A 144179-nucleotide genomic window follows, 5' to 3' on the forward strand; every position below is an offset into this window, starting at 1 on the left:
CAAACAGCATAACTTGTGTATTCATCCATATTTCATTTTTTCACTCTATATTTTATTGTACTAATGGTGCAATATTTATGCTCCTCCATAATTCGCCCATTAACTTATTTAAAGTGTATTTGGTGTTTATTTTCACCTTTAAAAACACTCACACATCTATATTGTGCAATATTACCTCATTACAGACTCAGTCAGCTATATCCTGAAATAAATGTGCTCACTCTGTTATGCATAGTGCAACTTATGTGCTCTTATCTAACATGCATATTCTGTGTTTCTTTTAATTAACTCTAAAAATTATTGCATAAACATGGGATGCCCTAATACTTGTATCCCTTCTGTTGCCACCCTCTTAGTACTTAGTTTACTCAGACAATCTATGAACTTGTTTCTGACAATAGCCATATCATACTCAACACAAATACTTCTGTTTACAAGAGTTAAAAATGCTAACTGACCTGGAAGCTTCCCACTCAGAAAAATGCATGGCCTGTGAGTATCACTCACATTTATCACAACCTAATCAAACTCACATTTAAATGCCTCATGCTGCAGCTGTAAAAAAAATCTCTGGCAGAAAATCCTCCAAGGACTAGAAAGACTGGTCAAAACAGGAAATCTGACACCGTATCTCTTTCATGCACATCTATAGCATTGACTCACCAATAGTCAAATCACCTCAGAGATGTCAATCCTAAATATTGTAAATAAAAAAAGTCTTAGTGACAGATTATTCTATAGTCAGGCACATAGAGTCTCTACTCACAAGTCTGCACAAAAAAGAGGTTACTGTAAGCTGTCCTTTAGATGGCATGACAAAAGATGTCACAAAGCCTGTGTACAACCATTCACCAAACAAATAGGATTATGACATTGTGGAGACAAATGTGGGAGTGAATAATACGAGACAAAAAATTGATTGGGGCAGAATGTTACACATGACAGCGCACTTCATGCATGTGAAATGAAGACAATGCACTGATCTTGACCAGATCTTTTCATCTCTAAAAATAATGTCCTCATACAAAGAAAAGATAATTAGCTTTAACAATGGGATGAATAGTTGATGTCATTCTCGGGAGTTGCAGTTTTTGTAAACATGAGATGACAGTACAGCTTGCTTCACCAAAAATGGCCTATATCTCTCACTTCAAAATTTACAAATATTAGCAAAGCTGTTGCTTCCACTAGAGTGCCTTCTTAGGTAAAATTCAGCTAATGGTTATTCCAGTGTAACAAACATATCCATAGCAAAACTCACTCATGTTAAGATGTCTCTTCTTAATACAAGAAGATTGAACAAGAAATTGCCTGATCCTGAGGCACTCCTGGATTTGGAACACATCTGTGTTTGTGCAATTACTGATACTTGGTTTAAATATAAAAAATGCATTCCCATATCTTGATTTTATGCCTCCTATGCCTTCAGGCCCGAAGGTTACTGTGGTGATGTCTCCATATTTGTTATGGACTTTATTACATTAAGACAGATTCCCAGTGACCCAAAACCGAACACATAGAACTCCACCTCACTTTAAACAGTTTAAACTAGAATCCTATAATCTGCTACAAGTCACTGGTTTCCCAATGATCACAAAAGAGTTCTAAAGGTACTTTATGAAGTCCCTGTTAACAAAAGTTCCATTAGAGACTTTCACTGTTCTTCAGTAAACTGGAGCACCTATGCCTCCACCATAGAGTATACACAGAAGTTATTAGACTTAATAAACAAAAACTCAAGTGAACAAATAGTTACCACACCCATTGCACAATGCAATATCCTAGATGTAGTCCTTATAAACATAGTTTATTCATTATGCCCTTACAAACGTGTGATTATAACTTTCAAAGTTATCTAAAGCTTATATAGCAAATATATCTGAATTCAAGGATTTCAAACCTATTCCAATTTTATGAAAATTCTAAAACAAATCACCTAGTGATCTACCAACATAAATACACTTAAAAATTCCTCATATTATAATGCTGATCTAAACTTCTCATATTAAGGACAGTATAAAAATGCTATTAAAAACTTGAAATCTTGAAAAATACTGTTAGGTCTGTTAATGCAGCCTATGAACGTATGTTAGCATCTATAGTTACGAACAATCTTCAGCTCTATCAGCAATATAATGAATAACAGCAAACACGGTTCTGAACTTATTCAAAATGGCAACTCCCATTTGGATCCAATTAACATTGCCAGGATACTAGCAAACAAACTTTCCTACTGAGGCATCTGTTAACATTCCATATATTTTTTAGTCTCTTGCACTACCTCTTATCAAAAAGGAACATGTAATGAGTTACCTGAGACCAAAATATTTCTTCCAATAGGCTTTATCCCTAAAGTTTTGTGTACTACAGTGGTGATGTCATGCTTTTCCACAAGAAATCATATTACCAGGAAATTATAGATCAATAAACCTGAAAACCATCATACAGCCAAGGAACATATTATAACTGACCTCATTAAGTATGGCATCTAAAATCTTATTAGACTTGATCTTCACCAGTTTGTTTGTTAAGGAAAGCTCCTGCCTAATGAAATGAAACTGGTAAAGTTCTTCAAGAAGTAATGATGTTCACACTGTGTAGCTTGACCTGGCTGAGGCATTTGACACTGTACTCCATGTGTGCATCATAAGTAAGCTAAATGCTTTAAAAATAAAACTCTGTGTGGTTAGATGGATAATAAATTGACTAAAAGAGAGAACCTACATTAAACAATATTAAAAATTGGGTAGGACTGTATTGGCTTCACTCTGGGAAAACAGAGAACAACATTAGCAGTAGATGGGAAGTATTTAATTTCAGACTTACATAGATATTAAATCAGTCAGGCAAATGATGGGTGATAGAGAAGCAGAAAGAGAAGGTCATACATTAGGACCATTTAAAATAAATAACTCAGAAATATGTTAAAGGGGGATGGAAAGATAAGGTGTTATGTATTAAGATGTTTAGTATCAAGAGGGGAGCTAAAGAGAAAACAGTACATGATTCAACATTACAAAAGAGACAGGAATAAGCTGTTCTAATGGGCTTGTGACTGTAACATATGCCAGCATAGCTAGCTGGTGTTTTGTAAAGAATTTTGTGTCATTTGGCTATCACACTAATTTATACAGATGCTTTTGTCAGTAATGTATCGGCAGTGTTATTATAACTGATTTCATGTATATATTTAAACAGAGAAGAGTAGAAATTTTTGAAATTGTTCTATAGCTTTCAAATACTGCAACATATCTTACCAAAGCTCTGATTGTTTATTGTACCAGAGTCAGGTGATCAAATGTGATGTCATTCCATTACCAGAACTGAGAGGATGGAACTCTCACAGCAGTTTGTTTTGTTTTGTTTGGAACCTGTTATAAAAGTTATGTCAGTTATCACAGTCAGTTGAGTTAGTTCAGTTCAGTTTAATTTGAAGCTAATCACCTTGCCTTGTAGAAGTAAGCATCTCAGCATCCTATCTTGTCTTGCTGTATTAATTAAGTTAGATATGGAACAGTTATTCTTTAGACAGTCAGGAAATACAGTGAGATTAGTTAAGTAATGCTTTTCTACATCTGTGTGAATCTGTCCAACTGTGTCATTTTTTTTATTTTTCCTGTGATTGAAACTCTGGTGTTTATTGTACTTAGATATTTAGCATTCTCATGTGTTTTCTATTTTATTATTTATTATTAAATATTTTATACCTTTCATTGTGGATGGTCTTTTAAAGAATATTTTTAACATCTTGAGAGTACTTGTGCTTATTTTATTGACACCTTGGCCACTCTGAAAAGCCTTGCTGCTTTGGTTACATTCTACCATTTATATTAGTATTGATTTTACTCAGTATAATTGGATACCCTTGTAAGAGCCTTAGAGTGGCTGACTGGTGATAGAGTGGTGACCTTATAGTCTGGACAGAAGGAATACAGCTAACAGATCTGTACCAGCCTTTCCCAGAAGTATGTATGCGAAAATCAAATACCCAGGTGCGGGTGTGTCAGCTACTTAGAACTGTGACACAGTGCTCCAAAGTGAGTCTTATCTGGGAATCTGGAGAGACAGAGAGGCCAGTCCCAGGCCTGGAGTGTGTTCCCTGTATGCTCTTGGGGAAAAGTGTGTTTGATGCAGAAATCTGCATCTGAAAAAGACTGTGTAAATCCATTCCTGTTTTTAGTGGGTGTCTCTCACTGGTGTCAATGTTGATGATTGAGGCTCCTTGGTTACTGGCCCTGAGGAGAGACAACATCACAGAGCAAGCCAAATTTAAACAATTAAATTGCTAGTATACAGACTTAGTGTGAGAAAGAAAGCTCAGGCGATAATGGGGTAAAGGATACATTGGGTGATAGAGTCCTAAGCATGGCATCATGATGAGATATTTTCAAAATCTATATAAGAAACCTCAGCAGAATATTAAAATTGCTTGAGAGGTATTGAAGCCAAACACTGATGTACCATCACTCAACAAAGCTGAGATGATAGGTTGGATTAGAGATCTTTGGAAACTAAAAATAAATAAATGATTCAGTTCATGCATTCTCTGAAACCAGGAAAAACAGTTTGACCAAATGATCTATCAGTAGAAATATATAAGATAATACAGGAGGAATTAGACCTAGTATTACTAGCTTTAGATAATGATCCACAGTGATCTTCCCTATTTTTTTAGATTGGCGAGCATTATATTTTTTCTTAAGGAAGATAAAACCCTATCTCTACAAGAGGATTATCATCCAGTCTCATTGAACCCATGAGAAACTAACATCCTGTCTAAGTTATTGGCAAACAGATTTCAGGTTTGTGCCCCCATCTTAATAGGTCAATATCAATAGGCTTTGAAAAAATGTTGCCAAGGTATTCCAGATATTTTTATAATGTTTTGTAATCTACTCCAAGGAAATTCATTGGTAAACCTAGAGATTTGCTGTTTGTGGACATTCATAAAGACTTTGAGTCCCTTAATTTGGTACTTATGTTAAAAGTTTTACTTTGCTATGGAATAAAGAATTAGCTAAATTCAATAAAGCCTACACAGTCCATTTACACTGTGTGCTTGTGAGGCAGTAGCATGTCATTTTGGATTCAGTAAGCGGTACACACCACCGCAGAAACAAGATAAACACCATGGCATGCTAATTACAGCATAAGCAGCTGAACTGTATGATAATCAACCAATCCAACACAGAGGAGCCATTCAACAAGCTATAAAGAAACAGTTTAGATTCAGTGCTGGTTTTCCCTGTGAATTCCAAAACCTATTAGAATGCAGCCAAGGAAAGGAGCTTACGCAGAAACAATGTTAGGAGCTGCTGTTGTTTTAATTTATTTGTATGTACAACAGGCTGAAGTCTATGCTGCTGCTGCTGCTAATTGACCTTGATCAAGAAGAAGAAGAGTTTTCAGACCCCATTTAACTTATCATAACCTACATGACATGGAAACTGTAGAGCACTACAGGATGGACAGAGACACACTACAGGAACTCTTCAACCTCCTCCGTCCTCAGCTCAGAAGCAAGGCAATCCAAGGGTAAATCATCCCAGTGGAGACAAGGTGTGTGTAGCACTTAGAATTTTAGCTACAGGTGCCTTTTAGACATCAACAGGGGGCATACTGGGGGTATTACAGTCATCAGAATTCCGGATCTTCCCTCAGTTCCTGCATGCAATGCTCCAACATGCCAGTGACCATGTATATTTTCCCCATACTCCTGAGGATAGGTGCAGAAATATGCAGGAGTTGTACACTGACGTATTACAATAGTTTTCACATATATAGAAATTAAGGCACCACCCAGGGAAGAGGGTAGGCTCTACGTAAACAGAAAGGGTTACTACTCTATTAACTGCCAAGTTGTGTGTAATGCCAAGGGAATCATCTTGAACATGTGTGCTGGCAACGCTGGCAGTTACCATGACTCACGTATCTGGCAAACCTCCCAACTGTACCTGATGTTCAGCGGGGGGAATATCCCACAGGATCATTTACTGGGGGATGTAGGTTATGCAATGGAAGTCTGGCTGATGACACCCATGAGAAATGCACACACACCCACTGAAGAATGCAATAATCATGGACACACTCAGACCAGAAAAATCATATAGCACGTGTTTGGGCCACTAAAGTCATCATTCCTGCCCCTAGATACATCTGGGGGAGCCCTGCAGTACAATACACAGACATGTACTGAAATATTCATAGTATGTGTCATGCTACACATCATCCTCAAAAAACAGCTTCAGCAGGATCAACAAGGGGAAGGAGCACACATTCCACCACCAATACCAAGGTCACCACACCCAGAAGCATATGAGGAGTCAGAGGTGGAACCACCAGCTGCTGTAGGTATAATGTAGGCATGTTCAGTTTGCCTTTGCACTGGCAAAGAAACAATGCATAGCACGCTCATTCACCACCTAAGGACATAAAACCTTCATCCTACCCACATTCATATATTAATATTGATACAAGGCAACTCTCATAATCTTTACCTCTCCATGTACTGGCTGTGTATTGCTTGCATCAGACAGAGTTAGCCCTGAGCAAAAACTGTGGTAACTGCTGCATTTATAAAGTAAGTACTAAACCTGGAGTGTGTTGTGTAATAACATGAATGAGTGGCATATCATTGTATTTCTTTACTTGGTACTGTTAGCAAACAAAAGGTTGGAGATTTGTACAGAAATGACCTTAAAATGTGACAGCAGAGACATATCTGAGTTATATATGTCCATTATTAAGTAGTAGGCCTCAGGCATCAAAGCTTCACACAGTCATACCTCTGAACAGTACTGATGATCACTGCATGCCCTCAGTTTAGCACCATACATTTGTACTGGAAATTCATTAAAGTGAGAAGTTAGAAAGTAATGATACATACTGGAGTGGCAGACTTTACAACCCTCACAAGATCATTCACAATTGTTTGTTTGTGTCTTTCGGCTTTTCCCGGTTAGGGGTCACCACAGTGGAACTCCGGTCCACTAATGATTGGCAGTTGATTTTTACATACCGGCTTGCCAGGCCTGACGCACAACCTTCAACGAAGGTACGCCCATTCACGCATGACTGCATGTACAAGATGCTCTAGCTGAGAATCAAACTGGACAGCGTCTTACTGTGAGGCAACAATGTTACCGCAGCACCACCACCGCGGGTTAAGATCATTCACAATAAAGTTGGAAAATTTTGATGCTATCAACTGTCTAACTTTCTAAGGCCAATATTAGTCAAAGGTACAATTACCAGTTCAATATTACAAATGCAGATATACTAAGCACTGAGTCAGGTATGGACCCTGAGCATCGGAGACAAAGCTTAAAAATCCCCGTGTCCAAAAGATAGAAAACATGAATATGGTACAGTTATCATCACTTGCACAAGGGTGTTGTGAGGGGTGGGGGCCAGGAAGTCTAGGCTGACACAAAAGATCAGTGAGTGTGTGAGTAAGAAAGTGAAGCAGGCAGACATTTAGATAAACCAACAAATGGGCAGTAAGACAAATGAGTTAGAAGTTGCACGGCTGAACCATGTAGCTGTTGTGTGTGTATCTGTAAGGGTCCTTCAGGTGAAATTGATGTGTGAGTGTCTGCATGAACACAGCCAAGCTCTGCATTAGCTCTACATCTTGATATGTTGGACAGATGTGACCCATGCATGGTAAAAGTGGCAGTTCATCTTTGACATCTCTGATCAAAAGAACTGGCTGTGCCTGGAGTTGCACTGACACATCAACACCCACCTTCAGATGCACTGCTGCTACCTGACCGCATGGCCTGCCATGTCTGAATGTGGACAGTTCATCCACTGATGGAGCAGTAGAAGTACTGCCACTATGAGAGCATGTTTGTACATGGCCATGTTGGTTAACAGCAGATAATGTGGCTGATCTATGCCCATGAGGATACCATTCCCTCTAGCAGATGTTCCCTCACAGACACTGTTCATTCCATTACAGACACCTCTTGTTCCAAAGCGTCATTCATCTGATCCTTTGAACTGGTAACACAGTGGAAGTACCAACACATGTCAGCCTGTGCTACATCTACAACTCTGAGCACTTGTCTTGAGTACCTATGGGAACATGCCTGTGCCTCCATGAAGGACTTAAACATACATTGACTGGCTTAGGAAGAGACACCTAGATAAGGTGGAGGAGGGACAAAAGGCCTCCTTTGAGCACCCATAACCACCCTCCTGCATGGCACCTCGCCCACACTTTGGCTATGACCAGAGTAAACAGACACTGAAGCTACAGTAGCCACACTTCCCTGATCAGTTGGGTTGCTCTACATCTGTCCAGTATCTTATGACTCACTGGAATGGATAAGCATAGGTCTACTGGCTGTGTCTGAAGGAATTGCAGGGGGTGGCTGTATGTCAGCCTCAGTGTCAGATTCAACCTCTGTACCTCCCAACTGCACCTCTGTTTGGTCACCATCGTCGAGTCTGCTGATATACTGACATCAGAAGGTAGAGGTCCCACACTTCAACTGTCAGTTTCAACTGTGATAAAAAGTAACAAACACAGGAAAAAAATAATACTCACACTACTATAGTCCAGTATATGCTAACAAAGTAACAGTAGTGCCACTATTACAGACAGTACAGCAATACACACAACAGTCCTGACATCAACATTGTACACTAAAATATTTCTTTAAATTGCTCAGCAGTACTAACATAAAATGTTTTGCTTACAATATGCAGATGAGGTTCTCATCTACAAGTTGGATGGTCCTTGAAGAAGTTAAGCAAACAGTAATGGCAATATCATCACAAAAACATTAGCACAGGTGGTAATACTTTTTCCTCTTTATATGTCCATTAACTATACTTTCAACAGTAACTTGGCTGACAACTCCTACCTAAGCTAATCAATCACAATGTGTTGTTAACTGTTTCAATCTTAAATCTACCCCCCAAAAAAAATCTTGTGTCACAGAAGTTTGTGTCTTTTGGCTTTTCCCGGTTAGGGGTTGCCACAGCGGAACTCTGGTCTGCTAATGATTGGTAGTTGATTTTTACGTGCAGAGTTACCAGCCCTGACGCATAACCTTCAACGAAGGTATGCCCATTCACGCATGTCTCCACGCAGAAGACGCTCTAGCTGAGAATCGAACCAGACTGCGTCTTACTGTGATGAGATAATGCTACTGCAGCACCACCACTGCGGGTCTCTTGTGTCACATAAGTAATGTATTGATTTCAGGTGTTTTACTATACAACAATATTTAGCAATTGAGATACCAGTGCCTACCTGAAAGTTCCTCCTGGGACATGTTTGCTGTCCCTGAAACAGTTACACTGATGTCAAGTACATGCTGTTCTGCACTTTCCTGGGAGCTGTCTGGATACCTGACAGTGAACAGGAACTCTTCATTTGGTGTTCAGTGGTGGCTCCATAGCAGGTCCTCCTCTGGTACCATCTGTTCACATCTCATTGAAGAATTTCTCCTCCATGCAGATGTCACCATATTTGTGGCCATAAGGTGCAACTACTCATATGTTCTGCCATGACCATCCATGGCATTAACATCACAATCTCATGCCAAATTTGCATTCTCTATGCTATATCTCCCCATCTCCACTCAAGCAGGAAGGCACTGTGTTGCCTAAAAGCATCCACTATCACTTGAGCATCAACTAAGGGTGGCCCTTGAGGATTGTAATGGCTGGGTGGCATACTCCTACGTGTCCTAAAAGACAACAGAAGAATAAAACACATAAGTATGACATAACTAGAAAATAACTCCAAATAAAACAAAAAAGGTAGCATCACAGTATTACCCAATGGAAAAACATAAAACAGTCTAGAGATGTGATATACAAGCAACAGGCTGGATGCAAAAAATGGAGAGTAACAATAGCAGCATACCCTTGTCTGTACCATAACAGAAATGCAGCTTTGCACCCAACTCACCGCCCAAAAAAAAACAAAACAAAAAAAAATAGGCAAATGAAACATTTTGCTAACAAACCATCTTTGAAATGACAAAAGTGCTATAAAATGAACTGTCCCTGAAATATTTGTTCATATTAATCGCAGAACATTCCATTTTAAGGTACTGGCAATCATGTATACCTGTGAAATGCCTTGACAAACATGCCCATGGCATCACTTCTAACTAATGCATAGAGATAAAAAAGTAAAAGCCTTTGTTTCAGATTTTTCTTAATTACCTTCTAGCATATGTAGTATGTAGCTGACAAAATGCAAGCATACCTTCTGAAGTTCAATAATCCTCTGTCCAAATATATCCCAAAGTAATAGTGTATGATCAGTCTTCTTCACATAAAGTCTCCTCACCTTCAGTTTGCCTAGCTACACAGTTGCCTTTTTAGATGACATAGATTCAGGGCTGTTAGCATGGCAAAGACACAAATGAGGTGTGAACTGATTAAAATTGCTGAATCCCAAATATTTAGTCCCATGTAGGAGATGTAAAAAAAGTGCAGGAACTGCTTCAGTGTTTGTTTTTAAGAGATTGCATTTGTAAATGATTACTGGTTGGGAGGAGGAAAACACAACAACACTGTTGCAGACTGCCTTACATCCAATGGGTGTGTCAGGTTAGACCTACAATTTGTTAGGTGTAAGGTTGGAAATGTAGGTAAGCAGCACACAATTCACAGATTGTGCTCATTAACATCCAACCTAGTGTCCATTTGTTGGCAATTGCATATGATATTATTTCCATTTAATATCCTCACACATTTTAAGGCCAATGATATAGAATGGCTTACAAACTGCATATCTCAGACTACTGGGCAGATAACTAAAGAATGACCAACAAACAGCGAGAGATAAGACAGAGCTATATATTTGCACGCAATAATCATAACAGGTTGTTTGATCACTAAGTGCACAACATCCAAATATAATAAATGTACAAATAACAATTGTATAGTTTCATATTACTGTAAATGATGTTGCAGTTGATTGTTTACAGAGTAATTTCATTTCCCTGCTGCAAAGTTGGATTGGAGGCAAAGAGGGATAAGGCCACCATCCTGCATTCTGAAGCTTCATTGGAATGAGAGTTCAAATCCAGATCAATGTAGACATATCTCATGTGAACCATAATTTTCTAGTTTATATGTCATAGAATGATTGTCCTCATTTTAACTACTTGTCCCTTTTTGTCTTTTTCCCTTTTCTGTCTTGTTTCATTTCATTTTTTTGGGGCCAATGTTTGCTCAATGTGGTGCTTAGCACAGTCATGGGAACTAAGGAAATTAATGTCAGGTTTGGCAGTGCTTATCTCATTTGTGCAAAGCATGGCAGTGTGCTTACTGGTCAATTGAACCACCCAAAAATCAGACGGAACACCTGCAGACAGGAACCAGATAGCCAAAAACAGAAACCAGATGCATTCAATTAATTCTAATGGGCACCATACAAACCTGCTAAGCAGGGTTGTAAGGCAGTTAGCAGAGAGAGAGAGACATTACGAATGATTAGTAAATTAGAGAATGTGATGTAACTAGTCCTGTGACAGCAGGTGCACATGCAGGGTTGGAGTACAGATGGCCCTGGGTTCTAATACATGGTGTGCAACCTTTTTTTTTTTACTGTTGCGACATTGCAGTTTATAGCAATGAACTGCAACATAGACAACTGTTATTTCATTTTTCTTGTGGAAACAAGTGTAAGTGTAGGACTGCCATACACATGGTCCTGGATTGTAATACAGGATATTCCATACACTTTGGCTGTTGTTACACTTCTCATTATATTCACTTTTAGTTATAACATTATAGATAGTGGAGATGATATTAATTATATGTATGCGGGATGAGACACCATTATTGTGTTATCAGATGTATGACTGAGGTTATACTGTGTACTATATTTCTGTAAGTATAATTCTGCTATCTGGACTTGCATAGGCTTCACATTTGACTAGAACACATACACAACTGTCTCTATATCCAACAACATTGTCAGGTCTCACACACACACACACACACACACACACACACACACACACACACACACACACACACACACACACACACACACACACGCACACACACACATGTGTAGCAGCTCATACTGTTACCTGTATTTATGTATGACTCCTGACTATATCTGAACAGCAGTTTTTCTGTGGTAAAGATGGAGAAATCAATGCTGTTGAAGAAAATGTTTTGTCTTTTATGCCTGGGTTTGAATACCACAATGGAAAAATCAATTTTGTCAGTGTATAAAGGTAAAAACAAATGTATCAAGTCATTACAGTACGTCTGCAAAACCAACTCACCTAACAGTTACCTTCCAATTTCCAATCTATATTTGCAGGCTACATCAGTAGACACCCCTGAAACTAAGGCCACTTACAATTATTTCATTCCTCACTGCTTGATACTGCTGATCTCCACTTAAAATCGCATACATGCATTGCTAGTAAACACGATAATTGGAACTGGCGAGAAAGCATCAGTTTCCATTGCTCTCTGCTGGTAGACATTGCTGACATTATTGGAGAAGGTGCCAGGTTTAGGGCACAGAGGATGTGTCTTCAGGAGTCCAGGATATTATTGGACTCCTGATAAACCACCACAGCAAAAGGCTTCTGCAGGGGGACTATTCTGGCTCCCAGTACAAGTCTGAGACATGAAGCGGTTTAACCCAGGCTGTATCCAATGTCACTGGTATCCTGCACACTGGAGAGCTATGTAGGCATCATTTTAATGACCTACAGAGGAGAAAGAGGGATACTGTAAACCTTTGGTTGGAGGAATGTAGGACAGCAAACATACCACAGCTGTGTAAGTATTAACTAAAGAGACTAATTGTATGTCTCAGAAAGCTTAATATAGGCATGACTGGTATGCATAATAGTCTCCTGTTCTTTTTTGTTCTTTCCCCAGCTGCTGGGATCAGGAGTTCAATGCCCGGCTAGACTTGAGAGACTGAGGGAAGCAAGTAGTATATATGCAGCAGAAAAGCAGTGTTATTGTAGCATTAAATGTTAAAGACAGCATTTTTGGTATTTTAGAGAGTTGTATCAAACTGAGCATGCATATCCCAACTGTAAAAATAGGTATGCATGTATTAGTCTATAGCACAAACCAATTGTAAGAGGCCAATATTAGATTTTAGTCAGAGTTTGTGGGTTCAAATCACAATTCACAAGAATACACTATTGTTATTGAAAGATAGTCCCTGGGATTCATAAAGCTTGCGCCAGGCGCATGCATAGCGTAGGCGTTATAATGCCAAATATGGCTGCCGAACGATTCAGGTACGATCCAGTTCCACGTGCACTACCGGCGTACACCAGATCTGAGCAGCCCCCGGCGTAGGTATGCAAATCACCCCATGTGCAGTGTTGCACCATGCAAATGAAGGCATATAGCGATTCATGAAGTGGTGCAGGCGTAGCGTAAGGCCACGGAAATGTAAACCAAAAAACACGGTTTACATTTTCCCAAACATAACATCGGAGCTCTGGAAGAGGGCCAGACCCAGGTATCACAACGTGAACCTATGCCAATGGTGAAATACACAGCCAATGGCATAAGAAAAAATGCGCAACACATAAATAACAACATTTAATGTCATGTCCACAGTAACGCACAGCAGAACCGCAGGGCATGTGTGCGGAAGCTGTAACATAAAGAAATAATATAAAAATGTAATAAAATCGCAACGTAATAGAAATCAGGTTTACAGCATAACACACAATGGTAGGCATGGAACACCACAACCAAGGTGCAAGGGTTGCTAAGGGCTTGCGATAGTGTTCGGCGTGGTAACTATGAATTAGTAGTCAATGCCATGCAAATGAGGCAGATAATACTGAATCGCAAATTTCCCACCGGAGGAAGGTTGTACCATACGGCGCAGCGGTATAACACTGAGGAGTGGCTCAGAGGAGATACTTGACATCAGCAGAGGGGTGTGCCACTGTAGCACTAAGCACATTGGAGCATTGCAAATCTGGCCTGTCCATTGCTAAGCAAAGCTGCAGGATAGGGGTGGGGAGGAATCGTTTAGCTGAGAGCACACATGGTGGCCAAAAGCACATGTGTACGAGGATGAAAACATGCCTGAAACCCAGTAATTGGATGCACGCGCCACAAACAATAGCAGAAACAGGAAGGTCAGGGGAAGGAAAGGAAATGCAGAAGTAAGATAATTGGAGTACTAATGAGCAATCAACACTAATCAACCCACAAAGGCCAATCGACAGCAGCTGACAAGTCCGCTTGCAGAAACCTGCAAAACAGGATAGGGGAGGCATGTGAATGCAAAGAAAGGAGGGGAGGTATTGGATTGCAAAGATAGGAGACCTGACACAGTAGAGCAAAGCAAACCGACAGCAGACCGGCAGTAGCACACATAATGCAAGATACGCCAGGTCCAGGAAAGCACAAATGAAAGTAGGCTGCAGGATGCACACCAGAAAATGGTAGGTGCAACACGCAGAAATGTAAAGGGAAGGTCAAGAGGTAATCCATGGCAGGCAAATGTAATTCAACACCAAAGGCACCACAATAGTAGTTCTGGCAGTAAAACACATAACATAATCTATAGCTACGAACGTACATACACACCCCATGACATCATCGGTGTTCACAGCACAATAGTATAAAGTGTGTAAGCACTCAACACACACCTGCGTATTCCCAAACACCGCACCATAGGTGTAAACACATGGGGAACTTTTAAAATGTACATGTTGGGAGCTGCCATAGCTGTGATTCATCAGCATGTGTTAGAGACTGATGGTGTTCTGCAGGATGATGCCGACAACCACCGCAGGCCTCGGAGGAGAAGGAGAGTGTTCAGACCAAGGGTAACCTACCAGGGGCTACATGACCTGGAGATAGTAGAGCGTTACAGGGTGGACAGGGACATCTTACAGCAAATAGTGGAGCTGTGCCGGCCACGCCTGAGAACCAGAAACAACAGAGGGGAACCCATACCAGTGGACACGAAGGTATGTGTAAGCCTGTGAATACTGGCCACAGGTACCTTTCAAAGGCCAACTGGATATATAATGGGCATTTCACAGGCATCAGCATCCAGGGTACTACACCAGTTCCTGGATGCCATGTTACCACATGCCAATGAACAGATATACTTCCCCAGAACTCAGGAGGAGTTGGCCAGCAATATGCATCACTTCCACCGTGTGGCACAATACCCAGAGGTACTGGGTGCGATAGACTGCACGCACATACAAATCAAGTCACCACCCAGTGAGCAGGGTATGCGCTACATAAACTGCAAGGGATTCTACTCCATCAACTGCCAAGTCGTGTGCAATGCCCAGGGCATTATCATGGATGTGTGTGCTGGCAGCCCTGGAAGCTACCATGACTCCCAGTTCTGGCATGCCTCACAGCTGTACCAGGTATTTGTCAGGGGGGACATCCCACATGGCCATCTCGTGGGGGATGCTGGCTATGCACTAGAGCCGTGGATGATGACTCCCATCAGAAATGCACACACACCCATGCAAGAACGCCATAATGAGGCACACGCACAGACCAGAATCATCATAGAGCATGTGTTCGGGATGCTGAAATCACAGTTCCAGTGCTTGAATACATCTGGTGGAGCCTTGCAGTACTCTCCAGGCACGTGTACCCACATCGTCATAGTATGTGCCATGCTACATAATATGATCCTGCGGAAGCAGCTGCAGCAGGGACAAAATGTTGAAGGCCCTCATAGCCCACCGCAATTGCCAAGGCCAGTACAGGCACAGAGAGATTCAGACCATGAACACACTGTGCCAGCCCCAGTAAGCAGATGGAGGTGTGCCCAATAAGCCTATGCCTTGGCAAAGAGGGAACGTATAGCACATACACTGACCGTGTAGGCCCCTACAGACTGACACCTCTCCACCTGCACACACAGTAAAATGGATGGCACACAAACATGACCACCTGTAAATTGTAATGTATAGGTGGCCCAATGTGTGACTCCGACATAGGCAGCCCTCAAACATTGTAAACACAACAGCCAGTGCAACACGGAATGCCAACACCTGAACAGTACAAGAGTCTTACAGCATCTGGTAGTGCTGTGTGCCTGTCACGTTCCCTGCCAGATATATATATATATATCTAGATATATATATATATATATATATATATATATATATATATATATATATATATGTACATAGATATATATATATATGTACACATATGCATATATATGACAGATAGAAAGGGCGATAGAGGGATATATGGTGATATAGATGGATTCAGCGATATCTGCAAATATGATAGATAGTTCAACAACATTCATAGCATCTTGGAGGTACAAATAAATAGGATACCGCCAACCATGGAATGCGTAACATACCGACATGCGTAACCACAAGGCTGAAAGACCGATAGAACACAGTACTGGAACAGTACATCCGCGAGTAATAGTATGATGATATGAAGGGACGGTTAGTCACCGCTGACGGTGTCGCGGTCCACGTAGGTACAGTGTTCAACTGTGTCTGTGAGTGCCGTAGTCTGTGTAAGTGTGCATTGAGGGTGTTGTGTGCATTTCTGTGTAACTAATGTGTGTGTGTCCGTAACATGTGTATGTTGGTGGCACGTCAGAGGCAGACCAGTATGGTAGGTGTGGGTATAGCTAGCAGTAGGCATACGGTTACTACCTGTACCACAGTAGGAGGGACATCCCCACCCTGGGCAGGTGTGTCCTGACATAAAACAGTACAAAGGGCAAATGTCCGAGATGGTAGGACATAAATATGTCCCATATATAATGTAACAGTCGTATTTAATAGTTATGCCTGTATGTAAGAAACTTAAATGCTACATGCAATATGATAAGTATCCAAAGTCACAACAATAGGTATGTAGTGAGGATAAAAGTATGTGCTACCTGTGTACTGACCATGGCTACGTGTTGGCCTGTAAACACTGCTTTGTGTCCCGCAAGTGTCCAACAATGACCATATGATAAGGTGGCAACCCATGGCAAACAGGCTCTTCTAACAACACAACCACAATGACTGCAAATATCTGGGACAGAAATACAAGAGATAGCTGTCACCTACACATATCCCCTGATATATCTCTGCAATTATGGAGGTATACAGGTAGCAAGCTCACCTGCAGATGATATAGAAACCAATTAACAACGGCCCAATGTACAATCTTGTAACATATGTCTACTAACTGTTAGCTCTCTAATCAGGGACGGAGCCCACACACATATATATGGATTATGTAGAAATGCAAGGCCCACAAACCGTATATGTTACGTACAACCACCGACATCCCCCACACTAGAAACTGAAGCAATACAAACTGTAATAGCAGCACAAACATCCAGTCAGTCAATTACATCTGCATAACCCTCAACATACCGTGTGAGAGACACAATTAAAGGCGACATGCAAAATTGCAGGTGTTGTATAATGGAACAAACAGCCATGTTACAGGTATTGATTGCAATACTCCGTTAACAGACGTCGGGATGACAGGTACACCCACATGTTGAACCAAATACTCTACCTGTCACACACAATCCACGGGGGACATGAATCCAAACTATACTTGTCTCCATGCATAGCAGTTGCAGTTACTCATAACAAAACACAATACAGACCGTCTCCCCGAAGGTAGGGCAAATAGGCAACACCCAAGTGGAGAATCCAATTATACACCACTGTCGCCGAGTAATTGGCGAATGGAGTAGCTGCACAGCTGATATGCAAGTAATTAGTCACTCAGGAACACCAATTGGCGGGAAGAATCCACATGTCTCAGGTATCGACGTATATAAGGATGACTTGCCAGACATTCAAACCGTATGCTCATACCGAAAAACAGTTGAAACACTGTGAGAGAGATAGAAATGAAACGCCGTAAGGACAACAAGGTATGTAGAACGCCCGATATGTAAGGTTATGTATAGCATGATCTGTTTTAATTAGTTTTACTGTATGTATAGCCTGGTTTGCATTAATTAAACGTGTACGCAATGCATAAAGTGGGGAAAGGTATTGATGTAGTGATGTCTTGCTGAGCATACTAACGCTTGTAGAATCTGTGCGTCCAGCAGTGGGACACAAGGTACACAGCACAGACACCAGAAGGGATGCTACATGAGGCCATTAAACAGAACAATGCCATACAACCTGCCGTCAGTGGTAGGGTATGTCCACCAAGGATGTGCCATAGCAGGGGATAGTATATGTTGATATACTGTCACAGCACGCATGTGTATGGGTAAATAACGTTAATGACATATGTAAGGTGGTCCCGCTGAGCAAGTATGCTTTGCATTATGGGATACTATGTGAAATATGTGTAATGTATAGTATTATAGGTAGATATGACAGATATTCTACACAGCATAACAGGCATATCATGCATACCACAGGTATCATCTATTGGTATGTACAATAACAGGATACATATGGCCTGTAGGTATGGGACATAGTAATAGCATGATAACTAATCTAAATGGAAGGGCTACCAAGTAACCATGCACAAAGGACATGTAATAGCTGCACAGGTGCATAGTGGGGTACTATGCAGTCTGTCAAGTCCGTGTGTAAGCACAACTACAGTGTTCACACTAGTGGCACCTCTCCAGGGTAGTGTCCTGTGAAGAGCAGAGCCAGGTGTCACCTGCACCACTGCACAGTACAGCCACTGCAGTGATCCCAGGCCTATATGTGTCTCCCAACCACCAAGGGAGGTATCACATGAACAGCGCTACTGAGTGTCCCTGCATGATGTACAGAGGACGTATGTTCCACAGCATGGTGAGTGTCCTGTTTGGGAATGTAACCCAGAAGCACATCCCACTCATTGTGGTGTGTGTGCACATATCCATGAGCATGATGCTCATAGTGGCTTCTGCTTATCTTGCGTATGAGGAGTATATCCATCAATAATGTTGTGAAAATGGGCCCTGTCTGATCAGCAGAGGTCACCCCTGAGTATGTAGTATGCAAATGTTTACAGATGTGGTGTCCATAGTGCAGCCGCATATTTAAACTGTCGGAGCTCAGTAAACGTCATGGCGTGTTAATGTTGTGGCATGTAAAGCTGTAGCTGCTGTGTAAGGTACACCCTAAATGGGGTGGTGTACCCTTGAATGTGTGTAGATGTCTTGAGTTCAGAGGTACAATGGGTGCCTATGTACCAGTTACACACCCAGTACAGATAGGTGTGGCCATGTAGGAGGATATCCACTCGACAGTGGCAATACGGTAACCACAGGAGTGGGTGCGACATATGTGTGTACTGCAAACATGTACAATGTGATATGTATGTAGGGGACTACCATCCATGTGATAGTCAGTGGGTGAATGGTGTAATGCAAAGGTGATGTGCATGCACCTTGTGTCATGCAGCTTGATGCCATGATAGTCATATTATGTATCTGTCACAGCGACACCCGTATGGTTGGAATCAGTATCAGCTGGTGGCGCAGTCATGGTGCTTGGTATGTAGGGGTTCTAAAGCTAGGCAGGGAAAGTCCCCTGTGCCAGCCTGTTCCGCGGGGAAGCATATACTTAACATGAGGGGCCCTATGACTGAGGACTGTGGTATGCCAAAGTACCTGACATGTAGTAGGTACTATGGTATGCTGGCCTCACTGTGTGTCCTGTCCATGAGCCACATAGCATAACATCCTGAGACACAGGGTACGATGTGCAGGTGGATTTGTATGTTGTCAATACCAGAATGGGGAATGGTGCTGAAAGGCAATGAGAGGACAATGTAGGATGTGTGGACTCCCGTACCATCAGCAACTTTCCTGGTAACTGTATGAAAGGAGTCCACCATGTGTAGGGGCCATGCTCTGGCCTTAACAAGCCCAACCTGGGTGGCAGCAGAGGACGGGAGACCAACAATGTCTCTGAGAATGACATCCTTGACGATGTGCCCCATAGCCACGCAGAACAGTCCAGTCAGGTGTGTAGGACTATAGTCCCACTCGTGCAATGCGGTGCCACCTGTGTGTAGTGTGATAAATGTTGATGTGTGCCATTTAGGGTCTACAATGTCTGAAACAAGGCTATTACTGAATATGGTTGCCTAGTGGGGAGACAAGTAATTCAGAGGTTGGTGGACATCACAGCCTGGGATGTTGGAAGGTGACATGGGGCCAGTGTCCCAGGACACATAGAGTGTAGGTCAGTACTGTGTAGGTGGGACCACAGGGACACCACAATGTTCATGTATGGATTGCAGCCCTGTAGTGAGTGAGAGGGTGTACTTTCAGCATTGAATCCATCCTCCGGCATGTTGCCAACAATACCTGGGTCTGCAATGTTCCTGAGTGACTGTTGTATGTGACAGCAGATGTGGGTGTTGCCATCGAATACTGACATACCACCATAATGCCTGGTGGTACACCCCGGAATGTATGGCAGTCATGTTTACATAGCTAGTCTTGGAGTATGTGATGAGGGACCCTGTGGCCCCACCATGGCTGACCAGTGAGCCACCCCACACATGGGAATGTACACCACTGTGCAACAGCCTACACCTATTTTTGTACATCATATGTCCATGGAACATGACCACCAGAGTAGTGTCTGTTATCTGGTGTGTACCATCATGGCTCTGTGTGGAATAGCATGATCCATGCAGTTGTGTACATGCTAATTAAGTGCACTGGGGTATGTGTCAGCATTTGTATGTGCATTGTCCATCTGCACGGGTGTCATGATGTTAACAACCGCTGTCAGCAGATGTCTGTAGTAGGTGTAGTAGTACACATGTACTGTGTATGCTGTGATGGGTGTGTTTCCGGGATGTGGCTAACAAGGTAGATTAGCATATGTTTGGAATCCACCAATGAGGGGATAACCCCAGGTGTGTAACACCAGTCACATGGTGGCAGTGTTCATGCCAAGGGTAATGTAGGTCTTGGAGGTGGTGTGTATGTGTTGATCCAGCAGAGTGGAGGGTATGACTCATGGATGTGTTGGTACATGAGTGGCTATCCCAGTGAAGTGTGGGGTAGTGTCAGTCACACATCAGTAGTAGCTGAGGCCCACTGTCCACTATACCACCATAGAAGGTATGTTACCCGTGGGGTATGATGTTGACTCTGTCGCTTGTTACAATGTGTATAGCAGTCCCGGACACAGTTATTTGCACATGGAGCACCTCTGATGTATTGTGCTAAGCAACTTTCCAGGATGTGTGAAAAACATAGTGGGATATGGGAACCTTTCAGCTGTGGGTGTGCCGGTCCAGGTATGTGCCTGGAAGGTATGGTCCGTCTATAACCTGTCATTGTAGGTGTGCTCTGCAGAGCCTACAGGCAGGTCACAGTCACTGCAGAGATGTTGGAGTGGTGCATTATAAGGTGTGCCTTGCCTGCGTGCATCACAGTGGAAGATGCAAGCAATGTGTCACATGACCCCATGTAGCGCATGCCAGTTACCGCCCTGCCGGTGACAGTTATTGGAAACTGTGCAGGACAGGCAGTATAGCAGCAGCAAGAGCCTAGCATGTCAGCTGTACTCCCAGGGCTGACATGTGCAAGTCATCTGTGCCACAGCATTGTGTTTGACCAGGACAGTCATAGCGGACAGATACCACATGCCTGTGGAATGACAATAGGAGCATAGGCAACTGTTGAAGTGACACAATCGGTCATTGTACAGTGGTATCATGTCTGGACGAATGCAAAATGCTCCCCAGGGCTAGGTCCACACCCTCAGGGCTATAAGACTGGTGAGCTATTACATGTCCCTGCACATGTAGTCTGTGAAGTGGCATCACTGGGCAGTCACACTAACATGGCGAATGACAGACATATCGTACCTGGTGAGGTGTGGCATGGGTGCATAGGTTATGTTGCAGAAGCAGTTACCCAACAGCAAGATGTAAGCGACTAATGCCCTGTGTAGCCTGCTGTGTGGAACTGCAGTGTGACACCCTGCAGAGTCAGCTATGACTGGTGTGTTGTGAATGTTATAACACACTATTGGCTGTATATGGTGGGCACACATGAGTCTGTGGGCTATAAGCTGGTGATGTTGTCTCCCATGATGGGGCTACCTCTGGTGCCTACAGTGAGTATGGAGACATACTGCACAGGTTGTCCTTGTAGGTGTGGCCAGTGGTGTAGATTATGTGAGACTATGTGATGGGTGGGGTGTGTTGCAAATGTTACACATCCCCAAATGACTGTCAGGTGCAGTCAGGGTTGGCGACAGCATTACCCCCAGCCATAGCTGTCAGCCTCCTGTCCCCAAAATGAGGAACATTAGCCCTCATACAGTGTGACAAATGGGCGAAACGTGGAACACTTACAACTGGCTTACTAACAGCGTCAACTAGGAAGGGCATATGATGGCTAAAATAGGCTGGTCTTACATATAAAACAGATATTCCAATGAATTACTATGATTCTCATCTATCTAGCCATGGCTAGCAGGTAAACCATGTACAACAATGAATGTGTGACAGACCCTTCCAATGTGGAACCTTGAGGAACATGCACCTTTTAGAACCCCAAATGAGGTACGTTCCCTGTAATGAGGTACACCTGAGATATGGGCCCAGCACGGCTGCAGACATGCATCGCCCACAGGCTGTAGTGCCGTATGTTGGGAAGTGAGCATTGAATGTGTACATGAGACAATTGCTCTATTGCCACATGTATGACATATCCCTCATATAGACAGGCAGTAGCACTGGTACGTGACAGTTGGACATGCCTGCATATACAACCATGTCCCACAGGATATGTGCATTATGTGTGTACAATAGCTGTCGTACCTTAAGCAAGCTGGGAAGTGTAGGATAGCCAGTGTACCTGTGGGAAATGGTGTGGAATGGGCTCTATAGTAATCATTAGCTCATGACATGCTCACATGTTCTGAACAAGTGCCTAGCATGACCATACAATACAGATAGGGTGTTGGATAATATCAACCCACAAGTGGTGATGACAGTCATTTAGGGTGGCATCGCACTATATCCCTGCTGAGTATGGTGTGCATGTCCATGAACCATTAGCACTGTAGATGTTAGCAGTACAGATGTACAAGATAGCATGGATATTTGATTACAAATACCTTTGTATGTCACAGGTGTGTTCCACCAGTGGCCTGTTGACAGACCAACAGCAAAAGGTGCAAGAGTGACATGTGCACAGCACATCTGTGCCAGATACAGTAGAACAGGGTTAATGTGTTGTACCCCACCCTCATTGTAGCCCATACCACACACACAAATGTTAGGCATCTGTGTATGTAAGGTTGTGAGTAGCCATGACCTATCAGTTTAGCTGTGTCAGTGTTGTGAACAACATACAGAATGGGCTGTGTGTGTGTGAGGTGTGTGACATATGTGCACAGTCTGATGGATGATACCAGCAGTGTCACCGCTAGGTAAACATCCCTGTACCCATAAACTCCTACCTAGGCTGTGGTCAACATTATGGACACTGTGTAAGGGATGGTGCTGTGCAGTGCACCCCCGACATGGTGACGTCTCCAGGCCCCTTAGGTAGTCATCTGAGGTACCCATGTTATGTCAGGGTGCCATCCATGAGCACAGAGAGCAGTGGCCAGGCATATACATCACTCTGGTGACCAATATTGGATCACATACCACCTGTAAGTGGTAATGGCTATGCATGGATGTGCGATAACAGCCTTCACAATCCACACCTCCACTATGCAGCATGCCATCTACATTGCAGATGGACATTTGCTACACCATGATGATGGACATGCTACATGTCCATATCCTGATCTATATGACATATGTCATGGACAGCCACCATCCTAATACTAGGATCGCCACAGGCTGGACAGATCCTTGTGCCATATATGTGACATACTCCCACCATACCATGCAACCCTGTCCATCAAAGCTGCAGATGTCATCTCAGTCATACATGGTGTGATGGCCGCATGGTAGATGTACTATCAACTGACTGGATCAGTAATGTGGCACTGATGCAGCTTGCGGTGGCATAATGGCCGTCTGTAACAGCGTGGAAACCGTGCCCGCACATGCTATGGTTGATGACCATCCCTGCGAATATCGTCTGACTATCCATTGTCCCATGTCTATCACATGTGTAATACAGGCGATCTGTGTCAGGATGTTGAACAGTTGTACAGTGCTGTGTAGATGTATATGGCAAAACACATGCATGTACAGGTGTCCATGCATATGTGTGCATTGTCACTGCTCAAGTCCATTCCGGCTGTGTCTGTGTTGATATGTGACATATACACAGCATCCAGGTCAACAGTAGTACCGTGGACACATTGAGGCATGTGCAGATAGGTAAGAACACAAGTGCAGGCAAATAGACATGCCCACAGCAAGACAGCATTTACATGGAGTATGAACACTGTAATGAGGTGACACACATATATGGTGATGATATCCAATGCATAATGGGTGTGACATGTGTGACACAAACACGTCAGTCATGTCAGTGTCATGGTGCCTTGCAAAGATAACTGTGCAGATGCAGTAGATGTCATAGAAATGTATGTGCAGCAGTATCTCTGTACATCTCTGAAACTGTGACCTGTCACCATCATTATGTTTTACAGATAATGCCCCGTACATGCCTCCCAGCATACACCCGCCAGGAGGATGATGTCCTAATCTCACAGCTCCATGACAACTATGACTTGTTGCTCAGCCATGTGCCACAGCATGCCCAGCAGCGGGATGACCTGTGGCAGGATCTATGCAGGAGGGTGAATGATGTGGGTGGCCATAACCGCACCTACCAGCAGGTGCACAGACACTGCACAGGCCTGATACGACATGCAAAACAGCATGCCACTGCAATCACCAGGGAACAAGGTGGAACAGGTGGTGGGCCACCAACCCAGCCCCCACTCACACACACCGAGGAGCTACTGGCCAGTCTGGGGACACCCAGGGAACAGCATCCAGAAACACTAGCTGCCATCGTGGAGGTGGGTGACTCCCAACCAATGAGCCTGGAGTTGCCTAGTAAGTCAGTAATGCACATATGGCTATTATATCCCATGTAGTTGCATGTGTCACTGTACATAATGTAAAGTAACAACATATGCCAGGTATGTGGACACACATGCTGTATACTACAGTATGCTACGTTGTGTATACACACATGTGCATACTATATGCTATTACACAGGTGAATGTGTGCACATGCACAGTGCAACCTGTGGCTGTCATACAGTCGTGGATAATGTTCTTACTGGTGTGTCACCCCTATACAGGTACCTCTGGTGTGCCGCACAGACATGGGTCCATTGCAGGTGAGACTGTCATCGGTATCAGGCATGTTACAGTGTAGATCTATTTGCCATGTGGCCAGTTAACACTTGCACACCTGAAGTTTGTTCCAGTCACAATATGCAGGTCGCACCACCATGCATTCACACACTCCACCCATGTGCAATATATTCACATGTAATGATACACAGACTTGAAACCACAGTACTTGTCATTGCGACATGTGTGGTCAGCTGTGCATACAACGGTGGAGGTGTTCTACAATGGAGGCATATGTAGTATGCATTGGAGCAACTTGTGTAGTACGCACACAGTACCACACAGTGAGCTGTGATATGGGCAGCCCACAAGTGTCACCATTGGGTCATATGCCCCTGCATCGGGTGCACACATTATGATGTGTCACCTGACATGTCCCAGACATGTAGTGTTCTGTCTGCAATATTGTCACACTATCACATGACCTATACCCCACATACCAAACATACAACCCATTGTCTGCATAGACGTGTGGAATGTGACATATCTGACATGTATGGGTGTATGTCATATGGGACCATACAGGCATGTGGAGAAGATGCCCATCACACACAACTGGCCACCACATGTGCACACATGGCCATGGGTGATGGCCAGAGACATGTAGCCACACAGTACATGGGATGTGTATACACCCTGTTGCACATTGTCCACACATGGTCCAATTATAGCCTTAGTTGACCGATTATACAGTTGATGTGGTACAGTGGACAACCTAAAAGCCTGTGCACAGCTACTGGAGGAGTCACTGAAGTCTACCATATATGATCTGTCGAACATCACAACTGCGTTGCAGTTATGGCTATGCAATGTGTACATATTATGCATTCTACAGCAACATACATGCCTCATGTTGCCATGCAATGGCACAGTGTCTGTACTTCACACTGTATAGCAATGCAGATGGCTCAGACTACCCTCTCGTGCTCATGCACATTTGCTAAACATCTGTAGGGCATACACACAACACTGCAATGTGAAGCCCATTATGATGCTGTACATGTGTCAGGACACCATTGTGTCAAACATGTATGCATGTTAATGCACATGTCAGCAAATTACATGTCAAGGTCACGTCATCCATGTTTACTGTTATCCTGTTCTGGGCCACATGGTGTATCACAGTGATGCATGCATACTACCATGATTGTGTGAACTGCATGCCTACTGATATGACACCTGCTTGCTGTAGTGTGCACCCCAGGGAGGTATGCTTACTAACACTATTAATGTCTGAGCTGCATGCCCTCTGCTCTATCGCAGGCATGCTGCATGCCATCTGACAAATCACATTCATGGTATGTCTGTGTGTCTGTGTTTGTCTGTGTGTGTGCCTGTGTGTGTGTCTGTGTGTGTGTGTCTGTGTGTGTGTGTGACTGTGTCTATTGTACATTACAGTATTTCTTTGCATTCACAGGTGATGTAGGTGCGTTACCCTCCTGCGGTCCATCTGATGTTAGTGTCCCCACAGATACTAGCGGTGATGAACATATGCATGAGGTACAGGCAGGGTTGTCAGGGGCTGAATCTGTGCCAATGGTTACCATCTCAGCTATGTCCCCCTCTTCCCCGCACACAGTTCTGCTGCCAACACATACCGCATCACCGGTGGCCATAGTGGAAGGACAGTCAGCGTCTGTTGGCGTGGAACAGGAATGTGTGGTGGCTACAGAAGGTGTGTCTACACACCATAGTGTCAGTGTAATGACTGCAGATGTGCCACACAGTCATGTGGCCGGTGCTGCTCGTAGGAGGACCTCTGGCAGACATGCACCTGCAGGACAGAGCGCAGCAGCTGGTATCACCAGATGCATGTTCCAGACTGTAATGGCAGCACAGGCATATGCTGAATGGCAGAACAGAGAAGGGCAGAGGCTGCAGAGGGCTGCTATCCATACCCTAAATGACAACATCCAGGCATTGGCAAATGCTCAACAGCAGATTGCTTATGTTCTGGATAGGCGACTAGGTGAAATGGCCGGAATCCTTGACCGAGGCATTTCAATCCACAAGCGGAAGCTGCCTGTGCTGGAACACCTGGTAGGAGTGAGGCATAGGCCACGTGGACGTAGGCCAGCAACACCACCTAGTGTAGGTCGACGTGAGCGTGCCACCTCACATGCCCGCTCCCATAGTGCCGGTAGCAGTAGCAGTGCAGATGCTGCTGTGCTGTCAACACCAGGACACAGCAGGCCACGTGGACGTGGCCCTGGATGGTCTCAGCGGGGACACGTTTCCAGCGAACATGTGTCGTCGGACAGTAGCCACTCTGTACCTCCACCTGGTAGTGCCAGTGCAACCCCAGGCAGGCACAGGTCACATGGCCGTGGACAGACACAGTGAGTTGTACAACATGCACTGTACAATATGGGGCTGTCAATTATATCCCGTGTAGGCATCACAAATGGCAGAACTGTGTACACACATACACGCACACAGCAAACACAACTGTAGGGCTCCACAATATCCACATGCATTCGGCACAGACATGTCCAGTCAACTCACTGGCCCTTACACACACACACATGATGTCATCCATTGGTGCAGCCTATGCCCCTGTCAAACATATCACCCTGTGCATATGATGAAGCCTGTGCCGCATCCCTGTCATCCACACCATCGGTGCAGGGCTATGCACAAATATTCTGATGCACAGGGTGAACAGCATAGTGAGAGGTGTATGTAATACCTGTGTATGCATAGTGAGGGATGTGTATGTTGCAGTGGTTGTGTGTGAATACTGAGTTGTGTATGTGGCATAGGTTGTGTACTGTCGACATGCACCGGTCACACCATGTAGTGCAGGTGCAGCATGCATTGTGATGTGTTCACGGTATGTGTCTCGGTTACATCTGTAGCACCATGTTGGGTGTGATACCCTGGTTCCCTCCTATGGTGTACTTGCATGTGCCTACAGGTAGCAGTGTTTGCAGTCCCCCATGTGTAAATGTGGAGTACACACAGGCACGTCTGGCAATATCAGCATGCTACATGTACCTTCATCCTGACTGTTGGACACACAAACATGACACAGATGTCCGCACATATACTGCACCTGACGCATGTGGTCAGTGCCACAGGCTACACTGGACAGAGACGTGACATACATAGCAGGACACATTACAGGTATGGTGACATGGTGCAGGGGTTGTACACAGCGGCCTGGCCAATGATGATGTGAGGTGTCACTTCGTAGCTGGAGGCCACATTGTGCAGCAGTAGGACCCTGTAACAGTACGTGAACATGGCCACAGTCACGGGGTGTACACCACTATAATGCACACCCCATAGTGTGCAGCTGGGGACCCTTGCCTGTGTAGTCATCACCCGCATAGTACTATGCACCCACATGACGTGTCACAGAGAAGGGACATGCACAGGTAGCCAGTATGGCTGGGACCTATGGCATCAACAGGGTTGTGCAATGCATCACCATTACGGGTTAGTCAACATGTGGGGCCAGTGAGAATTTCCCACCGTATATTAGCATACACACTCGCACCAAGCACCAGACATACATACAGACACACACACACTGTGGTGACCACACATGTGTATACGGACAGCTGATGTGTGTGATTCACCTCACCGGCGAACGTCATGCTTCCCACACTGACGTATGTACACTTCTCTACAATGGTGTACAGGGATGTGTAGCAACTGGGACATATTCCCCATGATATGTGGCATCCCTGGTCACACATTCGGACACACATGGCAGTGCTGGGAATGATACACCAGCCATATGATGACACGTTTGATGGACATGCAGCAGTATTGATTGCATTATGTGTACCAACAATATATCTGGCAAATGTGCCGCTATATACACACGAGAGGTTGTAGGTGTTACAGGTGCTATATGACATATAGTTGTTAACACCTGACCGCTGTGTATGCATTATGTCAGCAGCGTCACGTAACAGCGACATAGCATACAGTTAGCACATGGCATGATAGGATGGTGTGTGACACAACTGTGAGCCACACCCTGCACACATCTAGACAGGTGGTAAACCACGTTATGTACACACATCCCTCCATACATGCTGTTTGTATGTCACCGTATACAGATGTCAGTGATGGGTCTGCATTGCGTCTGCATGTTGTAGGTAGGTGCAACTATGTTACGGACATCGGCCACTGCACTTGCATGTTTGCTGCAGGCACAGTACAGATGTCACATGTGTCTCCTGTTGCCATGTTTGTATGCATTGCTATTGTTGGACATGTGTGTTGACATGCATAACACATGGACTGCGGTATGATATCACAGGTGTCACAGGCAACCAGTACAAGGGTATGTGTCCCGGTCAACACTGCTACCCCCTGTAGTGTGAGCATTCAACAGACATGGGCCCACATTCAATTCCCGTGTGTAGCATTGATTAGGCAGTGTTATGCACAAGGTACATCAAAGGCCATGTATGTATGTGTTGTGTGTGCAGTCCATGCACACATCCACACAATCACATGTGTGACATACCCAGACATGTGTTCATTGGTGTACAGCAACAGTTAGGTGTCACAGCTGTGTAAGGGTCATGGTATGTCTTGAGCCGACCTGTTCATGTATACTGGTATCATTGCAATGCATAACACCTGTTGGATCCCTGTTGGCACGTATGTACTCTGCACAGCTGGTGTACACCGCTGTACAGCCCAGTGGTCATGTGTCACATGGTGTTGTTGGACCGTATGGCTGTGTAGTGCTGCACCAATGCCATGGTGCTGACGACAGCTACAGCGTACACTGCAGTGTGTACATGTGTGACCTGCACCTGTGACAGCTGTGATAGCAGCTGTGTGTGTACAGGTCACTGCATGTGTGACCGCCCTGTGCGTGAGGGCAGTTATACCTTACTGTGCCCTTCTGTGTGTACACTCCATCTGCATGCAAGATTGCCCTTTGCAACAGCTAAGTGTGTGAGCATGCCCAGTATGCCGTTGTGTAGATGGACACACAGTACATTCCACACTGCACCCTTCCGTGATTAGACTCCGTGTGCATGCAAGATGGCCCTTTGCAACTGCTAAGTGTGTGAGCATGGGATTCCAAGATGGCTGCCGACTAGATTAGTCCCTACTCTTTGAGCTCCTCACAGCTATTTAACTTTTGTTTTTTTTTTTTACAACTTTGTACCAATCTTTTTCCTCAGTTTTTTTTTTACAAAAAGATTTATAAATCTTTTTCTACGCATTTGGATTATTTTTTTCTCTGGACTTCTTATCCTGGGATTTATTTTACCTCAGAACAATTTTGTTCTCTCAGCTGCTTGGGCACCTGCTGCTTCAGTTTATTCCTGGATCCTGATATCCTGTCAGTTGCACTTCATCTCTGGGAACGGCTACAAAATCCGACTCCATGGAGACTCAGCCTACAAAGGACAAATTTTCTTCAATGCTCTCTCCTGAAAAAGATTCCAGTTCAAAAAGATTAAGGACATCTAAACAATCTACTGAAACTTCCAAAGTAAGTAATAAAGACTTAACTGATTCAAATTTTCATTTAGACGAACTAAAAGTAGCATTAAAGCCTTTCCAAAGTGCTATCCAAAATTTCTCAGAACAATTTGCTGACTTTAGTAAAACATTAAAGCAAATAAATGATAGAATGGATATGATTGAAAATAGAAATTCAGCTTTAGAGATAAAAACTGATTCATTGGAAAGTGACCTTAAGTCTAAAGATAAGATTATTTATGATATACAAGCTAAACTGGTGGATTTGGAAGCCAGGAGTCGAAGAAATAACATCATTATTCGTGGTTTGCCAGAATCTTGTGACAATAAAAACTTGTTATCTGTGACTAAGAACATCTTTGAAACATTGTTAAACTGTGAAACATCCTCAAAATCTATAATTGTAGAGAGAGCACATAGAGCATTACATGCAAGACAAGATTCTCCCTCACCAAGGATTATTTATACTAAGTTATTAAACTTTCAAGATACTTTCCAGATCCTGGAAGCAGCTAAAAGTAAAAAACAGTTTATATGGAAGTCTCATAAACTGTCATTTTCTCAAGATCTCCCTTCTCAAATAAAACTAAATAGACAAAAACTTGCTCCCTATTGTGCTGACTTGATAAAAAATGGGATAAGAGTTTGTATGTCGTATCCAAATACCTTGTCTTTTACAGTCAATGACAAAAGGTCTGTGTGCTCTGATCCCAAGGATGCAAAAGATATATTTTTTAAAACTTTTAAAAAGCTTCCTGACTCTGTATCATAATATGTTACTTTTTAATGGATTTCAAATGTGATATTTTTCTGTCAATATTTATACTTTAGGATGTACATGTCTGTTATTGCCTAATCTTATTTTATTCTAATAGTTGTGATGAATATATTCTTCATTAGTTCTGGCAAAATTTAAATTTTATTGTGATATCATATGCTTTCGAGATTTCTAGTATTACTCTCTGATTTTTAACAGTCATGTAGTTATCTTTTTCGCATTTTGCGAATGTAGTGTGTTAGTATTTTCTAGTTTTTAGATTACAGTCCCCTGCACCAGTTGTATGGTCTATGGAGGGAGAATTTTCATTTCTCGAGACTATTCAAGGAGAAAATCTTCTGCTTGTAGCACCAGCCGCATCTTTACCTAGTCACGCACCTCTTACGGACTCTCGGAGACTGATGGTGACGTCATCACTCGCTGAGGAGGTCCGCTGGCTTCGCATTCACAGTGGCGCTTCTCTTCAGCACTTATTAGACTTCAGGAGTGATTTTATAGTTTTTCTTCATTTATAGTGTGTCTGAGACTAAGCGATGGTCATTTTCAGTATTAAATAAGTTATTTTTCCACAGTGGCACCAGCGATTCTTCACATGACTTTCTCACTTTAATGCGAGTATTTGCCTTTGACTACTAAGGCGGAATTTGCTCTTATTCCAACAGAATAGGTTAGTCTCATTCATTTTAAATAACAAGAATGGGCAAATAAGAAATTACATTTTTCTTATGGTATGCTTTCCACCGTATTTTGATCTATAACATAAATGTCAAAATATTTATTTACTTACACTGTTTTCTTGTTTTTTTTTAAGAACTTCACGCAATTTACCACAAGCAGTATGAGGGGATTATAATGTATGTTACTTTTGGCAGGATAACACACAGATAAACTGTTGTAAAGTTTATATAGGGTTATTTCTTAATCTTATTAGGTATAGTATACATGTTTATGTTTAAGCTGCTTGACTTTTTCAGAATTTAACTTACTTGTTTTGTTCTATTTGGATATTCTAAAGAGTGAGTGTATGAGATCTGTGTGTTTTACATACTGTTGCTATACTGCTTCTTTATACTCTAAAAGTGCATTATAACCTTACAACTAACAGTGCTATTGTTACAAACATTTTAAAAAATATTTTCTCAAATCATAAAATCTGCATTAGTATCCTTTTAATCTTTATCTTTGAATTTGTGAATATACTGTAGGTTAAGGTATTGTCCAGTAGTTTTTTCTTTGTATTCATCTTTTAACACTAGATGGCGCCAAAGTCTATTCAATATACAGTAAACTACTGAGAGCTGCTGCTATATAACAGCTATTTTGACAGTTAACATTCATTTATATGGGGCTGATTATAGAGTTTAAGTCTCTTGAGGGATAGACTTTGCTGTATTTGGACCATGTTTAAATGCTTATACTATAATTTTAGATATTTTTTGTCATAGTTATTCTCTATTTGATTATTGAGAAGTTTTGCTGTGTTTTACTGTGCGATTACTTGATAATGCATAGTTTTATCTTGTTTTGCAATATTTATAGCTATTTTCTTTATATATAATTAAAACATCATTTTATATAGGATACAATTATTACTATTTTCTCATAGGATTATTTATATATATAGTAATGTTATTATATTTGTCTCTTAATATTTATATACGTTATTTTACATATGTTTGTTTTCATCATAATATTTATTATGCTATGTTGTTTTTGTTAATCATAAATCGTTTTTCTTTTTTTGAAATATTTGAGGAAATTCATTTTATTCTTATATATTTTGACTTAATAGTAAGAGCTTGTAGTTTAATATATTAAGTAGGGATTGAGTATGTTGGACATCTTGAAATTAGTTAGTCTTGTATATAGGTTTAGTAGTATAATACTGGTTTTAATTTTTTTTGTTAGGCTTTCATTGAGTATTTTTTATGTTAATCTGATGCTATTAATATCTAAATTTACAACTTCTACTTTATTCGCATCTGATCTTCCTTTATCAATAGGTGATTGGTGGGTAGGCACTAGGGTTAGGATGAAGGATATAGATAAATTTTATATTATTTTTGATATTATTTTTCTTCTACAAGGGATATTTTTTTATTTGATTGTATATTCAAATACTGTTCAGATTAAGTCTGTTTTTTTTACCTCTCGGATGTACTGGTTTGAGTGTTGTGGGGATTTTACTCTGTGTTTTTTTTACAGCATCAATACTGGTTGTCTGATTTGAATATGCCAGTTGATATAATATTGAATTCTTGGAATGTTAGAGGTATTCAAAGCAAAGCAAAAAAGTCATTATTGTTTCATTTGATTTTTAAGTCACAGGCCAATATTTGTTTTATTCAAGAGTCCCACATTCCTCGACTTGATTGGAATAAAGAGATGAATAAAAAATGGATCAAGAGGATTGTAGCTGCAGGGGACTCATCTAATTCCAGAGGAGTAGCCATAATTATTAAACAAAAATTCATGGGGAACATAATTGATGAGAAATTTGACATTGAGGGTAGATGGTGTTTGTTTACTGCTTCTATTCATGGTCTTGACAAACCGTTTTTAGTTTTAAACATATATGGCCCATGTAATCTACAGCATTTGTTCATTCTAAAAATCTATAATATTCTCACATCATATAAAGACCATTATATTATAGTAGGTGGTGATTGGAACGCAGTAATAAATCCAGAAATTGATCGTTCTCGTTCCACTGCTTCTTATAACTATCAATCTACTATGGCTCTTAATGATTTGATGATGGAGTATAGTTTAATTGATCCATTACATACTGTTAAAATCTCAAATAGGAATGATATTTATACCTATTACTCTAAGTGTTATCGTTCTTGGTCCAGATTGGATTTTTTTCTAATCTCTGATTCTATCTCAAAATATATTTTAGATTTTAATATTGAACCTAGATTTTTTTCGGACCATTCAAGAAACTTATTAAAATTAAATATAAATATTAATATTAAAAATAAAATCAATTTAAATAAATGGTCTTTAAACAATAATTTACTACTAAATGAAGAAATTTGTAAACAATGTTCTGAAATCTTACAGGAAATGGAAGGTAACCTAGGGTCATCAGATATCCCTTATGACATACAATGGGCTGCATGTAAAGCGAGATTAAGAGGATTGTTTATCAGTAAAGCGGCCTATCTCAAAAAACATTACTTTAAGAAAGAGGAGCTCTTAAAATCTAGAATTCTATCTCTGGAAAATCAACTTAGACTAAACCATGACTCTAATATAGAAAAGCAAATTCTTGAATGCCAGAAAGATTTAATTTTGCTTCATCAAAATAATCTTTCTTTAGCTGAACAAAAGTTACTTGCTTCATATTCAGAATGGGCCCAGGTTCCTTCTAAACTACTAGCTAGAATTATTAAAATTAATTTTGACAGACCAAAAATCTCATATTTGTCTTATAAGAATAAATTGTATAACACGGATGAAGAGATTATTCAGCTCTTTACTTCACTTTATACTGATTTATATTCAAATTCTTCTAATTTTGTTAATGATAATTACATAAAAACCTTTTTAAATTCTCTACATTTCCCTACATTAAATGATAACCAACAAAGATTGCTTTCTGCTCCTATATCTTTACAAGAAATTTCGGATTCAATTGATAATCTTAAATCTGGTAAATCTCCTGGTCCAGATGGTTTCACTCCAGAATTTTTCAAATCTTTTAAATTGGTAATTCTTCCCTTTCTTTTTAAAGTATATAATCATATAAGAGTTAATGATATCTCAGATATTCATTGGAATACATCTAAAACTATCTTAATTCTGAAAAATAATAAAGAAAAATCAGACCCTGCTAATTATAGACCCATTTCTTTAATAAATGTAGATATTAAGATTTTATCATCTATTTTGGCTAATAGATTGAAACAGATTTTACCCTCAATTATTTCTCAAGATCAATCTGGTTTTATGTCCTGCAGACATGCTTGGGATAATACACTGTCCTTAGAGTCTATCATTCATCTTATTAAAAAAGATACAAACCCAATTTATGCTCTGATTATTGATGCATCAAATGCTTTTGACAGAGTCTGTTGCAACTTTCTCTTTCAAACTATGTTTTTTTCAATATTCCTTTATTCTTTATAAACTTTTTAAAAGTATTGTACAAAGATATGTTTACTAGACTGTACATTAATGGTCACTTTTCTTCTCCTATAAAGATTACCAGAGGAACAAGGCAAGGTTGTCCACTGTCTCCCTTTCTTTTTAACATTTATTTAGAACCTTTGTTGCTATATATTATTCAGAATACTTCCCATAATGTCCCTAGAATTCTTAACACGAAAATTTATTTCTCAGCCTTTGCTGATGACCTAGTAATTTACTTTCAAACTCCACTATCTGACTATAGAAAAATAACAAATTCTATTGATTACTTCTCTTCTGTTTCGAACTATCTTTTAAATTCCTCTAAAACTTATATATTTCCTCTAAATCATTTAGTACATAAACCATTTCTATTTTCAGATCATCAATTTCAGTTTACTTTTAGTATAAAATATTTAGGTATCAATTTAGAACACAATAATAAATCTTCTTTTTAAAATAACATAAATAAAGTTTGGAACTCAATATTATCTGATATAAACAGATGGGAACATCTAAATCTTTCACTTTTATCAAAGGCTGCCATAATTAAAATGAACATTTTGCCTAAATTCCTTTACCATTTCTCTTCGACTGACCAGATAATTCCAAAATCTTTCTTTGAGTCTGTAAATAAAGTTTTGGCTAAATTTTTATGGTTCCCCAAATCGGTTAGAATTTCCTATTCCAGATTATCAATTTCTAAGGATAAAGGTGGTTTGTGTCTTCCTAACCAATATCTCTATTATTTGATTGTTTCATCTAATAAACTTTTCACCATATCTAATTTCAAGAATATTTCTCATATAAATCATTCATTATGGATAAAAATGTGGTATAATTACATCATATCAAAAAATATAAACCCAGAAGCTATTCCTTTTATCTCTTTGGACATCTTATCTACTAAAAATCTTTCTGTCTTCATTAAACAAAAGATTAAAGCTTTTCAAACTTTACTTAAACTATGCAATCAAGATAAGATTTCTCATTTTATTCAACCAATTAATCTAAACCCAAATATAATGATAGACAACAAAACTTTTAACTTAACAAAATATCCTCTAATAAAAAATTTAAAAGTTGGAGATATTTTGAAACATCTTGACTTATCTTTACCTGATTGGCGTAAGATTTTGAAAGTTAATTGGAATTATTCGCCAATTCTTCGTCAATTAAGAGTAATAATTAAAAATAAGTTTTTATGTATAGATCCTATAGAACACCAAATGAATAATCTCAGCACGATTATCAGAATATTATCTTCATCAGATAAAATGCTGTCAAATTCCTATAAGTTGATAAAGAGCTTAATGATGGATCACAATTGTCTTTTGTCTAATGTCTAGTTAAATTATAATTCCCGATTGTCTGAGTATCAGAAACTCTTGGCCATCAGATATACAAAGGAATTTATCCCTTTTAAAAAATTATTATACACACAATTAATGATTAACAATGATGCCTATTATACCCCGTATAAATTAAATAAATTTAACCCAAACAAATCCTCATCATGCTCATGTTGTTATCACCCCCAAGCAGATCTCCTCCACATTTTGTGGTATTGTCATTTTTCTCATAGATTGTGGACCTCTTTGAAAGTCAGACTACAGAGAATGGGGTACCATAAGTCTACATTGTCCTGGGAATTTGCTATTCTTCATATTCCATTAATTCATCTTTCAAAATTAGATACTCATGTTATCATCTTTATTTGCTCCTTATTAAAACTTTACATTACCCAAAATTGGCTTGATCGTACCAAACTAAATTGGGTTACTTTTCAGAAAATGGCTTATTCATATATTGATGCTCAAAAGAACATAGCTAAAAGTCCTAAAAAAAGGCATTAAAAAAGTTAGTGTTAGAAAAAGTTTTAAATATTATCAATAGTTAATGCCTTTAATTCTTCTATTGTTTTATGCTGGTATTTTTTTCTTCCCTCCTTCTCTTCTTTTAACTTCTGTTTTCATTTTCTCATATTATTCCCTTTATTGTATTTATAAATGTGCAATACTCTTTCTTTTCACTTCAGGTTTTTTTCCCTTTTCTCTTTTCAGGATGCCTAACTTGTATATAATGTATATATTTTGTAATGTTTTTGTTATCATTATTATATGTGAATTTTCCTGAAAGATTGTTTTTTTTTTTTAGAGTTGCAATATGTTTATTCAGACTTATTTTTCATGTACAAAACTCCTAATGTCTTGTTTTATATACCTAATAAAAAATTTTTTGAGAAAAAAAAAAGTGTGTGAGCATGCCCAGTATGCCTTTGTGTAGATGGACACACAGTACATTCCACACTGCGCCCTTCCGTGATTAGACTCCGTGTGCATGCAAGATGGCCCTTTGCAACTGCTAAGTGTGTGAGCATGGCCAGTACGCCATTGTGTAGATGGACACAGAGTACATTCCACACTGCGCCCTTCCATGATTACACTCCGTGTGCATGCAAGTTGGCCCTTTGCAACAGCTAAGTGCATGAGCATGCCCAGTACACCATTGTGTAGATGGACACACAGTACATTCCAAACAGACGTGTGATACTAAGCATGTGGGCATGGCCATTGACATCCTGTATAGCCATGGTGGTCATCCAGGCACCAGATGTCCAATCTCAATGTCACGATGGATGCCTACATTGAACACACTTGTTGCTTTCTTGAAGGGTGTACTGTCTGTGGTGCATCCCGTATCTATTCAGTGTTGTTGTGCTCCATAGATATTTAGTTGGCCCGTTGACAGCATTGGGGTGTTTGTGTACGTCTACCTTGGGACGGTAATATGCTTTCAGACAGCTCACTCTCTAAACATTCCCTATCGGCATCTTTGCCTTTGCGGATGATGTCACCCACCTAGAAGTATGCCTCTTGGAGTGCTGTGTTCAGTAATCTCGGTAGCGCATTCTGTAAATGCGTAATGCTGTAGTTTGTTAGAGTAGGTAGATGTGTGTTCAACTCCCGGCCCTTCCAAGTGTGTGTGTGTGTGTGTGTGTGTGTGTGTGTGTGTGTGTGTTTCCAGCTGCCTGGGGACGCAGTAATGCTTTTAGATGCCTCACAACACATACATTCCCTATCGGCGTGTTTGCCTTTGCGGATGATGTCACCCACATAGAAGTATGCCACTGGGAGTGCTGTGTTCAGTAATCTCGGTAGCATGTTCTGTAAATGCGTAATGCTGTAGTGTGTTAGAGTAGGTAGGTGTGTGTTCAACTCCCGGCCCTTCCAAGTGTGTGTGTGTTTCCAACTGCCTGGGGACACAGTAATGCTTTTAGATGCCTCACAACACATACATTCCCTATCGGCATCTTTGCCTTTGCGGATGATGTCACCCACCTAGAAGTATGCCTCTGGGAGTGCTGTGTTCAGTAATCTCAGTAGCGCGTTCTGTAAATGCGTAATGCTGTAGTGTGTTAGAGTAGGTAGGCGTGTGTTCAACTCCCGGCCCTTCCAAGTGCGTGTGTGTGTTTTGTTTCCAGCTGCCTGGGGACACAGTAATGCTTTTAGATGCCTCACAACACATACATTCCCTATCGGCGTCTTTGCCTTTGCGGATGATGTCACCCACCTAGAAGTATGCCTCTGGGAGTGCTGTGTTCAGTAATCTCGGTAGCGTGTTCTGTAAATGCGTAATGCTGTAGTGTGTTAGAGTAGGTAGGTGTGTGTTCAACTCCCGGCCCTTCTAAGTGTGTGTTTCCAGCTGCCTGGGGACACAGTAAAGCTTTTAGATGCCTCATAACACATACATTCTCTTTCGGCGTCTTTGCCTTTGCGGATGATGTCACCCACCTAGAAGTATGCCTCTGGGAGTGCTGTGCTCAGTAATCTCAGTAGCATGTTCTGTAAATGCGTAATGCTGTAGTGTGTTAGAGTAGGTAGGTGTGTGTTCAACTCCCGGCCCTTCCAAGTGTGTGTGTGTGCGTTTCCAACTGCCTGGGGACACAGTAAAGCTTTTAGATGCCTCACACACATACATTCCCTATCGGCGTCTTTGCCTTTGTGGATGATGTCACCCACCTAGAAGTATGCCTCTGGGAGTGCTGTGTTCAGTAGTCTTGGTAGCGCATTCTGTAAATGCGTCATGCTATAGTGTGATAGGGTAGTTAGGTGTAAGCTCGATTCCCAGGCCTGCCAGATGTGTGTGTGCATGCTCCTGTCCACCTGGGGACTCAGGTTATGCTTTTAGATGCTTCGCAACACAGATGTACCCTGCTGACGTCTTTGTCTTTGCGGATGTTGACACGCACCTAGTAGAATGCCTGTATGTCTACTGTGTTTAGTAATCTCGGTAGTGTGTTCTGTAAATGCTTCATGCTGTTGTGTGATAGGGTAGTCATGTGTAGGTTCGATTACCAGCCCTGCCACATGTGTGTGTGTATGTCTGTATCTCTCTCTCTCTCTATATATATATATATATATATATATATATGTAATCTATTTTCTGCCCATACCTCTGCTCTTGTATGGACAGCTGACTGTTTCATGTATCGCATATTTGCATAGCTTTCACATACCAATGAGGTATGTTGCAACTCCCAACATTGTCCATGCAACGTCCGTATTACGGGTGGTGTTACACGCCCTTACAGGCGTTTGCTGTGTATCTTGGCAGACATCTATCCTTGCGGTACTCTCACTGTACTCGTACACGCCGGAGGCTTCATGTATCATGGCCTAGTTTTGATGTGTGTATGTCTATTTGTGCTGTGTGCATGGCTCTAGGTATGTCCCACTATCATCATTTGTAAAGGTGACAGCCCTATAGGTTCTTCATATAGACTGCTGTGTCATTTGACATGTCAGCACATACCTGCAGACAGTACTGCATGTCCTACTGCAGCGCATGTCATACCTTCTGCATTATCTTGCAGTCGATATTGCTGTTTCCTCACACATGGATCTGTTTCTGTTCATACCACTCCACCTCCTAGAGCAAGTTGCTGGACAAGGCCTTATCTGATAGTGGGACCCATAAGGGCAGTATTGACATGTTGCTCTTACAAACGTAGATAGTTGACACAATAATAGGTTTTGCATTAGTATGGCTTTTCTATCGGATTTGGTGTCTTATTCACATGTTTGTCATTATTTCATGTCTTCAGTTATCATAAAAGTGCCAGAATGTTACTGTTGTTACGTGGAACACACCAAACATATGAGGCAGAACTCTGCACATTCTGCGTAAATCTGTACAGTTGCGGAGTATGTGTCTGTAACAAAATATCAACTTTCTGACACCAATACACACACTGTATGGCGGCATCACAGGCCACATGCCATTACATTCATATTGCAGGACACACCCACCCAGACAGTTGTATTCCTCACACAGGCCAACAGCTGCTTATCCACACTAATTGATCTATCATGTACCATATGTGTGCGCCGGTATTTGCGCTTTCCGTCTGTGGCAGAGTTCACGTACGTGTCTGGGGGACTAGACATTGTTACGGTGACACTGCATGACACCCTGAGGGACACATTACTTTTGTGTCTATTAACCTTCCACATTGACATTCACAGGGCATACGTTGTCATTCACATTTGTCGGAGTACATGCGTGTGTCTTATACATGTTTTCTCATTTGTCCTGATGTCTTTCTTCACACCTATCCACCTAGTATCACTAGTTCTGTACATGTATTTTGGACAGGTTACCTTCATACTCCTAACCTGTACACATTATGGGTAAACGCCCTGACGTTTGACCTTGTTACATTTGTCATAGTGATGTGCCTTTCTGGTAAATTGCTGGCAAGGCATTACGGACTGTGCGGTAGATAATAGTGACTGACATTTCCATTACATGATTAGTAACACTCATAACATCCATATTCATGGGTACACCAGTATTCTCACGACGTTCTGACTTTGTCTGGGGTATATCTAATATAGTCCCTATGTATATTTCATGTACTATGCCTTAGTGCAGCTGTGTTATTCTGACAGTTTGCCAGTTATGGGGACCATCTTGGTCGTACGCATGTCCATCCATGATAATCACCTACATGACACTGATATAGGGCCCTACATATTGCCAAAATAGTTTCCGCAATATCCAGTGGATGGTTTGCCCCATTATTGAGAATATAGGTGTGTGCTATACCCACATCACTCCCACGGGGCGGGCCTATGAAATCCCTGCCAAACAACACCTAGGTCCATTTCTGCATACCCATGATTCCCATACCTGACAACCCTCTACAGTACTCATTACACATGTTTAATGTGTGCGGTACTGAAGTGTGGAGACACTTATATGCACTCCCCACTCTCCGGATATCAGTTCGTACGTCATACATTCTATCGACACATGTGTCGTCACCCTTGCACCTGATACTGTTGCATGTACAGCTATTTCGTATTTGCTGCGGTCACTTCTTTTGCGCCAATGTCGGTTGACACTACGTAAGATTCAATTTTTGGAGTCCTGCAATGGACACCTATCTGCATGTTTAAAGTGTAGAACTTGCTGGACTGTCACTTTCTGGCCATTGGTTTGGAATGCTGTTGTTTATTCACCTTTCCTGCATGTCTGTTTGTCTACCCATATTAGATATAACGTCACCTATTTATGTACATATGTCATATCTACGGGACATAAGTCTGTTGTGTATACATATATACATGTACAATCCTCATTTCATAACTTGCTTTGGTTTACGTCTGTGGATTATGTGTATACACATATATCTATATCCATACCATACCATTCCACTATACAGATATTCGCAGAGTGTACAGCTGCTTGCCCCTTTATCTTCGCTGTGTTTTAAATAAACATGTGTCTATCTGGCAATGTCGTGGCATTTCATTTGAGACTTACAGTGGGGATTTCTGGCAAGCAGTTCAGGTTACGACTGCATACCCTTCAGAGAATCCATGCTACTGACACACCCGTTATTCTATCCACTTTCTATGTTTGTTCTGGCACATATCTGGTGTTTGTCCCTATGTGTACCGGTAGTTTGCTTGGCTTTGTCCGGTTTCATACTTTACGAGGTTAACAGGTTTGAGCCATGTATAACTAACATGGGGGAAACAGCATTCATTTACTATGCTGTGAGCGGATCACACACACACAAGCGCACTTGCATTTCCTTATTGTGGGTTACGTGCAGGCGCGCATGCATATCCTTATTGTGGGTTACATATGTTTAGTAAGTCTTTGTGCTTACATGGGCTTTATTACTTGTGACAGTACCAGTAATTATCTGTAATATGGTTAATGGATGTTTGCAAAACACACGTTCCCCTTTACATATTTAACTGTCTGTACATCACAGACGCATTCATTACACTTTCACATTATATGTGCTGTAGTCGTTGTTCAACCGGGACTGCATTCATGTTGGCCGGATGCTGTAACCACTATACGTTTGGTGTCCTGACTCATTTATATGCATACCCATAGTACATAGCTACATTAACATATGCCTCACTGCTTCACTTACGTCACAGGCATCCATTCTCCTGCTGGGAAAAATGGGGTACTACATGTTACACATTCCCTATTCCCTACTGCTCTGGACCCACGCTGCATATTTCATCACTGTAGGGATATTCAGAACCCAAAGGCTTATAGTCCTGACACATACAGGTCTTTAACTGTCAGGGTGTTCATGTGGTGATCTGGGTTTAGGCTTGTCCGCCTGGTGAACGGAACTGCCCTGACCATGTTCAAATGTCAGACAAAGGACATGGACAGGGTTTGTCCATTTTAAACATTTAATCTGTGTTTACAGACACAGGTGTTTGGGCACCTGTCAGCAGCTTATGATGTTGGCAATACATAATATGGGTGGGGGCGGTTACAATACATAATCCACGGTGAGTGGTGTTCCCATTCACATTTGACTATTTCCTGTATTCATTCTTATGAGGGTTATTATTTTGCACATGACTTAACTATGAATTAACTACGGGTATGCAGTAGTACAGTCAACATATGTGACGGCTTGTTACAGTATATATGTACGGACCTCTGTAATACTGGGGACTACCCCACATCCTTCACAGCATTTCCTGCTTATGTACATGCTATTATTCCTTGAACTTTTGAAGCTTGTGAGAGCAGTAATTACATCTGTCCCTATTTGTCCACCCATCCTTTTAGGCTTTGTCCAGGTTTTGTTGCTGTAATAGGTTGAGAGGTGGTGTCGGTATGTGATTGAGTTGAATATATACTGTCGATAATTCAGTGGGGAGTAGGGTTACCACTTGTTCCTCTTTGCGAGGGGAGGTCCCACTTTGGACAGTTGTGTCCTGCGATGACACCTAAGACATGGCAAATGTCCTGTGATTTTAAGACAATAATATATTTCTTCATTTCTGTACTACTTGCATGATACAGGTATTTTGTATCTGGTACACATAACTATTATTTGGGATAGCTAAGCTATTCAAATGCTATGGCATTAGCTTTTATCTTGGCATACACATGTAATTCTGTACTTTGCACAGGCCGGGGGTATGTTTTATCCTGCAAATTCTCACATTTCTACAAGGGATGTCCCACCTTGGCCATCTGAATGGGTGGCAACCCTAGTGGGGTGACCTGCATGGTGGACAGCTGTTCCATCCTGCGTAGTATGAATTGCATGTCTGTGTAGATACTGACCAGTACCGTGACTTCACATACATGTTTTGTCCAGATGTGTACAGTAATGGACACCGTGGCGTGTAAACAACTCTGAGGTTTCAACAGGTTACTTATCCCACGCGGGATGTACACACATTTTGCCGTAACATTAACACGCGGGCATTTGGATTTACATACCTGTGATGGGATGCTTACAAATGTGGGATACATATTTGCAATCCGGACACTGCCTAGGATGATACTTCCTACTACATATGGGGAATACCCGCTATGTGTAGGTGTACGGATGCGCAGTGCTGGTAGATGGATTTGGTGGACATTCGGACATGGGTGCAGGTTATGTGCTATACAGGGGTTGTTGCGTATTGCATTTGCATGCATGGGTTCTACTTTAGGATATCCCGGTTCTGCATATTGCATCCTATGTGTATGTGACGGTTACGTTCATGTGTATAGCACATTTTAATATACATATGTTTGTGTGTGTTTGGTATACAATGTGGACTGTCAGGTTTCTTTACGGTTGTTATATAGCCACAACTGCCCAGCTGTGTACTATCACTACCACTGTGGGACTGCTGGTGACCATACCCATGGGGCTAGATGTGTGTATTGGTGGCGCGCTGACATGATGCGCTTCACTTCCACTGGGAATAACGTCTGACAGTGCAGTACATTACGGACACATGATTTTAAATATCATTTGTTCCATGGACGGTAACTCATATTATGTTGCGTGCATTACTGTTTGGTTCTCCATTTTGTGTGGCCGGGAACTGTCTTGCATGCTTTGCATACGTTTCATTATCCACGGACACTGATAGGTGTGATTACTATTGCAGGCAGGCTATAATATTCAGCAGTTTAGGTTACTCATCGCCAGCCGACATTGACACGCCTCCGGCCGCAGCTTAGTAACATCCCATGCACTCGCGCACGTGTCCTATGCACGTGGATGTGGTAGCGGCGCACCTTCATTAATATGCATATGGTGCTACTACACCATTTATACGCCGCACGGCCGGTGCAGGCCTTACACCGGCCTTGCGCCGAGCTTCATGAATCCGGGGGAATATGTACATTAAATTAAATACTACACCAATGACACAAATTCCATGTAATCTGTATAATTGGAACACACATATATATGCACATTTCAAGGATTAGTTTCAGCAATCTGTAGTATAGTGTATATCTGTTAGGATGTATAATTACATGTAAAACTTAAGATAATAGAGTTGTATAATTGTATTAATGTTGCATTGTATGTCACATATGATGGTACTAATTTTATCTCTTTTTCTCTCACCCTAAACCTTCTCTCTCTTTTTCATTTTCTTTATTTTGTTTTACTGTATGTTTATTTTATTTTATTTGTAGAAATATTTTTTAATTAAATTTAATTGATTTTTTTTAAATTTTATTTTATTTTGTATGTGTCATCAAAATGTATCCATGTCATTCATGTGTACCACATCACTAAATGCTCCACAGCACATCAAGGTAGACCAGTCCCAGTGAATCAGCCTACAACCACTACACAGGCTCCAGCACCTATGCCCAGCACATCTGGGAGCCAACCTGGCAGCACTGCCTCTGTTGCCCCTGCACTACTTGTGCCCTCAGGTAGTCCTGCCCCAGAGCCTGGTCCAGTGGTACCATCCAGGAGCAGTGGTAGAAGTTATGATTTCATCACCCACAACAAGTTGGCAGGGAGGTGCATTCGGTCGTGTACTGCATCATTGGTTCATGCCTATCCTGTATGAAGAGGCTGCTCTCCCTTATGTTCCATAAGAGGAGGAGACATCAAGCACTCCAGCCACCAGCAGTGGAAGGTGACAGTGACGAAAGTCCAGTGGTAAAGACTTGATTCTCACTGTATCCAAGTTTGAAGGCCATGGGCCTGGTCTGTCCTCACTCTCACCCCAATCATGGTGTCTCCCAAACGTTTGTGTCCATCACCTTCCCTGACTCTTGTCTTGTTTGTCTTATTTGTCTAAAATTGCTTCCTCACCTACCCACCATACATGTCCCAGACATACCTACATCCCTTCCCCAACATTTGTGCCTCTCTCTCTCAAATAAAAAATAAATTAGCACCTGTCCCACAGAAAAAAAAAATGTCCCATATATAACACTCCATTTTGCACATGTGTCTTCTTGACACACTTGATTCGGTCCAACTGGCTATACAACATGATTGTGTTGTGGTCACCCCTCTTTGTGAAAGTGACAGTTCAAATTCAGTTAATATTCTGCACATTTTCAGTTTACACTGTTAAAGAAATGGATAGCAATGATTCTTTCTTACTTCCCTCCTGCACACTTGTGTATTGCTTTCCCTTGTTCTTCCCCTACTTGTTCCCCATTTCACCACCTTCTTATCTACTCCATTTTCACCACTTTAATTTGGTTAAAAATAGAATCACTTACAACACACAAGTAGCAGAAGAACCAGTGGATCTCTTCATGTTTCGGGATCCTTGTTTGCGCAGAGGTGCGTATCATGCTCCAATGAGCAGCAATGGTGAGCAATGGCAAAATGCTGCAGTTACCTCCATGCAAAGCCACTTCCACCTGCTGCAATATGCCAACACTCAGCAGCACATGTACTATAAATAATTAATGCCATTGCATTATCAATGTTTATTTAAAAGTATTTAAAAGCATTAGATACACCTGGATTCAAAGCCAGTATCATCATGGCTCAAAAAAGAAATGTGCCAATGCATTTACACTTGCTGCCACAAAATCAGTTAACAGCAGATGTACTTTATAAATGCAATGCTAACTCTCAGACTTTAGCAATACAGCTCACATTTTTGCACTGCTTAGCTATGCGCAAACATGAATACCATTGGAAACACTTTGCCAACCGTGGCACAAATCTGCTTCTCACTGCACTATGGAAAAGTATTACTGCTGTTTACTGTCCATTTCCTGTCTATGACATGAAATTGCATGTGAAAATATAAACTGAGTGCCCTATCTAACAATATGTTACATGGTTGCAATGCATCCGTGTGTTGGCTCCCCCCAAGTACTGCAGCCCTCGTGTCTCAGTACATTTTTCCACACATATTTCATATACACTACAGAAATTAATATCCAGTGTTGTGTGATATGCAATGGACATCAATGTGGTGACATGTAGAGCTAGCACCATTAGCCCATAAGCCTAAAAAGCTATCTTATTAGTTATCTACATGACAAGGGAAGGACTCAGCATGGTCCTTATTCACAGGGACATAGGTGACCGTCAGCACACTAGACTTGACCCATGTTGGATCTATCAAGGGTAGGTCTTGCATATTAAACCTAGTTGGCTTTTTTATACTGGCCCCAAAGAACTGGATGAGGGATATAACAAGACATACTGCCTTTGATGAGTTATCCAAGGCCGTTGACACAATCCTCATTTGTGTATCACAGACAAAATCTTCCATCTGGGAATTAGTCCTTCATTACTAGATGGTTAGTCAACTGTTTCACTGACAGAACACACATTGTCAAAGCTGAGGACTGCACTTCCATCACTAGACCAGTTACCAGTGGACTATCACAAGGATCTATGCTGAGTCCTCAGCTGTTTTGAAACTATTTCTTTGAGGCCCAGGCAAAGGTAGATGGTCTATGGTTTACCATGTTTGCAGATGACTGTTAACTGGACATAGTCATATAGAGTCTCTTAGTGATGGTAATATATTACAGAAGGGGCTGACACAGACAAATGATTTGTGCCAAACTCACTGACTGAACCTGAAAGCAAACAATGCCTCATTGTCCACTTTGGCAATGAAGTATCCCTGCTTATTATGATATACATAGCACCCCTGTAAGATCAAACACAGTGCTGTGAGACTTGGGAACACATGTTGATAGCAATCAACACTTCAAACACTATGTGTCCTTAGTGGTGGGGTGCACATTCTACATTGTGCACCTCATGAATAAGGCCATGACATCCAAGACCAGGAAGGTCATAGTTCTGTTATAGTCTACCCTTATCACACCACTAATTGAGTGCAATGCTGCCTTCTAGCTGTACCTCACCAGACACTTGTAGCACCTGGAGAAAACACAGACGTTTGTGACTTGGAGAATCTAAGGCCTGCAAAACATGACATACATGGAAAGACTGAAAGACCTGTCATTGTACTCAGTATCATGCAAGCTGCTGAGAGTTGAACTATGCCAACAGATCAGTCTCAGACCCTGCCCTTCTGGAAATGCTATACATTTGCATATCAAACGGGACAAGAATAACTTGCTTCAGGGAACTCAAACTAGCCTTTGACATAAACAGAACATGTGGGGAGACATATATATCTCCCAGCAATCAACACTCTTCTGTAATAGGCTCCCACTGCATGTGAAACAGTACTCCTCAATGTACCTATTCAAGCGCATCCTTGACAACTGGATGGGCGATTGTAAATTCATCCCTCAAGTGGCACCTATGTCCCTCAAGGACAGTGCCAGTCAGTGCTGCTGACAACATCGCTCTGCTAACAATGACCATCTAACTATGCTCAGTAAGGGTACTTGTGGTTTTAGACAGCTAGGCTTGTAAACACCCCAGGGCCATTAGGCTAGTAACTTCCTATAAACCTTTGAAGCTATGAACCTATTCAGGCCTGCCAACAACTTCTCTCTGACATGGCTTGCTGATGTCATCCACTATAAGTTGACTTGCAGTCTTTTAAAAGTCAGACTTGTGCCATGGCACTTGAATAAAATACTGCCTTCTGTACTCTGTGTACTTAGACAGGTAGGGGTTCTGTTCTCACTGCATTCAGTGTGTGTATGCATGTGTGTGTGTGTGTGTGTGTGTGTGTGTGTGTGTGTGTGTGTGTGTGTGTGTGTGTGTGTATGTGTGTGTTGTGTGTGTGTGTTTCTAGACAGAAGAGCAGAATTACATATCCTACAGTTACTACTACTATGCCATGGATTGCAAGTATTTTGATGCTTGCACATGCCTATGCATCCATTTCATGGAGGCCTTTCCAACATCTTCTCTCCAACATGACCTGCTGATGATGTTCACTATAAGTTGACCTACAGTTGTGTAAATGTCAGACTTGTGCCATGGCACTTGCATAAAGTACTGAGTTCTGTAGTCTGTGTACTTAGAGAGGAGTTCTGTTCTCACTGCAGTCATCTGTGTGTGTGTGTGTGTGTGTGTGTGTGTGTGTGTGTGTGTGTATGTGTATCTAGAAAGAAGACCAGAATTGTGTATCATATAGTTACTGTTCCAATGCCATGGACTGACAGTATTTTGATACTTGCACATGCCTACACATCCATTGATTGTAGGCCTCCCGACATCTTCTCTCCAACATAGCCTGCTGATATTATCCACTATAAGTTGACCTGCAGTCTTGTAAAAGTCAGACTTGTGCCATGTTGCTTACATAAATTACTGAATTCTGTAGTCTGTGTAACTAGATAGGTAGGTGTTCTGTTCTCACTGCTGTGTGTGTGTGTGTGTGTGTGTGTGTGTGTGTGTGTGTGTGTGTGTGTGTGTGTGTGTGTGTGTGTGTGTGTGTGTGTGTGTGTGTGTGTGTGTGTGTGTGTGTCTAGACAGAAGCGCAGAATTGTGTATCTTGCTCTTACTGCTCCAATGTCATGGATTAACAGTATTTTGATACTTGCACATACCTAAACATCCATTTCAATCAGACCTCCCAACATTTTCTGTCTAACATGGTCTGCTGATGTGATCCACTATAGGTTGACTTGCAGTCTTACATAAGTCCAACTTGTGCTGTGGGACTTGAGAAAAGTACTGAGTTCTGTAGTCTGTGTACTTAAGAAGGTAGGGGTTCAGTTCTCCCTGCAGTCTAGTGCGTGTGTATGTGTGTGTGTGTGTGTGTGTGCGTGTGTGTGTGTGTGTGTGTGTGTGTGTGTGTGTGTGTGTGTGTGTGTGTGTGTGTGTGTGTGTGTGTGTGTGTGTGTGTGTAATTGTACCCTTTCTTGACATTGCAGAGAACCCTTTACATCATCATGTGGGACACTGTTATTGTCATATTATCCTCAACAGACACTGTTGTTGTCATCAGTTATAAAGTGTTGTCTGAGACACTGCACGTCAGACTTGAGATGTGGATTTTGCCTTAAATACAGACGCCTGTACTCTGTGCACCTTACATAGATAGGAGTTCTATTCTCACTGCAGTGAACTGTGTGTGTGTGTGTGTGTGTGTGTGTGTGTGTGTGTGTGTGTGTGTGTGTGTGTGTGTGTGTGTGTGTGTGTGTGTGTGTGTGTGTGCGTGTGTGTGCGTGTGTTTGTGCTCTTTCTTGGCATTGCAGTGAGCCTTCTACACCAGCATGTGGGCTATTATTATTACCCTATTCTCTTCAACAGATACTGCTGATGTCATCAGGTATATCTGATTTTTGGGTATGCACTATTTCCACCATAGCAGGGTCAGAAACTGGCCTGGGGACCAGGCTGAAATCACTTCATCCTATACAATGCAGATTACAATGATATGGCTTTCAGTCTGTCCATGTACATCATGGCATGGTTTGTAGGCCCTGTGTTTTTTTGATGAGAAAAGCCTGTGGTCTCTCCAGCTGCTGCATGTCTGGTGAGGTACACGCAAAACAGGGCATTATACTATGTTAGTGTTCTGATGAAGTTTGAGTACAGTGCTGTCACACAATCCTATAATTTGAATACAATGGGATGACTTAGGATGTGTACAATGTAGGGTTTCAATACCAGTATGGGCACTTGATGGTCAAAGTTCAGATTGATATCTACATGTATTCCCACTGCTTGCATCATTGGGTTTCAGCATAACAGAACTGTTGTCAGAGCTGCAATTAGCATGTAATTCCATTTTTAAGAAGGCAACATAATGTCACATTTCTGCATTTATTTGTAGATAGCATGGCTTTGTCACCAATCATTTGTCTGTGTTAGCTCCTCCTCTAGTATATTATCATTATTGGTGGGACTCGATTGCACCCATTATGCAAGTATCAGCAAACTTTATAATCTAAAGGCCATATACTTTAGCCTGAACTGTTGAGATATAGAATCTATACAGTAAAGGGCCAATCACAGATCCATGGGATAATGGTGACAACTCTACTGGTACAGGTTGATTCACCAACTTTCACAATATGTGTTCTGCAAGTGAGTAAATTGGCTACCCGTCTAGTGAGGTAAGGGTTAATCCCCAATTGGAATAGTTTCACAATGATACTTGCATTGGGGTTTGTGTCAAAACACTAGGTCAGATCACGATAGGTAGTATGCACTGTCTTACCTTAATCCTGGCCAATCACACAGAATCAATGGGCTGTCACAACATCACAGATCACCTAAGGCATGACTGAGCACATACATCTTCCTGATAAGGTTGAATACACACTTCAATACACTCACCACATACGCTATGTTCCTGTAGAAGGGTGTACATAAACATGCATCCATCTAAGTTGGGGGACAGCACCTGATGCATGCACGTTTAGACACATTCTGACTCTCCTTAGCTGTCAGGTAGACCAACATGTTATCATGGACCTTTTCTACATGGATATTAGTAATATCTTGGCTGGCTGTGTGCAACAGATCTGTGTGAGTTGTCAATGCTACATCACATCTGTTACATCTGATAGTTGTTCACAAAGAGGTTATTGAGGGTATGCATGTTGACAACACTATCATCCTTTTGAACTTGACAAGCCCAAGGCATTTCATAGGTTCATAGATTCATAGGTTGGTACTAGGCTATCAGCCCTAGAGCTTATACAAGGCTAGCCATAACAATTCCCTGGCTATTTTTTCCCACACTATTTTCTTCCCTGGACCCCTGTCTAGCAGGGTGACTGACATGATCTCCTGGGTGAATTTCCTTTCTCCCATCTAATCGTCAAGGTTCCTTTTGAAGAGTGTCAAAGAGGCACTCTACTTGACATGTATGGGCAGTCTATTCCAGAGTCTGTGGAGCCTCTGGGTCAGGAACCTATCCCTCCAGCATGTTTTGTTTATTGTGTAGACAAGGTTTAGATCCCTGGAGCATGTGGCTCTGAGGGATTGGGATTTCTTTAAGTGTAGCATGTCCAACAGCTCTGGTTTGACATGGCCTTGTATGTTAAGCAGATATCACCTCTGAGTAGATGCTATGCAACAGAGTATAGCTGGATTTTTTTAAGGTGGTCAGTGTAGGGCATCTGCTTTAGGCCTGTGATTCTTTTAGTGAGGTATTTCTGCAGCCTTTCCAGTTGTTGCAGATGTCTTGAGAGGTACATACCAAATGGGGAATTGTATTCTATAATGGGTCTAATGAGGGATGAGTACAGTGGGACAATGACCTCCTTTTTTCTGGATGAAAAGCCCTTAGTGATGAGGTGTGCCACATAGAAGGATTTCCTGACTGTTCTGGTGATGTGGTTATCAAAGGTGAGACCACTGTCCACCTGACTCCCTAAGTCTCTTATCACACTTTCAGTGTTTAGTGTACTGCCACCTATGTGGTAATTCACAGGTACATGTTTTTTGGCAAAGGGGATAACTATACATTTCGTGGCATTGAGCTTGAGCCCATGGCTCTGATACCAAGCATCTGTTTCTGTAAGGCCCTTTTATAGAGTATTCACATCATTTGGGGATTCAATAATGGCTCCCAGTTTGCAGTCATCTGCGAACTTTGTTAGCCAGATTCCCTTAGTGTTTGCCTGTACTTCAGAGACGTAGATGCCAAACAAGAGCAGTCCCAGGACTGAACCCTGAGGTACTCCACTTGTCACTTGTATGGAGCTGGATTTGGAGTTGGCTACTTTTACAGTGTGGGTTCTGTCAGTAAGTCAGTTAGCAACCCATTGGGTGATGTAGGGATTAATGCTCAGCTTAGTAAGTTTATATATGATTCCAGAGTGAGGGATGGTGCCAAAGGCCTTGGCAAGGTCTAGATAGGCAGTGTGGACCACCTTACCCTTGTCCATGGCTCTGGAGACTGATTTGAAGAAGCCAGTCAGGTTCAGGAGACAAGATCGGCCCTTCACGAACCCAAACTGGGTAGGGTCCAGTGTTTGAAGGTTGCCAATGTCTTTGTTTGGTTCTACCTCACTTCAACGACACGCCGGAACATCGACAGGGAAATCGCGAGCCCCAGAAGATCGACAGCGCAGAAGACCGACGCGACGGGACCTAGAAGATCGACAAGCAGAAGACCGACCTGACGGATGAAAGCACCGACGCCGAGGATGCCGAAATGGGAAAAGGCTGTGTAAGTATGCGGTAGTGACGGACGTTAGGGTGCGAGTAAGGTAAGTGGGGATAGGGGTGGGTTAAGTGAGTTAGGGTTAGGAGCGGGTCAGGTAAGTGTGCGGTAGTGATTGTGTTTGGGTTAGGGGATAAGTGAGTTAGGGTTAGGAGCGGTCAGGTAAGTGTGCGGTAGTGACGGACCTTAGGGTTAGGGTTTGGGTCAGGGTTGTAGGTAGTTGTGTATGTGTGGTTTAGTGTGAGTTTGTAGGGATTTTGGTGTGCTTGTGTTGTGTATGTGGTTTTTGGACGGGGAATGTGTTTTGGTTGTTGATTGTGGTGTGTGAAGTGTATGAGGTTTCGTGTTTGTGTACCGTCGGTTATTTCGTTGTCGGGCATGTGGGATTTCGTGTTTTTGTACTGTCGGTTATGTGGTGTCGGTGATTGCGTTGTCGGTGTTGTGGTGTTTCGTTTATGTGAGGTAGAACCCTTTGTTTATAAGTTCCATGATAATACGCTCCATGGCCTTGCAGATAAGGCTCGTCAGACTGATTGGACGGTAGTTTCCGGGATCCAAGGTGGTTCCCCCCTTGTGGAGTGGGATAACTGTAGCTCTGCACCACTCATTGGGCATGAAACCTGAGGTGAGGCTATGATTAAACATGACACTTAGGTGAGGTGCCAGTTCATATTGTAGTTCATGTAGTACACAGACCGGGATGTCATCTGGTCCCATGGATGCTGTATTCTTAGCATTGGAGAGTGTGTTTTTACCTGTGTGGCCGTTATTACCAAAATTTGGCAATCTTCCAGTATTGAGATGGGCCGTTTAGGGGGCAAGATGGGGGGTGAAGTTAGCACTGAATCGATCTGCCAGAATACTGGCAATATCCTTGGGATCAGTATATTTAATGTCATTCTGTTTTAGCTCAGAGCAGATCTGAGCATTGCCATTTAGATTCTTGATATAGTTATAGAATGCCTTGTGGCTGTCTTTGGAATCTTTGGCAATTTTATTTTCATAACTAGCTTTGGAGGTTTTTATAAGGGATCTCAGTTTCTTACTGAGGCTGGTAAGGGAGTTATTTGCATCCTGGGATTTTCCCCTTTTCTGCAACAGTTTCTTCCTTTTGTTGTAAAGTTTGTTTATGGCAGGAGACCACCAGATTGGCTTCCTTTTTTTGGAGGAGAGCATCTTGTTTCTATTTGGGATGGCACAATTCATGCATGAGTGGATGTGCTCATACACTGCCTTAGCGCAGAATTCAACAGTCGAACTTTCAGTTCCCGTATGCATGGGTGTCATGAAGTTTGTGACTTCTAACTTGAGTAGCATGAAGTTGGCTTTGGAGAAGTTTTTTTATGGAGGTTTCCTTACTGGGTGGGGGTGGGATTTGGATGTTAAGGGTGATTAGCATAAGGTCATACCTGACTAACGAGGGGGTAACCATAGGTGCTGAGCATCGATTTCCCATGTTGGTAATGATCAGATGTAGGATATGACACAAATTCACACTTAGGTATTCACTCAACACTGTCAGATGTAGCAAAAAACAGTTATATCACCAAGTGGGTAGACAAGTGTGCCACACATGTGACATCTCACTATGTTGAAATTTGTGAAGTGACCTATAGCTCAAGTCCAGTGATCAGATCCATACACAGAGCTGTCTACTAGGCCCCTTCCTGTCCATTAGTTAAATGATGAACATCACAGATGACATCTTGTGTCCAAACAGTTGCCTGAAGGATTACAGATTGTGGGCAATCATTGACTCCAACTGTGATATTAGTATAATACAGACAGTATCAATACATAGCAAACATTACTTCCACAGCCATAACAACATCTGCAATGACAAGAAGATATGGGGGGATTTGTTACATCAGGAAAACAAACACACAACCCAAGTATAATGTGGACATCACACCCTATAACCAGACCACTAGATATGTAAGCTGTGCCCTGTGGTATATGTTAAGTGAAACACAATTACTAAGTATGTGAAGGACACCCACATCAGACACCATAATACCTCCATAGTCCCCAGCCTTCATTACACCAATAACTGAGTATAATGCACCCTTCTTCATGTACCTCCCTACACATCTTCCACTGATGTGTAACTGAAGTGTGCCATCTTTGTCATACTGACTTGTCACACATCTTATTGGCCATACCTAGGTATTCTTTTTGTGCATAAACATGACTGTCTAATGGTGTAGAACAACAGTCAAGTTGTTACACCAGATGAATGTCTGCTACCTGTTCTGGTGATGCACACATTACATACATAGGTGTTTGACAACATTAATGACATGGATATCATATGGACTGTGCCATATATATATATATATATATATATATATATATATATATATACATATATATATATATATATATATATATATATATATATATATATATATATATATATATATATATATATATATATATATATATATATATATATATATATATATATATATATATATATATATATATATATATATATGGTTCCCTCTCAAAAGCCTGAAACACTATAAGCCTGAAAATCAAAATCCTGAAAACTATAGACTGAAAGTTCAAAATCCTGAAAGCCCAAAATCCTGAAACTCAAAATCCCGAAAACACAAATAATGCTAATATGTCACTATAAAGACACTAATATCTACCAACTGACCCTGACCCTAACCCTAACCCTAAGGTCCGTCACTATCGCACACTCACCTGACCCGCGCCCTAACCCTAACTCAGTTAAACCGCCCCTAACCCCAATATTTGTCACTATTGCATACATGCCTAACCTGCGCCCTAACCCTAACTCACTTAAACCTCCCCTAACCCTAACATAAAACCAACTGCACTCACCTGAACCCAACGCATGACCCAACACCACAGGGCTAACAATAGCAAAGCCACAATGACGTCAGTATGTCCATTTTGTGTTTTCAGGATTTTGAGTTTCAGGATTTTGGGCTTTCAGGATTTTGAACTTTCAGTCTATAGTTTTCAGGATTTTGATTTTCAGGCTTATAGTGTTTCAGGCTTCTGATAGGGAACCATATATATATATATATATATATATATATATATGTAGAGAGAGAGAGAGAGAGAGAGAGAGACATATTTATATATGTATATTTATATATATATAAAGATAGATATGCCGTGCACACCAGTCAACTAGCCTGTATCGCTCATAATGCTGCATACAGATATAGCAGTGTCACTTCTAACACTGCTAGCAGATGTTACAGTGCCAGGGCAGTGTGTTTGGTCACCCTCATGGAGTGTGGATGCCTCATAATGGTTGTAAAAGTGTGTTTGTGCAGAATCATTTCTTATCACTCTATATCACACATGTTATATCAGAGGTATGGGATTAATGGTGGTATTATTCTGATATTATCCATGATTGTGATCGCTTCTTTTAATGTAATCCATGAGCCTTTATCTGTGCCCACTTACTGGAGACCTCTGCTGAGATTACACTCATATTCAGGCAAACCAGTTTGCACACCTTCACAATATGTACCCTACCCCAGCTGACTGGCAGGTCCCTGATAGATGTCCTCTGCATTATTCATGTAAGTATGCTTATCTCACACAGACATCCTATCTATTCTAATGTCACCTTGTTTGATAGTCATGCAATATACATTTTCACTGTGCATTCCCTACTGTACCATGTAGATACATAATTGTTGCTGGAACTACTACCATGTTCTATTGACATACACTCTTCTGCTGTACATTAGGCTGGTTCTTCTATCCTCTTTCCCTGTGTGCATTACAATTCATCTGCATGTCCCTGTTCAATGCACACTCTTCCACTAGTGTTTATTTTACATAGCAGTCCATGCACTGTTACAGATCATTTATACAACTTCAGTACAGAATGTCAGGAATGGGATATCACAATAAGCACTGTTGACACACTGTCCTGTACTGTGTTTGGACCATATACTTTGCATTCATACCTCTCAATTGTCCAGATATTCAGATTATATCCAGATGTGATTCTTATCAAATTTGTGGCTTTCTGCTCTATCACTAGGATGATCTCAGGTCTTATGTGACTCACTAATACATATATTCAGTTCATACTTTTCAACTGTCCAGATTTTGCAAAGTGTCCACATTCTTGTCTCACATTTTTGATATTTTCCTCATAAAATTGAGTTTTTTTGGCAAATCACTGGCATGTCATTGTGGATTGAAGTCAGAAAATTATTCACTGGCATGTCATTGCGGCTTGAAGTCAGAAAATTATGACAGACATTTGAGTTTCAAACATCATGCTCTTCAGAAAATTCATGCTAATGTAAAACCTATTATTCTATCAACTTTCTAACATTATAAGAGCAATATTTCTAAAATGTCCCTATTGTTGGGCCTTTGTCCCCTGATTATGTATGGCTTTATCCAGCTTTCTTGCTCTGAGAGGTTGAGAGATATGTTTGATTTTCGTAGGATCATAGGACCATAGCAGGTTACTAAGCAAATGGTTCTGGGGTCGTTCCCAGCCTAGCCAAGAGTTTATCCCCAAAAAGAAACCTCATTCAGCACCTGTTGCCCCTGTCATTGAGGGACACAGGTGGAATTCCTGGGACAAATATGTGGTTACCCATCCACTCATCATGGTTGCATTTGAATTTCAGCGACGTGCTCTGTTTGACATGTATGGGAAGTCTATTCCAGAGATGGGGCAGCCTGTAGGAGACAAACATCTCTCTGAAGCAGGTTTTGTTGATGTTGCATATTAGATTCAGTCCTTTTAAGTGGGTAGTGTGTGAGGAGTTAGACTTATGGATAGGGAGCATCTCTAGTAGAGCAGGGTCCGAGATTGCCTTGTAGGTGAGACACAGATCACCCCTGACCAATCTGTACGATACCGAGCAGAGTGATAGTGATTCAAGCTTGTTTGCATAGGACAGGTGTTGGAGGCCATGGATTCTCTTTGTGAGGTATTTCAGTGGCCTTTCCAGTTGGTACAGATGTTTGGAGAGGTACTTCCCAAACAAGGCGTTATACTCAATTATTGATCTAATGATGGAGGAGTATAGAGAGGTAATAACCTCCTTTTTTCCTGGATGCAATCCCTTTACTTATGCAATGAACCAAGTAAAAGGCTTTTCTGACCACTGCCGCTATGTGATGTTCGGATGTGAGGTTGTTAGCAACCTGAGTGTCCAGGTGTCTCACCACTGGTTGTGTGCTTAGGGGGTTGCTACTGATGTGGTAATCAACAGGGGTTATGTTTTTGCTGAATGGTATGACGATACATTTTTTTTGCATTTAGTTGTTGGCTTTGAATTTGGCACCAGTCATTAGTTGCTGCAAGACCCTCTTGCAGTATGTTAACATCATTTGGGAAGTCAATGACAGAACCCAACTTACAGTCATCCACAAATTTCGTCAGCTACAACACTTTTGTCTTTGCCTGGACCTCTGAGAAATAGATGCCAAACAGTAGGAGTCACAGGACAGATTCCTAAGGAACTCCACTAGTGACAGGTCTGCTATCGGAGGTGGAGGTGTCTATTTTGACTTTGAGGGTCCTGTCAGTGAGCCAGTTGGCCACCCACCTGATAAGATAGGGATTTACACCAAGTTGTGTTAGCTTTTCAATGATGCCCAAGTGTGGGATTGTGTCAAAGGCCTTGGCCAAGTCAAGGTAAGCTGTATGTACTGACTTTACCTCATCCAAGGCCTTGGTGATAGTCTCAAAGAAATCAACCAGGTTCAACAGGTAAGATCTGCCCTTGACAAATCCAAACTGGGTGGGGTCAAGTGTTTAGTGATTGCCTAGGTCCTTGTTTATGAGATCCATAATAATACACTCCATGGCTTTACAGATCAGTCTTGTCAAACTAATGGGGCAATAGTTTCCAGGGTCAGGAGTGTCACCACCTTTGTGCAAGGGGATGACAATGGCGGTTCTCCACTCTGCTAGAATGAAGCCACTACTTAGGCTGTGGTTGAATATGTACTCAATGGAGAAGCCAGTTTTTGCTGGAGATGGTGCAGAATATATGCTGGGATACTATCAGGTCCCATTGAAGCTGTGTTCTTTGGCTTGGATAGGGCCTGTAGCACGTGATCTATGGAGATGTGAAGTGCAAGACAAGTATCGGTGATGTCAAAAGGACTTTTTGGGGGGATAGAGAGTGAAGTTTGCACTGACCCTATCAGCTAGCAGGTTGGCTAAGTCAACAGGATCAGTGTAAGTGATACTGTTAAGTACTAATTCAGAACAAACCTGGGCTTTGCAATGGAGGTTCCTGATGTAAATGAAGAAGACTTTATGGTTTCCCTTTGTTATGGAGGCTAGTTTAAATTCATAATTGGCCTTGGAGGTTTTCACTAGTGAGTTAATTTGCTTGTTGAGTCTAAGGAGGGAGTTCTTCCAATTTGGAATGTGTTCTCTTTTACCTTTGGACAATAATTTCTTCCTTTTGTTGTAAAGTCTGTTGATAGAGGATGCCCAACAAACAGGTTTGTGTTTCCTTGAGAAGCAGGTTTTAGTTCTATTGGGTATGGCTGAGTCCATGCAGTTAAACAGATGCTTGTATACTGCATTGGAGTACTGTTCAGCATAGTTGTCTGCATCTTCTGAGGGGGATGGTGGTGTGAAGCCACAGATACCCTCCCCAGGAGGTTGTAGTCAGCTTTTGAGAATTTTTTTAGCTTGATTATGGCTGTGGGGGGGGGGGGGGTTGGGTGGGAGAGAAACTTCGAATGAGATAGTCCAATGATCTGATCTTGGAAGGGAAGAACATACGATGGGAGTAGTGCATCAGTCATCCATGTTGGTAAGAACCAAATCCAGAGTGTCATCTGCCCTTGTGGGGGATGAGACAAGTTGGTCTAGTGCATTAGAATTGCTAAAGTCGAGGAATTGTTAAGAGAGTGCATTAGTGCAAGAATAGTTCACCTAGTCTATGGTGGGGTAGTTGAAGTAATCAAGGATCAGGATGTTGGGGGTACCTTGACGGAGTCACGTTGATCCGGGTAGGAGGAGTGGGTGTCCTGAGTCATGGATAGGGGTCTATAGCTAGCCATAACTTGAATGTGTGTCTTGCCATCTGTCAGTTGTACCTGGAGTAGTTCCAGTACGTCATACTGGCAAACCAGTCTGGAGGTGCGCCTGTCCTTGATGAAGATAGAAACACCACCACCCTTAGTCTTCCCGATCTCATTTTGGGGTCAGAATAAGTGAATGAGGTATAGCCTGACAAGGCAGGGATGCTCTCCACAGCTCTGAACCAAGTTTTTGTGACCACACAGACATCCGCATCTTCCAGTGCAAGTAAGGCCTCCAGTGAGTCCATTTTCAGGTCGCCTAGCATTAAGCAGCATGACCTTCAATTTACATTTTGAAAGATCTTTTAAGTTGGAAGGTTTCTCTCTGGGACATTGTCTAAAAATGGACAATCAGGGAGGCGAGAGCCTTGGCCAGGATTCAGAAATCCAGTGGTGACATGTGAACACCATCTCTGGCAAAGCATTGAGGGCTGTCGACCATGTAATCCCAGTCAGACAGACACTGGATCCTCTTGGAATCATACCAGAAACTAAGCCAATTGTTGAAGTAAATCATTTTTTGTTGGTATTGTGGTATCATTCTTGGTGAAGGTAGGATGCTGCTTATGGCTAGAGTCATACCTACCAGGAACACAATCTTTTTGAGATACTGCTGTGTTGTCTGCTGGGGTCTATATTAGAACATCAAAGTTTCAGAACTTTGAATGTTCTAATATCGACCCCTAATAAGCAAAAGCTGAAAATAGCGAAGTTTCAGAAAACCAAATTCTTTCCTAGGGAAAGAATTTGGTTGTTGTTCATGTTGCTTTGCTATTTTCAGCACTATGGTGGAAAGTTGCGGGTCGGGTTCAGGTAAGTGTACGATTGTGTGGACGGGAGGGTTAGGGCGGGTTAGGTGAGCTAGGGTTAGGGCGTGGGTCAGGTAAGTGTGCGATTGTGTGGACGTGAGGGTTAGGGCAGGGTAGGTGAGTTAGGGTTAGGGTGTGGGTGAGGTGTGTGTGCGATAGTGACGGACCTTAGGGTTAGGGTTTGGGTTAAGGTAAGTGGGTAGATAGTGGTGTATGTACAGTTTAGTGTAGGGTTAGATGTAAGATTTTAGGTGTATGTGTGTGAATTGCTGTTTGTTTGGTGTGTTTGTGTTGTGTGTATGTGTTTTGGAACAGCAAATGTTTTCCCTAGGAAAAAATTTGCTGTTCTGAATTTTCGATGTTAACAGTTTTCAGTTACTAGGGGTCGATATTAGAACATTCAAAGCTCTGAAACTTTGATGTTCTAATATAGACTCGTCTGCTGTGTATGATGTGTTTGGTGTTGTGTGTGGAATTTTTATGAGTGTGTTTTGGAGGCCTCTGCTGTTTAAGTAAGTTTTTTATTGAGGATCTTTGCATAGATGTGTTTGTGTGTGTGTGTGTGTGTGTGTGTGTGTGTGTGTGTGTGTGTGTGTGTGTGTGTGTGTGTGTGTGTGTGTGTGTGTGTATGTTGTGCTTGGCTGTGTGATGTGAGTGGTGTGATGTTTGCGCTGGCAATCTCCACTTTGTCAGAATTACTGACTGTGGCATGAGAGAGCATGGAATCCAGGTTACTGATGTACATGCATTTCTTGCAGGTGAAAGAATTATGTGCTAGGAGAAGAGGGTTGTCAGTAAACATGTGGAAGTTGCTACACTGTCTCAGTATGCCCATGTCAACCAGGTTGCCAGGAGAAAGTGATTGGAATAGCCCTGACATAGTGTTCCGAATGCTTGGGCGGACTTATGAAGAGATGGCTTTGATAAAGGCTTGTCCACAATAATGTAGACCACAAGAACCTTCTTAAATGAAAAGTAACTGGCCTGAAGCACAAATGCTAAGACCAACACTAAAAATGCTTAGGAATAACAGATAAATTTAATTAGGCTAATAACAAGCAGTAATAAAAACTTTAATTATTTTAATTACTTACTTATTTTAATTATTTCAGGGCACAAAAATAAGGTTGCCCATTAATCTCATTGCTATTCATTCTGTTACAAGGTTTAGTCTTTATATTAATAATGTCAATAACATTTGTGCTATATTTACTTGTGTGAGAGAATATATACTAAACTATCAGTTCACTGATGATTGTTCCCTATGGTTAGCTGAAACTCAAACCCACAAAGGGGAAATTCTAAAAAAATTCAAAACTTTGGAAAGCTTTCTGGCTTATTTGTCAACTGGAGTAAGATAGTTATTTTTTGTGTACAAAACATAAATTAGCTATTGCAAAGTATGAGCTAACTTAGAAGACTTCACATACACTACTAGGAACTGAAATTATTCTACAATGTAGTCCTATTTTAGAGAGCAAATGAATGTTAGCACCCTAATCAAACTCATGTTTTAGAAAAAAAATGTATGCAATAAGATTATGGCTGCACTCAAAAAACATATTCTTGACCAGATGTATTCCCACACTAGCAACTCATCTTTTAACTCATAAACCACAAAATATGCTAAATGAGCTTTGTTATGAGTAAGAATGCATATGCGTGAAAAGGAAGTAACTGATGGCTGATAAGTGATTGGGAGGACTTGGCCTACCTGAATTAACAAGGTATGACAATGCAGCTCACTGTATATTAGCTAGAATATTCCCTGCCCAATATGAGTCCAACCAGAATTATATTTTGCTTTTCTGAAGTAAGATTTTGAAAGCACCAAAGACTGGACAGAAGGTATGGGATCCTGGTGGCCAACATTCTTAGTCTTATCAGTGTGATCTAAGCAAGGAGAGAATAACAGGCTGGGATAGCATCTGAGAAACCATCAGGCCATGGTTGGTAGTAAGTCAATATGATGGGGAAAACTGTATACCAGAGAAGATAATCAACTGGTTATATTTTATCCCTCAGATATAATCTTAGCAAGGGGAGAATAATAGGCTGGGATAGGATTTGAGAAAGCCATCAGACTATAGTTGTTAATAAGTCGATATGATGGGAAAATTGGATAATAGCGGAAGGTAATCCAATGGTTATAGTTTATTCCTCAGAGTGACAGGGTTCCTTTCTTATTAGGTGAATGTAAAAATAAAGTAGGGAATCAAAAGCCACCATAGTAAAAATATTTTATCTACAATTTTTTTCAAATACTTCAAAAAGATCCAGTGCTGGCAGTATACCCCAATTCAAGCTAAAAGACAGTGTAGGAGGAATGGGGCTTTTCAGCAATGTGGACAACTCAGTTCTGAATATCACCATTTGTTATGGCAGTGCCATTGAAGTTACAAACTCTAGAATAATAAAGCTACTCATGCTATGACATATTTTGGGAAAAAATCTACCTGAATTAGCAAACAGACAGTCCTATATTCTGGGCCTCAGTATTCATCAAAGTCTGAATTTACTTTGATGGAAGAGACTTGTATGCTACAAGTACAAAATGTAATTTCACTAATAATATTTATCCACTGAAACCTTCTAAAGGAAGACATTACCAAAGAATTTTACTGCTAAAGCAATAAACTTTTTCTGCTGCATAAAACAGAGACACTGGCTATGGGAAATTAAACAGAGATGATGTTTCTCTTTCTTATCTGACGAGATCATTTGTTGAGAAATGTTAAGTGAATTCTATAATGTTAGAATATTGTGAGTGTTTATAACTTTTTTAATGTAAGGGTGCAAATGTAATGACAATAAATACATATTGGCAATACATACATACATAAAAAACTAAATTAATTAATTAATTAATTAATTAATTAATTAAAAGGCAAAATCTACACAGTGCAAGTGGCAGACATCTCTTTAAATAATATGGACGTTTGCAGTTGATGCTCTCAGGACTCATTGTTAACACCCCCTTTCTATTTAGAATTTGCTTTTCTGATATCTAGTGCAGCAACCAAAACCTTTGGCTGACAACATTTGCAAAAGTCTGTAAACTGGAATTTATTATCATTTCTCCCTCTGATATCCATACCATTCTACAAGAGATCTCACCTATAATTACTTAGTGTAATGAAAATGAGTACAAACTTAATAGAGAAAAGTGCAGTATCGTTACATTTGGTAATGGTAAACAAGCAATACCTCACTACAAAACAGAGATGTGCTTATGGACCTTGGAACTTGGGTTAATAGTTCCCTCTCTTTTGATCATCTTAGCATACCAGTAGTTAGAAAGTCCTTCTACTTAGTGCAGTTAATTCCCAAGGTGACACTATCTGGACTTACAATGTCATCCTCCCCTTATATTCATCATTGACAAGATTAATTATTTTATTTATGTATTTATTTATTTATTTTGGTTTCTTTTTTTTTCTCCCCTTCTATCACTCTGACAGCCATTCTAATACCCTACATATTTTGCTTCTTCTGCCAGCACTCCAGTCACCTCTCATCCAATGCTCAAATTTGTAGCCAGGGCAGTGAGGAGCCTATGAGTTTCCTGGGAGGTCATGCTGTCCATATTCAAGCCAGGGAATTTTCTTGTATAACCTAACCTTTTACTCACTTTCTTTTTTTAATTTCTCCAAATCTTTTGGGTTTCTAATACCATGATGGAAATGGACTCCCATTCCTAAGTCAAAGTACGATTAAAGTTCATGAAATTAGTATTGTTTCAATCTTTGATGTCAACCAGAAGTGCTCTTTGCAGCACCTGCAATGTGCTCAGTAATGACTCCTTCTATAATTCATACTGGGTTGCATGTATTGGTAACATATCTAAATATGATTGTAGATTTGTTTTTATAAGACCCGTTGCTCCTACTATAATTGAAACTGTCTGGGTACCTTTCTTCCACATTGCTCTTGTTTCTGCTTGCAAATCCTGATATTTTATGTTGTTGTGCCGCTCTGTACACAAGACACTGTAGTCACTGGGTGTGCTGATTTAAAGGATCAATGCTACTTTTGTCTACTTTTCATGGACCACTACATCTGGTTTTCTAGCATCTATCTTTTGAGCTGTTTAAAATGGATAATGGGTGATCCCATGTGAAGTAGACCATCATTTTTTATGATGCTTTGTGGCTCATGTTTCCATTGTTTTTCAGAAACTACAATACCATAATGTTTGCACAATACCCAGTGCAACAATCTTGCCATATTATTATGCCTTTCAGTATACAGTCCTTCTGCCATTAGTGTGTCACAGCCAGCAACAAGGAGTGCAACTGTTTCCAATTCTGTTTTAGAAAATCTACATTTGTCTGTCTCTCCTACATACATGTTCAATGGATTTTGTAAGCCAAAGTGTACATAGCCCAGTATCTTGGGCTGCCAATATTAACCTTTCATCTCTTGGTTTAAATTCTCCTCTCCTCAACCATTCCTGCACTTGATCCTGATCAACATGAGGTTCTTCCAGAAGTTTTTTTCTTGCCTTCTCATTTGGTCCTTCACCTTATATTCTTTCCTTTGTTTTGTTTTTTTTTGGCACACTCAGTTACTGCCTGATTTTTATCTAGTTGTGGTTTGATTTCCATTCTGCTTGATACCGATATACTTATGCTAGACTAAGCAGAGAAGTCATCTTAGAGTTATTCTCCTAATGTTTTAAAACTTTCACTACATTTGGGTCTTGTGAGGTCATCAGATATGTGTGCAGTCCCACAATTGCAGATCTATACATGTAATCAATTTCAAGGAGGGCCATCCCTCCTTCAGAATGTGGATTATACAATCTTGGTATGCACTGATTTTTATAAATAATTTGGTGAGCATGAAGCATCCTTCTTGCTGTTCTATTTAATCTATCCAACCCATTTAGGGGCCAATCAATCACTCCAAAACTGTAAGTGAGGACAGGAAGGGCAAATTGGTTTATAGCTTGAATTTTGTTCCCAGATGTCAACACTTTTTTCAGGATTAATTTAATTCTTTTAAAGTATTCTTTACTAAGTTTTCTTCACATTTGTTCATGCTTTATTGTTGATCATTCATCATTTCCCAAATATTTATACACTCCCTCTTGGTCAAGTCCTTTTATATCACATTCTTGTTCCAAACTGATGTTTTCCTGGTGCTGCAGTTTTCCTGCTTTAAAGGTTGCTTTTGCACATTTATCAAGACTAAATGACATTCTTAAATTATCTGGAAAACTTCTGAAAACTTGCAGTTGTGCTTTCAGTTCCTCATCTGATGAGCTATACAATTTAAATCATCGACAAAGGGAAGATGAGAAGTCTTTACACTTTGTTGTTTTCTAGGAGCCAAATTATAGCTATGACCTAAGTTATTAATTAGACAGCTTAATGGGTTAAGTGCAAGACAGAATACCAGCAGTGACAAAGAGTCACCCAGGAATACCCCCCTTTGAATTTTTAGCCCTGGGATAATAATTTGTCCTTTATCATGGCTGAAGTGCAAAGTGGTCTGCCACTGTTTCATGGTCACTGTAATGTAGTTGATCAGTGTAGGTGGCATCTTATACATTTTAAGCACTCTTTTATCCATGAATGTGGGATTCTATCAAATGCTCTTTTGTAGTCAATCTATGTCATACATAGAGTATTCTCTTGTTTAGAGTTCTCCACTGTGACTATATTTAATAATAAATTATCCTTTGTTCCGTATGACTTTTGTTTAGTGCCCTTTGTTCTATTGCCATAATTGAGTTTTCTTCTAAATGACTATAAACTCTATCAGCATTAACTCCAGTGTATAGTTTATATGTCATGCGAAGGCAAATTACTAGTGTATAATTTTTAGGGTAGCTTGCAGGTTCACTCTTTAGCAGGAGCATTGTTTATACTGTTAGCCAGGTTAGTTGCTGTTCAAGGTGAGCATATAAATATTTTTTACTCATAGGTGGCTAAATCTTCATGCAAAGATGTTAATACCTTTAGCCAGAAGTTAGATACTGCATCTGGGCCTGTGGTTTTCCAATTACAGGCTTTTCTTAACTGTTTTTCAAGCTCTCTGGCTGTTACTTCATCCCATTTCATTTCCTGTACCTTTAAACTTCTTATTTTTTCTTTTACTTCTTCTGTCCATTTAGCATCCTTGTTATGTTCCACAGGATCTTCATAGATACCACTCCAAAATGTATCTACTTCCTCTTTATTTGGCGGTCTTTCAATTCCTTTTACTTTATTTCCCAATTCTCTGGTAAAACATTTTGGGTCATCAGTAAATTGCTTATTTTGTACTTTTCCCTTATATTTAACTGTGTATGCTCTCAGTTTTTCTGCCTGTGCTGAAATTTGTAGTTTGTTATTTGCGATAGTGCATGATAGATCCTGGTCTGTTCTAATACTGTGGATTGCTTTACTCACATCTATTTTTCTTAGAATTTTTGTTGATCTATTCCCTCTTCTATAATCTTCTAACAATGACAGTTCTTGTCTTAACTGCTTTATAGTTTTCTCTATTCAGTACTTCCATGAATGTATCCAATTTCTCCCCTTCCTTTCCCTCACTACCCTGTGTTCTTGTGATATAACTTTATCAGTTATTAATTTAGCAGCACAGTAGTATATCCTGTTTATGGACAGTCCTAATTACTGCGTTCATTTGTTTTATCAAACTTCTTACTTTTTGGGTTTTATTGACCTTCTGCAGTCTATTTCTCTCATCGATCTTAATATATCTATCCATGTCCATTAAATCAACCAATTCTTCTCTTAGCTCATGTTCGTCCAAACTGAGGGCACATCCCTTGTTTTCCGTTTCCTGCGGGCATTCTGTAGAAAGTTCTATAGCATCTTCCTGTGGCACATTCTCTTTAATTTCATCCTGTGTCATCTGTTGCTCTGTCATATGGGAACTCACTGGCCTATTACTCCTCAACATTGACTGCATCAGAGTTTCCACAGTTTCCTGTTCCTTTCCTTGCTATGTAGCTTCAAGTGAACGTTTATACTGGTTTCCTGTCGAGGGCTCCAAAATATCTTGATATGGCACCTGACCAATTGCTTCCTATTCCACTGGTTTCCCCTTAATTTGGATATCCATTGATCTATGCTGTTGCGGTGCTTTCTGCATTCAATTTTCTACACTGAATCCTTCTCTTTGCAGCTGTTCCATAACCTCAGTTTCTATTTCTTTGACTTTCCCATTACTAATCTCTTTTTCTACATTTCCTCTTAGTCTTATTATTTTTTGTATTGTAAAGTTTTCCATAGCTGGATTCCTTTGCCTGTATTTCTCTTCAAATATCGTTGCTGCTGCTCTTTTTATATTGGTTAGTTTAGATTTCTCCTTTGCATAAATATTACACCATATTAAATCTCTTTTCCTTTCCCCTGTCCATATTTCTTCTTTGCATGTCTCCTGATCGTCTTACTTTTCCTTATTCTGGGGACTCACTCCATCATGCTGTGATGTAGTCTGCTTTAGACCTTCTACATAAATCCTTCACTTCACAGGCACTACATAACTTCACATTTTATTTCTTTAACTTCTGCTTTACTAATCTTTTTTTTCACATTACATCTTTGTGATATTAGTTTTTTATTGAGAAATTTGCCATATCTGGATGCGTATGTCTGTATTTCTCTTCGAATATCTTTGAGACTTCCTTCTCTATATTAGTTAACTTGGCTTTCTCCTTTGCATAAATATTGCACCATATCAACCTTCTCTTTCTTTCCCTTGTCCATATTTCTTTTTTATATTTTTTACATATCACTAGGTTTTGTTTGTTTATATTTTCACATTTCCTCAGATGCTTCTTTTTCCAAACAGATCAAAGTTTCTTGATCTATATAATGTTTTTCAAAAATCTGTTGTATTAATGAATGCAAATTTTTATTTGAAGCTTCTGACAGTTTTTCCTGCAGAAGTATTTTTCTTTCCTCTAATTTCTCTCTTAATCATTTTGTATAACTTGTATCTGGAAATTCTCGGCTTTTTACATAATAGTAACAATACATAATTTCTTTCTTATCCTCAATAGTCCACTCTATCATTTTTATGGCTGTTCTTTGGCCAATCAATTTTTGTGATCTGCTAATTTCTTCTACAACAGGTGGCCATCCTCCCCCTGGGCCTGGCCTGCCCCCATTGTAGGAATGTTTCCGTATTTTGAGGATTTTACACTGTCATTTTTTTCAGTCCTGACACCAGTACACCTATCAGAATTGGGCACTGTTTTACCTTGGGTCTTGTAAACCCAGCTATTTTTTTTTTCTTTTGACTTACTTCTGTCCATGATATATGCTATATAAATACGGTCTATATTATATACTCGAAGATACATAATGTCGACAACCTTTTTCCTTGGAAAGAAATTGATGGTGCCGCCATTCGCTGTAGTGGACATTCAACACATATGTGTTGATGAAAAGGCTGTCAACATTCTGTGCCTTTGAGTTTATAATATAGACCCTCTAAATACAGTGTATATATATCAGTGTTGCCTTGGTGAGATTTTGTGAAAAACAGGGTCCACCTCATGAAGGCACTCACCAAGACTTGAGGATGAATTCAATTTCAGCGCTACTACTCTCCTTTGCTTCCTGACTTTTCATCTCTCCATTAGTCCCCCTCATGGTTCCTGTGATGATAGCTAAGAGGTAGCATGCAATGGGTATGTGCATTGTTTTCCCCCACCTCCACAGCAACACAGTCACCTGGTCACCTGAATGCCCCTTTTAGATCACACCTCCACTAGTGATGTCACCGGCCTCTGGTAGGAATCACTGCAGGAGACACCCCTAGGAACAATGACCCTCCAATGGAATGAAGCACCCTTCATGTCTTGCTGTTCTATCACCCAAGCTGCTAAACACACCCAGGTTGATGAGTCGTAGTTAGGGTTGTATCCCTCTACTCCAGTGAAGTGGCTAATAAGGCAAATTATTCAGTATAATTATCCTTTTACTATGCACCTCAGTAGACATATAAAACATCTAGAATGATTTTGATGAGGAAGATCCCTGGCTTGTAGACCCTGAACTACTAAGAGAGGCTGGAAGCACTGTCATTGCAGTTAGTGTCTTACAGACTCTTGAGAGATAATCTTTGTCTCACTTATTGTGCCATTGAAAACCTAGTTGACCTGGAACTCCTGTATCTCTGTATGCCAAATAATTTCTCTAGAAAAACAGAACCAGGGACTTAAATGCTTATCAAGAGATACATAAAATGCTCTTCCCTACCTCTGGAATAGTCTTCCCCTCCAAGTCAAACAGCGATATACACTATCATTTTTCAAATTGAACCTAAAATGACTGGATGGATACTCATAAATGTTTCCCAGGTTTGGTTGGCATAGTCCACCTGAAAAAATGGATGGACACTGCTGAGGTGTATATGGTCATGAGACTGAATTGCCTTGAAACTTCTATGATCCTATGTTCTAATTGCAAGATATTGGCAGTTGGAAGTTGGATGGGCAATCTTTGAAGGTACTGCATTATGCAAATCTTTTTTATTTTCTGTTTCTGATATTTACTTTTATAGGTTTATAGGTGTTTACTAGGTTAATGACCACAAGGGCCTTTTAAAGCTTAGCAATGCATTCCAAATCTCTTACAAGTTCTACTACCCTTGATAAGTATAAGCAGGGGCTTGGGAAATGAAACATTTACAAGCAGGGGTCTGGAAGATAAACCATTTACAGTTCGCCTGTGTCCATTAGAGACATAGTTGCCAATCCAGGGATTAATTTCCTGTGCCCCATCCAATTGTCCAAGTTATACTTGAATTGGATTAGGGAGGATTTCTGCATTAAACATGGATGGGGACCCTGTTCCAGAAATGGGGTAGTCTCTGGGATACATACCTGGTGTCTATATCAGAAACCCGAAAGCTGAATTAAGCAAATCTGCGTACATCAACACATAAAGGTCATTGTATGAAATGACCGAACTCCATAAATGCAGAAAGGAAGAACACCAATTTGCTCAGCCAGCAGGGTGATCATGGGGATGAGGAAGTAAATCCTTTTCCCCACAGTAGTGTGGTCTCGGAGTTAGTATATTTAAGTAAGGAGGTGTGGGGGGTGCAGGAGGGCCTGACCCCCTGCAAAAACATTTTAAAAGTGTTTTACTTTAGGTATTTTGGGTTGGGTTTATCTTACCTGTATGGCGCTGTTGCTTCCAGTATCATGTTCGGCTTTCTCTCTTTCGGCGTTTACGGTGTTCGCTCATTACAGTCATCGACCTTTATGTGTCAATGAACTTAGATTCGCTGAATTCGGCTTTCGGGTTTATAATATATACCCCATATCTATCTCTCCAGAAGGTCTTATTTATATCCCAGGCAAAGATCATATGTTCATAGTTTCATAGGTGAGTACTAGGCTAACAGCACTGGAGCCAACACAAGCCTAGCCCAAGAATATACTCAGTTGTCCTGTTGCTGTACGTTAGTTCCTTGTACCCCTATTGAGCAAGGCTGTTGAGATGATCCACGGGGTGAATTTCCTGTTGCCCATCCACTCATCAAGACTTTTCTTGAAGAGGGCCAGTCAGGTGCTCTGCTTGACATGAATGGGGAGTTTATTCCAGAGTATGGGTAGTCTCTAGGTTAGGAACCTTTCCCTCCAGCAGGTAATGTTTATTGTGGTGATGAGGTTGAGGTCCTTGGACCATGTGGTGCGGAGGGATTGAGTCTCTTTAAGATGAAGCATGTCTAGTAACACTGGGTTCAACATGGCTTTATATGCCAAGCAGAGAGCGCCTCTAAGTAGGCGATATGAGATGGAGTACAGCTGTAGTTTTTTGAGACTGTCTGTGTAGGGCATGTGATTGTGTCCTAGAATCCTCTTTGTGAGGAATTTCTGTGGCTTCTCCAGTTATTGCTGGTGTCTAGTGAGGTACATGCCAAATGAGGCATTGTACTCTATAATGGGTCTAATGAGGGATGAGTACAGAGGGATTATGACCTCTTTTTTCCTGGACGAGAAACCCTTTGTAATGAGGTGTGCCACATAGAAACACTTTCTAACTACAGCAGCTACATACTTGTCAAAGGAGAGGTTACTATCCACTTGTGTCCCTAGATCTCTTATCACACCTTGAGAGTCGAGAGGGCTACTGTCGATGTGGTAGTTTGTGGGCACCAAGTTTTTTCCCAAAGGGGATGATGATGCACTTTTTGGCATTGAGCTTAAGACCATGGTTCTGGAACCAGTCGTTGGTGTCAGTGAGGCCTTTTTGTAGGATGTCGACGTCAGCTTGAGAGTCAATAAAGGCTCCCAGTTTGCAGTCATCTGTGAAATTGGTCAACCAGAGTCCTTCGGTGTTGGCCTGAAATTCTTATAAGTATATGCCAAACAGGAGAGGACTCAGGACCAAACCCTGTATGACACTACTTGTGACTGCCCAGTAATCGGATTTGGAGTCCGCTAAATTCACCATGTGGCTTCTGTCCGTGAGCCAGTTGGCAACCCATCTTATGATGTAAGGGTCGATGCCTAGGTTGGTGAGTCTGTCAATGATCCCTGAGTGGGGGATAGTGTCGAAGGCCTCGGCCAGATCGAGGTAGGCTGTATGGACTGCCTTGCCTTCATTGACCGTTCTGGTGACAGAGTCAAAGGAGTCTATCAGTATGAGCAGACATGATCTGTCCTTCACAAACCAAAACTGTGAAGGATCCAGGGTTTGAAGGTGGTCCATAATGATGCACTCCATGGCCTTATAGATCAGGCTCATCAGGCTGATGGGCCATAGTTACCTGGGTCAGTAGTCGCTCGACCTTTATGGATAGGAATGACTGTAGTGGTGCGCCATTCAGTTGGGAAAAAGCCTGAAGTGAGGTTGTGGTTGAACAGGGCACTCAGGTGAGGTGCCAGTTCCCTTTGTAGTTCATGTAACATGCAGCCAGGTATGTTATCAGGTCCCATGGAAGCTGTATGTTTGACTTTGGATGGTGTGATTTCTACCTGAGCAGCCATGACATTAGGGATTTGGCATTTCTTGGGTATTGGGATGGGGCCTTTTGGGGGTGAGGGGGGTAAAGTTAGCACTAAACCTGGCTGCCAAGATGTTGGCAATATCAGTGCTAGAATTTATTAAATTATCTTGTGAACACAGAACTGTTGCATTCATTTTTTGCAGTACTTGGATCGTGGCGTTGATATTGGCAAAATCTGTTGGTTCAGTATAAGGGGTGCCATTGTGCAGCAGCTCAGAGCACCCTTGTGTATAGTTATGCAGGTTCTTGACATAACTGAAGAATGCCTTGTGGTTATCTTTAGCATCTGCTGCAATTTTGTTTTCATAACTAGCTTTGGAGGCTTTGATGAGGGATCTCAGTTTTTTGCTGAGACTTACAAGGGAATTTTTCCAATCTTTGGATTTTGCCCTTTTCTCCAACAGTTTTTGTCTTCTGTTGTACAGTTTGTTAATGGCAGGGGACCACTAGATTGGCTTCCTTTTTCGGAGGACATGACCTTGGTTCTGTTAAGTATGGCCTGATCCATGCACTTGTGTAAATGGTCATACAGCGCCTTTGTGCATGATTCTGCAGCCATACATCCTTCTTTTGTTTGCATAGGTGACATGAAGTTTGCCACTTTTGTCTTCAAAAGCACAAAATTGGTTTTAGAAAAGTTTTTCACTGTGGTTTCCTTCATGGTGGGGTGCAGGTGGGATTTGGATATTGACTGTGATTAACTTATGGTCAGATCTGACCAGGGAGGAGTTGATCATTGGTGTAGAGCAGCGTCTTCCATGTTTGTGATGACCAGATCAAGAATTTTTCTGCCTCTGGTGGGGGTGAGAATGAGTTGGTCCAGGGCATTGGAGTTAAGGAATTCCAGAAAACAGGGAGTGTTTTTTTGCCTAAGCGGAAAGTGTAAATAAAGAGCGGCGAGTGTTTTTTTGCCTAAGCAGAACAGTTTTGTTATATTTCATCGGTTTGGAGATTTTTGTTTTTGTTGAATTCCAGAAAACGTTGGCCAAATGAGTTGAAGCAGGAATAATTTTCCCAGCTAATGGAGGGGTAGTTAAAGTCTCCCAGTATAATGGTATTGGGTTGAGCCTTAATGCTTTCCAGAGTGTTTAGGAATGTGGAATGGGAGTCTTGGGACATTCTGGGGGCTACAACCCGGATTGCCATTTTATCCAGTGTTAATTGTACCTGTAGTATCTATGTTGCATTATGTTGGGCCATCAGTCTGAAGGTGTATGTGTCCTTTATGAAGATGGATATGCCACCTCCTTTGGGGCTTCGGTCCAGGTTTGGGGGTTGGAAGGTGTGATATGCTCTGTAACCTGGTAGTGCTGAAGTGTTCTCTGATTCCTTGAACCAGGTCTCTGTTACTGCACAGAGGTCGATGTCCTCCAGTTTTAGGGGAGACTCAAGCAAGTGCATTTTGAAATGTAGGCTTCTAGTGCTGAGTAGCATTACCTTCAGGTTGCATTTGTTTGCAGTTGTTATGGTGGTAATTTTGTCTTCAGGGCATTGCCTAAAACAGGCACTATAGGGGTGGCATGAGCTTTAGCCAGTATCCGGAATCCCAGGGGTGACCGATGCAGGCCATCTCTGGCAAACCATCGAGGTCTGTTGATCATGTCATCCCAGGCAGACAGACACTGGATCCGCTTTGAATGACACCAGAAACTTAGTCAATTGTTGAAGTCAATCATTTTCTGCTTGTATTGTGGTATCATTTTAGGTGATGGTAGAATGCTACTTAGGGCTAGGGTCATAAGTGCCTGGACAACAAGATCAATGAGCTCCTCCTTGTCTCTTTTAATGTAGTCCAGGCAAGTACATCTTAGGTCATTCACACCAACATGGACAATGACCGAGTCATACTTGTACTTGTTGTGGAGAGAACCAAGTGCATGCTTTATGTGGCGGATCCTGGCACCTGACAGGCAGCTGACACTAACTATCTCCTTATTTAATATAGTGAGTAGGACATCAGTGTGCCTTACTATAGAGTCACCAGTGATTAGACTATTGTGTAGAATGTTTTAACATAGGGGCTTAGCTTGAGTGACGCACTGTTTATGTGGGCTATGTGTCATGGGGGTTGTATTTTGGTGAGATGGTTGCTTGCATTTTTGCCTCGGATGTCTTTGCTGTTTGGGCAGATTTTTATTGAGAACCTCTGCGAAAGTGTGTGTGTGTTTTGTGTTACTATGTGAGAGTTGAGGTGGTGTGTGATCCAGTGAGCTATGTGTTCCATGAGGTGTGGAATGTGTATTTACCTTCTCCTCTTGACTGGCAAGCCCAGTTTTGGTTTGAGAGAGTGTGCCTTCCAGTTTGGTTATGTACGTGCATCTCTTACAAGTGGATGTGTCAGTAGGTAGGAGGAGAGGGTTGTCTGTGTACATGAGGCAGTTGCTACATTGCCTCAGGATGCCCAGGTTCACCAGATTAATAGGAGAAAGTGTAGGGAACTGACCTTTGGACATGCTGGATAGGTGCTTAGTATTTAAGTGCTGTAGCTGTTATGCAAGTACTGTAGCTATTATGCTTCTTTATAAGTACTAAAGCTGTTTCTGTTAGTGCTACTAACAGTCTGTGCTACTACAATGATAGCTGCAAGAGGTTTTGAGCAAGTGCTGGGTTTAGAGGTCTGATTTGAGTGCTCAGAGATGAAAGCTATCAAGATCTAAGGGAAAATTTGGAAAGCAGACTTTAAGGCACCGGTAATATTTTACCCTAGCTTAGCGGTGCTGCACAGCTCGCAAACTCACACAAACATGTTTTTTTTTAAGTCAGAAAGTTGCCAAGTCTTTAGAACAGGTAATTCTGGTACTGTTTGTTTTGTTGATATATAGGAGGTCCATCAGAGTGGGTTCTGGCAATGCCCTGTATGGCAGACATAGGTCTCCACTCAACAGTCTTTAGTAGAAAGAATACAGAGATAGGGCCTTGAGGTGGTCTGCATAGGACATTTACTTATGCCCTGTATTCTTTTAGTGAGGAATTTCTGTGGCTGTTCCAACTGTTGGATATGCTTAGTTAGGTACATACCAACGGGTGGCATTTTGCTCAGTGATAGGTCTAATGAATTCCAAATACAGTGGAACAATGACTTATTTGGACCTAGATCCCATGCCTTTGTTTATAAGTTGTGCAACATAGAATTATTTCCTTACTGCTGTAGACGTGTGATGGTCAAATGCCAGATTATTGTCTATGGGTTTCTCTAAGTCCCTGACTATTGGATCAACTCTAAGGGGTTTGTTGTCAATATGATAGTTACCAAGGGCAGATGACTTCCTGATGGATACTATTATACATTTCTTAGCATTTAATTTTAGTCCGTGGCTCTGACACCATTTGTTTGTCTGTGTAAGCCCTTCATGGAAAATATTTGTGTTGGTGTGGGACTCAATGACAACTCCCAATTTGCAGTCATCTGAAAATTTAGTCAGCCAAAGACCAATAATATGGGCCTTGATTGCAAAGAAGTAAATGCCAAAAAGGAGCAGCCCAAGGACCGATCCCTGAGGGACTCCACTTGTGACTGGCCTCTTTGTAGAATTGGACTCGTCAGTTCTAACATCCTGGGTGCTGCCTACGAGCTCATTGGTTATCCACCAGGTGACATATGGGTTTGTACCTAACATAATGTGTTTTCCAACAATGCCTGGGTGGTGTATTGTGTCAAATGCCTTGGCCAGGTGAAGGTAGGCAGTGTGAAGCACTTTGTCCTCATCCATTGCTTTGTTGGCCTTCTCAAAGAAATCCACCAGATTGAGTAGGCCCTTAGTGAAACTAAACTTGGTTGTGTCCAGTGTCTGGAGGTTTGCTATATCATTATTCATCATTTCCATGATAACGCTTTCCATGGCTTTGCATATAAGACTAGTGAGACTTATGAGTCTGTATTTTCCAGAGTTTGGAGATGACCCACCTTTTACAGAGGGACAACTGTTGCTATTCTCCATTCATGAGGCATGGAACCCATTTGGAGGCTAAAGTTAAATAACAATTTCAGAGGGGCTGAAAGATTATTTTTCATGCTATTTAGATGGCATCCTTGGATATTCTCTTGGTGCATTGATGCAGTGATCTTGGCCTTAGAAAGAGCATTAAGGACCTGCTCCCTTGTGATAGCAGATAGTTAAATTTGATGGTATTTCCTGAATGAAGGTTGATGGGGATAGAGAAGTAAAGGTGGAGCTGAATTTGTTGTCCATTAAGTTTGTTATATCTTCTGGCTCAGTATAGATGACTCCATTTACAATACGCCCTGCTCATAATTGTGTATTTCCTTTGAGACTGCGGACATAACTAAAAATGCCTTATGGTTGTCCTTGGTGGAAGGCAACATTTACCTCAAATTTGGCTTCTCTCACCAGAAGCAAAACATTACCATCAATCCCAAGATGAGAAGCAGCAATCAGCCTGTTTGGTGATCCTCAGTCTTGTCCCAGATGATGTAAGGGTCTGTAGGCTTGTTGTAGCCTTTTCTTGGTAGATGTCTTGAATTGCAACCAGCCCAATCAGGAACGTCAAGCATAGACACCTACTGCCCAGTTTAGAAACAGTCAGGAGTCAATATACTCTGATCCTTCTCTCCCCAGGAGGAGAATATAAGCACAAATTCCAATCTGTCACCTATGAAGCAATTTTTAGGCTTACCGGTGATCATCTGTCTATAGGAAATAATGCCCCTGTGCTTCTTCTCTCACCAGGAGACAACAGAAGCACCGATCCCAAGATGACAACTGAAAGGCAGAATGTGGGCTGTCCAATAATTAGTGGCCTTGCAAAAGATGTAGCAGATTTTTAAGATAAGATGGAAAAAATGGGTTAAATCCTAAGCATTGCAGTGTGCACTAAGCAGTTCGATATGAAAGAGGGGGTAACTTAAGCTTTAGATGTTTAAGTGGAGAACCAGTAATTTTGAAAGAGCATGATAAACTGAAGGAGGTAAGCACTTTGTATTCTGGTTCTATGGAATAGAATGGAATGGCCAATTAATTTAAATAGTTGAAGGGGAGTGATTTCATAAAATGATAATTTTGTGCTTACTCACAACAGCCAATAAAAGAGGAGAGGGAATGAGATATGTGGTCAAATTTACATAAGAGACAGGCAATTAGAAAGACAGTTGAGTTTAAAAACACCACAGTGCCAGGGTGGAAAAATAGGAAAATATTTCTTTGTGACTTAGAAGAGACACAGTTGTGGTCTCTTTCCTAGTTTTAATATGCAATTAAAAGCAGAATACAAGTAAAACACAGTGTAATGGAAACAAATCACAATAAACAATACATAAGAAGGCAATTAAGTAATACAATATACAAGAAAGCAAAAGCAAACTAACCTTTCCTTCAAAGCAAGTTGTGGCACATTCTAGATGAGCTATTCCAGTAAAGCCCTGGTTAAATAGACACACAACACACCCCAGTTGACTGCAGTGAGTACAGAGCCCCTATATATCTAAACACACAGACTACAGAGCTCAGAACTTTATGCAAGCACCATGGCACACATCTTAACAATTGCTTCCCTGCATTGTTTTTTTATAATCCACTAGCATATACTAGATATTGAAATAGACCAGACAGGTCAGTTTTAACAATTTTATAAAAAAATATATATAAAAACAGTTCTTGAAAACCTTTCTGAGCAGTTCTAAATTTTTGATCCCAATGTTTTTTTTTTTCTTGGAAAAAACATTTTGCATTTTCCAAGTGATTTGTGTAGCTTGTTTGACATTAAATGCCATGTATTACCACAGGGGATAATGCCTATATTCTCAGACAGGTGTCATTATGACTTCAGATAACAAGCAATATACCATGGAAGTTGTTTTATAAGAAGTCCATAGTTTCAGAGATGGTAGCACATTACAAAATAGCCATGCAGATATTTAAATTTTTAAGTAGAGGTATGAAGGCATTAAAAGAAGAATGTGTGCTGATTTGTTAGTAGGAGAGTATCATGAAATAAAATGTAGAAGGTGTCATTCGACAAAAAACAAGCCATTTTTTTTCTTGCAGACACCATGTCGATAAAAAACGATATTTTGGTCACATGATATAAAGTGCTGGATTAAGACTCCAGTCTCTTTGTTGGAGTAAGTTGGAATCCCAGCATTGCTATCTATAGCCAGGGTGTGAGTACAAATGGTTTGCTGTAATCAGTGTAATATCTCTGTAAAGAAACTGAATAAAAAATAAACAAAGAAAATTGATAAAATGGTTAGCTGTTGTCCTTTGAGTTTCCTTCTAGTTCTTACCATATTAATAGAGTTCTAAATTTGTTGTTGTAAACAGAAAATGACTTACTAGGAAACATGTTTATCTACTACGAGTAATAATAATAATAATAGTAATGATAATAACAATAATAAAGTTGTTAGAGCCTCTAAGGAAAGATCGCTGTGGACCATGTCACCATCAGTTTTTGTAGTACCTCCCTTCATCAAAACAACAAACTGTCCATTTGTGTTCTTCAGACACTGAATGAGGAAATGTTCCATGCTTTAAAGAACAATGACCCTCATTTCAAGGTAGTAATTTTTTCAACAGCAGATAATGCATGAAATGACAAATCACAGTTCCCACTAAGTCTATCAGGATTTTCACAAGACACTGGGCACAATGATTCAATCAGGCAACATATCTACAGTGTTATCAAACAGTGTGATAAAATGCCCTGACTAACGTGCCATGAGGTATTGACAGTCAGCAAGTCATTGGTCACAGATGACTTAATTTCACAGCAGTTCATCTGCTAGTGTAAGAGAGAGCAAAGCGGGAAGTTTAGCTGTGCAGGAAGCTTTATGCCTGCCATGAATGGAAAAGAAAATCCTAGGTAGTATAGCTCCTGCTTATCTAATGACATACACTTACCAAAACTGCTTTGTTTTCTTACAGCATGTTCAGTTGCTGAGATATTGTCTTCTGTTTCTAAATCCAGAGGAAATAAGAACAAATGAACAAATAAAGTCCTCTTGAAAACAACTATTTCAACCTTTTCATATTTTTAAGCCCAGTGACAAACCAAGGACCATATTACTACCTCTAGTTTGGCCTAAACAAGTGTGGCTTATTCATTTCTAACTTGTTTTTGAGCAGGTTGTACAAACATGCTTGTCCTCATGAAATTATAATACTGAAGGCATGACTGATTCTGCATGGCACCCTTAGACATGTACACATTCATGTAAGGTTTTTTTCAGCTTACTATAATGTCAGATATAATATATCAACTTGAAACAAGAAATGCATATAGCGAAACAAAATAGATTATTTTTTGAAATTATCAGAAAACTGTACTTTCTCAGCAAACCAATTATTCTGTCTGATAGGTAATAGCATACTTGGATTTGCTTTTCCAAGAAAGGCTTTCATAGTATTACATAAGGTCCATATTTCAGCAAACTCTTGCTGTGAAGAACTGACATAATGTATTTTCATTGATTTAGCATTGCCTGGTCTTCTCACACTTGAAAGGGGTCTTGCACAGTATGACCATCACTTAAGCTATCTATTCTAGGTTAGGACATCAATTTCATGCTGCAAAAACTCTATTTCTTCATTCTTTCAAGTTAGCAGCCTCCCCTGGTATAAGGTTGTTTTTCACCGAATTCTTTCTTTTCGATTTCTGTCATATTGGATAGAGATATTTCTGAACTACAAGCCCTAATGATATAATCGGCATAGACTAATTGGTGTATTGACATAGCTTTTCAGAAACAAACCTGAGATTAATGCCCCAGGTACCGGAGGCTTTCTTACAGTATCCAGCTATTCTGATCCCCTATAATCTTGTTTGTTGCCTATGAAACGTAACTAGTATCAGTATCTGCAGTGGCCAGCTGCTAGATCCCAACTTGAAATGAATAAAATTAATGGTAGTTATTAATTTTCTTATTCGTTAACTATATAAATGCATACATTTAAATATCTTATCTAGCAATGACCTGGGTCAGAAGCATCTTTCCTTTTTTATTTATTTACTCTTTGTTGACTGAGTTAGTTCCACTAGGGTAGTGGCTTCATTTCAGAGGAGACACAAGGAGGCATTTATAGCTTCCTCCTTTACATATGCTCTTCTGTGGTGTCAGAATTAGAAAACACAATCCAGCTACCTATTGTGGGAACAGCACCAACAATCTTCAGATCTTCCAGCACCAAACATGAGTGTGCTGCTGGTGAAGCAACTGAGGCATCAAACAGCAGCTATGAAATTCAAAATTCAGTATAATAAGAGCATTTGTGATAACGCATACCACTATGCAAGATGTGCAAATAAGTTATTTTCATATTGCAAGTTATGGAGAGCTATTTCTATCTTGGTGAATATACAAAAGAAAACAAGTTCTGTTATGCCCTACAAAGCAGGCGAGCACATGTGAAGACAGACAATGAGCTGCGTAACCTGCTCAGTATACACATTATAATGTTCTTGTCTAGTTTCACTTTTAGTAGAAATTTGCATTTTATAGATATGAGGTATAAAGTAAACAAATGTTTATTTGTTTTTTTTATATTTTAATGGGGGTAGAAATCAACCTACACTATTGATGTCTATAGCCATTAAAATAAAAAAGCTAACAGTACGAACCAAATGGTCTGTCCGTTGATCAGAGAAAACTTTCCCATGCTATCAGTAGAGTTTGCAGAGGAATGCAGCTTTATATTTTCAAAAAATATTAAGTCATGTACTTCATGGAGAAAATGAAGTTGCTAAAAGACCTTGATATGGCTTTCTTTTTTGGTAATCTGTGCATTTTCTGGAAGCTGTTATTTCTCAAAAGTGTAAGATAATTGAACAATTCTTTGCATGTGGTACTATTCTAAGACTGTCCTAGTTCACTTTGCTCATCAATGACTGTGAAGTTGAATGAAGTTGACTTTTTTAATTCATGAATCAAGAAATTAGTTATTTTACACAGACCTGCTCATACATTTTTCTTTCACTATCTCTGTGATAAATGTCACATTGAGTTATGCTGTATGTTGTGTTGTTATTGGTTATTTTTCTATTAGAAGATATACTGAACGGATGGAGCTAGTGTGGTGATACATGCATCCGTTTGGTATATCTTCTAATAGAAAAAAGATAAATAATGATAGTAGATTAACAGTAATATGTTGCATTTGTACCTTAAGCAGCTAAAACACTGCATGATGTTCTGGAGGACGTTTTTCAAAATATGTTGCTATGCCTTAAAAAAGTCAGATTTGAACATGTGAACAGGACTGCCTTTTCATTCGGTGTTCATAGACAAAAATAATGGAGAGGTTAACTGAAACAGAGGAAACGATTTCTGAAAAGTCTTTCTACATGTATCGCAGTCCATGCCACCATAGCAAGTAGCAAACAAGAACGCATTCCTCTGTTTAGGCTATCCTTCAACACTTCATTAAGGTTTTCAAATTTGGTCAGCTGGAAGGCTTCGATCTGAAGCATGCATATTTTTGTCAAAAGAGTAACTGAAGAGTCGAATATGGCTGATCGAAACGCAGGACCTTTACATTTTGTTGCAAAAAGGCAGTTACATAAAACTACTACCTCGAAGACATGAGTTAGCTATTCACATTAGTTAGTCTCAGGAAATTACAGTGGCAGCATGTCATATCAAGGGGATTTCATTAATTCTGTTAAAAAGCAATGAAGAGACATTACAACACGTGCTTTTTTTCACATGGCCAAGAAAACTACATGTGTTGTAGAATTCGGTAACAGTCTTATATAATTAATTATGTCTCAAAGTATAGCCTCTGAAAGACAGACTGCTGAGAAATCATTTTGCAGAATTTCAAGAATTCCCACCCAAGAATTTCTGTTAAATTGTTCCCAGTGCAAATGACATATATTCAAATTCTGTTCTAACTTTAGCAAAAAGTTGAAACAGAATATCAGCAAAAGCATAATATGCTTCAATGTCCTCCACACTACTCCTTGCAGATCTCAACCTCTGTGGCCAATTTCTTAATATGAACAATATCATTGTTGCTGTACGAAGTTAAAAAAATACATTTGGTTAAGTACTTTTGTATGGTACACAAACCAGAGCAGTTGAAGAAGCTAAAGGGAATGAAGACGAAGTGCTTGAGATGGGTCACCTATAAATGTGCAAGGTGTACAAATCCAGAAGTTCGGGACTATTGTGAGAGATCACAGTGCTGATTTTCAAACACATTGTGCTAAGTCAAAAGACCTGGACAAACTGGGCCTGAGGGAACAAATGAAATGTTAGATTTAGTGACTTCCCTGCAGGAACAGTTTTTGAAAGTTGTTGGTCTGCTGTTCCATTAGTGACTGGAAACTAGGAGTCTACTTCTTTCTCTAAAACCTATGGGTGTAGTTGGAGAGAAAACATAAGATTTATTATTTTAAGCTATATTGTTTGTAAGTTATTTAAGTTCTGGCAAGAGAGAATATTTGATGAAAAAGTGAAAGATGGTACACACTTCTTACTGGTGGGTTAGGCAAAACTAATTCAGATCTTTACTACTTTGACCACATAGAAAAGGGAGGCATTTGGCAAGGTTAGGCAGTTTTACTTTGAAAATCATATTCATATCTAATTATAACATTCTACAAAATTACATATGAAATCGAAGATAAGCAATCATGCAATAATCTGTTTGCTTTGTCAGAAACACCTATGCCACAGAATGGCTTGTTCATAGGATTTATAGGATTTGTAATAATTTGCATCTCACAAGCATTTATGTCTTGCCAGTATTCACCCTCAGGCTATAGAACACTTCTTTCTTTAGTTGAAAGGCAAGGTGTCAAATTATTCTGGAGGAAGGGTAGATATCAGGATTCCTTAATCAAGTGGATTGTAGAGATGCAAATCACTGAGCCTGGTAAATTTCCTCCACTTCTCTCTAAAACTACAATTACACATCTTGTGACCCCAGACAGTGAAGATAACTTGGAGAAGTCTGTTCAGTCCTCATTGGAGTTGCTAATGAAACACTATACAGAACGTTTTTGCTTCTGAGGTTGTGCTGTTAAAGGGATTTACCCACCCCTGAATTTAAAACTTACAGAGCAATTCACCACATTTGATCGGCCAGTGTAGGAGTTACCCAAAAGAAATAAAACAAAACTAATATTATGATTTTTACTTCCTGGAGTAGAGATTCTTTGTAAGGGAATTTTCACTTTCGATTTTGCAGTTCTTCCATGCCCCCCCCCCACCAGAATAGAACTCATGCTTTATCTTTAGCTTTTTTACAATACTATTACTGACCTCCTCTTTTCAATACTGTAGCTATCGATCTTTAGCTTATTCTTTACTGTTTATTTCATTCCTATCTAGGCACTACATAGGCTTGATAATTTAAACATACTTTGGTAACAAATGTTCTTCTAGTCAAAGACTTATTTATATACCACATTACATCATGCTAGGTAGTTCATTACTACTTATCTACCATGCAATTACTATTTGCTAAGTGATGGCTAATTACCCAGTTTGTTGCTACTGCTTTTCTTTGCTCTATCCTACTGCAAGCATATATATATATATATATATAGATGTAGATATGGGTCTATATTACTTTGTCGAAAGCTTGAGCAAATTGAAAATCATCAAACTCAAATCAGAGACAGCTCAATTAAGTGGATGACCGTACCAGCCAAACATTTCCTAGAGAAAAAAACTAGTAGACCAGCTACCGACCAGAACAAATACAATAAAATTTAAAACCCTGCAAAGTGGGGGGCTTTGCCCCCAATAATATATATGTATATATACCAACTCTGACATCACACTACAATGGAGAAAAGGGCAAATCTCTGATGATGGCCAACCACGTCCTTTCTCTAAGAAGTTTTTCACTGGAATGATTGTTCGTTCAATTGAGCTTTTGCTGAATAGGGTTTTATGATTAGCTATTCACTCAAGTTTAGCATTCAATAAACTGATATAGATCTTGCATAAGGAAACATTTGCCCTAGAAGTGACTGAGTAATGTAACAATGAAATCTTGGGAACATGGCATGTGTATATGTCCCAATGTAGCCTGCTCAGTCATGCTCTCACAGTAGCAGCAAAATGAAAAATGATGTTGTCAGCCTTAAAAGGCTCAATGCAATTTTAAAACCTAGTTTTGAACAGCTTAAAAGGTTATCATGGGAGTATAAGAAAGGAGAAAGCAAGCAGAGGGAACACGTCACTGTAGCTGCTAAGGGTTAAATAGGATGAGAACGTAAAGTAGGGTAGTATTTTTTAGTGTGACTGATGACCGCTTTCTGTATACCAAGAAATTAAGGTAGGGAAGGAGGTAAGGAAAGTTCAAGGGATGGTACAAAAGTTAGGATGTTTTGCAGGAGCACATGCAGAAACATAAATGACAGACAAGACTAACCAATGAGGTCCTGACACAGTGAAGAAGGAAAAGCACAATAGATTAGGAGATATCAGACAGAGTGAATACAATTATGAAGAGGAGGAGTGGATAACACAAAAGGGGATACATAAACACAAAACTGAGGGGAACTCTTGTATGGAGATAGTGTTAGTAAGGTTCTAGTACCAGTCTGTTTAAGTCTGTTCCTGTGGAAGTCTAGATACCACTGTATGCACACTCACCATTGGGACATGGTGCAGATGGAGTGAGCAGTGATGGACAGGGACTCTACCCTGCAAGGTGTAAGAGAAGTCTTTCATACAGGCCAGTATGGGCATCACGATGCTTGTCCATCAGCTCCACTACAGGCACTGGTAACTGGCTCTAGGTCAAAAATGTGTCACCACCCCTAGCAGAGCCACCAACAGGAATAAGAGAATGCCTTATTGATGAAGTCCCACCAAGTGCAGGGCAAGTGGACCTGTCAGCCTCTACTAATCTGTGGCCTTGACAGACTCAGCCACAGGTCTTCCTGGTGGTGTTGAATGGTGGGGGCTGGTGGATTATAGGTTAGCCACACACAGCTATGGGTGCCACTGTATGCAAAAGTAACATGCATATAGATCGCGTATGTGTGAGAGAGATTGAGACAGACATAGAACAAAACCCCAAATAAATGTTTATAAAAGAAAGGATAGCGATGAGGAGGATAAGCAAATACAACAAAATACATAATTACAATGGTAAGAGAGATCAAGTATAACTGCTATAGTCTGATGGAAAAAACGTAATTGAGATTAGCAGCAGTCTACTAAAAGTGCAAAGATGTAACCTGATATGTACAACCTATTTATACTGAACCAGTTATATGTGCAGCTGTATACCAACTGCACTGCTTGCGACTGTCCAGTAATGCTGTGCACCATAAGTAGGTTAACTACAGTTATGCTACTGAGGAATATTCAGTCTGTCATCCCCCATGCACTACAGAAGTTATGCTGCACTTTGTATTCACATACATATGTATGTATCTATTTGTTACTGACCAGATAAATTTCATTAGGCCAGTAGCCGCTTTCAAGGGGACAGACAGTTGAAATTTCCTGTGATTATGGGAACTGCATAGGGCACTAGTGAATGTACTCTACTGTTTTAAAAAAAAGTGTTGTGGGATGATGCACAACCATAGGTTTAGCCTCTACTGAGAAATATAGGGTCTCAATATAAAGTCTTACCTCAAAGACATCACAAAGGGAAGAGTGTACCCCCCACTGCCATTCTGAACTGTACTGCCAGAAATGGAGAAAGGAATAGAACCCACAGCCTTCCAATCTTCCATCCTTAAAGATGGACCTGTTGAACCAGTCTGACAGCATTACTAAAGCCAAATATCCAGAAAGGAACAAGCACTCATAATACCTGAGAACTGCAGAAGTATAACTAGCATTAACAGTTAACAGGCTATGAACATAAACCAAAAGCTGAGAACATATCTCCCACAGTTAAGCTAACTTGTATATCTGTGCTGTTGTATGGGTGAGCTTTTCCAAGAGTTATACTAATGAAGGGATAACTATACACAAACAGGTGCACCCACCACTGTGCCTGGAAAGGTGGGACAACCTCCTCCAGTTCTGCAGGGCATTCATTGCTATGACCTACTTTGGTGTAAAACCAATAAAGATACATAAGTACTGCATAGTTCACACTGGTAGGCTGAGATCCAAGCACTTACCCCTATAAAAAGAGTATTAGTACTGCATCTCAGGAGATCTTATTCTGACATTTCCTTCCCATCAACAAAAAGGTCTGTATGGTAACACGTCAGGTCACTGTATTGGTGACAGCACTACACTGCACTGCCAGTGACATCAGTAGATGTCCTGGAAAGACAATGCTGGGCATCCTTCTTATACAGGCAACCCTCAAAAGGGTCACCCAACAAATGGACTCAGTGGTCCACATGTAACAGGAAGAGAAAGCTCCTGCTCTCAAGTGAACATTGCTAATAGTGCCATCAGAAGCTAGCTTCATATTCAAGGCCTGTTACCAATCACAGCTGACATCCTGTGGTCCTGCCCTTCTTCTATTGCAAGAATTACCATACAACATTGAGTGACTAAATAACATGGCCCCTGACAGGATCCAGCATGGGCCTTGCCATGTCTCACATCTGCCAAAAGAGAATGGAAGGTGTGAAATATAGCAGTAGTAGTGTGCTTTGCGACATGTACTTTAATTAGTAGGGAAGGAGTCCTCTTTAGCAACTGCTTTTTATCAGGCTTAACCAGGTAAATGCAGGAACCTGATGAGTTACAATTATATTGCTTCTTATTTGTTGTTGTCACAGAAGATGTTCTATCCAATTTCAGAGCCACAGAACTTTCACTACCTAATGTCAGAGAGATGCCTGACTCTGACAATGATGCTTGTAAAATGCAAACATGGTTGAAGAGTACAGTGTCATTGCAGGATACAGGGAGTGCTGAAATCACAACCCCTATTCAGCCACTTTGTCTGCTACAAGCTTAGTAGGGTGTGGGGATGAACATATGTGTGCGCATACTAGTGCATACAGATAGAATAGGTACTGTACTCCTCCAGAACTAGCTATGTCAGTGAGTGCAACCCTACATATGTACTCAGCTAGATCACTATCAGTTGATCAAGTTTTCAGAAACTTGAAATTCCTATGGTCGATACCATATATGATTGTGTTTTTGAAAACTCAAAGCTTTTAAATGTAGATTGCAATACAGCAAGAAGCGGGAAATTTACCCTTTTCTTCAAAGCCGTGCAATCTCAAAGTTGGTATACATAATTTTCAGGTGGTGTGGGGAGCACAGCCCCCGCATGGGAGGTGCAGGGGGCTTGCCCCTGTATAAACATTAAAAAAGTAGATTTTTGTGGGGTTTTTTTTGTTTGAGTTTTCACTCAATTATATGTTCTCATCCATATGAAATTCAAGTTTCTGAAAACTTGATCATCTGACATAGATCCACTCAGCCACAGCTGAGGCATCTCAGCCTTTGCAGATATGATACAGCATTGCAATCTGTATCTGATAACATACAGGAGTGTATATCCTGCATGTGTGATATTTTTCTGACTGGATCATTCACCTACTGGTGCACATGGCAGGCCTTCATGTGCTTCCATTCTGATTCAAAAAGAAAAAGAAAACTGGAAACACTCTAAAACAACAAATGTTTAATCCAAGTTCAAGTTCGCAAGTAAACACTTTCACCTTCAAGGCTTCTTCAGGCGAAATAAATACTATCAATTAAACAACATAACTTAAATACATTTTAAAAAGTCACATGACTCTAATTACACCTTCTGATGCAGCATATTTAAATAAGGCTTTAAAGTAAAACTGTCATTAAGACCAGGTGGTACAAATGCTCTCATTCTTAAAATCCATCTCATCTCTTCATTTTCAGTTAAAAGTTTTATATTCCCAACCAGCAATGGTTTATAAATTACTTTTAAAATTATAAACTTAAAACTATGTTGATCACCTTTCTCTATAATGTGTTTACTAATAGCATTTGTAACTACTCTATGGGCAGGATTCACGAAGGCTTGCACGGAGTGTAAGAGATGTGCAACACTCCATGCAAGCCTCGCGATCCAGGAACAGCCCTAAGCTCCATGTAAGAGACCAGCTAAAACGTCTCTTACACGGACTGGGCGTGGACATGCTAAATACCTCACTTGCATCTGAAAGGTATGAAAATGAGGTATATTAGCAATCCATGAAGCAGAAACCAGTCCGTGTAGGAGACGTTTTAGCTGCAGAAATGTACTCAGTTGACAACTGAGTACATTTCTGCAAATTCCACAACGGAGCCATGTCAGCTCCAAAAAAAGGTTGCATATGACTCAGGCAGCATGCAATGGCCAAATATGTGGCCATTGGCAATATAATCCGATGCCAAAATAATAAAATTATAATTTTTTTCGCGATCGATGTTTAAACCCAGCGCAGCCTCAGCGCAAACGGGCTGCGCTGTATAAAACATAAAAGAAGGTTATAAACCCACAAATGTGGGTTTCATGCAATACATGGAATGACAATGCAGGGACCAGCAGACCAAAAACAACATGGCCACCGTGTAGTGGTTGCTAAGGGGGGAAGCTGAGTCTAAGACATGTAACTAAGCATTAGTAGGCAATCTCATGTAAATGAGGGTACGGATACTGAATCTCACAGTCACATAGCAAATGAGCACAGTCTGAGTAGTGTAAGAGATACATAAGGGGGAGGAATAGAGTAGGAGATAGGTGACATCACAGGGGGGAATGGTAGAAAGAAATGCAGTTCATTGGAGGCCAGTGTAACATGACAGATGACGGGCACAGATCATGGAAAGAGGTGTGCCACTAGATAAGTCATGGAAAGTCAAGAAATGGAAGCTGTACACCATTACTTACACCAAAGTTTCTTGCTGGGCGTGCATGCACACGTGTGCGCATCATGAAGCGTGAGTAGGACAGTGTGCACGCGTGTAAGGCAGTCTGAGCATGTGGGAGCGTGTTGGGAGATGTTTAACACTGTTTGCGTGGGTGTGCACGCGTGTAGGGCAGGCTGAGTATGTTGGAGGCTTTTGGCAGACGTGTAACAGTGTTTGCGCAGGTGTACGCCTGTTTTAACCCGAATAAGTAGATTCTGAACTGTGTAAGCACATGTGCGCGCATGTAAGCCACTGTGAGCGTGTTTCTGATGGTATGCACGTTGCTCCCCCAGAGGAAACAGAGAGGAAAACGGAAGCAACAGAATTAATAGGAAGCTAGCAGGGAAACTGCTGAAGCAAGCAGGTGAAAACAATTAGAAGCAGGCAATTACACAGGCAGAATAGTAGCCCAGCCCAGCACTTAAAACTCTGCAAACAGTAGTGCAGGATGTTTCCCTTAAGAGACACTGCAAGACAGGAGTAAGCTAATAGAAGTGAAAACTGAAAAAGCTTCACTCAGAGCAGAAATGTTAGGGGCTGCCATAGCTCTTATAATGAGACATAGGTGACTTGCTGAGGGTGGTGACAATGCAGATGGTGCCAGACAACCCACAGTGAGGAGACGGAGAAGAGTGTACAGGCCCAGGGTCACCTACCACGGATTACATGAGCTGGAGATAGTAGAGCACTATAGAGTGGACAGAGAGCTCCTGCAGCAAATTGTTGAGCTGTGCAGGCCACACCTCACACACAGAACCAACAGAGGGGAACCCATCCCAGTGGAAACCAAGGTATGTGTTGGCCTAAGAATACTAGCAACAGTTACCTTCCAGAGACCAACTGGCGATATGATGGGGGTATCAAAGGCATCAGCCTCCAGGGTACTGCACCAGTTCCTGGATGCCATGTCAGCACATGTCGGTGATCATGTATATTTCCCCAATGCCCGTGCGGTATTGGCCAGCAATATGCGTCTCTTCCATCAAATAGCAGAATACCCTGAGGTACTGGGTGCAATAGACTGCACGCACATACGCATCAAAGCACCAGCCGGTGAGTGGGGTAGGGCCTACATTAACCGCAAGGGCTTCCCCTCCATCAACTGCCAGGTCGTGTGTGATGCCCAGGGCATAATAATGAATGTGTGTGCTGGCTGCCCTGGGAGTTACCACGATTCCCACATCTGGCATTTGACGCAGCTGTACCAGACATTTGCCAATGGGGACATCCCACACGGACACCTAGTGGGGGATGCAGGTTATGCACTGGAGCCGTGGCTGATGACTCCTATCAGAAACGCACACACACCTGAACAGGAACGCCATAATGAGGCACACGCACAAACACATAATGTAATAGAGCGTGTGTTTGGGCTGCTCAAGTCATGGTTCCGGTGTCTGGACACATCTAGTGGAGCCTTGCAGTACACACCAACTACATGTACCCAAATTGTCATGGTATGTGCTATGCTACATAATATGATCTTGCGAAAACAGCTGCAGCAGGACCAGCATAGGGCCAGGCCAAACAGCCCCCCACCATTGCCAAGGCCATCACAGGCAGAGTGTGACTCGGAGGAGGAACAACCTGAGCCTGCCCCAGTAGGCAGAAGGAGGCGTGCCCAGTATACCCTGGCCTTGGCAAAGAGGCAACGCATAGCACATACACTGGCTCAGTAGGAACCCTGGGAATGATACCCCCTCTGACTCACTCAAATAATAACATGGATGCCTAAAATGACATGACCTGCTCACAAACATGTACAGGGAAGTGTAATATGCGCATCCGACAGAGGCAGCCCTGCAGCACCACCTGAGGCATGAATGCTATGTGTTAAGTAATGTAACACCATGTACTATATGCACACCTGAGCATCCTGACTAACATCCACCCTCACCAAGCATGAAGCCACAAAACGACGATGGGATGATCAAGTGCAATAACTGTCTGAAGTAATGCAGTCAGTCAAAGGGGAGCCCATGTGTTTCAGGCTGGGAAGACATGCGGAGCTTGACATGATGCACCACCTGCTAGGGGTGGCATGCACCTATCATGCCATGCCCCATGGATACTGGCAAAGGCTGTCAGTACCCACAGCATGTCCTGAATAGGTAAGTCTCAAAACACAAACCCACCTTCATAGATTCTACAAGGGATAGGAACCTAGATGTAATGCTACCCAGTGACAGATGTATAAACAGCAAGATGTGTGCAGTGTAAACGCACACAGTATGGAGAATGTAGATACCAGTCCTGTAATAGAGAACTGGGCAAGGCTCACATCAGTACCCTAACACTACCAGGTCACACCTCATACTGTGCTGTACAGCCGCAAAACATCGAACAAGCTACAAAAGGAGGGTGACTAGCAAGAAATGGCAAGGATAACCACACCCCCATGTTGGTACCACAACAAGAAGCAGCATGGAATAGCCATGGTCAAATACCAATGGCTAAAACTGCCTCGCAGTATATAGCCTGCTGCAGACTACTGTCCTAATACCAGGAACAGCACCTGGCCTATGTCGGAATACATGAATATATCAAGCCCCCCAAACCACATTATATTGCTTGACTGAAAATACCCAGACATACACTGGTAGCATTGTACTAGCACCAACACAGTAGGAGAAAATTACCCAGATTCCATAAACCAAAATGCCCAGGAACAATGTACCACTCCCACAAGAGGGGTAAGCATACTGGATGTGATAATCAGCAACATGTGTACTGGATGGCAAGATGAGAAGTGTACCCCTCACTGGTAAGACCAGACCATAAAGTAATCACACTGGATATACACATCCTGACCCCAGTCCCTGGCCAGAATACCACAGTGAAAAACAGGTGTAAAGTATAGGTTGCAGCCCTCAAAACCAATGTTGAATCCACAAAAGGCCCTGTGCAAGTGCAGAATATGGGACACACCACAGAACATGTTATACAGGCATTCCATGAACACAGCCAGGAATGCTTGGAGTATGCAATCACAAATAACAACAGCACACAATGCCATACACGCAGGCATCTGGCATGCTGGCCTCCAGCCATTACCAAACCATGCAAGAGAATGAGGAAGCTACCACATGATAGAGCAAACATAAAAAGGGAAGTAATCACTGACCAGTAGTATGGCAACAACATATGTCCACACATACAATCCACTAAGTTCAGCCACAACAAGTAGAATCTGTGAATCCAGAGGCAATGTGATGCCAGTACCAAGTACACAGACAACCACAACACCCCCCAATAAATAGAAATATATGTGATAAATGCATCCATGTATCCAAACCAGAGGTTGAGCTCCAACAACTCAGTACTGTCAAAACGAGTCAGGAGGAGAAGGTAACCACATACACCACAAACCCAGTACCACATAGACCTACCACAACTGTAAACCAAACACATAAACACAAATATTCCTGGAGGCCTTAATTACAAACACACCACACCAACAGAAGCCTCCAAAGTAGATCACAAGCAACCACAACCTTCAAACATAGCACATGCAATGAATAGTACGCAAATCTGGTGTGCCAAACAGTCACAGGCCAGAAGGAGAAACAACATGCCTGATGCAGTCGTAATAGGTGTCTGTATAGGCAGACACACTGCTGTCCCACTCACCAGACTGAACAAGGGAAAGGGTAGAGTAAGCTGCTTGTAGGCTGCCACAAAATGCCACATAACACAAGTACGCAGGTCACCCCAAAGCAAGCAGAAATATGATGCACTCAATGTCCATGCTGGTGTGAATTACCTGAGATGTACCTCCCTGGTCAACATCAAAAGAGACATGGATGGTCCCTCTGAGTATGTACCCCAGGGCGGGATGACACTGGCTGTGTGCAGCATCCAACCCTCACCAAGAATGATGCCACAGTACAAACACAGAATGCTCATGTTTAACAGTTGGCACAGTTACAGCTGTCAGTCCAAGAGGGTCTAATGTGTGTCTGCTTGAGATGTCAAGCATGACAAGCCATGCTGCTGTTCCAGGGATGGCTGTCAGCTGTTACCCGTGTGCGTCTGAATACTGGATAAGGCCTTTGCCGCCTCCATAGAGCCGTATGTAGGCAAGGCCAAAAAGACTACCCACCACCCTAAAAAACATAAGTGGTAGGAAACATAAGGGTAATGCTGACCAATGCCAGATGTGTAAACTGCAATATGCATGCCCCTGAGGCACTTCTCATTATGGAGAACATTGATGTCTGTGCAGTGACAGAAGCCTGCTGCAAGCCTAGTGATAGCACACCAGCACTACTAGGTTATACCACATATCATGTGTTATGGCCCCAACACCTGCACCAAAACATCAAAGGAGGGGGAGTATCCATATGCAGCACAGACACCCATATTGCCAGGTAACTGACAATGCACAAAGCAGCGGACACCACCCATGTGCACATAACTGTAGTCAAAACTGCTGTAGAGTCTGTAGCATGCAACAGACCACACTCTCACACACAAGAACTCCACCAGACATCCGAAGACACTGGACAGTATGAATGTCCCACCAAATACCAGACAAGGTACACACAAATTACCACATAGGTGTCAAACCATTATGTATGCAAGGAGTAATCAGGGACCTAGGGACACAGGTCAACATTAATCTGTCATGTGACACCCACAATGCCAATGTGGCTATGAAGACTGTTGATACTGGACACCGTATCATGAAAGGATTCACATCAACATCAACAGAGGTCACTGTGCCACTGTACTGTTCCCTTATCAGACCCATAATCTAGTACAATGACTCATATGGGATGTACCGTACGTGACACCTGCAGCGGTTCGAAGACCTCATAGTTACCCCACCAACAGGATAAAGGGTGTGAAATATATGTCATATGCTGCCTGGCTGTAGACACCCCAGCTGACTGCAGTCACACACTGCCTACACAGAGGCATTGTATGTCTGTTGTACAAGGCCATGTCCAACACAGGAGTAATGGACATGCTACACCACAGGAAATCAAAGCCATTGGAGCTGTGAGAGTCACAGATGTCAGCCTCAACACATAATGAAATAAGGTGTGCTGGAGGGACAGATACATAACCCATAGGCTCCCCACACCCAGAAACAGGATCCCAATCCATGGTAGGCAGTGCCCCTCACTGACACCCCGCAACAGGAATATTGCCAAGTGGATGGATGACCGTACATGTATACTGGGGGTCCCCACTGTGTCACGACCAGACAGAGGCACAGTGAAGAACCTCATAAATGGCCATAATTGAACATAGCAAGGGGTGGCAAAAGACACACACACTCTGGCTAGGCTTACTAATGGCCTAGGGTGTCTAGCCTAGTATGAACCCATGAACCTATGAAGATACAAAACGTACAGGACACTAAGGATAATCACAAGGCTTACCCAACTGATGGTAGGAACCATGTTGGGCATCCACAGATATGCTCCGAATCACACAGATATTACAAACAACATACCAAACACACACACACATATTGCTAACATACAACCTGTCATGTGTAGTGCAAACACCCCCCCGAGTGCAAAATACCTATCCCAGCAGACTGATGGTCCCCTGACATTGCAGATGCTGAGGTAACAGCCATCATCTGCAAAGCAGAACACACAGCAGCAAAGGTATGTGATGGTGTCCTGTGCTGAGGCCAACATGGACTCCAAGAATAATGGAATGCCAAATCACACTACTGCCCAATGTCAGCCTTACCACAGGATATGTACCCAAAGAGCAGTGTACAACAACAGTGGTCCATCACAACAAAGGTGATGCCTGAATGGATACTCCAAACTACCACCCCAGGATCCTGACAAGCTTGTTCTGCACAGCTATGGTAAGGATCAGTATGTACTGCAGACAGAAGGCTATTGTGGACCTACTGATACTGGACCCTACACACTGTGGCTGTTGTAACTGCAGAACCGGCCCCTAAACACGTCTGACCCATTTGAAGCAGTCATTAAGGTCATTGATGAGGGTAATGTGGTCCACACAGCGTAGCTGGACCGTGCACATGCTTCTAGACAATACTGTACGAGTTCAGTATGGATATGTTCACCAGCTTAAATATATACCCCTATGTCAGTAGAGGGTTTGCAAACCAGACTAAGGACAGAAATGACATGGTCAGACATGCCGCATCCATGTCAGACTACAAAGCAGATATGAGTGGCATCCCACAAGGCCTGGTCTTGCCCCCCCACCCCCATATTGTATATATGTCCCATAGGTATAGGCCAACATGGAGGGACTGTGACTGAGCATGTATGCAGAGGAGTACAAACAGCCCACCATATCCGACCCCCAGCTGACACAAGCAACCCACAAAAGGGCCACCTACAAACAGACAACTGTAGCCATAGCCATGTCAGCAAGCTAATTGCGGAACTGTGTATAGACAACCACTGTGGATATACAGTAAGTGCCCACAAATTACCACACAGGTGTTAACCCATGAGGTACCTAACATGTAATGTGAGACCTGGGTACAAAAGGTGATAAATTTCCTGCACTGGACAAACATGTGGCTGTAGTGTTCGCAGAAACATGTACCATATACCCACCCAAACATGAAGGTTGGCAGATGTAGATAAGGGGAACTCACTGTGGCTCTACAGCCATCCTCCATCAGTGTCACAACTGACTACAATAGCCCCTGTGGGATATACTGCAGCAGACACCTCCATCAACTGTAAAGTCCACAACAGTACCCCACCAGGGGTAGCAAAGAGCATGAACAGATGCCATGTCTTGCCTGAGTAAACAAACTGCAGCCCCACACACCGCCATCCTTCCCAGCTACAGGAAAGCTGTGCCTGATGTATGAAGCCATGTCCAACCTGGAATGAATGAACATGTTGCACCTTGTACAATCTGAATGGCAGTGAGCTATGCACATGAAAGACCTGAACCCCAGCATTGACATACATAGGACAAGCTGTACAGAATGATCCGTAACACAGAAGCCACACCCACACTTCAGTAAACTCCTGGTGCATGCCAGCCAGAGAGCCACATATCGACACCCCTCAAGAGGCATCCTGATGAGTGTATGGGAGATGGTAGGCTACCCTGGGTATCACTGTTATGTCAGAAGTAGACGGAGGCACAGTATACTAACCATGACATATGTCATGGCAAACTCCAGTTACAATGTGTGTCGAAGGACAAACACACCCTGAGACTAGCATCAGAAATGGCCTAGCGAACATCACTAGTGTTTGCCAATGTCCACCCATGTTGTGGAATACACTAGCAATGTTGGACGAGCCTGGTGTAGATAGTCCATATCTGAACATATTGCAACATGGTCATATGTGCACAACTGGCCCCTACACAGTCTGTTGTGCTCACTATGAAGATGTCAAGCAGTCATAGGACTAAAGCCCAGGATACTGTCCACCACAGTGAAAGTACCGAACCAGTACACTATATGGTACTACAGTGTTAGGTCATTATGAAAGTATGTTGAAAACCATCTGCAAAGTATCCCATGCAATCCCTGCAGGCACAGTATAATCCCTGTTGTGGCAGACATGAAGCAGTTGGCCAGTTAGTACACAACATGACACCCAACACACAATCATAAACGTGCGATATTGCCGAAGTTCACACACACACCCAAATATGTGGTGGACTTCAGAGTGCAACATATGGAAAGCTCACACTGGGCATGCTTGCACACTTTGATAAATGAGGCATATGTCAGACAACATGCCATGGAAAGGCTGAACTGGGCATGCTCACACACTTAGGCCATATCTCCATTTAGCAGTTGGCCACACATATCTGGTATTTGTATGTGTCAGTCCAGAAACCAACCACAACACAGCAATCAGCCCAGTGCACACAGTAAATGACCACAGAGACATAAGTGATATAGTGGATCGCCATCATATGCAAACATCTTCCACAGATACACAAATTGGTCATAGGAACAGGGAATGCTATGGCAATAAAGACCTGCAAACTGTAGAACAGCACAACAAATATTGTGCATCCGACAATTGAACATATGGGTGCAGAGGTCAATACTAGGCTTCTTGCCCCAGGGAATGACAGCTCAGCCAGAGTGTGCTTGGCATCTGCATCCCCAGGATAGTAGGCTACTGTGCCACTGTAAAGTAGGTCACAGAAGGCAACATGTGAGGCTAGTGAGCTGTGCCTCTGTCAAGCAGGGGCACCGTGGAGGTCTCAGGGATTGAATGTGCTAAGCCACAGCCATATTGTCGGTGTGTGCTGTGAGAGGTTTGCTGAGGATCTCTGACAGTAGGTGTCCGTCAATAACAGACTGAGGGGAGCCCTATCTGCATTCTCTGGACGATTCCACTGTCAACACTGTGTTGTAATGAGTATGTGTGAATGAAGTTCCATGCCGGAACTGTCCACAGATGTCCTCCCTCTGTGGGCTACAGCTCTGCAATGTATTAGGTCACTCTGTCTGTTGTACGACGCATATATGGCTGGTGTACAGCTGAGAGGTGTCTTGTTGTGGAGCAGTCATGGGTATATGTGGGATAGCATGACCAATGCAAACTGTACACATGCTCATAGAATGCAATTGTCAAGGATTATGCTGAGTGGCCAGTATAGTCCTCCAGCATGGGTCCTCTGAAGTCATCCTTCCCAGTCTACACAAGTGTAGAGTCTGCTTGTGCTAAACACAGTTTGTGTGCAGTGACAACCTTGCCTGGGGGTGGAGATGAGATATGGATGTCCAGGGAAAGGTGGGTATGGTCAGATATCAACAATGGTGGTCTACCTCTGGTGTGGAACAGTGAGTACCCACTTTGCAGATGGACAGGTGCGATATGTATTCACCCATGTGGCTGTGGTGTGTGGTTCTGCCATAGCACATGGACCCACAAATTGTAGTGGCTGTAGGGTAAAGTGGTAGAGGCCTGAGTAGTTCTCACACACAATTTTCCTGTACCTGATGTTAACAACTGGAATGGTGTATGTGAATACCTGCATATCCTGGCACTGTTCCCAGGGAAGCTAAGTGTGTGTCCTGGATGTGGGTGTGGTGTTCTGTACTGGTTGTGTTGTGTGTTACAGGTCCTGTGGTCCCAAAGCATGGTATAGAACATAACCTGCCAGTGCGATGTGCATATCTGACCCTGACGTAGGTGGCTGCAAATGCATATATATGCTATCCTCCACCTGACAGGTAGTGCTACATCTACATACCTCTGTAGAAATAAAGATGTCAGCAACCTATAAATACTACAGGTGCAGAACAGATGCCCAGTAATTCGGATAATGCGCTCTGCTAATGCGTCTCCCTCAAGTGTCATAATATAGTTAGGTAGGGGTTCGAATCCTGCAAATGCTTAGTGTGGGTGAGTGGGGTTTGTGTGTGTGAAAGGCTGTGAGAGGAAAATGTCCCTTTTGGCAACTGGGAAAACACACTACAGGATGCACATTCCCCTTTCTAAGCACTGATGATGTCAGCACCCTATAAGTACAGCAGTGAAAAGAAGCCACCCAGTAATGCAAATAGCGCGCTCCGCTAATGCGTCCGTCTTGAGTGTCATCACATAGCTAGGTAGGGTTTGAATCCTGTACATGCTCAGTGTGTGTGGAGGGGGTTAGTGTGTGTTCAAGACTGTTTGAAAGAAGTATCCCTTTTGCCAACTAGGAGAATACACTACAGGATGCACATTCCCCTTTCTAAACACAGATGATGTCAGCACCCTATAAGTACAGCAGGAGAAGGGAAGCCTCCCAGTAATGCGAATAGCACGCTCTGCTAATGCGTCCGTCTTAAATGTCATAACATAGTTAGGTAGTGATTTGAATCCTACAGTAAAAAGTTACAAGAACCAGGAAAAATGTGTCCACTCCGCCAGCAGAGACAATAATTCAAGTGCCAGTATAAAATAACTTCTTTATTCCAAGTAGCGAGACCACAAGTACAGAGATTGAAGACAAGCGCTTTCGCCCGGATTCTTCCAGGCTTTATCAAGTCAAAAACAGTGTACAATCCAGCAACCTGTTTTCCCCTGATCTATGTAGCTCTTCCTAAAATTCTGCAACTTATCTGTTGCAACAAAACGTTATGACATCTCTACAGCTACTTCCAATTCTGTGGTTTGAATCCTGCAAATGGCAAGTGTGTGTGTTTTGATGAGGGGGGGTTAGTGTGTGTGCAATTATGTGTGAGGGAAATGTCCCTTTTGGCAACTGGGAGAACACACTACAGGATGCACACTCCCCTTTCTAAACACAGATGATGTCAGCACCCTATAAGTACAGCAGGAGAAGAGAAGCCTCCCAGTAATGCGAATAGCGTGCTCTGCTAATGCGTCTGTCTTGAGTGTCATAGCATAGTTAGGTAGTGGTTTAAATCCTGCAAGTGTGTGTGTTTAGATGAGGGGGGTTAGTGTGTGTGCAATTTTGTGTGAGGGAAATGTCCCTTTTGGCAACTGGGAGAACACACTACAGGATGCACACTCCCCTTTCTAAACACAGATGATGTCAGCACCCTATAAGTACAGCAGGAGAAGGGAAGCCTCCCAGTAATGTGAATAGCGCACTCTGCTAATGCTTCTCTCCCGAGTATCGTAATGTAGTTAGGTAGGAATTTGAAACCTGTAAATGGCATGTGTGTGTGTTTGGATGTGGGGAGTTTGTGTGTGTGCATTTCCGTATGAAAAACATGTTAGTTTTGGCAATCAGGAGATCACACTACCTGATGCACATTACCCTTTCAAAATACTGATGTTGTCAGCACCCTATAAGTGCAGCCAGAGAAGAGGAACTATCTAGTAAACCGAATAGTGTGCTTTGCTAATGCGTCTCTCTCACGTGTCATGGCTTAGTTAGGTAGGAGAATGAATCCTGCAAATGGCAAGTGTGCGTGTGTGTGGGGGTAGTAGGGTGTGTGTAAATGCAAGTGTGAGAGAACAGATCTTTTTGGCAAATACTACAATACACCAGATGCTGCATACTCCCCCAGTAAACACAGGGGATGTCACCACACTATCAGCACAGCCAAACAGGGCTAGTTGGCTAGTAATGCCAATAGTGCGCTCTGCTACTGTGTCTATTACCATTATCAGAGTACAGATAGGTATGTTTTGGTAACCCACAACTGCCCCATGTGGTTGTGTCACACAGTATGACCTTGTGTGGGTCTTTGTACATAACAATGCATGCCATTGCCTAAACCAGCAATGGCATTGCACACATGATGTATGTGTGTGACACATACACATAAATACCTGTGACCTGCAGTAGTTACCATGCCTGACACATGCCTCGAGTGGATAAATGGTATTTGCAATGTATACCAATATGACTGTGTCTTACTGTGCAGGGTCCGCAAGTGGTATGTCTCTATACAGTGTGGGTGTATATGGTGAAATACCTACAGCAGGGGATACACATTTGGTCTGGGCCATATAGTGTACATGTAGTCAATGTACAGGTGCTGCATGTTCCCACCTGTTGTGGTAGTGGTAAGATGTCATTCCACTGCAATTCAGTGACCACATGCTGTGAACCCTTCAACTAGTGTGTTGTAGCTACAGTAATGCTCACGCACAGTGTTTGGCTGGATGCAGTCCAGCCATATAAACACATTTCTTGAGACTGTCATATTGCCAGTGTTGTTATGGAGGATAGGTGGTCTTCCTGTGTATGGGAGGGTTGTGTGTGCCAGGCTATGAACCAGATGGCAGTCCGGCACACTGTTAGCTGCACATGATTAGGCCCTGATGCTTTGTGCTGTGCCAACAACCTGGAGGTGTGTGTATCTGTGGTACCTTGGGATACCACCCCCCCTATCCATGTGTGTTACATGTGTAGGGGACGACAGGCATGGTATGGGGCATAACCTGTCAGTGATGGGTAACACCTGTGAGCCATGAATCATGAATCTGGTACTGCACAGACATTGCAGTTCACCGTGCTGAGGACAGTTGTCTGGTGCATGCATCTTCCAGTGTACACTGCTGTTGTTGTGTAGCAGCACTGTTAGTGTCCTAACCTGTGTGATACCCATGGAGGTGGCTATGTAAACCATGTCCTGCAGCATAAGGCAGTATGTGTGTACCAAGGAGCTTTGCCATTATACATTGGGCCATGGGTGTCACGTGCAAGATGACCCTTGCACATCATTGTGGCTTCCCTAGCATGTAAGCACACGTTGACAGCCAGTGGATACCCTATGAATGACAGTGGAGATTGAGCATAATGTAGACATACAACACCCTTCCCACATATAGTGGTAGCATACCTGGTGAAGGTATGTTGGCAACCAACATCACGCTCATACTGGCCTGTGCCACATGCTGAGAGATCCATTCTATGTTCCCTATCATGTAGTCCAGGGAGGTATGTCTCAGGCAGCCATACTGGCATGGTCAATGAGTGAGTCTTATGTGTCCATGCCTCTGACTGACCTGTATGCATGTGTTCTGTGGTGGACCATGGTGCCCCTGAGGCATATCACTGTGACCTTCACCAGATACAGCCTGTTGAGCGGGACCCCAGTGCAGCACACAAGACAGGTACCTGACACGTCTGTAGCAGGTGTGTTGTGTAGCCCTATGGGCTGTGAGTGTGTGGCACAGGGGATGTGTGTGCCATGTGTGGCATGTGCTCTGTTCCGACGGAACATATGCCTGTGTGCCAGCTGCGGAGGTGTGTGATGCTCAGGCAGGCTGCTATTCTGAGTCCCCACGTATGCCCCAGTGTGTTCAGCATGCTGTCAGTGCGTGTCAATGTCTGACTTGTATTTTAGTCACTGTAATATATTTTATTTATTTATTTATTTATTTATGTATCCTACATTTGTTGACCGGGATAGTCCAACTGGATGCATGTCCATTTCCAGGGGAGGCCCGGGGAGACAAGCTACGAGGGTAGCAGATACAGCATTACATAATACCAGCATTACATATTACAAACAGATTATTTACAGAGATTACATAAGTAAGCAAGTTAAACATGTTCCACAGGTTAATGTTAGTCAGGATTAAATTAAATTACACAGTAAAGTGGTTCACAGATTTTACACATTCGAGTTAGCCAGGCTTGATACATTGACATAGCCAGTTAAGTGACAAATGTTGTTTGAGTCTAGTGTTAAATTGACCTAAGGTGGACAGTAGGGTAATATCAGCTGAAAGTGAGTTCCAGGATCTACTTACAGAGTTTGCAAAGAGAGAATAACCGGCTGTGTTATTAAATTTGCTAGTCTGAATTAGTAGTTTGTTAGAGGATCGAAGCGGTCTAGGATTGTTATAGGGGGTGATAATATTTGAAGTGCAGGAGTATTGTCTGGATTATAGAGGATTTTATAGGCCATAATCAGTTGGTTATACTGTATTAGGCTGGGTATTGCAAGCCAACCAAGCTGATTTACATTGATGCAATGATGTGTCCTAAAAGGCAGCCCAGTGGCAAACCTGGCAATGTGGTTGTAACAAATCGATTGTTTGTTAAGGACAGTCTTGTTCATATTCGAGAGTAGAGGGGATGCATACAGAAGGGTTGAAACAAGGTGTGAGCGAGCTATGGCACCTTTAGCTGGAGGGGCTAGGAAGGCTTTAATTCTGTAAAGTGACCCTAGTTTCTATTGATGGCTTTGATAATTTGGTTAACATGTAGGTCACATTTGAGATTATTGTCTATGATGACACCTAATAGTTTAGTAGATGGGTCAGGGGAGATTATTGTGCCATCAGTTGATGTTATGGTAACGGTGAAAGCGGTAGACCTACGTGTTGGTGAAATAACAGCAGTTTAGTTTATTTGGGATTTAGGATCAGATGATGTTCAGAAAGCCAGTTTTCTATTGTATTAAAGGTGGTCTGGGTAGCTGACCATAACTCTACTGAAGATGTGGCTGAGCAGATCAGAGTAGAGTCTTCAGCATATTGGATACAGCTGACTTTTGGGATGATAGTATAAAGGTCATTAATGAAGATGGAGAACAGCAAGGGCCCTAGTATAGAGCCTTGTGTTACTCTGAGGGTGTTAGGTAGAAGGTTAGAGAGTTTTTTCTGCCAGAGGCCAGCCTGCTGTCGACCATGCAGGTAGGATTGAAACCATTGGAAGGCTCCAGTATCTAGACAGAATGTTTGCAGGGTGTGGATTACAAGTTGGTGATCAACCATATCGTATGCCTTGGAAAGATCCAAAAAGAGGGCTGAGGATATATAATTAGTGTTGCAAGTATGGTTTATGGTGTTAGTAAAGGCTAGGAGGCCTGATGTAGTGCTGTGATGAGGACGGAAGCCATGCTGAGTGTCTGCCATAAGGCGATTTTGGATTAGGTGGTGCATGAATTGTCTATGACTAAAGTTTCCATAATCTTTGCAAGTGGAGAGAGTATAGCTATTGGCCTATAATTGGAGAATTCAGTAGAGCTGCCTCCTTTGTGAAGTGGGATTACATATGACATTTTCCAGATGGTGGGAAATTTAGATTCTACCATGGTTCGTTTGATTACCTTTGAGGCGGGGTAGGCAATAGCATAATCTGATTTTGATAGGTACTCGGCAGGGAGTTGATCAGCAGAAAGTGTAGTGGTTTCACTGTTTCAATCAAGGTACGGAGAAGTGAAGTGGTGACTGGTTGGCAGCTGAAAGCAAGTAGGTTTCTAGGGGGTGCTACTTTCAGGACCAGGGGAGCTAGGAGGTAGATGGCTAGCTAGGGCCTGAAATGTCTCAGTAAAGAATTGGTCAAAACTATCAGGAACATCTTCAGGGGTATTATTAATAGTAGCAGCAGGGATTGGGGTTGACGTTTGTCCAGGATGTAGTATATATGATATGCCACCTGACAGGGTATGGCATTACTGGGTTCAGAGAGCCCAGTCCCCAGATTGGCTGTGTGGTGGCATCCCACATGTGTTGTACGTTCCTGGCCAAGGGTGATGGCTGACTGCATACATGTGGCAGCTGTGACATTGACACATGACTCACATAAACCACAACTGGACCATAGAGGCGATTCACAGGTTACCTTTGCACATGCTACCCTAGTAGTGTGATTGCCATGGTGAGTACCAACACATAGGGCCAATGGGGAACAACATACTGAAGGTGTGTATGTGTGGGTGTACCACTACTGTTTCATAGCACTGACATATATGACTGCACACATGGGTAAATGCCAGGTAAGACATGTGCAATGTGTCACAGGCAACGTACATGCGTACAGGACAGACAGTGACATTCTGTCATGTGGAAAGTTGACATACGTATCGTACGCTATGCAGATGTCACTAGAAGTCTACAGAAGCACTGTAACTCTGCATTGCAGGTGTAAGCAGTGTTCCAGGGAACCCCAAGCGAACATGCATGCAAGCAAAGCTACAGTAAACAGGGCTGGAAGTAGTGCATTGTACAACAAAGAAGGGGTAACAATAACAGTAAGTAACAATGCAAATATGTAGGCACTATCAACATGTACCCAGGAATACACAGCGCAGATGCCATGGTAGAACTGATATTATGTCATAGTTATTTGTGATTTGGATTACATTGGTATTGCACACATATCTACATGCGTGAACATCCACATGGCATAGTCATTGTGGGCAACTTGACACCATTACTGTACATGTCCACCATTGCATATCACTACTTGCGTTAGCTTTCCCCCTGTGCTACCCATGTATGCGGCTATCTGTTGACAACCTTACCACTGGCATGCAATTATGTGCAGCTGTTATACTTTGGTATGTACTATGGGTGCAGATAACAATTCAGGACATTCATACAGTTACTGCAGCAGGCATGCTGGGATAAACACACAGTCATAGCAGCACACTGTACTGTTACCAACATGATACTACTAATACACTTCTATGTAGTCACCCTGTGCATCAGCAACGTGTTTACCTGTTCTCGCAATGATGTTGGAGATTGCAGGAGGTGGCACAGTGTCATCATATGCACAGGGTGAGGATTAGGTATGCCTGAGTCAGCCAATGATACCACCAATTGACATGTGTGTGTATGTGTGTTGGTGAGAGGCAGTAGTACAGGGTGGGGCAGTGTTGGTGCAGTGTGTGCGTGTATGTGGTCGCCCTAGGTGTTAACATTTCACATATGTGTATGCATGCACACAGTTCCACCTCATGGCTGCCATATACAGAGGTTTGTGGACAGCCACAGACTGCACCTGGCAGGTCATACAGATCAGTGTCTGTGTGCACGGACACGGTACCTGTGCCTGGCAGGGGTGCTACAGACTATATCTAGTACTAAGCCAGACTGGGTACTGTCATCAGAAGCGGGAGTGTGTTGACTGGACACAAGTCCCTGTTGGGATTGTCCAGAGCCACGTGCATGTGGTCTCCTGGGGCGTTCCGATGACAGCACAGACCCAGCATTGCTGGGGCTGCTGCTGGCACTATGGGGGCATGCGCGAGCCTGTTGTCATCCGCGCCAACTGCCAGCTGCTGCTGCTGGCGGCATACGGCCACGTCGATGCTGCAAACGCCCACCATTGTCCTGGCTCATGGACATCTGGTTGTGGAACTGCTGTAATATGTCCCCACAACGTCTGTCTATGACATCTGTGAAGTTATGGATAGCATCTGCAATGTCACGCATACTGTCTGTCATGGCTGTGCGACATGCAGACCTCCCAACCGTCCCGAATTACTCGTTTTTTACTGAGTTTTAGGGTCAAAATGAAGGGGTGCCTCGATTCCCGAGTGGCACCTCTTCATTTCCGATTTTTTTGCTTTCTTTTTTTTATGTTTTGAATTTTCGCACTGTCGGAGCTGATGTCATCACGTGCGCGATGACGTCAGCTCCGTCAACGCTACCAGCCAGTCGGAATTGAGCTCAAGGAGCTTGCGTCATTATTTCCGGCTGGCTATGAGCAGGCTCAGCAGGCGGGAAATGAAAATTAAACAGTAGCAGCACTAATGCTGCTGAGAATGGGCTTATTACTTTTTTAAAGTACTGCAATGCTGCGAATGGGCTGACAACTGGAGTTATTTTATTTTTCAAATTTTTTTCCAACGTAAATGGACTTTGGCTTTGGGGCTTGGACTGCAGGCTGAGAGAAAGAACCGGATGAAGCAAGCAAGGCATTAGGTAAGGAAACAAAGTGTTGTGTGTGTGTGTGTGTGTGTGTGTGTGTGTGTGTGTGTGTGTGTGTGTGTGTGTGTGTGGCTGCCAGTGTCAAGAGGGCTAGTTCTTAAGAAAAGACACAAAATTGGGCTGTTTTAGGTTAAATAATTCTTCTGCCTTCGTGCTTTATCTTAATGGGCTGCTGATATCTACTGTTTATTTTTATTTGTGTCATGCTTATCCAGAGCGCATTATGGTTTGGTTTGCTTTGCTTAGTTGTCGGGACTGTTAGAACTTGCTAACGTATTCCTTCTAGTGCGTGCTTTAAGCTAAGTTGCATTTTTTCCTCTCAAACGCAGTATATACATATCTCTCTTTTAACTAAAGCAATCTAGACAAAACAAAATAATGAAAGTACAAATATCCCAAATCAGGGGTAGATTTTAAATATTGCTCCTACACTATTAGAAAGTTACTAGAATAACTGGTTTGGATTAGAATCCAGTTCGAAGGCTATGAAGTCTGAAGATGTATTATTTAGTGACTTCACCCTGCAATGATTTATCAGAGAACCGCAGACTTTATGAGGGACAAACCTAAAATATGAGTAAAAAAATTGTACCTTGTGTGTCTAGACATTTTCAGAGTTGGTATATATAATTTCATGGAGGGCATCATGCCACCGTTTTATTTAATTTGGAATTTCACTACCAGTTGTGCTGGATGAGTTCGCTCCCGCTGGGTTGTAACTCAACAAACCTTGGTGAATGTGCATGGTTACAGTAGGATGAGACAAACAGATTCTCCTTTGTAAACAGAATATTTAATGGAAAAGTCTATAGAAATGTATTCACTGTCAGATTTATTATTTAGAAGTCATGGCTACCCATGTATTATTATATGAGAGGACAAACATGAAGACCACGCCGCCTCATGCAACTGCTGCATTTGTAAAAGATATCATTCTTTTCTAATCTATTTTTTGCAATATGTACTTTGCATCTTTTTTTGTCTTTTTACCACTTGAAAACTTGTAAGATCAACTAGGCATGACACGTGCTACTGCATGAGATTTGTGTTGACAGTATTCCCACAGAGCATAATCAGATGACAAGTGTGAAGTTTACTGTGCTTAGTATTTTAAATTGCTGTTGAATATCCGTAGACCGTTTTTTTCTGCTGCTTTTTATGGTAACATGGCTAATGCAGATGCAGTCCATTCATAAATGCTTTCTTGATATAAATCCCCTCGTTCCACAGTAGATATGATGACAGATGTGCTTTACATGTCCGTTTTGTTACTAAAACTTTCATGGTGAAACTGATTTTTTTGCCTTTTCGTAAGACATATATAGTCACAGTTATTGCATTATACTAATATTCTGAAGCACTGGTTCCACTCATCTGATGTTCTTTTGTTACTCTTTTGAATTTATGGTAAAACTGCTTAAACTGTGCAAGTTCCTGGACTGGATAGCTTTCAGTTTAACTGTGCATTGTGTGCTTCTGCTTGACTTCTGCCATTTCTGCTTAACTGTGCAAGTTTCTGAGCTGGAAAGCTTTATGCTGCAGTGCTGAGTGAGCCGTTTAAGTGTGTGTCATTTTATTTCTTTATTGAAAATGCTCGGAAGGAGTGTGAGCTGAAAAGTTGGTCATTGCATTTTCATTGTAAAGGTTCAGTTTAACTGTGCATTTGCATGCTTCTGCTGTTTCTGCTTAAGTTCCCTAGCTGGAAAGCTTTATGCTGCTGAGTTGGCCGTTTAAGTGTGTGTGCTTTCAGTTTAACTGTGCATCACTGCAAGTTCCCAAGTTGGAAAGCTTTAGTGTGTGTGTGTATGTAAGCATAACTAGTAATTAGTTGTCAGGCTCAAACCCTGTACCTTAGGTACAGATAGCAAGAGCTGAATTCCCTACCCAGACCAGCTCTTTGTGCTGCTCCTGTTAAAATATGTGGTTTTCTAGGAAATTAGTGAGAATGAGAACTGAATTCACTAATGGCAGTAAACTTAAATGGCTATCTTTCAGGAAACACATGCTAACACAACATTTTATTCTAGCAAGAAGCAACTTTTCTAAGATGGTACAAACAATGTTTAAAATGTGTCCCTGGTTTTGGGCCTTTGTCCCCCCCAATGCTGTTTCTAGATGCTGCACTCTTGAGAATGTCCTCCTTTGGCAGAGATACCTAGTAACTATGGAAATTTCTGAATTGAGCATTTTTGTCATTATTGGTTCATGCATTTTGTTTCATTGCTTGCTGGAAAATGTTCATAATAAATTTAAAACACATTAACAAGTGTGCTGCATTATATAAGGAATATATACAGTCAGGAAGGAAGGTGTATCAAAGAAAACGTGTATGTGTCCTGTGCAAGGGGCCTATGATTTTAAAACAAGCCAAATTAAATCTTTATCCGCCACTGGCCAGATGCATTTTCTTTGAATGCGGATGTCAATGCTGTTTCAATGGCAGAGAAGCTGTAATTTTAAGTCTGTTTTCACTGTGAGACTGTGTTGCTTTGTTTAGCTGATGTCTCAGTATTTGTGCTATAAAATGTAAAATAAAAGTTTAAATGAAATACAAATAATCATTGTAGAAGTAAGCAGTATGCATATTAGTGTTTATGGTAAATGGGGCAAAATAGCAAAGTAATGGGACATTGGAATTGCTGCAGGGGGGACTTTGTCTGGGGCCATATTTTGATTGTCTGTTTTTTCAGTTTGTGTTTGAAAGCTGGTATCCCACAATTCCATTGGAGTGGGTGGGGTTACATAATTATATATTCAAATTTTATGTTAATCAGCGTACAGATTTGTACCTATTTTCACGGGCCTTTGTCCAGATTTTTGATGTTTCCAGGTCGAGAGGTATGGCAACATGCTCTCAGCTCCCTCAGACCCTGTCTGGTGTACCTTTCCATAAGTGACTGTGCCTGCATGACAGTCCGAAACATAGCTGAGGTTGACAGACCTCTTTGGGCATGTCGGCCAGAGGCATTACGCCCACGGATGCTCTCACGAGAACCCATGGGCAACTGTCTGTGTGGTACCATTGGAGGACCCTGCCCATGGCTGCTGTGTGGGGACACATGTGCCACAGGTACCACATTACCCTGGTCTATGCCCACTGTATTCTGTCCATCACCTAGGGACAATGGTGACAAAGGATGTACTGGCAGGATGACTGTGCGCAATGATGGGGTTGACAGCTGTGTACTGTCAATTGGCTGACCAATGGTGGACCCTGACACACCTTCCTATACCATTACACAAATATCATCATTACCAGTATCCGTGGCACAGGATTCAGGTTCCCTGCTGCAGGTCACCAGAGCAGCCCCAGAACCTGTGGGAGGAAGACAGGAAACATAGTTTACAGTCTCCAGACATTGTTACCAGTGATGCACTTCTACACACATGCACACATGCACACGTGGACACATGCACACATGCACACATGGACACAGGCACACATGCACATATGGACACAGGCACACATGCAGACATGCACACATGGACACATGCACACAGGCACACATGCACACATGCACACAGGCACACATGCACACATGCAGACATGCACACGTGGACACATGCACACATGCACACATGCACACATGGACACATGCACACATGGACACATGCACACATGCACATGTGGTCACATGCACACATGGGCACATGCACACATGCACACATGCACTCATGCACACGTGGTCACGTGCACACATGCACACATGCACACGTGGACACAGGCACACATGCACACATGGACACAGGCACACATGCACATGTGGACACAGGCACACCTGCACACATGCACACATGCACACATGGGCACAGGCACACCTGCACACATGTACACATGCACACCCCACAGTATACACACAGAGCACTACTGAGTTACACTACTGTTACTAGCATTATCAGGACTATTATAGGTTATGTTAAACACACTCACCAGCATGGACAGCCTGCCTTGCTGTAACCCTGGAGGGACCTGCAGAAATGATGAGATTAATGTCAGTGGGCACAACTGTGCCATTGATATTGCATATGATACAGTGTACAGAACAGTCAAGTGTACATATGGCATATTACCTGCACGCTCCATGTCGTGCTGCTGTGTGGAACCAGCCTCCATCATAATGCAGGTGTACTGCTGTTGGTGTTCCGAGGCTGGAGCCACAACACTTAGGGGTAGCCCCTCCAGTCTGGTGAGGGGGGATGTGTGGCCACCCCACCTCCTGTGGCAACCTGTTGCCTGTGGATATCTGATGCACGCTGACGGACACTTCAGATTAAATCACTGCAGTGATGTCGTACCTGCTCATATGTCCTGTTATGCGTGCCAATATCATTTACCCTACAGACAAGGTCTTGCCACAGTGCAGCCCTCTCCTGTTGATTCTGACTGGTGCGGGAAAACAGGATGTCATATTCCCACACAAGGCTCTGGTGAATCTCCTTGTCTTCCACCACAGAGTAGGCGGGGTTATGCTGATGCGCCATCTCCCTGGAAGAGAACACAAACAGGATATCAGCAGACCATGTCAGCAATATATGGCACAAATACTATACATGATACTCATGTGTAGTGATATACTACTACTCCCATATGTTGCATGTGTGTGTGTCATGGTGGATACACAGGTACATGGCCAGATATCAGTGCTCAGCCAACATCTGTGCAACAATACCTGCCACATTCCACACAACATAGTAGCATGCCCCATCGGTCAGCACACACTGACAGGTGCAATGCACAACCTCACTCTGGGGGTTCATCCCAAGGTACTGTATGTGGGACGCCGTCCACTACTGTGATGTGGACAGATGTTACTCGGCCTGGATATACATATCCCACCACCACCACCAGCACAGTAGACTACTTTGATATGTATGTGATCAGACAGTTATTCACTTGCTGGGACTGAGATGGTATCCATGCAGCACACTGGGCCAGTGGAAGCCACAAGCCACACTGCTGACCCATTTGCAAATGCTTACCATGGACATGCCACAGATTGCATGGAACTTGCACACACATTTCTAACCCAGACCCTATGCACAAAGGTTAGGCATCCTGTCCGGTGGACCCCAGACAGAGGCAGATTGTATAACAATAGCAGGAGGCTACTGCAGGACAGAGCACATTCACATTAAGGGAAGGCATCTGTGGTCAGCACTGGTACTATGCTACGGTCCGTCATAACAACGGCCACAGCCTAATCTGGGAGGGAAATGGCCACAAACACTATGGATGACCACAAGGCCTTCTTCAGTTATGTTACACATATGGACCACATGCCTCAGATATGCTCTGTTTTAATACACACCTACTTAACATTCACCAAACACACGGATATTGGCAACAATCTTGCAGACATGTTCGGTGCACGTATCCCCCCTCCTTCTCCCCCACCAGTTGAAATATTTATCACAGCTGGATGTAACCTCCCTATTATCTCACATGTCCAGGTGAGGGCCGCCCTCAGCAGAGAAGAACACACAGCATCACTGAGAACTCATGGTATCCCTGGATGTGTGCTACCTGCACTCTGAGAGGACATACAGCTGCATATAACACTGATAATTTATCTTGGCCATACTACAGGATATGTACCTGGACAGTGGCATACAGCGACAGTGGTACCACACCACTAAGGAGGCACCTTGACTGACCCTGGGAACTACCACATCATATGCATAACCGGCCTGGTCTGCTAAGCTATGGAATTATGCAGTATGGGATGCATATGCAGTGATATCGGGTACCTGCAGACACTTGTTCCCAGCCAGTGTGCCTTTGTGATGGGCTGATCCTGCCTTTTGAACCTGGCTGCACCTTTCAAAGCAGTCACTACAGCCATTGCTGGGGCAACGCACCGACAACTGCTGCCAGGATCATGGCCTAAGACTGATTGACATGTAATGTATGGTCATCCCCTTTTGGTGGAACTACGTACACACAACATATCACATGGACATACCTATAGATACAGACTTATGACACATTTGGAGGGTTCACAGTATGCACACTATTAACCTGCTACTTTGCATTACCTGTGTTTGTCGCAGCTGGTTGCGTTACCACTGCTTCTGCTTGCAGCTGCTACTGTCACTGCTGACAGCTTCGGGTGACAGAGTCACAGTGTATAATTTTTTTTTTTTGCTCTCTCTCTCTCTCTCTCACTTTTCTCTCTCCCTCTGTCTGCATCCAGACAGTGCAATGAATGTATTGCATGTGTGGAGTGTTAGTACTGGATGCTTTTGTAGGTATCTGCATAGGTCCATGTGATGGCCTCTGCACCAATTGTAAGCCAGCATTTGCTAATTGCATACATCCAGTTGTGTACTGATTGCAGTTCTCACTGTGATTTCAGGTCAGTGCTATAAAAGGGTATGTGGGATAGGCGTTGCCCTTTCAGATTGTAAGGGCGGGGACCATGCTGGTATGCTGTGGACAGTGTTCTGTGAGTGTAAAGGTTAGTATTTTTCTCATGATTCAGGCTGTGTTGTATATTCACATTTCTCCATTCCTCTCTCATGTTCCCTGTAGCAAGTGTGTATGCACAATGACTCCTACAACTATATATATATATATATATATATATATATATATATATATATATATATATATATATATATACATATATGTACATATACATACATTTATATATGTAATTTAACTGACATTATTATCTACAAGCTACCAACTAGCATGGCTGTTTCTGTTCACACACTACTATTATGGAAATCAAGTAGTTTTGACAGTAATTCTAAATGACATGCTTTGTGTACTACACATCCTATATTCCCTTTACATTCATCCCTACTATTACATGCTATATTTATTTTAGCACAATGCTCTTGTATAAGAGTCATGGCTTAGTGGTAGGTCATACAGACTAGTGTTTCCAAGGTCCTGGATTCGGGACTGACAGTGGGATTTTATTTTGCTTTTGAACTGAGTACAGGACCTGTCAATCAAAGTGACTAAGGCACTTTTAAGCAGTTGTAACCGGGTTAGCGCTGGTTTGCACAGAGCTCACGCATGCGCACTGGCGGTTAGCTCTGTGCACACAAGCGCACACCCGCTTACAACCGCTTAACGGTGCTTACTCTGGTGCACACCCGCGCTATTTTCTTTGAAAGAAAAGAAAATGGGGAGGCAGGAAAATGGTGAAAAAGGGGTCACAAAGAGGGTAAGACAGTAGGGAAACAAGCTTGGGATTTGCAGGAGGGATGTAGGTAAGGCCCATAGCTGCCCATTTATTCATCAGCAACAGCTGTGCATATGTATGTAATTTGGTGTGACATTTGAAACCTTCCACCCCTGAGAGAGGTGTCAGGACAACAATAATACTTGTTGTACAGCCAATTGTAATTGATAGATTCCATGTCCAGCAGACATGTGTGCAGAATAGGCAGCTATGTATGGGGCATAATTTTTTGTGGGTACAGAGTGCCCTTTTTTTTTTTTTTTTCAGGTGAGAGTGGTATGTCAGGTGAAGGAAGTTGGTACAGCTGGGGAGGTAGGATGGGTAGGTAAACAGACAAGACAAACAAGATGCATACAGGGGCGATGTATGACACGTGTGGGGGGGTTACACAATTGACAGGGACGGAGGTTTGGATATCCAGAGCCCATGAGCCCACAGATGGCAACAGTGGAACTGATATCCCCACCCATAGGCAGTTGCCACTGTTCCTTCACTGCCCAGGATGGGGCTGTGCTGGGGGCTGTGTAGGCCGGGCAACAGGCATGCCCATTAGTTGCGCCACCCGTGCCTCAAGCTGGCGTAAGGGTTCAAGATCAGAGTCCCGAATCTCCCTACACACCACAGTCCGTATGCTACGGAGGGTGAGTGGTGGTTCTCCTCCAGCCACACTTGCAGAGGGGGGGTGAGCCCCATCCCCTGCAGCGCTTCCACCCGCAGGTGGCACAGGGCCACCTGAGTAGGGTCCAGACTCGGCACTTGTGCCAGGTGCACTCGCCAGCTGAGGTGGGAGAGGTGGGTCCGCTGTAACCCGCCTTCCCTGTCGTCCTATGTTTTGCATTATGTCATGACAGTTTGGGTTAGTGACATATAATACCATTCACAATTAGTTGTAACAGCATGCATTAGTATTCCCATTAACCAAACACCCATATATTCACACCATTGAACAGCGTGCATAACACATGCATAATTTGAACAGAAATACACAGTCCAACAACATGCAGGGTTAATTGATGGCAACAGGCCATCAGGTTTGGATGTATGAACAGGGAAGATGCATCAATGGACATGCAAATATATATGACCCAACAGGACAAACGTCCAGGGGTGTTAATTGTGATTGCACATACCATGTTCACGTGGAATGGGTTATATGTGTTTATAGGGTGGGGTGAAGAAAATAATATTAACACCTTCAAATACCAATACATATGCTGTACATTTCTAATAGCTACAGTTATATACACACTACTGTTCTAACTACAGTTTCCTATATGATAACTATTTCAACTTGGTGATAGGACTGTTACTGCAACATCAATATACATTTTATTGTTCTTCATACACATTCATATCTAGCTTTGTTCAGCTACATCATCCTGCTACATTTGCTTTATATAGCTGTAGACAAGTGTGGATGTTTGGTATATCAGACAATCTTCCTATCTGCATATTGCAGACTGAGAGCAACATATCCAGATTTTGGGATACACATTCCAGATGCAGCAACACTTTGAACAGATTTCGCTGTTTGGTTTTGATTCTCACATGCATTTCATTCTGTCTTGACTGCAGTATACTTTATTCAGGGGTTATTACTACTGTATTGCTGGATTCATGACACTTTCTCACACTCTCTCACTTGCTTTCATTTTACTATTCAGGATGGTACTTACTTCTAGGCTTTATTGACATGTTTTACCTGTAGTTATTACAATCCTTTCCAGCAGTCTCACTTCTGTCATGTTTCAGTATTTCAAAAGGGATATATTTCACACGTGATTTCATCATCTTCTGCAGCTATACTTTTCAGCCTGCTGCAGGTTGTGTACTATTTTCTTACAGGTAGGGCATTTTTATTTCAGAATTTATGTCAGACAGTTTCATTTTTCGGTTTAACTTACAGGCTGAAACACACTTTTGTAATCAAGCAGTACTTGCAGACACTTTCACACTGTTACTTGCACATTTTATTCCTTACTGACTACACTGCACTCTTTTGCTGACTGTCATAATTTTATATTTCTTTACAGTTACTGGTAGTGGATTACTGACCTGCCTGGTGGCACAACCGCACCAGCCTATCGCCATAGGCTCTGCGGTTCGCAGAACGGACACCTGCAGCTGTAATATAAATGAAGTAATATTGGAATACACATCTCCATAATATCAGCTAGTTTAATTTCTTACATACATAATTAAATGTAACTTACTCAGTAGTGGGGCGTTGGGTGTTTGCCGGGCCTCCTGGATCCAAAGGTTCAGTTGGTCCTGCTTGCGTCTCTTCAGGTCCGCATGGTAGTGACGGACCTGCTCACCAGTCCTTGGAATCCCTGTGGCACTGGTGAGATCATGAGCCAACCGGTCCCACGCCTCAGCCCTGTATGCTCCCCAGAGGACCTGGTCCTGCATGAGTTGGGCCTCATGATTGTGGACTAGGAGCCAGACCATGTACCTGGACTCCTCAATGCCCCACCTCTGTGCTCGAAAGCAACTACCCTCTCCTACTCCTGTCATTCTGCCTGCAGGTCAGTTCTACGATCGTTTATGCTGTGTATTCCTGCCTATGGGGCTTATATAGTCCATTTTTCCCGCACATATCTGTGATTAGCCATTTTGAATTGTATCAACTTCAGTAAACCTGCATTGTCATGCTCCAGTTTGTATTCATTCCTATATATTAGCTATTATTGCATTTCTAGGTACTGCTGTCATGGCTTAGTGGTTTGGTACCTTGACTATGGTGTATAGTATCCTGGTTTCGAACCTGGCCGCTGCTTTTTATTTTTCATGACTGTCTAGACATGCTGAGGGGTGTGTCTGTGTAAAGGCAGTTTTGATACGGCTTGCTCAACGTTGCCCGTCGGTTAGCTTGTTTGCGCGCTGCGCAGATCCGCGCAAACGGGTACGCTGGTTTAAGCCTCATTTGGCTATCAGCATGCATATTATGCTCAGCTCAGTTAGGGGCACATAGATTTAGCGTGTTAAACCACTGCTCAGCTGCTGGCACTCATTTTGCAGCAGTTAAACCACTGCTCATCTACGGGCAGATGCACTCACCCTGTTAAACTGTAGCTCAGCTATGGGCACATCTGGCATTGTTTATTCTTTTGTTACCTCACATTTCTTCAATATAAATGGGCTATTTCATTACATTTTACATAAACTGTGGTTTTATGTGTACATATTTGTCAGGGACTTGTTTCATGCTTATTTTGCTAAAAATAAAAATTGATGTTGTGGGGGCTCGAACCATGAATGCCTGCTCTTCAGCCAACATCTCTACCGCTACACTATTGCTTCCTGGCTTATTTTGCATATTTAGTTCTTATATGCTTTCCCACTAACTGCTAACTGTAGCTGCGCTACAGGCACGCCCGTGCAAACGAGCGCACTCACGGTTAAACATTTTTACAATTTAAAAAAAATATATAACGTTTACTTATATGTTTTCTGTTCATAGTCTGTGGGGGCATGTGTTGTGTTCTGTTTATTCACATTTCCGTGGACTCTGTCGTGGGTGTTTACTTTGGGAACTTTTCCTCTTCTGGGGGCGTGTCCGCTTACAGGGCTCGGCCTACGGACACGCCCCCTACTGTCTTATATGGACCGTGTTAGCCTTAAGTGTGATTCAGCATGCTTTCATGAATATGCAAAGCATGCTGACTTCACTCCGTTTAACTGCAGCTTCCGTGTATGAGTTATAACTGTTACACGGAGGCTTCGTGAATCCTGCCCTATGTCTTACATCACTGAGATGACAGGTTATACGCTCTTTAAATTTCCTCTTTGTCATACCCACATAAAAAGCATCACAGATTTCACACTTAGCTAAATATATTAAATTGCTTGTGTTGCAATTCCCATATGCATGTAAAACAAATTCTCTACCTGTCATGGGATGTATAATAGATTTCTCTGTGAACATATGCTTGCAGTAAACACAATTCCCACATTTAAATGTACCTTGTTTCACATTTCCTACCTTAAAGAATTCCTTGGGTTGCTTCTTATAACATAACATCTGTTTGAAAGTGTTCTTCCTTTTGTACCCGAAAGGTGGTGGATCCGCTATTATTTTCTTTAATGCCGGGACGTCCCTTAAAATTGACCAGTGTTGCCTAATAATATTTTTTACTGCTTCTGTGTTCCTGTTATAGGTAAGCATACACCTCATTTTATTTACTTACGGTCCTGCTCTAGCTCTGTCCTGACATAGGTAAGCATACACCTCATTTTATTTACTTACGGTCCTGCTCTAGCTCTGTCCTGACTCACACTACCAAAATAGTGCTGAAGCCCCCTGCTTAGTCTTTGCTGTTGTACACTCCTATTAGCAACACGGACTTCAGACTCTGGGTAACCCCTATTTAAAAAGTTTTACACACATTTTTCCTCCTGCACACATTCTCCCTGCAGCAGCTGCCTCCTAATTATTATCTTATGTAACATTGCATGCACTGAGAATACCTTAGCAGAAGTGTCAGAGTCATACATCAAGGCACTACCAGATGCATCCTAGCAGAAAATGTTTGTCTTCCCCAGCCAATACACATGATTCACTATGACCAGAGTTTTTGATAAGACACAGTTATAACCATTCTATGCCCCTGTATGGTGATGTCAGATGGCTGTCATCAATCAAAGATCTGGGACATATCCAGCATCATCAATAATATACCAACAGGGGAAAGTCAGTCCTCATAAACCGCTGATAAATATCACAAGTATGCCATATCTTTAACTGTCTGGGGGTCCTGCAGATACACTATAGATGATATCTTCTGCATTGCAGACCACCTGTTGGTTTTGTAAAGGCAAAGAAGTGTCAAGCATGATTGTATGATGTGGAACCTCCTAGACAATCATGTGCAATACCTTGGCTTGTAGTGGGAATAATAGGTATACATACATTCACTCAAGCTGCTACACTCCATAACAACTTCTGCAAATACATTATAAGTACACCAGTATTTTACTGTAGTAATAAACAATGGTAATCTTGTATCACATTGTAGTCTTTATACATTTCCAAATCACTATGACATGTTGCTTTGTCTAATTTACATAATGAAAGCCCCTCATTTTAATACATTTGTTCATTACCATGTTATTATACCACAATTAGCATACACTCTGAGCAGCTATGCTGATCAGACTGCACTGCTTGTGCTCAGCTTGTCACTGAATCTCAGAAACCCTGCGTGCAGCCATTCATAATGTGTAATTTTTTAATGCAGTGTAGCAAATGTTTCTGAATCACAGGGATGGTCTAGAAACTGGTAATTCCACTGTCAAGAAACTTTACTCTGTAATAAGAAGTAATAGATGAGTACCCCATTTGATTTGTTTACTGCAATATGAGAAGAAAATCCAGAAGGCAAAAGTTCTAAAGGCTTATAGCTTCTCCTTTTAGCAGGCTATAACTATTGCACACTGCATTGTTTATTCAGCATTCAGAGTCGATGATGCAGTTCTGAGGACATGATTGTAATGTTCCTTCTTCACAGCCTGACTTGTGGTTGCTGAAACTGGTAGTGTCTTAATGACAGGTCTGTAGCAGCACACATGGTTTCAATATCTCCCTCCATGCAGGGGATAGAAAGTGTACAGCAGTTCTGTCCTTGGTGGGAGCTATATACAAAGGATCATGATGTCAGGAAGCTAATGCAGTGTATGCAACCTACTCCCATGACTCAGCCTTATACTCTCAAGCATAGTCTTTATCTAACCCTAGAAGTGTCATGCTTGTTCTGTGTGACACACTCACTGTCTGCCACTGTGTGCTTGCCATGGGCCAACAGCACTGGATTAATCACCACCACCACATTGCCTCACTACATTATATATTGTGTCTATAGTCTATCTCTATTATAATGTAAAAATGACCTTCACTTAAACAGAGATGAATAAAAAAAGACAAAGTGGTTGTAAAATACAACAAATAACTGTATTTGCAATGTACTCCACAATAAACATATTCTGTGATGCATATAACAAATAAAGTTACTTGTTGGATTTTATGACCTCTTTGTTTTATTGTTTTCATCTTTCCCGTGTCACTAGATGATGTTGGTGTGCTGTTTATGACAACTGTTGCCATAGGTAGTGCAGAGGTTCCCTGGACTAATGGCTGATCTAGATGCTTCCTAGTAATCATTTTTACGGAGCGTTCAAGTTGCTATGAACATCATGCAAGTGGTGGCTCTGAGTGTACTGCAGAACACTCCCAGATGTATTCTGGCAGAAGAACTATCCCATCAACAGTCTAAGCAAATATTCTGTTATTTCTGGTTGTGTGTAGGTGGTACCCTGCTGCTGTTTGTTGTTGCTAAGTTGGTTCTGTATGGGTTTTATCGATGAAGAAACAAGTGAGAAATCTGCATAACCAGAAGCATAGTAGGGATATATAGGGGGCTAAGACATGTGTGCACCTGATGTACACATCTCCTTATCCTAGTGTATCAGTTTACCAGACAGGTTGCTCTGTACAATTTCTTCCTGCAGGAGATTGTGATATGAATTACTTGTGCGCTACATGTTGGACTCATGCGCGCTGACAAGGTGCTGAGCAAATTCATGGATTATTAACTCCTGTGCATTGCACACCACCAGACTGTTGATGCACTGGGAGTCTTTCTTTTACGTATTGCCATGGAAACCAGATGTGACCTTTATTGACACATATGTAAGCACATCTTGCTTGGGGGAGGTGATATCATACACACCACATGAGTTGGTGGCTCTCTCCCTTGATGTGCTGGGGAAAAAGATATTCTTGACCACATGTAAATGTAGGTTATCAACAAATGTGTTCAGTATTCTGCAGATCATCACTTTTGATATGTCTAATATATCTCTTTTGTTGTCTCTTAAAGGTCTTTTGTAGGTAATGTTAAAACTACACATAGTTTAGCTTCCAACAGTATAAGAAGCCCATGTACTTCTCTTGATTCTATTTGCAGTTGATACATGTCAGACAATGATATGAATCCCCAGAAATGGTCTGTCAGCTCCTGGTTCTTTGGTTGACGGCTTGTAATTTGCTGCTAATGCTATTCTCATTCAGGCAGACTGCCACTGTGTCACAGAGATGGGTTATATGTAGGAGACATTACAGGACGAAATACTGGTTCATGAAAGCTACTGCTGCTATAAGCAATTTTGATTCCTGCATCTCCAAAAGTTTCAGTGGGCTGTCTGCTCATATAGTAACGTACATGCATGTTAGCATAGGATTATAGGAGCATAGGAGGTTACTAGGCTATTGGCCCTGAGGCCCTTATAAGCCTAGCCAAGAGTTTAGCCCATGTTTAGACAAATCAGCACCCAATGCCCCTGTCCAGCAGAGACAAGGGGAATCCCAAGGGTGTATTTTCTGTTTCCCATCCAATAATCCAGGTTGCGCTTAAAAAGGGGTAAAGAGGTACTCTGCTTGCTGTGGAGAGGGAGTCTATTCCATAGATGGAGAAGTCTCTGCAACACAAATCTATCCCACCAACAAGTTCTGTTGATGTCACAGACTAGGCTGAGGCCACACATGCGAGTTACTTGAGTGGAGCTTGACTTTTGGATATAAAGCAGTCCCATTAAGGTGGGGTCCGTTGGCTATGTATCTAAAGTACCCTATATCTATAAACCATGACCTGCTTTCAGAGGTACATATTTGCATCTCATTATGCAAACTTTAAACTGCATATATTCTGGTTTATATATATCTATATATCTATACCTATATATATTGCAACTTGCCTGTGTGTGGGTATTTCCTGTGCAGTACATTCATACACACACACACACACACACACACACACACACACACACACACACACACACACACACACACACACACACACACCATACCTGTCAATTTCTTATCGTAAGAAATCTGGACAAAGCCTAAAATAATGGGGAGACAAAGGCCCCAAAAAAATGGACAGATTTCAGATATTCCTGTTAAAAAATTAGAAAGTTGCTAGAATAACAGGATTTGTGCTAGCATGCATTTTCTGAACAATGTAAATTCCAAAATGTAAATGTGTCTTTCATTACTTAACGACTTCTATCCTCAGTGATTTGCCAGAAAATCACAAATGCTATGGTGAAAAGACCAAAAAAAATGAGGCAAAAATCTCGACAATCTGTACAGTCGAGATGTATGAACACACACACACACAAATACACACACACACACACACACACACATACACACACACACACACACACACACACACACACACACACACACACACACACACACACACAAACACACACACACACACACATACACACACATAAAAGCATGTAAATTTACTGAACAATCTTAAATTCTGGCTTACTTTTTCAGATTATGAACTGAAAAGACAGGCAGATGAGGTAGAAATAAAATTGTTTTATTCAGTAGGACAATTCTTTTATTGAACTGATAATTTCGTTTAACAGTTGTTCTACAGATCTAAAATAAAAGGTGATTTCATGAGATAGTGCATAGTTAAGTCTCTGATAACGTTAACAACAGATAAATCAGCTAGAGTCCTTCTTGCCACATCTAGCATAAGCAAGTGGTAAAAATGTGAAACAAAATAAAGTAGTTAATGAAAAAGTCTGTGATTTCCAGATCTCATACTGCCAAACAACAAAACAGTTATTTTTAGATGCTCATCCAAATTCAATAAACCCTACATGGTAGCAGAGTATTTTAGATTCAGTAAGCACTGTGTAGAGGTGTGCACTACCGCACAAAGTAAACACAATGGCATGCCAAATTACAGCATAAGCAGCAGAATTGCATACTAATTAACCAGTAGAGATATTCAACACACTGTAAAACAACTGTGTAGACTCAGTGTTTTTTTTTCCCCTGTGAATTCCAAAATCTATTGGAATACAGCCAAGGAAATGAGTCTACACTGAAAGAATGTTAGGGCTGCCGCTGCTTTAATTCATTTGCATGTGCAACAGGCCTATGCTGCTGCTGCTCCCAAAAGACCTAGGCCAAGAAGGAGAAGACTTTTCAAGATTGATTTAACTTTTCACAACATACATGATGTGGAAATTGTAGAGCAATACCGGGTGGATAGGGACACACTATGGGAACTCTACAACCTCTGTCATCCTCAATTCAGGGCCAACTGAGGGGAATCCATCCCAATGAAGATAAAAGTATGTGCAGCACTTAGAATCTTAGCTACATGTACCTTTCAAAGACCGACAGGGGACATGCTGGTGGTGTCTCAAGCATCATCATCCAGGTTCCTCCATCAATTCCTGAATGCTATGCTCCAACATGCCAGATACCACATATATATTCCCCATACACCTGAGGAGAGGGTCAGAAATATGCAGGAGTTCTACCATGAAGCACACTACCCTGAAGTACTGGGTACACTAGATTACACACATATAGAAGTGAAGGTACTACTCAGGAACAAGGTAGACTGTACATAAACAGAAAGGGCTACAACTCTATTAACTTCCAAGTTGTGTGCAATGCTAATGAAATCATCTTGAACATGTGTGCTGGCAACCCTGGCAGTTACCATGACTCACATATCAAGCACACCTCCCAACTGTACCAGATGTTCATGGGGGGTATCCCACAGGATCATTTATTGGGTGATGTAGGTTATGAACTGAAACCCTGGCTGATGGCACACATGAGAAATGCACACACACCCAGTGAAGAATGCCATAATGAGGCACACACTCAGACCAGAAATATCATACAGCATGTGTTTGTTACATCTGAGGCAGCCCTGCATTACAATCCACAGACATGTACTGAAATATTCATAGTATGTGTCATGCTACACACCATCATCCTCAGAAAACAGCTTCAGCAGCATCAGCAAGGGGAAGGAGCACACATCCTACCACCAATGTCAAGTTTACCACAGTCACAGGCACAAGAGGAGTTAGAGGGGGGGACCGTCAGTTGCTGTGAGTGTAGGTAGATGTAGGCTTGCTCAGTATGCCCTTGCATTGGATAACAGACAACCCATAACAAACTCACTCACCACATAGGGGCCTAAAACCTTTTTTTTATTCACATACATATAGTAACATTGATGCCAGGCAACACTCACAACCTCTAGCTCCCCATATATTGGCTATGTATTACTTGCATTAGAGAGTCAGCCATTAACTAAAACTGTGGAAACTGCTGCATTTACAAGGTAAGCCTTGAACCTGGAGTGCATTGTATAATAATATGAATAAGTGGCATATCCTTGCATGTTGTTACATGGTAGTATAAGCAAGTAAATTGTGGGAGATTTATACAGAAATGACTTTAACATGTGGCAGCACAGACATATCTGACTAAGATGTATTGGCTGGATGATAAAAAGGAAAGTAAAAATAACAATATATCCTTGTTTGTGCCATAACAGAAATGCAGCTTTGCTCCCTCACATCCTAACAGACAGGCAAATGGCATATTTGGTTAACAAAGCATCATTGATATGGTGAAAGTGCTATCAACCGACCTGTCCCTGAAACAGGTCTATAGAATTAATACAGAATATTCCATGTGAAGGTATTGCCTATCATGTATACCCGTGAAATGCCCCGATGTAGTTGCCCATGCCATCTGTGCACTAATGAAACAGATAAAAGTGTAAAAACCTGTGCTAATCTCTGTCTGTCTCTCTCTCTCTCTCTATATATATATATATATAAGTATTACACAGATTATTCATAATTACTTGTCAATATATGCAGTATGTAGCTGACAAAATGCAGGCATACCTTCTGAAAATGAGTAATCTTATGTGCAGATTCTTCCCAAAGTAATAGCCTCTCTTCTGTGCTCAACACATAAACAAGTTGTCTCACCTTCATTTCCTTAGCTGCAAGGTTGGCTTCTGGTGTAGATTCAGGGCTGCCAGCATGGTTAATATGTAAATGAGGTGCAAACTAATTAGAACTGCTGAATCCCAAATCCTTGGCTATGTGTAGCACATGTAAACATAGTGCAGACACTTCCTAAGTGTTTGTTTTTAATGGATTGTAACTATGAATGATTACTGGTTGGGAGAAGGCAAACACAACAACAATGCAGACTGCCCTATATCCAGTGGGTGTGTCAGGTTAGACTTACAAAGTGTTAGACATACTTTTCTCAAGGATGAAAATGTAAGTAAGCAACACACAATTCACAGGTTCAGGTCATGAACATACAACATTCCCTTCATTTGTTGTCAACTGAATATGTTATTATTACCATGTAATATCCTCACAGATTTTAAGGCCAATGATATAGGATGGCTTATAGAGTGCATGTTTCAGATTACTGGTCAGATAAGAGAAGAATGACCAACAAACACAGAGAGGTTACACAGAGCTATATATTTGCAAGCAATAATCATAAATGGTTGTGAGATCACTTAGTACACCAAATCCAAAAATTATAAATGCACATATAACAGTTGTATGGTGTCATATTACTGTAACTGATGTCACAGATGATTGTAAGCAGAATGATTTCAGTTCCTTGCTGCAAAGCTGTTTCTGTGGTAAAGTGGGATAAGGCACCCTTACTGTGTTCAGTGGAATGGAAGATCAAATCCAGACCTTGGTAGAAATACCTTATGTGCTAACATGTTTTACTGTGTATGTCATACATTGATTTTCTTCATGTCAGCTACTTTTCCCTTGATTTTCTTTTTGCCTTTTTAATTCTTTCATTATTTATTTATTGATTTAATTATTTATTTTTTTTGTGGCTGGCGTTTGCGTGATGTAGTGCTTAGGGCAATCATGGGAACAGAGGAAATTAATGGCAGGTTTGGCTGCATTTATCTCATTTGTTTGAGGCATGGCAGTATGCAAACTGGACAACTGGACCACCCAGGTAGTAGACAGGATGCAGACAGATAAAAATAGAAACCGGATACATTTAATTCATTCTATTGGGCACTATACAAACCCACTAAGCAGCATTGCATGGCAGTTAACAGAGAAAACTTAATCATTTTTATTAAATTATGTAATGTCATGTAACTAGTCCTGTGGCAGCTGGTGTAATAAGTATAGTGCTGGATTACAGATGGTCCTAGGTTCCAGTACGGGGTGTGCAACTTTTTTACTGTTTTGACAATGCATTTGATAGCAATGAACAGAAATATGAACAATTGTTTAAACTTTCTTGTGGGAACAGGTGTAAGTGTAGTATTCTCATACACATGGTCCAAGGTTCTAATACAGGATATTCCATACACATTTGCTGTTGCTCCACTTCCCATTATATTCACTCTCACTTATAACACTTTAGATAGTGGAGCTGATATTAGCTATATGTATAAGGATGAGAAACTGTTATTGTGTTAATAAATTAACCTTCCAATTGAAATTATTTAATTCCTCAGTGCTTGGCATTGTTCTCTCCTTACCATCATTCAAACATGTTGCTCATGAGTGCACACTCCAGTAAACATGATAAGTGGAATTTGTGGGAAAACATCAATCTCCATTGTGCTTGGTCTGCTGGTAGACATAGCTGGTGTTAGTGGGGAAGGATCCAGGTTTAGGGCACAGAGGTGGGGTGTCCAGGAGTCCAGGACATTTACTGGGTTCCTATTAAAGCACCACAGACATGGGTTTCCACAGGGGGACTATTCTGGCTCTCAGTACAAGTCTGAGATTTGTAATAGTTTATCCCAGGCTGTACCCAGTACCACTGGTATGCCGTGCACAGGAGAGCATTGTAGGCATCATTGTAATGACCTAGAGAGGAGAAAGAGGGATACTCTCAACTGCTGATTGGAGGAATTTAGGATTGTGAACATCCCACAGCTGTGTAAGTATCAACTAAAGAGAGTACTTGTAAGATTTAGATAGCTTAATATAGGCAAGGTTGGCATGCATAATGCTTTTCTGTCCTTTTCTGTTCTTTTCCTAGTTGCCAGAGATACAGGGTTCAATGTCTGAGCCTATGAATCTCAACTGGAGAGACAGGGTGAAGCACATGGTATGCATGCAGCAGAGGAGAAGTGTTATTGTAAAATTAAAAGTTAAAGAGAGCTTTTTTGGTATTTTATAGAGTAGCATCAAATTGAGCATGCATATCCCAACTGTAAAAGCAGGTATGCATGCATTATTCTGTAGCATAACCCAATTGTAAAAATCCAATATTAGACTTTAGTCAGAGGTTGTGGGTTCAAATGCCACAATTCACAACTGTACAGTACTGTTATTTCTTCAATAATATTTAGAACCTCTATACCATTGGCACAACTGTTCTGTGGTAAACTGTAATCTGTATACTTGGAACATGCATATGTGTAATATAAGCACATTTCAAGGATTACTTGCAACAGTCAGTAGTATAGTGTGTATCTGTCAGGATGTATACTTAAATGTAAAACTTCAGATAATAGGTTTGTGTAATTGTATTAATACATTGCATATCACATATGATGGTACTAATTTTATCTATTTTTTCTCTCACCCCAACCCTTATCTATTTTTTATATTTCTTTATTTTATCTTATTTTATTTCTTACAGTATTTTTTATTTTATTTTACTTTATTTTATGTTTAAATTTTTTTTATTTAATTTTTATTTCATTACATTATATATATATACATATATATATATATATATAAATATATATATATATATATATATATATATATATATATATATATATATATATTATTTTTATCTTTATTATGTGTTGTCAAAGTGTGTCCATGTCATCCATGTGATGTCTACTACATCACTAAATGCTCCACAGCACAGTGAAGTGGCTAGCCCCATTGCATCATCTGCCCTCTCTCCACTGGCTCCAGCACTGATGCCCTGCACATCTGGCAGCCAACCTGGAAGCACTACCTCTGCTGCCCCTACACTGTCTGCACCTGCACATAGTCCTGTCCTGGTGGCTGGACCAGTGGTACCTTCTGGAAGCAGTGGCAGAGGTGGTGATTTCATTACCTGCAGTGAGTTGTCAGGGATGGTGAATTGGGTGGTGCTCCTCATCATTGGTTCATGCCTACACCAGGTGGAGAGGCTGCTCACCCTCATGTTTAGTGGGAAGATGAAGAAGAGATGTTAAGCATTCCCGCCACCTGCAGAGTAAGTTGACAGTGATGACAGTCCATTGGGGGTGGACTCGATTTTCACTGTCCCCAAGCTTGATGACCATGGGCCCAGGCTGTCCCACCCTCACCCCAATTATGGTGTCCCCCAAAAATTTTGTATCCATTGCTCTGCCTGTCTTTTGTCTAATTTGTTTTGTCTGTCTGCACTTGTTTTCTCACCTACCCAATTTATCTGACGCAGATATACCTATGTCCCTTCCCCAACATTCCTCTCTCTCTCTCTCAAATAAAAAAAAAAATAAATGGCCACCTGCCCACCCCCCCAAAAAATAAATTGTCATATATATGTCTCCATTTCACACACGTGTGTTCTTGACACACTTAAGTTGGTTCAATAAGCTATACAACATGATAGTGTTGTGGTCACCCCTCTCTCTGGAGGTAACAGTCCAAATTCAGTTAATGCACATATTTTCAGTTTACACTGTTAAAGAAATGGATAGCTATGTTTCTTTACTACCTCTCTCCTGCACATTCCTATCTTGCTTCCCCTTGTTCTTCCCCCTGCTTGCTCCCCATTTCACTGCTTTCCTTTCTACCCCATTTTCACAACTTTAGTCTGGTCAAAAAATAGAATCACACACAACACATATAAGTAGCAGAAAAAGAATTGGATTCCTTCACTTTTTAGGTGCTATGTTTGTGCAGAGGTGCACATTGTGCAGCAATGCACAAAGACAGTGAGCGGCAGCAAAATGCTGTGTTACCACTATGCAATGCCACTTAACCCCTCTGTGCTATACCAACACAAAGCAATACATGTACTATAAAGAATTCATGTCATTGCATTATCAATGTTTAATTAACAGTGTCTAAAAGCATTAGATACACCTGCATTGGAATCCAGTACCATCTTTGCCCAAAAAACACCTGCTACCACAGAGTCAGTTAAGCAGCAGATGCATTTTATACACTAAATGCTAACTGTCAGACTTTAGCAATGCAGCTCTTATTTGTGCAGTGCTTAGCTATTCACAAACATGTGTATCTCACATGCGTCTGCACTTTTCCAAATGTTGCACAAACCCACTGCTTGCTGAGCTGTGGAAAAGTAATTATTATTACGTATTACTGCAGTTCACTGTCCATTTCCTGTCTATGACATTAACTTACATGTGGAAACATTAGAAACTGAAGGCCCTATCTAACAATGTCACATATTTACAATACCACTGTGTGCTGACACCCCCAGGGCACTAAAACACTGGTATCGCAGTACTTTCTCCATACATATATCACCTACACTAGTGAAAGTAATATCAAATGTTGTGTGATATACAAAGCACAACAATCTGGTAACATGCAGAACTACAACTATTGACCCATAAGCCTAAAAAGACTCATCTGCAAGGCTAGGGATGGAATCAGCATGCACCATATACACAGGTGCATAATTGACCTTCAACACAGTTTCTCTGACCCATTTTGTTTTTGTCAAGGGTAGATCTTGCTTATTGAACTTTATGGACTTATTTGATACTGACCCACAGACCTGGATGAGGGATAACAGGACATATTGCCTATGTTGAGTTATCCAAGGCCTTTGACACTATCCCTCATTCATGTCTTATAGTGAAGATCTCCCATCTGAGAATTAAGCCATACAGTACTAGATAGATAGCCAACTGGATCACCAACAGACCACACACTCTTAAAGTTGGAGACTGCACCTCCACCACTAGCCACTTTTATAATGTGATACCACAAGGAACTGTGCTGGGCCAGCAACTGTTTGGAAAATACTTCCCTGAAGCACAGGCAATGGTAGATGGCCTGTGGTTTACCAAGTTTGCAGATGACTGCTAATTGGATGCACTCATATAGAGTACTCCAGTGATGGCAATATATTACAGAAGGGGTTGACACAGACAAATGATTGGTGCCAAACTCACGAACTGAACTTTAAAGCAAACAATGCCTAATTGCTCTCTTTGGCAATGAAGTACCCCTGCTAATTAAGATATACATAGCACCCATCTAAGCTCAAACACAGTGTTTTGAGACTTGGAGAAACATGTTGATAGCAATCTACACTTTCATCACTATGCGTCCATAGTAGTGAGACATGTATTCTGCATTGTGCACCTCATACATATGGACATGACATCCAAGACTAGGGAGGTCATAGCACTGTTGTACTCTACCTTTATCAGACCAGTAATTCAGTGAAATCCTCCCTTCTGTCTCTAACTAACCAGACACCTGCAGCAATTGTAGAAAACAAAGAAACTTGTGACTGGGAGAATTCATGCCCTCCAAACATGACATACATTAAAAGACTGAAAGACATGTCACTGCACTCAGTATCATGCAGGCTGCTAAGAGGTGACCTATCTCTGCTCTACAGAGCAGTTTCAGATCCTGCCCTCCTCGAAATGCTAGACATCTGCAAATCAAATGGGACAAAAATAACTTGCTTCAGGGTTCCCAGCCTAGCCTGTGACATAAACAGAGCATGTTGGGGAGACGGATATATTCTCCAGTGATTGACACTCCTCTGTAATAGGCTCCCACTGCATGTGAAACTGTGGTCCTCAATGACCCTCTTCAACCACAACCTTGACAACTGGCTGGGTGATTCTAAAGTCACCTCTGGGGTGGCACCTATGTCCCTCGTGGACAGGGCCAGTTGATGCTGCTCACAAAATTGCTCTTCTAATAATGACCATCTAACTATGCCAAATAAGGTACTTAAAGCCCTTAGGCTAGTAGCCTCCTATGAACATATGAAGCTATTAACCTATGCAGGCCTCCCAACATCTTGTCTCCCACATGGCCTGCTGATGTCATCTACTATAAGTTTACCTGCACTCTTGTAAAAGTCAGACTTGTGCCCTGGAACTTGTGTAAAATATTATGTTCTGTATATTATGTACTTAGGTAGGGGTTCTGTTCTCACTGCAGTCAAGTGTGTGCGTGTGTGTGTGTGTGTGTGTGTGTGTGTGTGTGTGTGTGTGTGTGTGTGTGTGTGTGTGTGTGTGTGTGTGTGTGTGTGTGTGTGTGTGTGTGTGTGTGTGTGTGTGTGTGTGTGTGTGTGTGTGTGAGTGTGCACTCTTGCTTGAAATTACAGAGAGTCTTTTACACCCGCATCTGAGACACTTTTATTACCACATTCTCCTCAACAGACACTGTTGATGTCATCAGCTATAAAGTGTTGTCTGAGACACTCCAAGCAACATTTGTACCATGGTGCTTGTGTAAAGTTCTGTGTTTTATAGTCTATGTACTGAGATAGGTAGGGGTTTTGTTCACACTGCAGTTAAGTGTGTGTGTGTGTGTGTGTGTGTGTGTGTGTGTGTGTGTGTGTGTGTGTGTGTGTGTGTGTGTGTGTGTGTGTGTGTGTGTGTGTGTGTGTGTGTGTGTGTGTGTGTGTGTGTGTGTGTGTGCGTGTGCCCTATTGCTTGACATTACAGACAGCATTTTACACCAGCATGTAAGACACTGTTGTTAACACTTTCTCCTTCACAGACACTGCTGATGTAACCGGCTATATCAAGTTTGAGAATATGCAGTACTCCCACCAGGGCAGGGTCAGAAACTAGCCTGAGGGCCAGGCAGATGTCACCTCATCCTATGAGTTACAGATTACAGTGACTTGGCTTTTAATCTGTCCACATACATCATGGCATGGTTTGTAGGACCTGTAGTTTTCTTGATGAGAAAGCCCTGTAGTCTCTCCAGCTGCTGCATGTGTCTGGTGAGGTACATGCAAAATAGAGCATTATCCTCTATTAGTGTTCAGATGTGGTTTGAGTACAATGCTGTCATACAATCCTCAGATATGAATATGATGGTGTGACCTATGATGTGCACAACATAGGCTTTCGTTACTAGTGTGGAGTCTTGGTGAATGACGGTCAGATTGCTATCTACATGTGTTCCTAGTGCTTGCATCACTCAGTTTCAGCATAATAGGACTGTTGTCAATGCTGTGATTAATATGGATTTCCACTTTCCAGATGGACAACGTAAAAAGGACACATTTCTACAATTACCTGTAGATTGTGTGCCTTCGTCATCAATTAGTGTCTGTATTAAATCCTCCTGTACTATGTTATCTTCATTGATGGACTCAATGATTGCACCCAATATGCAAGAATCAGCAAACTTGGTAAGCCAAAAGCTATATAGTTTAGCCTGAACTGTTGAGAAATAGAGTCCAAACAATGAAGGGACAAGCACAGATCCCGGGGTGTTGCCAATGGTGATAGCTCTGCTGGTACAGGTTGATTCACCACCTTTCACAGTATATGTTCTGTTGGTGAGCCAGTTGGTTACCCATCTAGAGATGTCAGGATTAATTCCTAGCTGGGTGTGTTTGTCAATGATACCTGCTTTGGGGATTGTGTCAAAACCCTAGGCCAGCTCACGGTAGGCAGTATGCACTGTCTTACTTTGACCCAGGCCTATCACACAGAGCCAACGGGTGGTGATAACATCAAAGATCACCTATGACATGACTCAGGAAATATACCTTCCTGATATGGTTGAATACACACTTGAGCACACCATCCACGTGGGCTATGTTCCAGTAGATGGATGTACATCAACATACATGTATCTGAGTTGGGGGGACAGCACCTGATGCATGCATGTAGAGAAACATCCTGACACTCTTCAGCTGTGAGGTAGACCAACATGTCATCATGGATCTCTTCTAAATGGACACTAGTAATAATCCAGCTGTGTGCAACAGACCTGTGTAAGGTGTTCATGCTAAATCATGTCTGTTGCATCTGACAGATGTAATCAAAGGGGTCATCCAGGGCAGGCATGATGACAACAGTATTATCTTGTGGAACTTGACCAGGTCAAGGCATTTGACACAAATCCACACTGAGGTATTCAGTCAACACTGTCATATGTGGCCATAAACAGCTATATCACCAAGTGGGCAGACTAGTGTATCAAATATGTGATATCTCACAATGGTGAAATACATGATGAGACCTATATATCTTAGGTCCAGTGGTCATGTCCATACATTGGGGCAGTCGGCTATGCCCTTTCCTGTAAATTATTTAAGTGATGAGTATCACAGATGACATGCACATCCTGTGTCTGAACAGCTGCCTGAAGGCTTACAGATTGTGGGCAATTATTGACTCCAACTGTGATATTAGTATAATACAGACAGTATCAACACATACCAAGAATGCTGCCACAGCCATGACAGCACCTGCAATGACAAGAAAACATGGGGGGGGTTGTTAAGTTAGGATAATATTTATCACTTGTTGATACTGGTACAATAATGCTGATTAATTTATCTCTGTTGTTACCACTCTGAATTAATCTGGCAACCAACTAAATTCCTGCTTTTATGTATATATATTTGTATTTGTTACTGTAATCAAACCAACTAAATTCCTAACATGTATATATTCTGTATATATTACTGTAACCACTATGTGTAACACTGTTTCTACTTTGGTACCAATTAATGTTTAATTATTTTTCTGCATCTGTATTCTTGTTGGAGCATTTCTCCCTGGGCCCCAACTGAAAATGGGCTCTTTTAGGCCCAGTGGACTTTCCCAGTAAACAAATGCAATAAATAAATAAATAAATAATGAACACACAACCCAAGTATGATGTGGACATCACACCCTATATTCAAACCAATAGGTATGTGACCTTTGTCTTGCAGTACATAGCAAGTGGAATGTCTACCAGCATGTGGTCACAGTGCTGTCTATTCCCTTGAATGTAACATGTACTTGGTATGTGAAGGACATCCACATCAGAGGCCATAATACCTTCATAGTTCCCAGCCTTCATCACACCTATAACTGAGTACAATGCACCCTTTTCATGTACCTTCCTAAACATCTTCCAGTGATGTGTAAATAAAGTGTGCCACTTTATCACATATAGCTGTGGCATAGCTTATTGGCCATACCTGGAATATGTATGACTGATGGTGCTAAACAACAATCAACTAGTTACACCAGTTGCATTGGTGCTACCTGTTCTGCTGATGCACATGCTGCATACATAGGTGTTTCACAACATTAACAGCATGGATAACATTTGTGACAGTGTGGATTGTGTCATATATATATATATATATATATATATATATATATATATATATATATATATATATATATATAATGCACACCTGTCAACTAGCCTGTATTGCTCATAATGTTGCATACAGGCATACAGTGTCCCTCCTGACAACTACAGCAGATATTACAGTGCCAGGACAGTGCAGGTGGTTACCCTCATAGAGTGTGGATGCATCATAATAGTTGCCAGGACAGTGCAGGTGGTTACCCTCATAGAGTGTGGATGCATCATAATAGTTGTTCAAGTGAGTTTGTGCAGACACATCTCATCATTCTAAATCACATGTGTTATGTCAGAGGCATGGGATTACTGGTGGTAGTATTCTGATATTGTTCATGATTGTGGTTGGTTCTTTTAATGTTTTCCACGACCCTTTACCTGTGCTGCGCCCCACTTGCTGGAGACGTCTCCCAAGATTACATTCATATTCAGGCATATCAGTTTGCACAGCTTCACAATATGCACCCTATCCCATTTGTATATTACATCCCTGATAGATATCCTCTGCATTATTCATGTTAGGATGGTTATTTTACACTCACATCCTACCCATTGTTATGTCACCTTTTGTGACAGTCAGATAAAACACATTTTCACTGTACAGTCCCTACTGTACCATATAGATATGTGATTGGTTTTACTACTATAACCATCTTCCATTGTCATGCACACATCTGCTGGATATCAGGTTGTTTCACCTGTCATCTTTCCCTCTGTTCTTTCCTACAATTCATCTGTATGTCCCTACTCAATAAACACACTTCCCCTGATTGTCCATTTTATATGGCAGTCCACGTACAATTACAGATCATTTTCACAGCTTCATTACAGAATGCCAGAAATGGATGTCACCATGCTCTGCACTATAGATCCACTGACCTGTACTATGTTTGGACCATATCCTTCACATTCATACCTCTCAACTGTCCAGATATTCCTAGGATGTCCAGATGTGTTCCTTATCAAATTTGTGTTTTTTTGCCATATCACTGAGATGATCTCAGGACTGACATGACTCAATGTTCCATACATTTTCATACCTCTCAACTGTCCTGAGTTTTGCAAAATGTACAGTTTGTCTCATATTTTTGTTTTTTTTCCTCAAAATTTTTTTTTTCTGGCAAATCATTGGCATGCCATTCTGGATTGAACTCAAAAAATAATGTCAGACATTTGACTTTCAAACTTCATGCCCTTCAGTAATTTCATGCTGTTGCAAAGCCTATTATTCTATCAACTTAGTTTGTAAGAGCAATATTAAAATCTGTCCCTATTTTTGGGTCTTCGCCTCCCCCATTATTTATGGCTTTGTCCAGATTTTTTGCTCTAACAGGTTGAGAGGTATGTTTGACTTTCATTCTACAAAGATTTCTATAAGACATCTATGTCAAATATGTCCCTATTTCTGGTTAATTATCCAAACATTATACTGGACTTTCTGCAGATGTGTTGAACTAACAGATTGAGAGCTATCTGTGAAGCCCTGGTGATCATTGTGTCATTCTGTCCAAAATTACTGACTGCATGTGCTCTGCTTTGAACAGTATTGCTATCCATGGTCATTTACATAGTTGCAAGATCAGCGACACTCATGCCAGCTATGAAACCTAGCTTAGATATGCTGTGCGGCATAAATATGCATTTTAAGGTGGTGCTCACTGACGCTTGCTTTGCACTGCCGCAGAAACATGTAAACTCTGTATAGGCTTTGTCTGGAGCCTACAAAGAGTTTATTGAATCCTGGAGACTGACTTCTGTACAACAAATAAAGTTCCCTACTCTTAGTGACATGTTGGATATAAAGGTCACAGGATTGGGCACATAATGAAAGTCTTTGGCACTCAGTTCTGGTTTATAGCATACATATGAAATGTCTCTGGCACACTAGTAAAAAGTCACTGGTATGCTAGTAAAAAGTTTCTAACATAAAAGTAAAGCGTCACTCAAGTAAAACTTGCAGGTAAATGAATCAAATATCTCTGGCTCACCACTCGTCTGTAACAAAAGGTGATTGTGAATCCCATTTACTGGGACTTCTACTAGTAGATCGATAACTCTGGATTAAGACATTTCAGTGCCAATTACTCCTGCTTTGGTGTTGCTTGCTTTACAGTAAAACTGTCCAAATTCTTCTGAACTATTGAACACTGTCTTCTGTTATAGTTATGGACATTCAGCCTCATAAAGGGCCAGTTTCCATGTGTTCCTCATTACCTTGTGTTCCACGTAAATGCCTAAGTGGTATTATTCTTTAACCCCAGCTTTTAAGTTTTCTCCACAACTTACTTCTGTTCTCCACCTGAGACACCCCAAATAGCGTAATGTTTAGTCTCCCTGACAGTCCTGCCTTTGCTCATCTGCGGCATCCAGTAGGCAATTCCTTGTGCAGTAGTTACACATTCATGAATAAATGTGCAAAACAGTCCTGGAAAAAAAAGTTTGGAGAATGCTATATGATCATCCCTAACAATCTATAAACTGGATAAATGATAGAGAAATTAAAGTGTGGTAAATGCTTTAAGACCTCTGCTGAAATGCAAATGTGCTGAGCAAAGGTTTAAGGAGTATATTTGAGCAGTGAAAATAACATTAGGACTTAAAGGTTTTAATGAATATCTTACAGCAATGAGTGGTATATAAGTATAGTCATTGCTACCCTCAGTAAATAGTTATCATGGCTTGTCCACTAAGTATGAAAGACAAGATGTAGCAGTGTCTGCTATAATAGGACATGATTGTCTAATAAAGATGACTCAGCCACAATGACACAATATGGTGGTACACAAGACTGAAGAGAAAAAACAGCCTGTGCTTTTTTTTTTCTTTCTATCCATAAAGTAGAGGGTCTCAAAGAAGACTAAATTTAAATTTCTACTGAGGGCACAGCCTCCACTTAAGACTATATTCATATTTTTGAATGCAACTATTTTGTTTTGGTCACAAGTACTTTTTGTTGGCTGACTCTCAGCCAAGTAGGCCATCCCAAAGAAATACAAATAAATAGCATCCAAAAAGTCAACTCAAAGACAGAACTGTGCTGAATTACCTAGCATAGTGCACTGTGCCATATGGAAATGGTGAATAAACATGATATTGAATCTCATTTTCAGATGATATTTTATAGAAGGGATTCTATATCAAAATACAAAATATTTCATATATAATCATGCAATCATTCTGCATAGCTGAAGAATGATGGTATTTCAGGTCATGGTTTCTAATTTCCTAAATTCTAGCTAAAATATAACCACTTTGTTCCAGTCAAGTTAACGTCTAAAAGCAAAGGAATAGATAATATAAATATTAAAGAAGTTCAGTTGTTATTTGTGTTTCACACAGTGACATAACATTTTAGGGGAAGCTGAAATATAACTGTGTGTGCATGTGTATATATTTGTGTGTGTGAGGGGGGGGGGGGGTGTACATGTGTCCATGAGCATGTGTGTGTCTGATTGATTAATGTACCTTAAACAATGTCACTGATCCATATGGGGTAAAAACATTGTATTTATCATCTAGCTGTGTTTAAGATCAGTCTGTTACTGCCATGCATCCATCATGGCTTTAAATGACAAAAGTTCCTGGTTAGGATTGATGTACTTACTGAAAAAAAAACCCTCAAACTATTTAATTTCAAGTTATTATGGCTTCATCTCTGCTTAACTGTAAGGCAACTCATCTTGTACGAATTAAAGTGTCAAACCATTTGGGAGTATCATGTGTATGAAACATAATCCATAATGAACCATAAGACATTGTTGAAGCCAAGAAGAACCCAAATAAACTACGTACTGTTTTTTTTTCCATTTATTTATAGAGGCAACAAACAACAAGAGGAATGCACTCATCATTTGGTGTAGCAATGTCTCACACAAGCAAACAAGCTGCAGTTATGCTTCATTTTATCATCACCTTACACAAATTATATCAGCAGGTAAAAGGTAAAACATACTAGCAAGTAACAACTACATTTTTAACTTGAAAAAGCACGAGTGTATTACAAAACATTCAGTGGTACTCAAGTGACTACCCATGAATACAGAGATGAAGTCAGGCAGAATTATAGGACAGTATTCATAGTCCAGCCATTTGCATTTTAATAGCTGTAATCCACGAAGAGAAGTGTTGCGTGATTATGTAAATCATGTTTTTCAGGATGACTACAAACATGCAGAAGCATTTTTTTAAACACGCCTCCCTGTCGCAAAAGTCTAACATGCTTAAGGCATAAGCGATAAGGGACAGCTAATACGAAGATAATAGCATTACACATTTGCATATCAGTAGGATTCCTAGAGATGAATCTGAAAGTACATGATTTGCATGGCAAATGTGTAAATGGCCAAAAACTTATGCCAGTAAGCAGAAATTTACACTAAGAATACAGAGTTGCAAGGGGGAAGGGAAAAAAGGAATATGTACTACCATAAAGTTTACAAAGTGGTACAATTATTTAGTTTACTTTAAGAATTTTTTTATTGTATTTTCTTGCTTCTTCATACATGGAAAAACTTCTGAAGGAGTCATGGGGAAATGTTTTATTATGGTGTGACTGAATTGCTTGTGCTTACTTCGCCAAACTACTGAAAGGATCACTGGGGGTAATGCCTCATTTTGGCTCTTGGGCACACTTGGTGAAAGTTTCATTTTGGTGATTGTGCACACTTGGTGAGTTTCATTTTGGTGATTGTGCATACTTGATGAAACTACTGAAGGATTTGCTGTGAGGAAAGTTTCATTATGTTGCAAGTGAAATGCTTGTGCAGACGTGGACAACCTCTGAGCTGGTTGTTGGGGGAAATGTTTTATTTTGGTGCTTGTGCATACTTGGACATGCTACTGAATGCATTGTTGGGGGAAATATTTCATTTTGGTGCTTGTACATACCTGGTGAAACAGCTGAAGGATTCCTTGGAGAAATGTTTAATTTTGGTGATTTGCAAACTTGATCAAACTACTGAAGGGATCACTGAAAATATTTCATTTTGGTGCATATACATATTTTGACATACTACTGAAGGGATGGCTGGGGAAATGTTTCATTTTTGGTGCTTGTGCATGTCTGGTGAACCTACTGAAGGGATCACTTGGAAAATGCTTCATTTTGTTGCTTATGCATAGTTGGTGAAACTATTGAAGGGATGACTTGGAGATATTTTCATTTTGATACTCTATCTACTGAAGGGATCAGTGGGGGAATGCATCATTCTGGTGCTTGGGTCTACTTAGTCTAGTTACTGAAGGGATCAGTGGGGGAATGCATCATTCTGGTGTTTGTGTCTACTTAGCCTATCTACTTAAGGGATGAATGGGGGAATGCATCATTCTGGTGTTTGTGTCTACTTAGTCTAGTTACTTAAGGGATGAGTGGGGGAATGCATCATTCTGGTGCTTGTGCCTACTTAGTCTAGTTACTGAAGGGATGAGTGGGGGAATGCATCATTCTGGTGTTTGTGTCTATTTAGTCTAGTTACTTAAGGGATGAGTGGGGGAATGCATCATTCTGGTGCTTGTGCCTACTTAGTCTAGTTACTTAAGGGATGAGTGGGGGAATGCATCATTCTGGTGCTTGTGCCTACTTAGTCTAGTTACTGAAGGGATGAGTGGGGGAATGCATCATTCTGGTGCTTGTGCCTACTTAGTCTAGTTACTGAAGGGATGAGTGGGGGAATGCATCATTCTGGTGCTTGTGCCTACTTAGTCTAGTTACTGAAGGGATGAGTGGGGGAATGCATCATTCTGGTGCTTGTGCCTACTTAGTCTAGTTACTGAAGGGATGAGTGGGGGAATGCATCATTCTGGTGCTCGTGTCTTCTCGGGGAAAGTACTGAAGGGATCACTGGTAGAAATGCTTTATCGCAATGCTTGTGCATACGTGGTGATACTACTGAAGGGATTGTTTGTGAAAATGCGCATTTTCCCGATATAAAAAACATCCATGCTTCTCCACCATACATGCCTGATATTGTACAGCACATCTAGGATTTTAAGCATTCCAATTAAACTATGTGCAGGTTCCATCTAAAAGTAGTCCTTCAGTTCCAGTGTGATATTTCAAGGTGTGTGCTTGGTGGGGGGGGGGGGGTTGGCTAGTACTGGCTCTGTTTATTTTATTTCCACAGCTAGGGTATACACCAGTGTTCTCTACCATTACCTTATACAGTAAGCAACATTCTGAGTTCATGCGCAGTAAAAGAAAATGAAGTATCTGACAGAAGCTGTATGTTATCTTTGTTTTGGCAATGTTTTTGAAAAAAAAAATATTAAATGACCAAGAGTCCTTTCCTTTAGTGTAGGGAATGCTCAGTACACTGCCCGCATGCCACACCACTGCTTTCCTTGTGGTTTTATCACAGATGACCTCATTTTAGGAAGGTGCTAATACACCTGGCAGCTTGTTTGCTTAGCTTATTTAGAGATATCCATTTCCAAACATTCCATATCATGTACTATTCAGATTTCCATTACTGTAATTATCACAAACATTCTCAATATTCTATTTCTCAAAATAACTCATAAGTAAAACAGAATATCTTTGAAATCTCTGAAGCAAATAAACACAGATAATATATATTGAACTTAAGATGAGGGTTCTGTCTTAAATGTGTTGCTAATGGCCCCTAACACTGCAAGTAGTATATGCTGTAATTATTAAACCAGTTGTTAGCATGAGATGTGTAGAATATAAAAGAGAGCACCATATATTCTATTACACAAGGCTGATTTTCATAAATTGATGTTTTACAATATGCCCACAGATGTGACTATACTATTCTTGTTAATTGCTTTAGGCATTTCTATTTGCATATCTTGTTGTTTAGTCCTGAAGGAAATATTAAAAAAATGTGAAAACTGTCTTAGCTTTTATTCTCTACATTTTGCACTCTGTTTACTGAATGTATAACATTCAGTTATAAGCAAAACTAAATCCCAAAACAATTTCAAAATTCTTTGTTCTGATTCAAATTTAATCAAATATTTAAACCACTTTCTGTCATAATTAATATTTAGTAACTAGAGCATAAATATCCATCTCACTGTTATGCTAAATCCAGGTACTTATTTATGCATTACATGTAGTAAACCATGGGTGTATGCCAAATAGTTTCTATTTTTTCTTTTCCTTTCTATCTATCTATCTATCTATCTATCTATCTATCTATCTATCTATCTATCTTGTATACAGTCTGGCCATCCTTTCTGATGGGGAGATCAGCTCCAGTCATGATAAGAAATGTCTCTTGTAACTATTGAGTTTTTATATTTGAAATGGCATGTATCATAAATGCATTTGCAGTACTGTAGCTATGTGATCTGGTGCCCTGGGCAGTCTGCCAGACCCAGACTAGTGCTTCATCAACCCAAAGATAATGAAAAAAAAAAAAAAGAACAGTTCCAAGACTGGAGTCTTCTGACATCTGAGGACCAAAAAAATATCTATATCTATATCTATATCTATAGCTATATCTATATCTATATCTATATCTATATCTATATCTATATCTGTATCTATATCTATATATGTTCTGTAGGTATGACTGTAGTAATCCACTTGCTACACTTATAATCACAAAGAGAGCTTCACCACAAATGCAAATGCAATATTACTATTCATTTATGAAGCCCCAGTATTTTCACAGATTCATAAATGAAAAGCAGTTCTTTACTTCCATCCCATTGGCATATGGTTCTTGCCTTATAACAGCCTACCACTGGGGCACCATCCCTGTCTGTCTTACACTAGTTACATCTCTTTAGATTTCATACATCATACATTTTTATCTTCCACAGACCTTATGGGCCATAGACCAATATCCAGCCTGTGTCAAACACAAAGATATCTAAGAAGCTGCAACATAAACAGCATAAACAGCTGTTTAAGATATAAATAGCTTAGGCTTCCTCTTTGGTCAACAGCATGATTTTTTTGTAATGAATTCAGTATGATACCAGCTTTCAGCACTTTGCTGAGTCAGTTTTTAGCAATAAAAGAAAAGCTTAGTGTGGCAGATATATTCATTAATATGACTAAGACATTTGACATGTTAAATTATAATCTTGCTGCTCAATAAACTTACCAAATGTAATCCTGGAGACAACACAGTGCTGGTGGTATCAAAATTATCAAAAGAACAGAAACTTTCAGATACCTATCAATAACTCCTTCTCACACAATGGTATTCTTAATGTTGGTGTTCACAAAAGTGTTCAGATTTAGGCCCAGAATTTATTCTGTCTTTTCACCAGTGGCCTCATCATGGACTTTCCTTCTCTGAACATTGTAATGCATGCCAGTGATATATTACTTTTTGACTCTAAAAAAATGGATGATGACCTTTGGTCATGTCTACATAGTAACTCCTCAGAGCTTTTATAATTTGTCAGCTACAAATAAATTTGTAAGTAACTCTAAAAAAATGTAATTGTGTTCCCCACACCATATAACTATGGTCCCTGCAATCTCTGCTATCGAAAGAGAAAATTATATCAGCATCATCCATAAAGAAACAGAACAAAAATATCCTGGCCACACTTTTGATCTTTCCATAAATTGTGCAATACATACTGAAATAATCACATCTAAAGTGATTTCTGAGCTAAAATTATATTACAGAAACACCTCTTATCTCCAGCTGCATCTACAGCCACAGAAGGAAAAATCATTAAGCTCAAGTCAGAATATGGTTTGCCATTGCTATGCATAGACTCAGACTGCAGTACACAAAAGCAGGAGCCTGTTGAAAATAAAGTATGTAGATTTATACTCTTAGCTAATGCACAGAAGCATAAGCGTGATGCATTAAAAGACTTCACATGACTGAACTGACTGCCACTAACAGCCAGGGCCACTTAATGCTAAGGGTTCTTCTTTTGAAAATCTTAAAGTTAGAATATTGCCCCTAGAGAATGTAAAACTACCACTTACAGAACAAAGCTATGCTACAAAAAAGAACTCGGGATGAAAATGATGTCCTAGACTGATCTTGGTTCAAAACCGCTCCTGCAGAAAGCCTTCTATAGATTAGATCCTTCTAACTGGAATCACCTCCCACTGAAGTTAAAAATCAGCAAACCTTGGAGGTTTTTAAAACAGCATTAAAAGAACATGTCCATATTGATGCCATAAGTACTTGCTTTCCTGATACTGATTCAGCAACAGAACAGCTCAACCTTACCTTATGTTTGTTTCATTTAGCTGTACACTCATGCTTACTGCATCTTGAACTAATAGCAGTTTACACATTTGTAAATTTTCTATACGATTTTGTATAACAATAACTTTTTATAGTAATTTCTCCACAATCAATTTAGTATCTATAAAGTGGAGTGGATTTCGTAATTTTATTTATGTGATATTCATCTTCATCTGCATATTTCTTTTTGTTGTGCATTGACTGCATGTATGCTGGTTTATCCTGGGTCTTAATTGAGAAGTGTATGTAGACCATGTCTCTTTTGGCCAGAAAACAAATAGATATAAATAAACAGAACTTTACATGGAATAATGTGGATTCAGTCATAGACAAATTGAGTTTGGTGATGTTTATTTTATCTGATTCTGATAGGTCTTGCCATATGATGCCTACCCATTTCT

Source organism: Protopterus annectens, chromosome 5.part0 (genome assembly GCF_019279795.1).
Source record: "Protopterus annectens isolate FY-2018-M chromosome 5.part0, PAN1.0, whole genome shotgun sequence".
In the NCBI taxonomy this organism is placed as follows: Eukaryota; Metazoa; Chordata; order Ceratodontiformes; family Protopteridae; genus Protopterus; species Protopterus annectens.